The sequence below is a fragment of the Phascolarctos cinereus genome, unplaced genomic scaffold (assembly GCF_003287225.1).
Source record: "Phascolarctos cinereus isolate Bilbo 61053 unplaced genomic scaffold, phaCin_HiC Scaffold_4;HRSCAF=312, whole genome shotgun sequence".
In the NCBI taxonomy this organism is placed as follows: domain Eukaryota; kingdom Metazoa; phylum Chordata; class Mammalia; order Diprotodontia; family Phascolarctidae; genus Phascolarctos; species Phascolarctos cinereus.
Window position 1 is genome coordinate 234,340,367 of NW_027555847.1, and position 136,340 is coordinate 234,476,706.

General features: G+C 36.9%; 1 protein-coding gene and 1 pseudogene across 2 annotated transcripts; one reads left to right on the top strand and one right to left on the bottom strand.

Moving 5' to 3' along the window:
* The first annotated feature begins 38,126 nt into the window (after nt 1–38,126).
* LOC110223822 (aldehyde dehydrogenase 1A1) lies at nt 38,127–111,519 on the top strand. 2 transcript variants are annotated; one of them, XM_021009515.2, is made up of 14 exons: nt 38,127–38,208; nt 44,176–44,282; nt 57,695–57,799; nt 70,895–71,035; nt 74,627–74,756; nt 77,101–77,162; nt 79,697–79,825; nt 80,496–80,609; nt 87,961–88,063; nt 89,890–90,074; nt 95,805–95,969; nt 101,445–101,602; nt 106,384–106,458; nt 110,881–111,519. In XM_021009515.2, exons 2-14 carry the CDS (start codon nt 44,190–44,192, stop codon nt 110,951–110,953), a joined length of 1,533 nt encoding a protein of 510 aa, XP_020865174.1. In that variant the 5' UTR covers nt 38,127–38,208; nt 44,176–44,189; the 3' UTR covers nt 110,954–111,519. The 2 variants fall into 2 exon arrangements, with proteins under 2 accessions (XP_020865174.1, XP_020865172.1); XM_021009513.2 differs by having other exon boundaries at nt 38,169–38,263.
* A 17,179-nt stretch (nt 111,520–128,698) lies between these two features.
* On the bottom strand, nt 128,699–129,642 carry LOC110223832 (ADP/ATP translocase 3 pseudogene; annotated as a pseudogene).
* Between the last annotated feature and the right edge of the window lie 6,698 nt (nt 129,643–136,340).

Below are 136,340 nucleotides of genomic sequence, written 5' to 3' on the forward strand. Positions count from 1 at the left end.
TCCTGGAAGTTAACCCAAGTCGCATTTCTAATCACTTATTAACAACTTATTAAGGACTGCCATTATTGAGACTTTTTAAGGAGCTTATGCATTTTTAAGAAAGTGCTGAACACTCATTCTACCAGTTTATCTGACTACTCTGAATGTAATTTCAGAGAAAACAATGGAAATTTTAGAAATGAAAGCAAATTACAGAAAATTTAGTGGAAATTGTGAGAATTCAGTACCTTAGAAGTTGCCATGTAAAAGCTAAAAAGGTATAATATCACATCATTAGATCATAAATTTAGAACTAGGAGGTTACTTAGAGATCTTCTAGTCCAACTCCATTACTTTGCTCATGAGAAAATGGAGACCCAAGGAGGTTATGACTTGTTCAAGCTTGCAGTTAATAAGTGGCAGTCAAAATTAGAACCCAGGCCCTTTTACTACAAATTCAGTGGTTGTTTTTGTTAATTGAACCTTAAAAGCAGTATATAAATGTTATTTAAATATTTTATTTATGATTTTTATTATTGCTTAGATTTTTTTAGAGCAAAAAGATCTAGTCCAATATGTTATTTTCTAGTTAAAGAAACAGACCCCCAAAAAGATCAGAAGTGATTTTTAATGCTAACAACTTAAGAAATGTATTGTATCATAAATTGTAGGAAAATGAAAATTGGAAAAATATAAAATAAGGGACATAATTTATGAAATGTTTGAAATTTTTAAAATGTTTCTCTCCAATAACAAGAGTAGAAATGGATCTCTCATACATCTTTTACTCTCTGCAGTGGAGGGGGGGTGGCAGGTTTCTTAAGGACATTACTTTTGTCTAACTCCTTTATACTTTTCAGTAATTTACTGAGTGCCTGTTTAAAAATATCACCAAGCCAGTTCTTTTCTGCCTTTTCCATTATTACCCCTCCCCCCAACAATTATAAAAGCACCAATGAGTACTATTATACTGTCAGCAGAATCTTGATTTTGTAATCTGAGCTGTTCTCATGTAGGTGCTGAAATGTTTTCTGGTACAAAGCCAGAAATTTTACTTCAATTGATTCATTCCATTATTTATTTCTCTTAACTGACATTTTGCAAATAACCTAGTTTTTGCTGTGCCATTCACTACCAATTTGCTATTTTCAATCTCTTCTAGGTTCACATTAGAGCTTATTTCCCTTGTTGCACTTTGGTGTCTCACCATTAACCATTCCTTACAATAGTTTAACTGGTGTTAATTAGAATTGGTAGTCAATCCTCAGTCAGTTGAGTTAAAATAGAACTGAAAAGAGACACAATTATGTCATTTCATTGTTTTGGGGAGACAGAAAGTCAGTGGGGCTTCCCTTATTAAGTTAACATCTTCTTAAATGGTTAATTTCTTTGTCTTTTGAATGTCTTTTAAATACAGATGATGGATAACAGCCATTTGAAGTTACCTAACCCCCTCCTATCTCATCACCCAAATCCAGAATGAGTGAAGTGGATGTATATGGAGGTGATGGAAGAAAAGAAGTGGTCTACATGTCAAAATGACAATTTGGATTAAGTGATTAATACAATGAGTGGCACATGTGATTAATGTGGGTGTTTGTACTGCTTAGATGTACAATGCATTCATTTTTCTAATGTATCACGAAGATCCTCTCTCCAATCTATGGGGGTTTAGTGTTGGCTTGAAAGACTGAAAGATAAAAAATAGAGCACTGTCATTTAATGAACATGGGATTAAAATATCTCTAAATCATCTATAGTTCGTTATATTACTATTTGCATAGGTAGAGGGACATCATACTTGGAACTGGGACTCTAGTTTGGGGATTGTAGACCTAAGTGGATAGTATGCTGCACAAGTTGAGTAGAACAGATTTGAAAAACCAGCTAACATTGGAAAGGTAAGGCACTGGAATTATTGAAAATCCATGGAGGTTATAGTCTGAATTTTGGTGAATATATATGGCATGATAAATACATAAAGATATTTAAGTAAAACTGTTAAATTCAATTTTGCTAAATCATTATGCATGCCTTCCACTGTATTCAAGTGGGCTCATCGATTTTAATGAAATGGTTAAAAATCAAAAGAATGGTACAGAAAAATGGTTTTAAAAATAAATTTTTGGTAAGCTAGAAATCTTTAAAGTATAATCCTACCCAAAAAAATATGGCACATCTACCTGTATGTAGAAGAGAGTCTCAACATTTAGGAAGAATCTAAATGTACAGTAGTGAGAAACCTTAGAAAATGAATAAATATGAAAGTAAATGAAAAACAGATTTTAAGGGACCAAGATCAGGTGGTGGGAAACTTAAATAAATATCAGCTACTTAAGAAATCTACATTGACTAAGGAACTGCTAATGCCCTTTCAAAAGGGATATGGAGGAATTATCTTGAAAATATTCTCATCAGGGTCCCCTTATGTCTAGAAAATTGTAGCTAATTTATTTTTGCAGTATTTAAACCAAATACAACAGTAAACATCAAACTTATTAATTTAAATTTTATTTTTATTGTTTAAAATGCATTAGTCCTAAAATGTAATTGATGTGTGTATAGATATAGATGCAAATAACGAACAAAAGAATGTCAGACTGGGTCTTACCTTGGTGTGTCTTAGAACATTAGTCTGCTATTTGACATTAAAACACTTTTTGGTTATCTTAAAAATTCACTCAGTTAAATGTTAGCCATGTTTAAATCTTTTAACTATAAAAGAAGAATTTCAATGCTTAGTTCTAAAAGCAAAAAGTCATTATTTGATGTTGAGCATATGGTTGATTTTTCTTTAAAAATAAATTATTCTTGCTTTTACTCAAAATACAAAGGTTGTGAAGCACACGTGGAAGAGAATTTAGATAGAGCAAGTCTCTTGAGCAATATGGCGTTATATAGCTGTAACCAGTAATGTTAAAATAATAGTATTATACTAGCTAAATAATTAGAATTATTGAGATGAAAATATTATCTAATCAATTCTGTTCATTTTGTATATAAGGAAACTGATGCTCAGACTGATTAAATGACTTGCCCAGGTCCACACAACTCACCAAAGGAAAGGCTAATGCTGAAATTTAGACCTCCTGACTCTAAGTTCAACTCTCCACTAAGTCACAGGTTCTGATCTCTCTGCTTTTTCTTTCCGTCCTCCTGTCCCCCTGTTCATTCATTCTTTCTCTTTTTTTCTTTCATCTTTCTTTCCTTCAGTTTGCTATTCTGAGTTGTCACTTTTGCAATACACTGGGTAATAGGACCAAGGTCCTAGATTAATTTCCTCTTGGGAATGTAGCTTTGCTCTGCTGGATGACTCTAGTGATTACCCAAAACTTTGTTCATTAGATGCTCCTCACAAAAGAAAGGAATATGATCAGTGTGGTCTATAAGAAAATAATAATCATCTTGTATTATGAGAGAATCTTTTCTTACCCCCACCAAGTAGATTTGGCATATCATCATCATCATCATCATCATCATCATCATCATCATCTTCATCATCACTGTTTTTGTAAATAAAAGATTCTACTACACTGCTATAATTATATTTATTATAAATTAATATATAGTTATATCTCCATAGGCCAATAGATATAGATCTATCCAATGTTTTCTATCTATATCTGTCTATATTGATCAATCCAGAGATCTATCATTTCAGAGGCAGCATTTCAAAATGACAAGTTTTAGTGACTCCAAGTGAGGGACAGAGACAGAGGCAGGGAGACAGTAAGGATAATTAGTGTATTGATATTTTAATATTTTAACAATAATGAAAGCAATATCAGTAACAATAAAACAAACCAAACTATTGAAAATAGATGCTCCAACCTGAACCCAGATCTTCCTAACTCCCAAGACTGCCCCTCTAACCATTCTGCAACAGTGGGTGTGGGGAGGGAAACTGAAGGAACATAAAAAAGTATTGCCTTTTCAATACCTTTTTTAAAAGTGTTGTTCGGAGCAGCTAGGTGGTGTGGGGCACCTTGAAAGCTAAATGGTACAGAGGATAGAGCACTGGTCCTAGAGTTGGGAGGACCTGAGTTCAATCTGGCCTAAGACACATAGCACTCACTAGCTGTGTGACTCTGGACAAGTCACTTAACCCCAACTGCCTCACCAAAAAAAAAATTTGTTGTTGATATGTGTGTCCTTTCCTTTTTACATGCAATAAGAGAAGGGTATCATACTCTTGCATAAAAGATGCTACATTAAATTTATAAGAGCTTCTGACTTTGGAAATGTGCACAAATGCAAAAGAGTGTGAAAGGCCAGCCCTCACCCCCTCCCATGAAGATTAGACTAGTTATTTTCCTAAAAGTCTAGGAAGCTCTTCCCAAGACTGGATTGCCCCAGAGGGCTAAGACTCAAGTCTCCAACTTGTCAGTGCAGCTTTCTCTTAGCCTCAGGACATGTGGATGTGGCTTCCTCTTCACAAAGGGGCATAAAAGCATACCACATGGAAATGAGACCCTTCAGCCTTGACAGATTTCCTAAAACCTCTTGAGTCACTATACTCACCTTACTGACCATGGAAGTCTATCTGAGTTGATGCTATAGGCTTAGAAAGTATACTTTCCACACAATGACTAGATAAACTTCTTTTTAGGAATTATTGAAAGATCTATGAATTTCTCATTTCTTTCCAATATTGGACTTGGACTCCCAAGGGGCTCTTTTGCATCCAGGCCACCACAAGGAGAGATGGCACATTTACTATTCTGGAAATTATTTCCTAAGCCTTCACTCTCCACCAGCTTATTTAAATTCCCATGAATCTTATTCTTACATACTCAGACTGAGTAGGTAGAAACTCTGCTTCCTGTCTTCTTGTATATACTGGAACGTGATCTTCTTGAGGGCAATAATTACTTGTTTCTTCTTCATTGCATCCCCAGACTCCAGCATCATGCCTTGTAGAGAACAGGCAATTTATAGAATTGATCAAATTTAATAACTTCTTAAAGTTTTAAGCTGGAAACATCTGACACTTTTCTCTACCCTCCCTTTTCACCATTTCTCAGATCAGCAAATTATTGGTGCCTCATCCATAACCAATCAACTAATCAAAGAATCAATAGCATTTATTAATTATTTATATGTCAAACACTATGTGGTGAATAGTGAGGAATACAAATAAATTTTTTAAAATAATGAAATAGTCACTGCTGTTGGAGAACACAGTGTATTCTTGCATATATTAATCCCATTTTATCCCCTTACAGTTTTTGTGGGAAAGACAGGTTAAGAAATATCAAAATAGGGGGCAGCTAGGTGGTACAAGAGATAAAGCACCAGCCCTGGAGTCAGGAAGACCTGAGTTCAAATCTGGTCTTATACATATAACACTCACTTGCTGTGTGACTCTGGGCAAGTTACTTAACCCCAATTGCCTCACCAAAAAAACAAAAAAAAATATTGAAATAGATACACATATGAGTTGACCAAGGTCATAAAGTGAAGGCTAAACAAAAAACCATGTCCCCTAACTCTTACCACAGATCTATTTTCTCTAGGTCATACATGCTAAAGTGTGTTTGGAACAGTTCACCTTTGCCGTTCCCCTGATACTACTTGTAATTACACTGAGATTGATCATCTCTTGCCTTAATGGGAATAGAAATCCTTTAAATACCAATATCAATTACCTTGTGCTTGACAAATAGAGTGGAATTATTTCTTATATTTCATTTTTTTATTGTTCATAGTTTGCAGCACATTCTCACTGAATTTCTGAGCATAGCTCTTCAGTTCAGCCACTGCCAACTGCTGCTGAAGGAATTTTTAACAGAGCCCCACTGGAGAAAGATGATCTTTATCTCTAATATTTATTATTTGTTAAACCTATAGGATTTTTTATTGAGTTTTGCTCAAATGGCCAAATCGTCATCTCACACCAACACTACTCACAAGACAATGAACACTTCCAATCATCACTACTGGAAGGATCACTAATATTAAATATGAATGATCATAATAAATTAGCTTATATTAAATATTCCTTTATGAAGTGTGGGAGAGAGTATGATCAATTTCTGAGAATTTTCTCAGAATTGAAATCTAATTTAGATTAAATTAAGTATTTAGATTAATCAATTTAGATTCATAATTGAGGATTCTGGATATGAGTTCCTTAACTATTAGAGACATTCTGATTATGTGACATTGAATTTCATCAACTTTTGTTTAAGGAATAAAATTTCCTATCCAGATCCGTCATTCCACAATCATAAAATGCTTTCATATACTGTCTCTTTTTTTATTACAATAAGAGAAAATTCATTTTAACAGAAAAATTCCCAAATGAGATTGTTTCCAGATTCCATGACACTTTCAAGATACCTAAAGGACAACTCTTTAACCTATCAAATAGGAGGCATTTATTTCCCTTTTGAAACTTGCAGTTAGCTGTTAATTATCTTTTTCTCATCAAAGCCATAAATACTAAAAATGATTGTGGCTGCTATATCATTGTTGTTATTTTTCTTTTCAGTTATTATTCTAACTCATTTTCTCCCTTTATAAAGTGCTAACTTTTCTTTTTGTCTAAATTTACTTGTGGTCTTTTATTTTTAACCAATTTTCATCTTCCTTAGAAACTTACACATTTTTAGAAGTATCATATTGTTTTATCTCCTAAAATACGCCATGGGTCATAGTCCTACCTTCAGAATTCAAAAAATCTGTTGTCATACTGTCTAAATCATTAAGGTCTAGCTCAGGATTCTGAACCTGAGGTCTGTAAACTTGTTGCTGTGTGGTTTTTTTTTAATACAATGATCATTATATTCAATGTAATTGGCTTCCTTTGTAATGCTATTTCATGTTTCACCAGACTGTACCAAAGGTCTATCACACACACACGTTCATAAACTCTGCCTAGTAAAATGCTTATTTGCTCCAAGGGAGCAAACCTTTTTTATTGAACTATTTATGTCCCCTAACATGAGCCCCAATTTTCAGGACAGTTAGATCTTTAAAAGCCTTCCCCTCCCTGTCTCATGCTTCAATCTGTTATTTCATCTACAGCTTGGAGAGACTTTCTGTTAAATACAATTAGATTACCATCATCACTCAAGATTTTAGACTGCCAAACATAATCCATGTAAGGCACATTTCTTATTATTCAGCCAAGTATATGACTTAGAGTATTCATGGTGGGTTTTTTTTTTAAATTTGGTCTGTAAAGTGATAGGCCCATAGCAAGAGGGATTACATAAATAATCAAGGGAATGAAAGAGAATACAGATGATGTAACACTATCTCTTGCTTCAAAGCAAGAGACAGCATGTACTAAGCAGCATTCAGGACTTAAAGAGGGGTGCCTAAAAATGGAAGCATAATTACTCTTCATAGTTAGGGTTAACTATTTCTTTTTGGAGAATGCACCCTCTACATTAAACAATCTCCCCAAACTTCTAACGAAATGGTGAGGAAGAAGACATTTACTTACTAAGCTATAAATGGTTTTCTTGAAGTCAAATACAGGTAGTCCTTTTGAACTGTTCTGTTTAATAATTCAAATATGTCCTAATGTTCTCTTAGCTACCCTAAAAAATAAATACAACAGATCCTTGTTGGGTCACATTCTCCCAATTCAATGAAGCAAGCTGTAAGCAGTGCCTAATGTACTACCAGGTAGTAATTTAGCTCTGGAATGACATTAGAGTAATCATCTTGTCCTCTACTGCCTCTAAAACCTGTGACGCAGTAATCAATTAAAAGAATTGCAGCCTGTCCTTTTCTTTAAAATCTACAGCATTTCTAAAATAATGAGTGCCATTAAAGTTGGTTTCAGGTTTTAAGTAATTCAAATGCAGCTCCGTTTAGAAAAAAAAATCTAACAAAACAGTAAAATAAAAATTAAGGACTAGAATTAAGGGTGAACCTAGGGGAAACTGTTATAATTACGTCATTTTAGCACTTTGTCCTTCCTTTCTTCATCCTTCTGGGGAGCTTGTTTCATCTATTCATGGCATCATGAACATGATTCTTGGAATCGAAAATGTGCATAATACTTAATATAATAATTCCCCCTTCCTCCCTCTGTGGAAATATGCTTGTGTTTTTTTTTTAAATAGTAGGATAGATGCTTAATTAAAATACTTACATATTTCCATAGTATCATTTACCAAGAGGTTTTAACAAAATCGGAACTCCAATCAGAACAACTCTAACCCATATCTAGGGTCTCGTGTGGTGCCAAGTCAGATGAGATTAGCATATACTGTAGGTGTTATAAAGCCCTCATTACAGCAGCCTCTCGGTCCAGTCAGGCATCTACAACATTATTAGCAAGAACATAGTTTATCAAGCCTTCCCTCTCAGTTCTAATAGAAGGGCACACAGTCATAGATACATGCAAAAGAAATATCATCTTTACTCTTGAAATAGAGGCAGAAATAGTAGATAGAGTAATTGACTCAGAGGCAGGAAGAACTGAGTTTGAATCCTGCCTCAGTTCTATCATTTGTAAAATAAAGAGGTTGGAGTTGAGGACCTCTACAATCCCTTCTAGCCATAAAACCATGATTCTATGAAAAATTTCACTACTTTAATATTTCAAAGGATTTATGATCTCAATGATACCACTACCTCAAAGATTGATGAGATAATTTCTGTAAAGTACCTTGCAAACATTTAACCATAATATAAATGCCAGCTGTTATTATTTCTATTATTATTATTCTCTCAACCAGGGTAACTAACAACCCCTCCATGTTTTTTTTTCTTTCTATGCAATTCTTGTCCGCATTTCTCTGCAAATCAGCTATAGACTTTACTCTGTTGACCTACACACTGATGGCCTTCAGTCAGTTAGTCAGTCAATAAGAATTGATTAGACACCTATTTTGTGTCAGGTACAATGCCTGGCAAGCAAATGCATTATAGTGGAGATATAAATAAAAGCAAAACCCAGGCCCTGCTCTCAAGAAGCCAACAGTTTAATGAGGGATTCAACATGCAAACAATTATGTGCAAATAAAACATATACAGGATAAATTGGAGATAACCAACAGAGAAAAAGCACTAGCATTAAGGGAGATCTGAAAAGGCTTCTAGTAGAAAGTAAGATTTTAGCTGGGACTAAAGGAAGCCAGAAAAGCCAGCGGATGTGAGAGGGCAGAGAATTCCAGGCATAGAGGATCACCAGTAAAAATATTTAGTTAGGCAATAGAGTGCCCTGTTTAAGTTTGCCAATATCACTGGATCATAGTGTATTTGTAAGAGAATTCAGTTAAGTGTAAAAAGACTGGAAAGGCCTTCTGATTCTTTTAATGCTTTGTAGAAATCAGTACAATATTCATGCCACCCACATGGTTTCCTTTTTTCTTTATCTATAGATTTAAAAGCTGGTGGCAAGATGGACTCTAGAGGTTCTCTTCATTTTAGAGATGAGAAAATTAAGACAGGGAAATTAATTGGCTTGCCCAAGTTCACACAAATGACCTTGCAAGTGGCAGAGAAAGTATTTGAACCCAAGTCCATGCATGCCAGAACCAGGACTATTTCTATAATACCATGGTTACTGTTCTACCTGATTTCCCAATCACAAATTTACTTGATGTTTCGTGGGCTATGTCTTCTGCATCCATTATTGTCAGTAATCCTACTTATAGCCACTATATCTTTCCTTTGGGGACACCTGCAATCATGATTCTTCTAGGGCATTGAAAATATCTCTATAATGATAAGAATACCATAGCTTAAAAGATAAGACTATACAGCAACCTTATCTATGAACTTTAGCACCAGAATAAGCAATTGACCCCAAAGAAATCCCAATAATTACCTAATGATAATGAATACTGGACATAAATTTTCCAAGCTAGGGTCATGGAGAGGGGAGAGAAATATGTTACCATTGATTGGACCCTTCCAACTTTAAATCTGAGCCAACAACCTTATAAATACTGACCTGCCGGCACCATCAAAAAAGGACAGTGTTCTTTCCTGTCAACTATAAAGCTACTGTGGAAAATACAATTTCTCTTCTACATAAACTTACGTTGCCTTCATACCACTTGCATGGAAACAAAGTTAGGCTGTTAAACGTGGTTGTGAAACATTGGCTCCTAAAGGAAATGTTGAAAGTAATTTGGCAGCAAATATTATTAACAGTTCATACCAATGTCTAAAAGCCTGTCTCTAATCTGTATTACAGACTGTTCATGTAAACTTATTTGATAAAATTTCAAGCTACTATATTCAGTAAATTATTATAGAATAGAGCCATGCCCCTAAAATAAATCAGATTTATTATTATTGTTTAAGTAGGAAGAACTCTGGAGTCAGTTTTGCCAGTTTTTTAATAAATTTATTTCATAGAATATTTCTAGAGCATTCTGAAATTTAAAAAAATTGAATAGTCTTAGGATATTTCATTAAAAAATAGTCTATCTCCCTAACAACTTTCACTTATCTCCCCTTTTCTCCTCTGACACCATTACTGCCCTGTTCTAGGCCTTTATTACCTCATTCCTGGATTATTACAATAGTCTGTTAGTTAAATTCCCTGCAACAAGTCTTTCCCCATCCCAGTTCATCCTCCACTCAGCTGTCAGTTTGATCTTCTTAAAGTATATGACTATGTTACTACCACCACCACCCCTACTCCTGTTCAATAAACTGTACTGGCTTCCTGTCACCTGCAGGATCATACAGAAAATCTTTCAGCATTTGAAGCCCTTCATAACTGGGACCCCTTCTCCAGTACTTAGCACAGTTCCTGCCTCATAGTAGGTGTTTAATAAACTGCTGTTGACTAACTCAAGGAGAATCTTGCCCATCTTCTTACACCTTACTTTTCTCTATGTACTCTAAGATCCAGTGACGCTAGCCTCTCTGCTGTTCTTGGGGGGAAAAATATTTATTTATTCTCCAAATTCCAGGTATTTTCATTGGTTGTTTCCCATGGCTGGAATTCTCTCCATCCCTTCTCTGGCTTCCTTGGCTTCCTGAAAATCCTAGCTAAAAAATATCCAACGTACTACAAGAGGCTTTAATTCTAGTGCCTTCCTTCAGTTTATTATCTCCAATGAGCCAGGACTGGGTTACACCTTTCTTTGAACTGCTGGTGCCTTAGGAAGCATTGCTAATAATAAGGCTAGTGGAGGTGATAGAATTCCAGATAAGGTATATCAAAATGCTAAAAATGATGCTGTTAAAGTGTTGTTCTCAATATGCCAGTGAATTTGGAAAACTCAACAGTGGCCACTGATTTGGAAAAGATCAGCTTACATTTCACTGCCAAAAAATGATCAAATTGTTGAACCATTGCTCTCATTTCACACTTCAACAAGGTTATGCTTAAGATTCTGCAAGCTAGGCTTCAGCAATATGTGAACCAAGCACTACCAGAAGAGCAGTCTGGTTTTCAAAGAAACAGAAACACTAGAGACCAAATTGCCAACATACACTGGATTGTGGAGAAAGCAAGGAAATTCCAGAAAAAAAAACATCTACTTCTGCTTTATACTAAAGTCTTTGACTGTGTGGATCACAACAAAATGTGGTAAGTCCTCAAAAAGATGGGAGTACCAGATCTTCTTATTTGTCTCCTTAGGAACCTGTATGTGGGTCAAGAAGCAACAGTTAGTACCAAACATAGAATAACTGATTGCTTTAAGATTGGGAAAGAGTACAACAAGACTGCATATTGTCACCTTAATTATTTAATTACTACACACAGTACATCATGCAAAATGTCAGGGTAGGTGAACCAAAAGGCAGAATTAAGATTGCCAGGAGAAATATCAACAATCTCAAATATGAAGAAAATACCACTCTGATGGCAAAAATTGAAGAAGAATTAAAAAGCCTGTCGCTAAGGGTGAAAGAAAAGAGTGTAAAAGCTGGCTTGAAGCTTAACGTTAAAAAAACAAACTAAGATTATGGCAACAAGTCCCATCTCTTTCTGGCAGATAGAGGGAGAAGAAATAGAAGCAGTGTCAGATTTTATATTCTTGACTGCAGCCATGAAATTAAAAGATGCTTGCTCCTTGGAAGGAAAGTTATAGCGAATCTGGACAGCATACTGAAAACCAAAGATACCACCTTGCTGACAAAGGTCCAAGTGGTCCAAGCTATGGTTTTTTCATTAGTAATGTATGGCGATGAGAGTTGGACTATAAATTACTAATGACTAGTAATATTGGCTAGCATTTATATAGTGATTTAAGATTTGCAAAGTACTTTACAAACATTATTTCTTTTTATCCTAGCAATGACACTGGGAGGTGGTGTTTTTACTATCTCCTAAAGATGAGGAAACTGAGGCAGGCATATATTAAGTGACTTACTTGCCCATGGTCATACAGCTGGTAAGTGTCTAAGGCTAGATTTCAACTTAGGTTTTCCTGGCTCCAGGTCCAGTAGTCTATTCACTTTGATACCCAGATGCCTTTAGAAGTTTTCACATTATCTCTCAAAGAGAAAGTTGCCATGAAATATCTCAGTTTATTCCAGCCAACCTCACTAATTGTGTGTGTGTGTGTGTGTGTGTGTGTGTGTGTGTGTGTGTGTGTGTGTGTGAGAGGCAATTGGGGTTAAGTGACTTGCCCAGGGTCATACAGCTAGTTAAGTGTCAAGTGTCTGAGGTCACATTTGAACTCAGGTCCTCTTGACTCCAAGGCTGGAGCTTTATCCACTGCGCCATCTAGCTGCCCCAAACCCCACTATTTTTAAACACTAGAATGTCAAGCAGAGAAAGTTCTAGCCCGGTCTTAGTCTCCATTCAAAGAGACTGCAATCAGGCTGCCCTCCATTCCACTCTCTGCCTATGTTTGCTCCTCTCCTTTGAAGTCTCATTTCCCTCACCTAATTGTTTTTCTATTGTTTCATTAAGCTCCAGGTTTTGTGGGAAAATCGACCCTTACCCAGAGCTCTCCCACACCAGGAAGAAAAAAAAAAGTTACCTCTGGGACTATAATTCTCAGAATTCGCAGTTAGTTTTCAAAACTTTTTTTCCTGAAATGCTGAGGACAAGAAGCTAAAGCAATCTGCCCCTTTAAGACACAAGCCCTCTTTCTTCTGTTCATGACACAATCTGCAAGAGCCCAACCATATGTATCCCCAGGCATTATTTGGCATGTACCCCTAACTGAGATCAGTCACAAAGGGTGGCAGCCGGGCTATATGCTCAAGAGACAATGCTAGGCATTGCAGATGCAAAGAAGAAAACTAAGACTTCCTGTCCTCAAGGAGTTTACATAATATGGGAGCTGGTAAACACAGAAGCACACACAGAAAGACTGGGACTCAGAGAAAGTCTCTTCAGGCTTCATTTCTGATTCTCTAGATCTTCTCTGCCATGCATAGCAAAGAAACTTCTTCATCCTAGAAATTCATCTACCTCTGGACTTCTCACATTAGAAGTACGCTCCATCGTGAGGCCTCTTCCAGATTGGCTGATTTCTCCCAGAACGTCTATTTTAAGGAGGATGCTCAGGACAGCCACAGCTTTATTCTTGACTCTTCAGACATTCTCTGCTATGCTCCCACTCAGATATATCCCTCCCTCCTTTCAGCTTTTACTTATAGTCTTATCCTACTAGAATGGAAACTCCTTAAGGGCAAGCAAGCACTGTCTTTTTGCTTACATTTGTATTCCCAATGCTTAACACATTGCAGGGCACATAGTAAGCACCTAATAAGTACTTGTTGGCTTTACTTGAGATAAAGGAAGGGGTTGAAGAGAGATCTTAGTCAAATCAAGAAGTCAATAAACATGTATTCAATGAATGCCTTCTTTGTGCTCAGAGGAGTGCTCAGTCCATGAAGACAAATTTCACCTACCTTACAACTTTGCTCAGGGCCTGCCTAAACCTGACTAACTGACATATCTTAAAGTTTCCTAGGAACCAATTTAAAATGTACAAATACATGACCAAACTTCCAAATCTACTTCTCCCTGAAAAGAAATAAAGATGGTGATGCCAGACCAATCCGGTCAATGTGGACACTTAGCAAATCTCACTTCCACAAAAACCTTCCTAAATAAGTACGTATCCCCACCAATCACCACACTAAATAGACAAGTGAAGTCATGGACAACAAATAATAAATATGTACCTTTTACAAATAGTATCATTGTAGGTATTTCTTATACCTCTTCCTTCATATTTATTTTGCTGGAGAAGACCTGTGATTTTCTTGATTATAGGGAATTCTCATTGAAGGAACATCTTCTATCACTGTAGATCCATGCCTCCTCTGCTTCTTATAGTTTTAGAGTCTCCTAGAATGCTGAAAGGTTAAGTCAATCACCAAGACACATGAATATTATCATCATTATCATAATAAGAGTTACTATGTACCAGGCACTATGCTAAGCCCTTTACAAATATTGTATTTGATCCTCACAACAGCCTTGGGAGGTAGGTGTTATTATTATCCCAACTTTACAGTTGAAGAAACTGAGCCAGAGCTGAAATGATTTGCTCAGAGTCACACAGCTAGTAAGTGTCCAAGCAGGGGTGGGGAATCTAGGTCCCTGAGGCCACACGTGGCCTTCTAGGTCCTTGGGTATGGCCTTTTGAATGAGTCCAAGTTTTACAGAACAAATTCTTTCATTAAGGGGATTTGTTCTGTGAAGTTTGGATTCAGTCAAAGGGCAGCACTTGAGGACCTAGAGGAACACACGTGGCCTCGGAGGCTACAGATGCCCCATCCCTAAACTCCAAGGCCACATTTGAACTGGAATTTTTCTGAATCCAGATCCAGTGCTCTATCCACTGCACCACCTAGAAGCCTTGTGATAGCACTTGAACCCAAATCTTTCTGACCTTAGAAAAGCTTCTCTCTCTTCATGGTGTCATGTTGTCTCTCAGCAGTATTAGGTTAGCTATAATAATAAAAAAAATAAAGAGATTATCATATGGAGCATAACAACAAGGAAGGCTTTTGGTTATTCACAAACACAACCTAATTAGTATTTATCGGAAAGCAATGAATAATGTCTATAGCAGTTAATACTAGTTACAAAATTAAACAAGAGGGGCAGCTAGGTGGCAGTTCAAATATGGCCTCAGACACTTGACATTTACTGGCTGTGTGACCCTGGGCAAGTCACTTAACCCCATTGCCTACCCCCCCAAAAAAAATTAAACTAGAGAAATTAGAGATCAAAGCAATAGCAAAGAACAGAAGGAAAATTATTCAAAGCACATTTTTCGGGAAGAATGATATCTAGACAATGACTGCCTCTGTGGGTAGGTAAAGACGACTCCTACTAAAGATGAAGGAACTAACACATGGGACCATATCAGAAAACAGAAGTATTCAACAGCCAAAATACAAATCAATATCTCCCAGGATTAAAAAATTATACAAGGAAGGCAAGTAGAAAATTAGCAACATAATTCTTTCCAGTGAAGTAAAAAAGAAGGAAAAAAATCTAAATAGACATGGTTGGTTCAAGGATAAAGAACAGAAATGGGTTTCCTTAACACAAAATATTTGTGGGGAAACGAATACAAAACGAAAGGAACTTTGGGTGAGGTCATGGCAGTCCATCCACTGAAAACAGATCGTAAACTCTAAAAGCCAGGCGGTCACCCAAAGCTACACAAATCCAGTCACACACAACATGTGCCATCTCCTTGCTCTCCAGAGAACGCAGTTTGACTTTTAATAAGCTGCTTTCTTATGAAGTGACTCAGCATTCTTTGTGGCCTATCTATCAGTGGACTATGAACCAGCAGTTATTCTGTTACATAAGTCAATAAAATAAAGTTCACAGCTCCATCTTTTCATATGATGTACCCACAGCTTCGAACCACGTTGAACCACCATGAACTTGGTGTGATACGGTCTTTTGCAATAGTGGGAAATTAGATGTACTATACCTTCTCCGGAAGGCTTGTCCAAACTTGTTTGCTGTTTGGTCTGATGCTTTCTTGCTCTTTCTTCCAAAATTCTAAATGAACCATGGTTTATAAGTACTGAGGTCTCTCTTTTGCCTTCCTAGGAGACTAGCTGTGGTCTGAGTGTCAAAGTAGATTGACCAGTTTGAAGATTTCTCCACCACTGTGACTTGGCCTTTTTCAGAGCAACTATCATAAAAGGATTTTGTGACATCTGGTACCTAGGGTAAAATAAATGCCATGTTAAATATATTGGAAAATATTGGTGATCTAAAACAAAAAATAAAAATTTAAATTTTTTTAATTAATTAAAATAGATCTTCAAGATATAAAAGTCAGGCAACTTAGAAAGACAATGGCATATTTGTGAATTTTTCACATTTATCAGCCAGTGGCTTGCTACAGGGGATCACAGCTCTAAAACTGGTGGGAACCTGAAAGGTCCTCTAATCCAACCCTCCTTAATTTTCTGGATAAGGAAATCCAGGGCCAGGGAAGTTAAGTGACTTGCCCAAGGCCACATAGAGAGTAAGAATCAGGTAGGATTTGAACAAAGATCAATATCTCACCAGCAGCCTGGCAAACTGATTGTTATTGTTCAGTCTTTTTCATTTGGGTCCCACTCTTCATGACCCCATTTGGGGTTTTCTTGGCAAAGATCCTCAAGTGGTTTGTCATTTCCTTCTTCAGCTCATTTTACAGATAAGGAAACTGAGGCAAGCAGGATTAAATGATTTGCCCAAGATCACACAGCTCGTAAGTGTCTAAGGCCAGAGTTGAACTCATGAAACTAAGTTTTTCCTGACTCCAGGCCCAGAATTCTATCCACTGAGCTATTTTGCTGCCCTTTGATAATGGGTCTTACCTACATGTGAAGATAGTCCAAGCCTGCTTGATCTGACTGTCTTTCACTCTATGAAAGCAATCCTGCAGATGTATTGCAGGAGAGAAGCACCATGGAAGAGACAAAGATACTCTTTAAAACATATGAATGTCACATCTTTGTTTGCTCAAACATCTGCATTTAAAAGTGAGAGGTAACATATGTAGTGCAGTATATCAGAAAGAACACTGGATTTGAAATCAGACGAACCTGATTCAAATCTTAGCCTTCCCGTGTGACCTTAGGAAAATCATTCAACTTCTCCAGACCTAAGTTTCCTCATCCGTAAAATGATGGGTTGGACTAGATAACCTTTAAGGTCTCTTGCAGTTCCAAATCTATTCGTCTTTGAATGGGCCACAAAGAGGAAGCTAGCTAACTGAGGCAGTAGGGTCTGGTCCTCAATACTCAGTGCAGGACTCAGAATCAGAAAGCATGGGTTCAAAATCTGATTCAGACACTTAAAAGCTTTGTTTCCCAGAGCAAATTTGCTCTGCTCTCTCAACCTCATTTTTCTCATCAGTAAAATGAGAATAATAAAACATGGCCTACCAAGCTCACAGGTTTGTTGGGAGGAAAGTGCTGTATAAACATTGACTTTTATTATCATTATGCCTGTTACTTCAGACCCCAGTACGAGAAAAAAAATGTTGATATTGCATTATTCAGAACCTTAATCTCTAAGACCTTTGTATAATGTTTCAGTCCACTTTTTGAAGTTTCCAAACCACAAGATCTATTAGGCATTGAAAATAAGGTACCAACTCACTCTGCCAAAGATTTTCTACCATCCTGATTTTTCCTGTTGAGCAACATGCTTGAGCAACTTCATTGGCACACTTACTTTCTTCAGAAAACCAGCTAAAGACATGCATTTTCTTGGGAACCTTAAACTTGCAACAATACTTTTGAAGCAGAAATTTAGGATCTCAGGGGAAAAAAAGAAACCACAATTTTTTCTTTTTATTCTTTATCTCACTATTTACATGGTACCATGCACCAAAGTCCCAAGGTCATTGGACAGTGGAGGTCTTTTAGCCCAAAATAATATAACTGAGAAACAGAATATTATCTTTTCCCCTTGGTAACAAGCCAAGGATACCAATATGACTCATTCCAGGTCAGTGAAGGCCAACATGAAGCAATATGAGCTTTGCATCTCCCTCTGTACGCTGTGTTCCCTAGCTCATCTGATGCTCTGGGAGTCAAATTCCAAAGTCTGGTATCTTTAATTAACAAAGTTTTTGATTGTCCTTTCCCCAGGATAAAAACCTGAGGACTGTCAAATGCTAAGTGCCAGCTCCTCAGAGTCCCCACAAAAAAAATGAAGATAATTCATTGTACCCTGATTCTATACCCAACTTTGCTGTGAATGAGACGGAAATTTAAACCCTTATCTTTGATGCTGGTCCTTCCAAAGCATCACAGTAGTTCAATCTGCAGTTCATAGAATCCTAAAATCTTAGAGCTGGAAGAGACCTTATAAATCACTGAGCCCAATCCATAGGAATGCTTCAATCCTTATCCACAAATTCTTGTCAAGTGATCATCCTGCCTCCCCATGTACACTTCTAGTGACAAGGAACTCAATATCTCATGAGACATACCATTTCATTTCCAGACAGCTGTGATTGTTAGGAAGTTCTTCCACATATTAAGACAAAAATTTATTTCCCAATAATATCTACCAGTTCGGTCCTAGATCTCTCTGTAGCCAAAAAGAACAAGCTAATCTATCTATCATGTGAGAGAGCTAACCCTAACATCATGTACCCATAAGCATTCTCTTCTATAGGATAAATACCTCCAGTTTCTCCTACAAGGGAATCTGATTCAAGAGAGTTCCTGATTAATTTGAGGTGCTTCTCAATAAATTTTCACAATCTGACTTAAGCCTACCTTTAGAATCTTATTATACCTTGTTTTCCTTCATACATTCTATTTTTCTGGCCCTTTTGCTCTTCCTCACACATGACACTTCTTTTCCTGTTCCTAGGCACATGCACAGATTATTCATCATTCCTGGAATGCACTAACTTCTCACCTCTGCCTTTCAAAATTCATGCTTTCCTTCAAAGTTCAGCTCTAGGTCTATTCTTAGTATGTAGTCTTTCTGACCCTCCAAGTTCTAAGTCCTCTAACACAACCACCATCAAAAATTCTTTTTTTTTTAGGTATTTATTTTGTTTTATATTTACATATGTATTCTGTCTCCAACAATCTGTATTTTTGGCAGGGCTACGTCCATTAAGTTCTTTGAGGGAAGAGGCTGTTCAGCACAGTGTCTAGAAGATAGTAGGTATTTAGTAAAATGTCTGGTGATTGTTGATTATAAAGAATGTCTCATTGTTAATTCTTGATCAAATTTAAGAGTTCCTCAATTTAACTGTTGGGATACAGGAACTTCTGTTGATTGGTTGATAGAAGCTGGAGGATTTCATTTTCATGCCTTACCATCATAAGTAGTAATGGTGAATCAAAGAAAAAGTCACCTGGGTTGGGTCCCACAGCCATATGCCTCAGCACACAATCTGAGAGATGTGTTCAAGTACATTATGCCTGAACCTTTACATCTTTTATAGAGGAAGATAAGACTTTGGCTTCTCTAGATTACATGATCTCACACTCCAGTTTTCACAGAGAAGGGAGATTTCCTAGGCAGCACTAGACTTAGAAATTTCCTGTGGGTAGTGCTAAGCTTAAGAGTTCTTGAGTTCAATAAGTTAGATCCCAGACCTTCTAGAGAAAGATTTCCTGATGTAGGAGACTTTTTGGAGAAAAAAAAAGATGATAGTTCCTATGGATTTTGCTCATTTAAAGAGTGACTTGCCCATTATTGGAATAGTCCATAATATTTTGTTAAAGACGAGATTACTTTAGAATGCCAATAGATCCATGACTAACTTTTGCTGACATAATGATGGAAATCATAAAATACCTGCTCCTTCAGAAGCACTCTTACATCTGCCTTAATCCTTGACTACATCAAGGCAAGAGGAGAATGCTTGATAGCCGAGGGCTTTAGACTGAGCTATAATACTGATATATTATGATGCACTATAACTGTTCTTGTAAAAACAGAGTTGCAACTACACAAATCACTCTAACACTATATTACCAGTCATGCAATAGATTTCCCCACCATCTCATGAAAGACTGACAGTTCCAATCAAAAGCAAACACTATGCAATGTGTTTACAGATTTGGGGAACCAGAAACGACTGCAAATCAAAATTTACATGTTCCTACTAATTGTTCCTGCCATTTAATAGCTCTGATAGAAAACAAATAAAAATGACATGGAAACCTAAAGAGTACAGTTTTGTTTGGCACTATCTTTCATGAAAACTATGAACCAATTCAGTTCCTAAGGTAACTTGTTCTTTACATCTGTCAAGAATTTCTAGAGTTGGCAACCCATCTTTTTAAAGAGTGCTTTAAAGTTGAAGTAGTTAATAACAAATAACTCTATTTTGAACCCTTCTACACCTTGCCTCCCTTCTCTATGACATTTAGAATATTTTGCTCTTTCTTTCCATTTCTATCACTGCCTAGCAAGACACTCTCTCAGGTAGAAGCTTTCTTTTATAACAAATTTTGTATTTATGATCACTGCCATACTTGTGTAAGGTATCTCTCCTTTTTGCCCTTCAACTTTAAAAATGATCTTTTATATTGAGGATTTATTTTTATGTGGAGGTTTTTATAGCATATGATCTAATTTTTTTCCATACTGCTTTCTAGTTTTCCCAGGAATATTTAATCAAATAGAATCCTTACCTCCAGTATTTAGTGCTTCTGGATTTATTGAACGCTATACCACAATCCACAATTGCATCTAGTTAATAAACAGTCTGCTAGGTGGCACGGTGGATAGAGTGCCAGGCCTGGAATCAGGAAGATTCATCTTCCTGAGTTCAAATCTGTTTCCAGACACTTACTAGCCATGTGACCTTGGGCAACTCACTTAACCCTCTTTGCCTCAGTTTCCTCATCTATAAAATGAGCTGGAGAAGGAAACAGCAAACCACTCTAGTACTTTGCCAAGAAAAACCAAAAGGGGTCACAAAGGGTCAGACATAACTGAAAAATGGCTGAAAAACAAATAAACAGTCAATAATTATTAAATACCTACTATGAGCTAGGCAGTGCATAAAGCTCTGTCTTTTATTTGTCTTGTTCAATTTGTTCTATTGATCAACTTTCCTATATTTTTAACAAGTCTTTAAAATTACTGCTTTAGCTTGTATCACGTGGTCAAGACGAGACTTAGAAGAAAAAGAAGGGAGGGAAAGAAAGAAGGTGCCTGGGAGTTGTGGCAGTGTTGTTCTCATAATACCTCTGTTTCTGAAGCCTGCAGGCCTGTTTGGCTTCCTTCTCTTTCCTTGCAGTATACAATATTCTTGAGGACTAGCTTTGGGAAGCTATCATGGAAATTTTGGGGGACCCAAGGAAGATGAATGTGAACTGAATTACCAGGTTTTAAATTTTGCTCAGTTTGTATCTTCTTCTCTTAAGATACTAAAAGGTTGGTCAATTGTCACTAGAAGGTAAAAGCTTTATCATCATGATTTTTAGTGTCAGTACAGAGTCAGCATTTTATAGACTAGACATTCTTTTTTCTTCTTCAATAAATTTTCACGAAGGTCCATTTCAGGAAGAGACATTCTAGCAGTTCACAGAATCATTAAAATTCATTAAAAATGTAATGGAAATGTTAGCTTCTGACTAAGGGAGATAATAATAAAGTTGATATAATAATTGGCTACAAGAGAAGGATGTTATGGAAAGAAAAAGAGGGTGTTTGCTATATGTAGGGATGCTTGCCATGAACATGAATGACTTTCTAAAATTTAAATATACTCTTTTGGCTGCAATGGAGGCATGCATATGTGTAGCTAAAAAAAACCCATGAATCCTATTCATGTTGTACAATGCTAATAAAGATATCAATGGGTTATTTATATAGTTTTACTGTATTCTATTACTGTGATCATTTGAAATGTCTTCGATCTTCCCCTTCCAAGGTTAGCTTCCATCTAATCCTATGCTTCTTATACATACATACGTATTTTCATGTTGTCTCTCCCAAAAGAATGTAAGCTTCCTGAGGCCAAGCTTGTTTCCCCTGGAAGTAGCAAAATGAGTAGCACAAAGTTAGTGCTTAATCTATGCTTATTGATTAATGTCACATTTTAAAAAGGACACTGAAAGACTCAAACCCAGAGGGGAAAGGGAGCCAGATGATAAAGGGACTCACTTGTGTCATAGAGCAAGAATTCATGTTTGTGCATATGCTGCTTCAGAGTTTATAAAACACTTTCCTCATGATAACCCTGTGAGGGAGATGGCATAAATATTATTATATTCATTTTACAGATAAGAGGAGTTCTGAGAAATTAAATTATTCACCCATGACCATACAATTATTAAATATCTCTAGTGGGATTAGCACCCAGAACATCTGACTTCAAACTCAGTATACTGCCTATGCCGTTCTGAGAATCAATGGAGTAAACTAGGAAATCATAACCTAGCAAAGGATTGGGAAATATGATAGCTGCTTTAAAATAGTTGTCTGTGTCAGGAGAAAGAACAATTAAATGATGTGTGAATGCTTCCAGGTTATAATTAGGACCAATGGGTAGATGTTACAGGGAGACAGATTTTGGCTCAGTATGGGGCGGGGAGGGAAATTCCAAACAACTAAATAAACCAAAAGAAAAAAAAATGCAAAAAATGTAAAAAGTAATACACTCCCTTGAGAGTTTCCTGATATTGAAAATTCCCAAGAAGTAGAATGGCAATCTATCATAGATATCATAGCCGGTATTCATATATTGAGTAGCTTTTCTTCATTTGTAAAATAAGGAGATTAAACTAGATATTTTCTAAAATTCCATCCAATCTGAGTCTCTATTTTACTCAGTGATAGATAGAAGGAGCAATATGTCCTTAGAAGGCAAGTGTCAGTGACTCTGGCCACTGAGGTTTGCCTTAGGTGAAACGTCAATGAATCTGAAGTAGCGATATAGTCAAAAGGAGGAGAGGAAGTAGGTCAGTTGAGGATATTAATCTTCTTTTCCTTGAGGGAAGGACACATTTAAGACATATTGACATTTCTAAAAATTAGATTAGTGACATAATCAAAGAGTTATGTGGGAAAGTTAATCTAGCATAGAGTTTCCACACCCTTCAAACAACTGGATTAGAAGGCACAGAAATCAAAGAATAGGAGATTACTCAGTGAGTGTATTTCAAAAGCCTAAGCATGAGGGGAGAAAGACATGAATGAGGATTTTAGAAAAGTAAGTGGAAAGGAAGCAACTGCAAATCCACCAATTTGAAAAAACAAGAAACAATTTGAAAGGCAAAAGGTAGAAAGCCTGTGTAAAACTCTGATTTAGAAAAAGTTAGCTCCACAGTGTCTTAAAGTTAAAAGGGAAAATGAGTAAAAATTCTAAGAGGAACCCAGACTCCTTAAACAAGTACTATAACAGAAAAAGAGAGGATGAGTAAACTGAATAGGCAAACACTGAGTTGATAATAGCAGTAAAATGACAAAGCAGTTATTTTCTACAAACTTTCCTTAGCCTAAGCATTTTTAGTTAAAATAAATCCAAAAAATGGAAAGAGAAAAATAAATAAATATTTATTAAACATCTACTATATACCAGGCACCATGCTAAACACTTTACAAATATTGTCTAATTTGATTCTTACAACAGCCCAACGAGGTAGATATTGTTATTACCCCCATTTTACAGTTGAAAGAACTGAGTCAGACAGAGTTTTTAAATTACTTTGCCAGGGTCATACAGCTAGTAGGATTTGAACTCTCATTTTCCTGATTCCAGGCCTAGGAATCTCTGTACTGTGTCACCTGGGAAAGAATTATGTGTCAAATACGAAGTAAGTTAGGTATTATCAACTTAATGTTTTATAAGCTGAGAACAGGAATGAATAAAGTGGATGGTCCTAGTGATACAGGGGTTGGGGATTGGCATGAGTTATGTCAAAAAGTTTCATCGAGTTAAGAGTCTATCCTTTTACCATTGTCTACACTGAAATAGCTGATCAGAGAATACAATCTGGTTAGCAAAACAAATGTAGCAATAGAAGGCTCATGGATTGTATCATTTGGAGTCAAATGATTGGAAGTCTCAGACAGGATCAAGAATTTAGTGTAGATAAAAGATTTAAAAAGGTTTTTTGGCCAGAAGGAAACAATATGAATGTTGATATCTTGGAGGAGGAGAAAAAAGAGGAGGAGTTATGTATTGGGACAAGATCTATGTGTATGCAGGCTTTGCTGGCTCTTGGCTAATATGTAGTACAGGTGAAAGTCAGCAGAGTCAATCAATCAATCAATAAACATTTATCAAGCACCTACCATTTACCAGTCACTGTGCTAAATGCTGAGGCTACAATAAGCGACAAAAGACAGTCAAAGAGATCAAAGAGACACAAGATGAAGGCAGTGAGTTAGACCATCACCATGGCTATTGAAGCTGCCAAGAAGCAATAATAAGAGCTAATAAAAGTTAACATTTATATAATACTTACTGTGTACCAGGCACTATACTAAATATTTTACAATTATTATCTTATTTGAGTTTCACAACATGCCTGAGAGCTAGGTACTATTATTATCCCCATTTTACAGGTGAGGAAACTGAAGCAAACAGAACTTGGGTCTGATTTTGAATATTTTAAGGGGGCAAGTACATCTTGGGGAAGGGGAAAGAAATAATGTAAATAATAATTTTTAAAAGGTGTAAGAGGAATAGTTTGGATAAAATAGGGTATGAGAAGCTTAAAAAGGATAATGTTTCTATCAATGGTCTAGAAGTAGATTTTGAGATGAAAGAGGCCAGGACAACTTCATATCTGAATGAGTTGAGTGGGAATGGGGGTAGGAGTAGATAGACTGTCTGCAGAGTAAAGAAAGGTATGCTGTCTTCAGGGAAGGAATCAAATTTCACTTAAGGTAAAGTAAAAGAAGGAATATGTATTTTAAAAGTTTATAATACAGATAAGTTTGTAGAGGCTCCATTGGGCACAGAAAAGAGACAATAGGAAGATCAAACGGAAAACAGGAGTGAAATGTAGAAGGGGATGGGTAAGATATCTCTGGCAGATACAGAAAGGGGGTCATGCTTTCCTCAATTAATCAGTCAGTTAAATATTTATCAAATATGTACTATGAGCCAGGTACTGTGCTAGCTACTGGGAATAAAATGTAAAAGTGAGACTGCCTCTATCCCTATGGAGCTTACAGTCTACTAGGTAGATACAAATTTTTCAAAATATTAATTGATTGGGAAGAGGACAAACCTTTCACTTAGGAGATTAGGAGAGGCCTGTTGGAAGCATTTGAGCTGAGACTTGAAAGTAGTAGGGGTCTCAACAGACAGGAAGAAGGGAGAAGATTTTGGCACAGAGGACAGTTTGTTCAAAGTTATGGAGGTCGAAGATTGGGGAAGAGTAAACTAGATTTAGCTAGAATAAAGAGTTTATAGGGAAAAAATGATATGTAACTAACTTATAAAGTTAACCAAATTCTTGAAAGGCTTTAAAAGACAAACAAAAGAATTTATATTTTACACCTAAAGATAATGAATGGGAAGTCCCTCAGTGTTTCTGAGCAGAGGAGTCTGAACAAAATTACGCGTTAAGAGCAATTTCAGAAGTCCACGGTACATCAAAACAAGGATAAAAGAATCATTAAAGAGAGAGTTAGAAGAGAAGCACGTTTTAAAGAAAAGAGAAAAGTAGAAGTAGTTTGAGAGGATTCTTTTACCCTGTGGAGCAAAATAAACTGAAGAGGTAGAAAGGACTAGATAAATAGACATTTAGATATCCATATTCATAGACACCTAGACAATTGTGTAGCAACAAAGATAAGAGGCAGGAGAGCAAATAGAAAACATCAGATGGAAGTCTAATCAGTGACCAAAAGAGAAAAAGGATAGGAAGAGATAAGTACCTAGGATATTATTTTTTTCCCTAAAGACTGATAATAAAATCTGAAGAGCACTAGTGTTTGCATTAAGGGATTGGGAAAAGTCTGCTACTATCTGATAAAGTACTGCTAGATAATGCCAGAAAGGTTAGGAAAGCCCCCAAAAAATGAGGACATAAGAGTAATCACCCTAAAAAATGCTTCCTCTGGGGGCCCAATCAGCAGAACTCTGCATAGTGAATGGATGGAGAAATTATTCAACTGGCTTTGGAAAGTAGCTACAATAGCCTGAGGACCTCAGTTGAAACAAGTAGAGTTTGAGGGGAAAGTCCCAGTGACTTGCACAGATTGAGCTACACTGATTTTTTTTAATATAAATTGATTTATTTTTACTTTTAGTTTTCAACATTTACTTCCACAAGATTTTGAGTTCCAAATTTTCACCCATCTCACCCCTCCCCCCATCCCATTCTGTATTCTGAATATCCCTTCCCCTACTCTGACTTCTCTTCTTTCTCTCCCCCACTTCTCTTATACCCTTCCCCTTCTATTTTCCTATAGGGCAGGATAGACTTCTGTACCCCATTTCCTGTATTTCCTATTTCCCAGTTGCATGTGAAAACATTTTTTTAAAAACATGGTTTTTTAAAACTTTGGGATCCAAATTTTCTCCCTTCCTCCCTCCCCACTCACCCTCACTGAAAAGGCAACCAACTCAATATAGGTTGTACATGTGCAGTTATGCAAAACACTTCCATAGTATACATGCTGTGAAAAACTAACTCTATTTCCCTTAATCCTATCCTGCCCCCCCATTTATTCTATTCTTACTTTTGACCCTGCCCCTTCTCAGAAGTATTTGCTTCTGATTATCCCCTTTCCCAATCTGCCCTCCTTTCTACCATCCCCTTGCTCTCTTGTCCCCTTCCCCTCCTATTTTCCTGTAGGGTAAGACAGATTTCCATACGCAATTGAATGTGTATGTTATTCCCTCCTTAAGCCAAATCCTAGGAGAATACGATTCACTCATTCCCTCTCACCTTCCCCCTTTCCCCCTCCACTGTAAGAGCTTTTCTTTTCTGTTTTTTTGTGAGATAATTTACCCTGTTCTACCTCTCCATTTCTTCTTCTCCTCGTATAATCCTCTCTCATCCCTCAATTTTATTGACCCGATATGACCCCTTAATCTTCAGCTCACCCTGTGCCCTCCATCTATCTATCTATCTATCTATCTATCCATACATACATATAATTTTCCCCCCTCCAACTACCCTAATACTGACAAAAGTCTCATGAGTTATAAATATCATCTTTCCATGCAGGAATGTAAACAGTTCAACCTTAATAAGTCTCTTATGATTTCTCTTTCCTGTTTACCTCTTCATGTTCCACTTGAGTCTTATATTTGAAAGTCAAATTTTCTATTCAGCTCTGGTCTTTTCATCAAGAATGCTTGAAAGTCCTCTATTTCACTGAATGACCATTTTTTACCCTGAAGGTTTATACTCAGTTTTGCTGGGTAGGTGATTCTTGGTTGTAATCCTATCTCCTTTGCCCTCTGGAATATTATATTCCATGCCCTGCAGTTCTTTAATGTAATGTTATCCTGATTGTGTTTCCACAATACTTGAATTGTTTCTTTCTGGCAGCTTGTAATATTTTCTCCTTGACCTGGGAACTCTGGAATTTGGCTACAATATTCCTAGGAGTTTTCCTTTGGGGATCTCTTTCAGGAGGAGATCGTGGATTCTTTCAATTTCTATTTTGCCCTCTGGTTCTAAAATATCAGGGCAGTTTTCCTTGATAATTTCTTGAAAGATGATGTCTAGGCTCTTTTTTTGATCATGGCTTTCAGATAGTCCTATAATTTTTAAATTCTCTCCCCTGGATCTATTTTCCAGGTCAGTTGTTTTTCCAATGAGATATTTCACATTGTGTTCTATTTTTTCATCCTTTTGGATTTGTTTTACAGTGTCTTGATTTCTCATAAAGTCACTAGCTTCCAATTGCTCTATTCTAATTTTTAAGGAAGTATTTTCTTCAGTAATCTTTTGGACTTCCTTTTCCATTTGGCCAATTTGTCTTTTTAGGGCATTCTTCTCCTCATTGGCTTTTTGGACCTCTTTTGCCATTTGGTTTAGGCTATTTTTTAAGGTGTTATTTTCTTCAGTATTTTTTGGGGTCTCCTTCAGCAAGCTGTTGACTTGTTTTTCATGATTTTCTTGCATCACTCTCATTTCTCTTCCCAGTTTTTCCTCTACTTCCTTACTTGCTTCTCAAAATCCCTTTTGAGCTCTTCCAAGGCCTGGGACTGATTCATATTTTTCTTGGAGGCTTTGGATGTAGGAGCTTTGACTTTGTTGTCTTCTTCTGGTTGTATGTTTTGATCTTCTTTGTCACCAAAGTAAGATAATATAGTCTGACTCTTTTTGCGCTGCTTGCTCATGTTCCCGGCCAATTACTTGGGTTTTAAACTCTTTGTTAAGGTAAGAGTCTGCTTCCAATGTGGAGAATGTACTGTCCCAAGCTTTGGGGTTTTATACAGCTGTTTTCAGAGATACTTGTTAGGGACCTGTAAATTTTCCGTTCCTGCAAGGTGGTATGATAAGGGGCGAGGTGTTTACTCTTTTCCTGGACTGTGCTTTGGTCTATTACTGACCACAAGCACTCCTTTCTGTCCTGGAACCGTGAGGAGGGAGCCACTAGAAGCTCCACCACGCCAGTACTCCTCCTCACCCCAGGACTGCCGCCCAGAACTGTGACTCAGATCTAAGAGTGGGCAAAGCAAGAGATTCCAGCACTGGTAAAGAGATCCCTGCAATCCCCCTCTGATCAGCCACTTGATTCCCCCTCAGTTTGTGGCCCGAAAGCTCAAGACGCAGCCACCATCCTGGTGTCCATGCTCTGTGCTCTGGAACTAGCTCTGAGACCTAGCTCCTCTCTCACCACAGAAACAGACTTTCCCCACTGACCTTCTAAGTTGTCTTTGGTGTTTGTGGGTTGAAAAGTCTGGAAACCACCACAGCTGCCTGCGATTCAGTCCTCTGAGCCCTGCTAGAGGTTTGGTGCGGCCTACGCCCCCACGCCACACTGCACTCCTCTCCCTGCCTGGTGTGATATCCCTTTCCGATCAATCATCCAGATTATTTTGGGCTGGAAATTTGCTTCACTCTGTCTTTTTGTGGGTTCTGCTGCTTTAGAATTTGTTTAGAGCCATTTTTTATAGGTATTTGGGGGTTTGGGGGAGAGCTGAAGCAAGTCACTGCTTTCACCCCGCCATCTTGGCTCCACCTCTATTGATGTTTTTCTAATGCAGAGATTTTTAATTTTTTTGTGTCATGGATCCTGGTTACACTGATGGACCCCTTCTTGGAACCATGTTTAATTTTATTATTAAAATTAATTATCAATAGTATATAATATCATAGGTTTATTAATACATCCATCAATTATTAATATATAATTATACATTTCAATAACAGTAATAGAGAAAATGCTCATTTTCAGTTAGAGATTAGTAAAAATTAAAATGTAAAATTTTCCCCCCTTGTAAGTTCATTCCCCCCACCTCAATTTCACCCCAGATCTCTAGGGTCCATGGACCCTAGGTTAAGAATTCTTGCTCTAGTGCCAGCTAAAAATTACATATTAACACACTACAAGAGGGAATTGTTTTAAGAAGATTCTGAAGATCAGCCAGCAAGATAACGTACCAGACAGTGACATCCTTTCTTAATCTGAACTGCCAAGCATTCAAACTCTACTGCAGAGAGCACAAATCCGATGGGCTGTCCATGTTGTTCTAATGCCAAACATGTGTTTGCCTAGAAGACTATTTTGCAGAGAACTCACACAAGGTCAGAAGAAGTGATACAAGGATGCTCTCAAGGCCTCTCAAAGAACTCTAGAATAGATCGTGAGACATGGGAGATACTGGCATAGGACTACCCAGTATGGCATGCTCAAATGAAAGAAGGTGCTGTGCTCTATGAGAAAAACAAAATTGTAATTCTCAAAAGAAATGTGGGATGCTCAAATTAAGAGATATCTCCACTCCAGATGTTCATATGGAGTATTTGTGCCTGACCTATAGTAGAGTTTTCTGAGCTTTCAGTTCTCAGACACAGCCACATACACCATACTTTGACCCCAACATAGTGATATCATTTTGGTCATCTTCAAGAGCAAAGGACAAAAACAAACTGCCTGGAGAAAAGATGAAGGGGTTGGAGAAATAACCTTTCTAATTCTATCTAATGATGAAGAATTAAATCTTTCTTAAAAGTGGAGAAATGCTTAAAAAGGAAAGCAAAGAGGAAAAAGATTTTAAGTTGTACAGAATCTAAATCTGTTCCCTGTATTTGAAGAGTGAATGAATGACTAAACTTTTTAAGGGCTAATTGTCAGGTACTATAACAAGCTCTAAAGACATAAATATATACATCAAAACAAACCATGCCCTCAGAGAGCTTACATTCTAATATTCCTCCTAGATAAGTGGAGGTATAGGTCTGAGAAGTTACAGAGAAGATGAGTGGAATCCTAGGGCAATCAATTGACACATTCAGTCCAGCAATGGCAATGATGAGTTAATTACTATTAGCAGAGCTAGAGGTGGAAAGGAGAGTGTGGAGGGAGAGTAGGTTCTTAAGCATGGTAGAGAGATGGGGTGGGAAAAAGTAGGATAGTATGGACTAATTATGGTGAATGCTCACCAATCTGGGGCTGAGGCCAGAACTCTGGAGCATGGCATATAGATGGCCAGAGATGGAATGGATTATGATGATTCCTTGATTTACCAATCTGCCAAAAAAAAGAAAAGGAAATTAGGTTAGGCAGTTCAAGAGATTCCACTCCATCCTGTCTCCTCCACCAAGCTGTCCTCTCAGACATCCCCACTCTTTCACTTATTGTCAATTCCTCCCTATATACTGGTTCATTCTATATTGCCTACAAACATGCTCATGTCTTCCCCATCCTGAAAAGACAAACAAACAAAACACTTGATTCTTCCATTCCCTCTAACCATTGTTCTGTATCTCTTCTGCTCTTTGTGGATAAACTGTTCTAAAAGACCATTCACAATAGATTCCTCCACTTTCCTTACTCTCACTGTCTTCTTAACCCCTTATAATCCAGCTTCCAACCTAAGCTCCTTTCTTCAAAGTTACTAATGATGTCTTAGTTGCCAAATCCAATGGCCTTTTCTCAATCCTTATTCTCCCGGATTTCTCTGCAGTCTTCGACTCTGATGATCGATCACTCTCTCCTCTTTGATGCTTTCTTCTCTCTAGGTTGGCAAGACACCATTCTCTCTTAGTTCTCCTCCTATCTGTTTCTTCTCTGTTTCCTTTGCTGGATCCTCTTCCAGATCATATCTTCTAACCATAAATGGCTTTCAGGGATCTGTCCTGGGCCCTCTTCTCTTCTGTTTCTATACTATTTCACTTGGTGATCTCATCAGCTCCAAGGGATTTAACCACCTTCTCAGTGCTGATGACTCTCAAATCCACCTATCCTATTAAACCTCTTTGTAAACCTCCAATATCACATCTTTTCAGACATCTTGAACTGGATGTTCAGTAAACATCTTGAACTCAAAATGTTCAAAACAGAACTCACTGTATCACTGTAGAGGGCAATTTCATCCTCCAAGTCCCTTAGGCTGTAATCTAGAAGTCGTTCTGTACTTCTCACTATCTTTCACACACACACACACACACACACACACACACACACACACACACAAACACTCACACTCTATGTTGTCAAAGCCTATCGATTTCACCTTTGCAACGTCTCTCAAATGTGCCCTCTTCTGTCCCCTAACACTACCACATCTCTAATGCAGACCTTCCTCATCACCTCATGCCTAGATTATTGCAAGAGCCTACTGGTAGGTTTTGTTGATAATATGTAGAAATGCTGATGATTTATGTTCCATTTATACTTGCAAAACTGCTTTCTTGAACCATGGGTAGAGATGGCTGTATAGGTAAAGTGTCATTGGCATTGGGTTGTAAATGTTGTCTATGAATTCAAAAGAAGAACAGGTAGAGAGAAGAAATTTTAGGCATAGGGAAGAATTTGAACAACAGCAGAACAGAAACTTGAAAAGCTGAAGGTTTATTCAGGTGAGAGACCCATCCAGTCTGCCTGGACTGTTACAGTACATGGAGGAGAGCAATCTGACATGAGGTCTGGCAATGTAGGGTGGCAGAAGTTTCTGGGAGATTCCAAATACCAGGCAAAGCAGTTTTTAATAAGGAAAAGCAAAGAACCATAGAAACGCAGTTATAGAATCGGCATCCATCTAGCCCAATCCATCCCGGAAAATAACACCTGTAATGCCATTGTTGACAAGTGATTATCCAGAATCTTCTTGCAAGCCTCCAATAAGCAGAAAGTCAAAACCTCCTGGGGAATCCCACCCCCTCCACTTTCAGACAACTCAAATTGTTTTGTTTCATTTTCCTGACATTAAGCCCTAATTATTCTTTCTATAACTTCTATCCACTTCTTCCTGGTTCTGCCCTCTAGGGATAAACAGAACATGTCTAAAGCCTCTTTCACCTTATAGCCTTTCATATTCTTGAAAACAAGAATATAAGTGAAAATAGAATGAAAACACATCAGCATTCAATATAAAACCATTCTTATTTCCAAAAGATTGGTGGTAAAACACTCTGCAGAAAGGTCATAGACTAACAAAAGGTACAGAATTATTACATACTCTTGTCAGATAAAAGTTTCTCTTTTTCGTTGGCTTTAATAAACTAATTTTCTTTGTGAAAAATAATTCTATTGGGGAGTTATGAAGAAGCAAATGCAGTGTTTAAAAGAAAAATACTAGAAGGTATCAATAAAGCATTTAAAAAAAATGAGGCAGATACTGACATTCCTGGGGAAATCGAGGAAACATGAATACAGAATTATTGCATCATATTTTAAATTTTACCTAGGTCCTCATGTTAGACGCTAACATTTTTTAACCACCTACTGTAGCCTTGGACTAGATCTTGAAGGAGAGATAAAGTATAGGGAAGGCACAATTTTTCCCTTTATGGAGTTTATAATCTAGTGGATTAAGGCACAGACCCAGACAGCTATAATGTATCATAATATATAAATGCATTAAGGAGTTATGCATGTTAAGCATGTTAAGAAGGTGAGGGAAGGAATTCCAGGGACAAGTAGTAATTTGAACAATGGTTTATGTTAGGGGGTAACTATGGGCTGAGGAAGGGAGAATAGTTCAGTCTGGACAGAGTATAATAGATATGGAGAAAAGAAAAGGCTGGAAATATAAGCATAACATATCGTGAAACACCTTAAATTCTAGGTAGAAAAGTTTGAACTTCACCTGGAAGGCAATGAGGCACTAGTGAAGATTTTTTAGCAGAGAGGTGGCACAATTACATATGTATGTATGTGTTGTATGAATAATTATTCTAGAAGAATTATGAAGTATGAATTCAAGGGGAAGAATAATAGGGATAGAATAATCTATAATGAGATTATTGTAATTGTAGCCAACAGGTTCCCCTTACTCTGGGATCCTCACTTACCCACCATAATGTCTTTTTATTTTGTGTATTAGAATGTCTCTAAAACATTGCTTACAAGACCCTAACAATGCTTTTTGCTTTTACTAGTCAGCCCTAGGATATTTAATTCATAAGAAAGGTACTAAAAGTATTGAATATTCCCTTCTCAGCGAACCTTGAACTTTCTCTCCTGTCTGTCTATCTGTCTATCTATCTAACTACATGTGCATATACATACATACACATGAGGGAAGAGAATAAGCATTTATATAGTGCCTAATACATGCCAAGCGCTGCACTAAATGCTTTACAAATATTATTTCACTTGATCCTCACAAGAAACCTGTTAGGTAAGTGCTCCTATTATCCAAATTTTGCAGTTAGGGAAACTGAGGCATACAAAGATTAAGTGACTTGACCAAGGTTACACAGCTAGTAATTATCTAAGGCTGAATTTGAACTGAGGTCTCCCTGATTCCAGGACCAGCACTCTATCCACTGTACCATCTAGCTCAGGGGTGGGACATATGTGGCCATCAACACATGAGTAGATATAAAATCAAGGAATATGTGTGACCAATAAAAACATACATAGCAACAGCTCATGCCTCTGTCACAGCAAAGCTGTCAATATCTTCTCTTGATGGTATCAGATTGCTCTCTGCTTAGCACTGTTACCAACCAGCCATTGCTCTCCACTGCTCTGTGTGCAATGTTACTGTCTGCTGCTTCCTACCAGGCACTATCCTCTAATGATTTCCCCTAGACTTTGTTCTCTGGTCCAGTTGCTCACCTATTCAAGCTATTTTGAGGATTACTCAACATCCTATACAACAAAATTAAGGAAGCTATGATATTAGAAAAAGAACAAATAAAAATTCCCAAAAACCAAATTAGAAATCTTAAAATCAAAGGAGAAATTAATAAAATTGAAAGTAAGAAAAGCATTGACTAATAAATAAAATTAGGAGCTGGTTTAAAAAAATAGATAAACAACTGGTTAATTTGATTTTTAAGAAGAGGAAGAAGAAAACCAAATTATCAAAATCAAAAAATGAAAAGGGTCAAATCACAACCAATGACAATGACATGAAAGCAATTATTAGGAGCTATTTTGCCCAAATATATGCCAATAAATCTGAGAATCTAAGTGAAATGGATGAATATTTACAAAAATATAATTTGCCCAGATTAACAGAAGAGGAAATAGAATACTTAACCCTATCTTAGAAAAAGAAATTGAACAAATCGTAAATGAGCAGCCTAAAAAAAAAAATCCAAAAGACCAGATGTATTCATAAGTGAATTCTACCAAACATTTAAAAACCATTAATTCAAATACTACATAAACTATGTGGGAAAACAGGTAAAGAAGGAGTCCTACCAAATTCTTTTTATGAAACATAGTACTGATACCCAAACAAGGAATAGCAAAAACAGAAAATGAAAACTACAAGTCAATTTTCCTAATGAATATTGATGCAACAATTTAAAATAAAATGCCAGTAAGGAGATTATATCAATATATCACAAAGATCATAAACTATGACCAAATGGAATTTATAACAGGTGTGTAGGGCTGGTTCAATATTAGGAAAACAGTTGACAAAGTTGACCATATCAATAACAAAATCAACAAAAACATCATATGATTATTTCAATAGATGGAGAAAAAAGCTTTTCATAAAATACAACACTCATTCCTGTTAAAAATTCTAGAAAGCACAGGAATAAATGGAACTTTCCTTAAAATAAGTAGCATCTGCCTAAAACCATCACCAAGCATTATCTGTGTTGGGGTGAAAGCTTTCCTAATAAAATCAGAGATGAAGAAAGGATGCCCATTATCACCATTATTGTTAAATATTGTCTAGCAATGAGAAGAAAAAGAAATTGAAGGAATTAGAATAGACAACAAGGAAACAAAACTATCACACTTTGCAGATGATATGATGTTATGCTTAGAGAATCCTAGAGGACTAACTAAAAAACTAGGTGAGATAATTTCAGCAAAGTTGCAGTATATAAAATAAAATCATGTAAACCATCAACATTTCTATATATTACCAATAAAGTCCAACAATAAGAGATAGAAACAGAAATTCCACTTAAAATAATTGCAGACAATATAAAATAACTTGGGAATCTACCTCCAAAGAGAAAGCCAGGAACTATATGAACACAATTACAAAACACCTTTCACACAAATAAAGTCAGATCTAAACAACTGGAAAAATATTAATTGCTCATGAGTAGGCTATGCCAATATAATAAAAATGACAATTCTATTTAAATTAATTTATTTATTCAGTGACATGCCAATCAAGTTACCAAAAAAAATTTATAGAGCTAGAAAAAATTCATAATAAAATTCATCTGAAAGAATAAAAGTATGTCAAGTATATCAAGAATCAATGAAAAAAATGTGAAGGAAGGTGGCTTAGCAGTAAAAGATCTCAAATTCTATTACAAAGCAGTTATCATCAAAACAGTCTTATACTGACTAAGAAATAGAGTGGTGGATTGGTGGAATAGATCATGTAAACAATACACAATAGAAAATGACCATAGCAGTCTGGCGATTGATAAGCCCAAAGCTCCAAAATTTGGGGACAAGAAATCACTATTTGAAAAAAAATGCTAAGAAAAACAAAAAGCAGTTTGGCAAAAACTAGGTATAGACCAACATTTCATACCATTTACCAAGATAAAGTCAAAATGGGTACATGATTTAGACATAAAGGGATAATATCATAAGCAAATTAGGGAAACATGGAATGTTGTATCTGAAAGATGCATGGATAAGTGAAGAAATTATGACCAAATGAGAGATAGAGAGAATTACAGGGTGTAAAATGAACGAATTTTATTATACCAAATTTTAAAAGTTTTGCACAAACAAAACCAATACAGCCAAGATTAGAAAAAAAAATAAAGCAAGTTTCTCTGATAAAGGTTTTATTTCTCAAATATATAGAGAACTAAGCCAAATTTGTAAGAATATTAGTTATTCCCCAATTGACAAATGATCAAAGGCTATGAACAGGTGAAGAAATCAAGTCAGATGAAGAAATCAAAACTATCTACAGTCATATGAAAAAATGCTGTTAAGTCACTATTAATTAGATAAATGCAAATTGAAACAATTTGGAGGTACCACCTCACACTTATCATATTGCCTACTATGACAGAAAAGGAAAATGACAAATGCTGAAGGTGATGGGGAAAAATTGGGACACTAATGCATTGTTGATGGAGTTGTGAATTGATTCAACCATTCTGGAGACCAATTTGGAACTATGCCCAAGGGGCTGTAAAACTCTATATTTGATACAGCAATACCACTACTAGGTCTATACCTCAAAGAAATCAAAGGAAAAGGAAAAGTACATAAATGTACAAAAAACATTTATAGCAACTCTTTTGTAGTGGCAAAGAATTGGAAATTGAGGGAATGCCCATCAATTGGGGAGTGGCAAAACAAGTTGTGGTATATGATAGTGATCAAATACTATTGTGCTATAAGAAATAATGAGCAAGCAGAAGCAGGAGAACATTGTATACAGTAACAGCCACATTGTGCAATGACTAACTTTGATGGACTTAGCCCTTTTCAGCAATGCAAGGGTCTAAGACATCTCCAAAAGTCTCATGATGGAAAATGCTATCTACATCCAAAGAAAGAACTATGGAGTTCGAATGCAGATCGAAGCATACTATTTGCTCTTTTTTTCCTTCCGTTTTGTTTTGTTTCCTCTTTCTTGTGGTTCCTTCTACTGGTTCTGACTTTTCCTTACAACATGACTAGTGTGAAAATGTTTAATAGGAATGTATATGTATAACCTATCTATATCAGATTGCACACCATCTTGTGGAGGAAAAACTCAAAAGCTTATGGAAATGATTGTTGATAAATCAAAACAAATTAATTAATAAAAAGAAAGAAAATTTTAAAAAAGAAATAATGAGCAGGATGCTTTTAGAAAAACCTGAGAAGACTTAAATGAACTGATACAAAGTGAAATGAGCAGAACCAGGAGAATATTGTACATAGTAACAGCAGTATTATACTATAATAAACTGTGAATGGCTTAGCTATTCTCAGCAATACAATGATCTAAGACAATTGCAAAGGACTCATGATGAAAAATGTTATCCACCTCCAGAGAAAGAACTGATGTAATCTGAATTCAAATTGAAGTATATATATGTATATATTTTAGTTTCTTTATTATCCTTGGGGGGTTTTTTTGTTTGTGTTTTCTTTTGCAACATTGCTAATATGGAAATGTTTTACATGACTATACATGTACAATTTATATAAAATTGTTTCCTGTCTCAAGGAGGGGGGAAGAGAGAGGTAGAGAGAGAATTTGAAACTCAAAATCTTAAAAAAAAAATGTTAAAAAAATTTTTTTACATGTAATTAGGAAAAAATAAAAATCAAATGTTTAAAAAAAAGATGCTAAGATTGTAGCTCTTTTAACTACCCTGGACAACCACAGGGCAGGATGTGAAATGGATGCTATAGTTAATTAGCTTCTCCCTACAGAGAATCTTATAGCTCTCCTCAATCAGCATTCTTACAATGACTATGAAACTCACTTAAAAGCTGTCTCAGTTAAAGGCTACAGCTATCCTCAATAAGTATTCTCAGCCAATATCTATGGAATTTGACTCAGTTTCCTCAGTCAGGTTTCTTATTATCCAGTAGCTGTGGACAATGTTCCCAAGGCAGTCTGAACTAGAAGACAGAAAAAAAAATATGCTAACATCAGTTCTACACCCTTAAACTCTTCTTAGAATTTTTCTGTTAACTGCTTTTCTTCATCTGACCTCTGAACCACTCTGTTTTCAAACTGTCTTGGCTTTACTGGATTCCCTGGGTATTTCCACTCAACTGTCACCTAACTTATGGTCAGACTTTCATTTTAGTTTTTTTAGGATTTATCATACCTCCAATCTCAGGTAAATTTTCCCAGGTCTCTACTTTCTTAAATAGAAAAGGGATTGAAAGACACAGGTAAGGAAACTGTTTAACTTCACCCTAGCAGACTCACAGTTTTATGTAAAACATCATCCCTGTACTGGCTAGGGAAAACTGAGAGACTCTATGACTTTTGTTCAAACTTCTCCTTAGCAGAGTTTAAATATCACGACCTGGACTTTTTCCAACCTTTCAATTTAAATCATTCAGGCAGATGGCAATGAGGGTTATGAGTGTCTGAATTAAAGCAGTGGCAAGGGGCAAAGACAAGAAGGGAAGGGTGTGAAAGATACTGCACAAATATGATTTATTTGGCTAAGTAAATTATCGGAAATGAGAGGTATGGCAGAAGAGAAAATAACCCTAGAGTAGAGTATGTGAGACTGGTCAAATGGTAGTACCACAGACAGAAACATTAAAGTCAGAACTAAAGTGAAGCGAGCTTGACTGGGCAATACAGTGATTTCAATTTGGGGCATGTTGATTTTGAAGAGCCAATGGAACATACATTGAGGTGGATCTTTGTAAGTAATTAAAGGTATAGGTCTAGAGTTGTATACAGAAGAAAGATCAAGAGTAAAGATATAGTCTTAAAAGTCAACTGCATATAGGAGATAGTTGAAGTGATGGCAATGGATGAATTTTACAAGGAAATGACAGTAGAGTGAGGAGAGTAAAGACTACATGACAGAACTTTGATTAGGAAAACCTACATTAAGGAGCTGGTATGAAAGCAGAAAACTACTGAACAGGCAATAAGGAAAAGTAAAAAGTGTAGGAGAAAGATCAGGAGCTAAAGTCTCTCCAAAGCCAAAAGATGAGAAAGTATTCAGTAGGATGGAATGGTCAATAGTATAAAAAACTACAGAAGTCATGGAGGATGAGTAGCATGACAAGGCATTAAATTTAGAAATTAGTAGATCATTGGTAACCTATAACAGAGTAGTTTTGGTGGAATACTGAAGGTTGAAGCTCAGTTGCAGAGCTGAGCAAAGAATGGGAAGCAATAAAGTCAGTTGGTTGTATATAACTTTTGTAAAAAGTTTAGTAGTGGAATGAAGAAGGCAAAATGAGGATGATAGCTGCATGGGCTAAAAAATTATCAATAGACATGTTTAGGATTGAGAAGAACTGGAGTGTGTTTATTTACTGATGGAAAGGAGTCAATGGTGAAGGAATATTTGAAGATATCTGACCGAAGGGAAGCTCACTATATCAAGGTCCCAACAGAGGCATCAAGGAATGGGATCAAAGGCATAGAGTCTTTGTGATGGAGAGCTACAAAAGAAGTGGGAAGAGAACCAAGAGAATATAGTCTCTCTGAAGCCAGAAGATGAAGTATGGTCAATAGTGTTAAAAATTACAGAGAAGTCAAGGAAAAGGAAAGATATATTGAAGATAGATTAAGTGATGATATTCAAAAGCTATGAGATACAAAGAAGGGACTTGAAAGAGTTATATCAGTTTTCCAATTTTCTAAGTGAAATAAGAACCTAGGAATTAGGAATTAGGAGGCAGTAGGGTAGAAAGGTGTTGGTGTTGGCAATCAAGATGATGGTGTTGGTGTTGTAGAATGGCTGAGGCATGAGAATACTTGTGGGAAGAGGGAAAGAAGACAGTAGAGAAGGATGATCACTAAATCAGGTTCCTGGAGGAAAAATTTTCTTTCCCCTCAGATATCACACATTCTTACATCTCACCTATCCCAAAACATCATTATCACCATCCCTTGACTTCAGTTCTTGTTAGTCAGTAGTCAGTCAAGATGTATCAAGCACTTACGATGTGCCAGGCTCTCTGCTAAGTGCTGGGGATATTAAAAAAAAAAAAGGGCCCTGCAAAGCATATCATTTCTCTCCTCCCTTTCACTTGGGTTAGGCTCTGGTAAGAAGTAGTCCTGGGGGACAGGATGAACAAAGTTAAGTAAAGATCTTGAGTTATGGTAGAGAGAAAAAAGATCTCACATGACTGCTCTCTTCTTGGTAAAGTAAGAGATGAAGTCAAATGCAGGTCATCTCTGCTAAGAGACTGAAGTGGAATTAGAATTGGACCCTTGTAAAAAGAAGTTGAGGAACAGCTGTTGAGGGGTATGTAGTGGAAATCAATGAGAGATGAATAAAAATTGGTCCAAAGCCCTTCACTGTATGACTCCCACCAAACTTTTGCAGTATTATTTCATGTACTCCCCTTACACACCTTCTGTTCCAGTGTAGCTACAGGGCATCTTATTTCCCACCTCCAAGTCTTTGAATAGATGGGCTTCCATATCTAGAATTCACTCTCTCCTCACCTCCAGCAGTAAAGAATTTATAGCTCCTTTCAAAGCATAGTTTAGGTGCCACAAACTACAGGAGACCTTTTCTCTGATTCTTTCCCTTTTCCCATTTATTAGCGTCTGCCTTTTGAAGTTAATTTGCACAACTTCTACATATCTGTACATGTTATGCTGTCCAAGCAAAAAAGCATAATATAAGGCCCTTATATGCAGGAGTCATTTTCTTTCTTTCTCTCTCTTTCTTTTGTTCTTTCTTTCTTTCCCTTCCTCCCTCCTTTCCTTCCTTCCTTCATCCCTTTCTTTTTCTTCTTTTCTTTCCTTACTTCCTTTCTCCCTCTCCCTTTCTTTCTGCCTTTCTTTCCTCTCTTCCACCCTTCCTTCTTTTCTTCTTCCTTCCTTCCACATAACAGGAATTTAATGTTTCCTGAATTTAATTTGAATTGAAGCTAAGTGGCTTCTATGTTCTCTTTCAAAGCTGAAATTCTTTGACTCAGTGAATAAAAGGATTGTCATATAGCCACAGGGCCTAGTTGAAATTAATAGTTACAGATTATATATATATATATGTATGTATGTATTCATTTAGTATGGCTTGGTGTCTTGGCAAAAGGAATGTGAAAAACAGATGTTGACAGTTGCCCAGTGTTGGTGTATAAGATTATAGGAGTAAGAGCCAAAGCCACCTTTGAGACTGTGTAGCCCAACTCCTTCATTTTACAGAGGAAAATGAAGGTCAGAAAAGTGAAAGTAATTGTCCAAGGGCATTTAGCTATTAAGTAATGGACTTGAGTTCCAGACTCAAACCCAAATATTCTGTTTCCACATCCAGTCTAACAAGCACTTATTAAGTGCCTACTATGTGTAAGCCGTTGGCTTAGGTACTGAGGTTAAAAAGACTGAGGGGAAACACAAACTCATTCTCAAGCGTTTTTTACTCACCTTGAGGTCAGAAATTTCTTTGACAAGAGATGCCTGCTAAACCACATGTATCTTGCTCATGGGGGCACAAACGAAAGCCTAACTTAATAAATGTTTGTTGAATAAATGAAACAGCAAGAACAAGAACAGCAGATAATGAGGAGAAGGCTGGTAAAGGAAATTTTTGCTCTTGCTAAATTCTTACTCTTACTAATTTATTTTCTCTCTTTAAAGATATTTGAATTGATATATTGTGTTTTTACATCGCTAGATTTTCTCCCTGTATCACCCCTTTCTCTCTCAGAAAACCATGTCTTATAATCAAGAATTTAAAGAAAAGAAAAAAGAACAAAGCGATCAACACATCTAAAACTTCCTATGTAATAATGTAGTGGTTCTCACCACTGGGCCATGCCTACTGCTGCCTCCAACCCCACCCTCCACTACATCTGCAATCGTGAAGGGGGAGGATTCCCTCTTCTCTTCTTGTGGCCAAGTCTTTTTTCTTTATAATTTTGAAGCATTTTCTTTTTATTGTTCTGAGGATATTCTCTCCTTTTGCATCATTATATTCATTTCGTAATATTGTTTTCCTGGCTCTCCTTATTCACTTTGCATCAGTTGATGCTTTTGCATGATTCTCAGTATTACTGAGATTGTTATTCCTTACAACACAGTAATATTCCATTCTATTCATGCAGCACAGTTTATTTCGTCATTCCCCATTTGATGAGTCTTTACTTTGTTTCCAGTTCTTTACTACCACAATAGCACCACTGCAAACATTTGGGTGGATATACAGCCTGGAGGCATGTGCCTAGCAGTGAAATCCCTTCATCAAAGGGTATGGGTTTTTTAATCACTCTCTTTGTATATTCCAAATTCACTTCCAGAGTGGTTGGACTAGTTAGCGTTACCAACAGTGCATTAAAATGCTTGTCTTCCCTAACTCCTCCAACACTATTCTCCTCTTTTGTCATCTTGGCCAGTTTGCTAAGGATGAGGTGAAACCTGAGGGTTGTTTTGATTTGCATTTCTCTTTTTATTAGTGTTTTCCAGCATTCGTTCATGTGGTTGTTAGGACTTTGCAATTACTCTTTTGAGAATTGTTTGTTCATATCCTTTGACCACTTCTCTGTTGGGAAATGTACTCATTTATTTTTAAGGATTCACAATACAGTTTATAGTTTACAGGAGCACATCTGCTAAGTACAAGGTACAGGATAATATAAAATGACTTGTCTTATGTCAGTAAAACATGATAGAGGAAGACAATGTGAGAAATGAGGTTGTGAGCCAAGTGTGCTAGAGGGCGTTTAACTTGAGGCCAGCAGCTTTAACTCCCCCCTTCATCAAGCCAATTGGTATTTGGATGCCCAGACAGCTGCCAAGTGGTGGGCAAGCAAGGGACCACAAGAAAACACAGCTGCCAGGGCATGGATCTAGCCAAATTAAGTAACAGCTGTTGTGTGATTGTGTATTTAATAAAAAACACATTTTGTGAGCAGTAGAAAAGCTGATTTTTCCATAACAAAAGTAGGGCAAACAAATTTTTTTTTGGTTCTCATGAAAGAGACACGGAAGAGTTAAAACATCAGACGGGGAAGGCAGAGTCCAGGTTTAGTGGGTAAGAACCTGAGCTTCATACCTACCATCGAGCTGTCTACTATTGATCAATAATACTAACTCATATTTTTATACCCCTCAATAAGTTTTCTTCCCAACAATCATGTGAGGGAGTGAACGAAAGTATTACCATTCCCAATTTACAGATAAGGAAACCGAGTCCTAGACCGGGGAAGTGACTTACTCAACCATCACCCAGGTAGTGAATGTTAGAGCCAGGATTTGAATACAAGCATTAAACACACTCTTTAAGCTATACCATGCTGCCACTGTTATTCATATATAGCTGTTGTCATTCAGGGCCAAGGTAGCCAGCGCTCTTATCTTCCTCTAAAATGCTTAGTTAAAATAAGCAAGGTAGGAAAGAATGAAAAATTGTCCTGTCCCCATTTCTTATTCAAAGGAGTTAGCTAAACTGAGGCAGCGCCTTGCCATGGATCCAGTCACGATGCCCTAGGGTTAGAATCTTGCCTCATACACTTTATTACCAGGGCAAGTCAGATAATCTCAGTTTCCTTACCTGCAAAAGATGGACAATAATAGCGCTTACCTCAAAGGGCTGTTGTGAGACATAGATAACTTAGGTAGAATGCTTTGCAAAAGGTAAAGTACAATATGATTGTAGACTATAAAGCAGGCTTTAGCTGAAAAAAAGGAACATGATCTCTCTCCTTTCTTTCACCTCCCAGAAGTAGGAATACTCAAAAGATTTCTACCTTGTTCCTTTTGCTTAAGTCTGTCAGAGAAATAAAACTAGTATAGTAACATAAAAGGGGGGGGGGGGAGAAAGACTTCAGCCACGGTAGTTGAAGCAGCTGCACACTCTTGTCACAGGTTTTAGCTCTGTAAATAAATTCATCTGCAAATAGTAAACTATCTCCCAGTGCAGCTGCAGGTCTGGTGAGAAATGGTGTCTCAGGATTTAAGTTGAAAGTCAGAGCCTTCCTACCTTAGGTGTTACAAATAAGTAGTGTCGTTTTCTTCTTGCTCCTAGTTGGTTCATCCAATCACATCCCAGTATGCAAATAATGCCCACTCCATTCAGATAAAAAGGAACAAATAAAGCTAAGTGCTCAATCTGGACAAAATCACTGAGCTTGTCTAGTACTTCGCTTCACCTGTGTTTCAGGAGCCAGGTCAGAAATGTCTACGAGTGAGGAGCAGCAGACCCCAGCCAAGCCTGCAGAGGGGACCATACCTGCTCCGCTCAAAGACTGGAAAATCCAATATACCAAGGTCAGTAGGCTTGAGATAGCGTGTCTGTTACCTTGGCTTGGGGAGGTGAAAAATTAACTTATTTCAGGAGTGGTTAATTTCAACTAAGTCTTATTAAAGGGTCTTACATAAAGATACAAGTGGAAACCAGGCATAGTGAGGATCTAGATGAAGAATCTTTCTAAGTAGAGGATATTAAATGGGTCAAATAACCATATGCTAAGATTACTTGGATTCTGATTCCTTAACTGTTCTGTTTCTTCGTATAGCAGCTAGTACATATCGCTTAGCAAGTTTATTAGTGAATTATACTACATAGACTTGCATGTGTGAAGGGAATAGGACTTATTTAAACTAGGGGGGAAAATAATTCAGTAAGTACATGTAAGGGAGAAATTCATAGGAAATTCGAGATAACATGGCATACCTAAATGACAGTTATTTTGTTCCGTTTTGTTTTTTAAGATATAGTGGTGATTGTATAACTTGACTGGGCTACACAGCTATAAATTGAATGAAAGTCAGTGAAGGTGGGAAAAAAGTGGGTTTGCATCACTGGCATACTATTCAGATGGAAAAGAACACATTGATTTATCTGACTGGATAAGTTTGCTGCTATTGGGACAGATGTACAGTGGCTAACTAGTTGATGTTATGACGAGCAGAGGGAGCCAGCCCAGATCTCAGACATTCCCCCTGAGAAACTGATAAAAGACTCCTGCATTACTAATTTTAAAATTATTTCTGTGCTACGTGTACAAGTGTGCAAGTTAAATCCTAGGGACTCCAAAGAGATTCCAAAGACTCTTTAAAGAAGGGGAGGTGGTGTTTTTGTAATGTGGTGTATAACTCCGAGGTAAACTTAAGGGCAGAGTGGGAAAAAAAAAAGACTAGTCATGTTGCAAATTTGTATATGGCCATTTTGCTTGCTGAGCAAACCAAAGAGTAACTAACAATCCTAATTACGAAGAGTGAGTGGGAGAGGAGAGGGGAAGGGGCTCATCATTACAGCTCTGGACAGTTTGGGCATTATAAAGTTTCAGAATGTTTCTGTTTTCTTAAACACAGTACATGAGACAGCCTCAGTCAGCTGAGTGACTTTTTTTTCTTTCTTTGCAACAAAACATCAGTATGGGAAAGTGTGTGTGAGCACCATAAATTGTAAATGACCAGTAGTTGTCAAATTCATCAAAACCTTCATTTCAGAAACACTTTGCTGGAAAAGAAAGGAAAACGGCTTTTAATTTTATTGCAAACAATTCTGTGGCAAGTTTTTGAAGATAATGCACTCAGTAAAGACGTGAAATGAAACAACTGCAAAATTCCCACCAGTTTTCCCCTCCTTCTGCTACGAGTTTATCATTCATTAGCCCCAAGTGGGCACCTTAGTGTTACATTTCTTTAACATTATGTTCCAGGTAGTAGTTAGTTTGATTTAGGATGATTCATCCACAATGATCTGCCATAAATAGCTGTGCAAAGTCAAATGACTGACAAAAGTGGCTAATATTTATATAGTGCTTTATGATTTGCAAAACGCTTTACATATTTTATCTCATTTGATCCTTCAGCCATGTTTTCCTTTTCTGGTAACATACTAGACTGAACTCTATTCAACATACTGGACTGAACTCTGTTCAACATACTGAGTTGATGTCTGAGGTCACTTTTAACTATATGCTTTAGTAAAACCATATATCAGAAATCCAAAAGATGAAGTATAGAACTCACCCTCCTTAATTGTAGGTGGAGTACTTGTGGTTTCTAAGAATTTTTTTAGTTTTTAATACATTTGTGCCACTTTTTATTGCTGTTTTGTTCTGCAAAAGTTCATAATTTTTGTTCTTAAAATATGTACCTCAAGGAAAATGTCAGTGTTAAATGTTTTCATCTTTACACATTTTAAAACACACACACATATGTATATAGTGCAGTTATCTTTTGAACATCCCCTTTGTGCAAGGAACTAATCTCATGTTCTGTTTTGGGTTTTTTTTTTGTGAGGTTTTTAGGTGGTGCTGATGTGGTTAAAAAGATGAATAAGCCATCCCAACTGGCAAGCCATTTAAAGCCTAATAGAGATTACAGTCTAGTAAGGCAAACAGCGAAGCCAGCAAATAAACAAAAACACTCTGAGGTTTATTGATTCCATAAATGAAATCAAGTTTTAGAGTTGGCATTCAACTCAATTCAGCAAACCTTTCGTAATTAAGTGCCTACTGTTTTCAGGGTCCTGCGTACTTCAAATTCTTTCACTAGAACATTCTTTAAAAAAGGGAAAGTAAATATTTCAGAGGCAGGTGAATCTGGCTACAGCAATTTTGTGTTGGTGTTTGTGGCATGTGTGGGTCAGAGTACTGTAAAAAAATTGATTTTTCTTGGAGGTGTTCTGTGTAAATTTACTTCTCTAAAGTGTATTTTATTATTTGGTTTATTAGCCAAAGCCTTTTCACACTTGGAAGAGCTGCAGTTATGTATGTAATTAAATCTGAATGAGTGAGTGAACTTTTAAAACCGCCTGACACTTTGCATCTTCTTGTATAGTTGCCCCACCAAAGATCTATTCCAAACTTAAATTAAGCACATAAAGTATTTGAAGGTTAAGCTGGAAATAAAAGGATGGTCATTTACCTGTCTCCCGGTTGAGAAATTAATCATGCAATCTTTCTACAAGCAACTTAAGATATTTAGAGAACCTTTTGCTTATTTTATTTCATTGTAACTTTCAGCATCTTTTTTATGTTGTCACTAGGTAATATGTTAGATTTCTAAAAATAACTAATTATAATCATGATAATGCAGTGCCTTTGCAACTATTTAGATGAAAATCAGGTTTTTTTAACAAAGTTAAAATTGCTGCCTTATATATAATTTTAAAATTTTATCCTTCTGTGTATTCTGTTCTTTTCTCATTGTTTAATTGTATTGAGATCTGATAGGCTCCAAGATTGTCTATCTGTATCAGATGGGGCACAGGGATTCATAAAGTACTTCCTGAATTGCTTTGGTAGTACTTGGATTTCAGGCCACATATAGAAAAGAAATTTACATAAAACTCTGCTCTCTTTACTCCAATTTTCTCTGTTTCTCTGTTTCTTTGTCTCTTCGTCTCTGCTTCTGTCTCTGTCTGTCTTTGTCTCTGTCTATGTTTCTCAGTCTATTTCTCTCTGTGGACCTCTGTCTCTCTGTCTCTCTCTGTCTCTCTGTCTGTTTCTCTCTCTGGGCCTCTCTCTCTGTCTCTGTTTGTCTCTCTTTCTCTGTCTCTGTCTCTGTTCTCTCTCTGGGCCTCTGTCTCTCTGTCTCTTTCTCTCTGTCTGTCTGTCTCTCTCTCTCTCTCTGGGCCTCTGTCTCTGTCTTTCTGCTTCTTTCCATAGCTATCTCTTTCTATGGGTCTCTTGGTCTTTCTGTTTCTTAGTGTCTCTCTCTGCATGAGCACACACACTCTCACACACTGTTTAGGGTTTGGATTTTAAAATTACTTTCAACAACTCCTCTTAGTCTTTTCCCCATAGTCCTTTTTAACAGAGCGTCTTTCTGGAATCACCCTTCTTTGTGGATGTGGGAGTGAGGAACATTGGTGATTTTGTCAGACCTTCTCAGTGTTTTGCTGAACTGTCTCTCTCTCATCTCCCTTTGTAATTCTTTGACATATAGGATAGCTTTCTGGAAGTGGAAGAAAGGAGAGACATTGGGAAATGTAGACGATATCAAAATGAAAGAAGTCAATAAAAATATTTCTTTATAAAAAAGAACTGCCTTGTTTCTGTTGCCTTTTCTGTCTCTCATGGCTGCTTATGCATCTTTTTATCCTTTCTCCCCAGTTTTTCCCTTATGATTTTTTCTGGTGTGGTTTTCAATAGCCATGTTCTGTGGATCACAATCACAAACAAGTTGTGAAATTCTCAAGGTTTGTGGAGGATTTAAGAGACCACGAATTGTCTTAACTGCATTTGACCATTTTTCTTTTCTTTAGGAAAACAAGTCAGGGAGACAGAAGCAGAAGAACCCCCAAAGGATGGCGGGTAGGGCAAGCTTTTAGAACAAATAAAATCCCAATCAGAATTTTAGTACTGCAGGGAATCTTAAAGTTTTCTAATCTAAATCCCTGATTTTGCAGCCAAAGAGACTGAGGCATAAAGTGGGATAATTGACTTGTTTGAAGTCACATAAAGTAGATTTTTAATTTCCTTCAGGGATCAACTTGATCTTAGAGACACTTTGGAAAGAACTTCAGCTCTTTCAAACCACTGACGGCTTCCTGTTTGTTATTTAATAAATAGCCCCCTTACTGTCCTGGAAGAGTGAATACACCAAGATTGCTGTGACATTCTTAATTTGGACATTCTGGATGAAGGGGCCCAGCAGCAGAGAGGCTATTAAATTTGGATATTTTTCAGGTTATTTAAAAAAAAAACTTTCCTCCTCAATTCCCATACAAATTGTAGACTAGAATATATTAAAAAAGAAAATGAAATTGTATTTTGTTCATGTAATTTTATGATACTAATGTCTCTATTTTCCTAAGAAAGAGAGTACTTGCTTCATTATTTACAACATGGCTGTATAGCTTGTATTAGCTCTTCAAGTGAGAAAGAGGTGCCTGGCGGTAGCTTTGATTCTTCATTAGGAACCTAAAAGTACCTTTGTACCAAGAATGGTTAAATTTTGTCTAAGTTCTGTATGGCTTACCAAAGAGGAAATGGTTGTTGCAACACAGAAACATGTTGATTTGATTTGATTTGATTTTTATCACTTGGAGCCATGAATATCTGGAAGCCTCATGCCCTTGGCATCCTAACTCTTGGTCATCTGCTTCTGAGACAAAAGCGTTGCTATCTACCCAGCAGTAGAAAGGACAGAGTAGAGAGACCTTTCAGTTCTATCTCTCTATCTGAGAAAGTACATGATAGGGAAGGGAAGAATTTGAAATACATGTCTTTTTAACTCCTGGGCTATTGACATTTTATTACCTTCTGTTGAAAAACAATTTACATCCACTTTCACAAGTTTCAGGCTTTAAGGAGAAAAAGAAAGTGCTTTTGATACCAAGATGTGTTCTACTCCCTCTGAGCAAAGCCCATTTCAATACATAGATGTAACTTGTTATTAAAAGTTGCTTTTACTCTATGCCTGTATAAGGCACACTTTTTTATATATAAGCTGAGGAGAGAATCACTTATGAGTTAGCACTGGGAATGACCTGTTGCCCCTCCCCCCCACGCCAAATGAAGGGTTTCACAGACTGTCTATACCACCTAAAATTCTGAGATTATAGAATCATTCCTTTGTATTACATAGCATCTTAATTAAAAATGCAGAAGGAACAAAGCATGCTTCTATCACACGTACCTTCCGGTGAATGGGTTTATCGTGTCACTTTCTTAAAGCGACAGCTATCTAAGATAAAGGCACTAAGATAAAGGAAAGGATTATAGAATCCCAGCATGGGAGGAGAACCTCAGAAATTGTCTAGTTCAAACCATATCTGAACAGAATTTTTTTTCTATGACATTCCCAATGAATGCTTATCCAGCCTTCACTTCAAGGACTCTGCTTGAAGGAGGGAGCCTACATAAGGCAGAGAGGAGGGTTCTTCATTCCTTAGCAGGTTCAGCATCATTTCTCTTCTCTGTATAGATTATGTCACTACCCAGAGAAGGGATCAGGGCTGAAGCACAAACCAGAGGAGTGTATTGGCTGACCACTCTCTATAATTAGAGAGAAGCCCTTCCCTCTAGCAATACGTTAGTTGTGAATTAATTCAAAACACCTGTTAGTGGGTAACAAAATTCTCTAGCACTACAAACTACTGCTACCCCTCTCCCACATGTCTTATGACATCTACATCAATTCACCGCATATAGTGAGTTGTCATTTTGAAGGCTCTTTTTGATGAGAGAGGTGTGTGTTTCACTTCAGCAAAATCTGATCTGTTAAAAATAATAAACTTACAACATAAATAAATTAGTGTCATGTGAATCCATTAATAGCCATTCTTAGCTTTGAAGAATTTCCAAGGGTCCTTTAAATAGCAGGTTCCCTAATGAGTGTAAGTGGCTACTTGTAGACCATTACCTGAAAAGGAAGAGCATAAAACCCAGAATTTTTTTTTAAAAAAATGGAAGTATTTCAAAGCATTTTCAATGGAAGACCAATTAGAAATTGACAAAGCATGTTTATCTTATTATATTTTGTTATGTTATTTTATTACCAAAAATTTTAAGTCAATGTAGACTCCTTAGTATTTGCAAAATTAGTCTATATACAACTTCCCAAGAACACACCCATTGTATCAATTGAGTTGTGACTGTTATCCAGGGTGTTGTTTCTATTTCATGGCTATTTCCTGCTCCTAGGACAGCAGGAAGGCAGTGCAGTGCATCCAGGTACCAGCTGAACTGCTTGGGGGACAAAAAGGGAGTGCCAGTAGCACACTCTAAAAAGACTAGGCTTAAAGAACTGTGTAGACAGGGTCTTGGTTATTTAGATAGGTTATAGGATTGCTTAAGTCATTATGCGTTTCAATTTAAAAAACACTCTTAAAAACAAATTATGAAACTCAAATATTTGATTAAACACAAAGTTTCCTATCTTTGACTCACTCCCTTGCATTAAGAGGTCTCATGGCTTCAAATACATATTCTTTGTAGAGGAGGTACAGAATGGTGTTTGTACTTGTTTTAGGTGCTGTTATAATCATTTTATGTCACACTTATTTGAATGGTGTGGCTGTTAATGAAAACATATTAAATGGTCCATAAACTCCAAATAAGTATGATTTAGAAAGAAGAGATTAAGACTTTGTGAGTATTTGGGCAACAATGCCATAGATTTTGTTAGAAATAATGTTTAAAAGGCTGTTTGCACATTTTCTCTCTTTACAGTTGGCTTGTATAGAAATAGGTATCAAGTTATTTGTTTTAACGCCTGAGAGTAATGTGGCTTGATTCTCCAGGGAGAAATTTTTTGGCACCTGTCCTTTTTTCTTTGCTGAGTTAAAAAGGTAGAAAGGATTGTCAACATTATTTTTTTTTAAATAGAAGCTCATTCATGAAATCTTTTCCATAACTCTGACTACAATATGAAACAAAAACAATATCATATTTATCTGCCCATATGGCTAGTATGGAAATCTTTTTTTTTTTGAGGAGCCACTTTCACTTCTGCCTTATTTTAATTATTTTATTGACAGGCTCTTTCCTCTCTTCATTTTTTTTGTTTCCTCCTTTATTTCCTCCTGCTTTCTCTGAGTCTCCCTATTTTTACCTGTCCTGGATTTTTTGTTGTAGACCTTGACTTCCATGAGAGGTAGTAAATTGTAGTGGCAAGATCAATGAACTTAGATTGTACAGCTGGAAGACACTGTAAAGGTCATCTAGTTCAACCTCCTCATTTTACATAGAAACTGGAACCCAGGAAAGTTGAGTGACTTGTCCAAGGTGACACAATAGATGTCAAAAGAGAGATTTTTAACTTATGTAACTTTGAATCCAAATCCAACATCTTTTCACAGTACCATGCTAACTTGGGCTTGAGTTTTAGCTTAATTATTTATTAATTACAGTGAATTTGGACAAGCTTCTCTGCACTTTACTTCAATAACATTGAGTGGAAAGGTAGTAAGATTTGCAATTGAGGGACCTGAGTTCAAAGCTTGGTTCTTACATTTACTCATTGTGTTACCTTTAGCAGGTCATTTGACTTCCATGGTTTCCTTGGTCTATAAAATGAGAGCGGTTGAACTAGATGACCTCTAAGGTCCCTTCCAGTTCTAAATCTATGATCTACAAAGTGAGATTGATTATAATTGACCCTGCTTACAACAATAGCATGTTTAAATATAGAACTTAATAATTTACAAAGTGTTTTCTACACAGTACTCCTGTTGAAAGCTTTAGACTAGATGGTCCATTTCTATGATATTATCCTATGGTATATAAGATTGTTTGGTTTCTTGGTCTTCCTATGATAGATCTCCACATCTCTGTCTCTCTTTCTATCTTTTCCTCCACACTGAAATTAAAACCTCTGTACATGACTGCTACTATGCGGAAAGGCAGAATCCTAGGTGGGGCAAGGTATTTGTGTTCCTTGTATTTGAAACCATACTTTCCTTTACCTGAAATTTGATAGTGTCTCCATTAGGCTTTGTGTCTTCTCTATAATAAGTGGAATCTAACTTAGCACAAAACTAATCATTACATTTCTTGGAAGATGAGATTTGCTGTTATAAAAATATATGCATTTTTCAAAATTATATTAAAAGTGTCTACAATAATATCTGGCAGTCACAAAATCCTTTCAGGCTTGCAGAAGGATATTACCTGTGACATCTTATTTGATGCCCACAACACCTTGCATGCTAGGTCCTATGGGTATTATTCTCCATTTTCCAGGTGAGGAAACTGAGGCTTATGAAGGTCCAGAGACTTGAACTTGTTCCATGGCCATAAGTGGTGGAGGCAGAATTCCAACTTGGTCCTTCTTGACTCCAAGAGTTACATGTGTTCCTTGTAACAGACTGACTTAAGTGGTTGCCATCCCAGCCTATTCCTTGTCCTGCCTCTAGGCAGGCTGGTATAGAAGAAAGAGGATTATACTTGGAATTAGCAGATCTGAGTTTAAGGCCTAGAGGCAGAGTGCCACTGGAAAGAGCGCTGAATTTGAGGTCAAAGAGTCTACGTTAAAAAAAACCTATCATTTACATAGAAACTTAGTCAAGTCATTCAAACTGTCTGGACCGCTATTTCCTTATAGAAAAGATTGTATGGTTTGTCCTTCATTCTCGAAGAGGACAATGACATCAGGAAGATGATGCTGTGACTTGCAAATGAATTGGATTTAAGTGAGGGAGGGCTGTGCAAAGTCACCAACCTTGCTTTTTCTTCCAGAGCCATTGGTGTCCAGTGGCCACATATAGATCAGGACAACTGGAGACAGCCCAGGATGCAGTGGAAACCTTGGCCTTTTTAATCTAAGGTCATTCTGAGTTCTCATTTTTGACTGAGGCAATGCCCATTTGATGATTAGGGCTGTTTTAAGAAGTGAGCTAGGTATGGCCCCTTTAATTAAAAAAAAAAATCAAACTGAGAGGGGAAGACCCTCTGGCCATAAGAGAAACAATTATTATTTACATTCACTTTGAGCCTTCGGAGCCCAAAAAATAACCATTAACTGCTGTTTGAGCAGGGACTAATTCCCCTCTAGCTTTAAGTACATCATCCCATGATCCTAACTCTGCCACTTGAACCTCAGGTTCCCTATCTGCAAAATGGGGAGAATAACTGCTCTAATTTATTTATGAGATAACAATAGAGATCAAGTAAGATCATATCTAGAGAAATGCTTGTATAAGCTAAATAAGTGTTCGCAACTTTTACTTGTATGGTTTTTCAAACCATATGGTTTTTTTTTGTTGTTTAGTTTTTCCTTGATCACTGCGTCTTCCTGTCTTGGCATTCCCCTATCTCCTATTAACCATAATTTTTAAAAGAGTATCTCTGGTGGTTCTTAAAGAATTCTTTTCAGTTTGGCTTGAGTTCTCACTTCAACAAGGACATTCTTCTCCAGTCACCTCCTTACCCATGTATTAGCCTAAATAATCTGATTTGAATGTCCATATAATCTTAATTTACCAGATAATTACTAATGTTACCTTTTTGGTACTGTGTATGCAAAGCTTTTGTGCGCTAGCACCTGTAACATACGTCACACATCTTGTTATAAGTTACATTGTTACACTTAAGTTATAGTGATTGGACAGGTAACCCCTAAAATTGCCTGCTTGCCTGCTACGTATGTTCCAGATTACTCAGCCTGATTCTGGGGCTGTAGGAATTGCAACGTGCCTGTGGAATCAGAAAAAGGACCAAGAAAAGGGGAGTGTTCCTGTATTAAAGAGATTGTTTTCTGGCCTTCAGGTCTACTTACAGAGGAGCTTCTGGGTACAGTTTAGCCCAGTTTGGCCTCCAATACACAGTTGTGGGAATCAGATCTTAGTCTGTTATGCCTATGCCCATTAACCAAGTTTAGTACATTTTTCAGCAAAAAAAAAAAAAGTGAAAGTAGAAGAATTCTTTCAAAAATATTCCGAGGAGAAATGTATAAAATGAAATTACAGCTCAGAAAAGGTCCTCAGAAAAAGCAAAATTTCCCTCCTAACAGTAAATTTCTGCCCTAACAGGCAGCTATTATTTAATGCTTGTTAACATATTGCTGTAGACTGTCTTTTTAAGTTAAAAAGACCACAAACTAAAACTAATACAATTTTCTTTTGTTTGTGTTACCTAAATATATATATATATATGTGTGTATATATATATATATATATATATATATATATATATATATTATGTATGTATGTATGTATTTGACTTTTTAAAAAAATTATTATTTGGCTAGTAGAAGGCTGGAATTCGGAAGGGAAAAAAAAAGGAATTTAACATCCTGTCAGAAAGAGAAGGGGAATACTAAAGAATCTATAATGAGACTGCAATACCATATACTCTAGGCTTATAGCTACTGTAAATATTTATGGTTCAATATGCATCCTTGCGCTTAGATTTATAATTGATGGTATGTGTAATATCATGGTAAAACGTGACAAATAGTTTTGTTTCTATAAGCACGATACCTCCTTTTTTTTTTCAAATTTGCTCAAGGAAAAGAGGTTTAGAAAGAGATTATCATTTGTTTCAGCTTCATGCCATTGCTTCTGATTCAAAATCGACTTCATAGTTTTTAATTCATTCATTAATTAGTTTCATTAATCTCCACTTCATTACATTTTATCTAATGACAAGAAGTGGGATCCTGTAACCCTGCTTGTCTTCCACTAACCTGACTGGCCAATCTTTATACATAAGATAGGATAAAATTAAAACCTTGAAAACGACCTTAAGATAATTCCCATTGGTTATGTTTATACAGTCAAGGGACAACAAAGGACAGTATAAGGGTTGGTCAGTTGGAACCAATAGCTAACATGTTAAAGGAACTGAATTTTGCCTTAGCAGAACTACTAACAAGCTTTGTTCCTGGACAAAGATCGATGACATTCATCTTGTATTACACCAATATTTTATTCTAGGCAATAACCTTCACCAAACTGTATTCTGATATGTCATCATGGTGTGAAGAGTGTTCTGGGTTCTTGAAGGCTATTCTAGTGGCATATAAACTCTGTTTTTCCCTAATGTAACTCTCTGAGATGCCACATTGAGATATTAGAATAAAAATTATAACTTTTTAGAAAGAGAATTTGTCTCTCACTTTCATGTTTATACAACAAATGTAACAAAGCTTTTTTTTTCTTAAGTGTAGCCTTGTAGAATCTAGTTGGGGAGAGATTTTAATGAATAGCATAGGGATTGAACCTGTGATGTCAGTGATTAAAGGGAGCTCCCAGGTGAGGAAACTTTCTTTACTCAAGAATATCATCTTCTCTGCAACTTCTACTCTTAAAAGGTTGCTAGAGCTTGGAGAGGTTAAGTTCCTTGCTTGGAGTCACACAGTTAGTAGAGATCAGAGGTGAGACTTGAAATTAGATCTTTCTGCCTCTGGGGCTACCACTCTAGCCTCTAATTTATGCTTCCTCTATTTAATGAATAAATGATAATAATTTTAATTAATATAAAGCATTATAGTGTCAAGTATTTCTAAGATATTTCTAAAATACTCATGGATTCTTGAGAAGCGTTAGCTCTTTTAAGTAGTTAGAACATAATCCCTAACTCATTCATCTTCTTTGCACTATAATAAACTAAGTTAATAATAATTAATGTTATTTGTTATTATTATAAAATAATACTACTAAAGTAATAATAATAAGCTAATAATCTTAATATTTTTTCATAGTGTAAAAGCAGACTTTAGCCACTTTGCCTGAATTAACACGAATTCTGAATTAATGGTGCCCAAAGATACTGAGGTTTTACTATAGGTTCTGCATATAATTGCATCATCTCTTAAAAATTATGTCATTTACTCCATAAAATTATAATTAAAGTTATAATTCCTTGACAACTACTTAGAATTTTTTAGAACTTCTTTTAAATGTTACATCTGTGTTTAGGTGCTATACCCATATAAAAATTTTATGGGAAAGTGAATGAGAGAAGGGGGGACATTTTGTGTGCTTTTTCAGAAACATAAATAATTTTATTTCATTGATCATAAAAGGGAAGTTTCTTAACTAAGGGCTTCAGAAACTTTTATTGTTCAGACATTTTCATTCATGTCCAACTCTTTATGACCCCATTTGGGGGTTTTCTTGGCAAAGATACTGAAGTAGTTTGCTATTTCCTCCTCCAGCTCATTTTCCTGAGGCAAACTGGGTTAAATGACTTGCCCAGGGTCACATAGCTAGTAAGCTACTGAGGTCAATTTGAACTCAGGAAGATGGGACTTCCTGATGCCAGGCCCAGTGCTGTATCCACTGAGCCATCTAGAAAAATGTTAGCTTCCTCAAAAGACGAATGGGACATCTTTGCTTTATTAGGCTTGTGCTCAGTGAAACACTGCTCTAAAACTTAGTAGAATTTTAAATCACTACCTTTAAATACATGTCACATATTAGCATTCCTTTATGATTTTAGCCTTCTGAAACATAAATAGAAAAGTGAAAACCATATTTCTGGTGTCCAGTGTTTATTCAGTACATCTCATTTTTTAATCTTAGACAGTATTAAGTAGTTTGTTATTCTTTAATCTCATTTTCTTTTGCGTACATGTGCCCACTAAAGGAGAATTAAAACCTTACTAGTTGATCTCAAAGTATATGTAATAAGTTCAAAGTAAATACCCTATGTCTTACAGTTCACGGTTTTTTTAAAAAAAAGATACATAGGAAAACCCTATACCCAGATTTTTCTTAATGTTCCTGAAAACAAATTGCATGTTTTCATTGTTATTCTAAAGCTTGCTGAAGTGCAGAACTATTTTATAATACCAAATCACTAATGCTATGATTAAGCACACAAACTGAAGTGGAAAATTGAGACAATTAACTCTACAAAACCAACTCTTGCATCAGATTGGCTCTTTGGGGTGAAATCATTCCTTTGAATGGTTCCCTTGAATTCATTACTGCGGAGGTAGCCTTCATTCTCAGTGGCATTTTCAGATTGTACACTGTGCTTCATATTATCTTAAAAGTAGCCAAAATAACCTGGGGGCAGGAGATTATTTGTAGAATCACAGAAACTTTCCAGTTAAAAGGGTTGTAATGAATCATCTAATCCAACCTGTACTCAAATGGCAGTCTCCTCCACAGTATGACCTTTACAACTTAAGGTTTTTCTGGGGAAATGCTACCATTAAGAAGTATGAATAAGGGTCTTTACTGATGTTCAAGATTAATTACTGTGGAAAATTGTTTCCAACTCTCCTGAACTACATGTATATAACTTCAATTTCTTTTGGTATTTCTCAAGATATTTATAAACAACGAATGGCATAATTCATCGAGTGGCAAAAAATTCCCAGTCTTTAATCCTGCAAATGAAGAAAAAATTTGTGAGGTGGAAGAAGGTGATAAGGTAAGTTTTCTCATCTGCTTTCCCATTCATCTAATGAGTTTGTTTTTCTCTTGATTCTCAGTTTATGCACTACTGTATAGTCAAGTCTACTTTTCATTTAAAAAAATTAACATGGTGTAGGAACTATAGAAATTATCTAGTCTAGCACCCTTAGTTTTACAGATGAAAAAAAATGAGGCTCAGGATGAGTGACTTGCCTGGAGCATACAAGTAGCAAGTATAGCATTTAAATGTAGATACTGTGACTGCAAGATCAGCTCCTGACACTACTGATGACTCACAAAGGACAAAAGAATGTCAGAAATGCCACAGATCGTAGTTCCTTATAGACAGCTTCTCAATAACTTTATTATTGATAATTGTTTTAAATAATGTGATTTCTTATCATATCCCATACTTTTTATCTTCCTTGACTTGCAGAGAATGGTCCATTTGCTCATCTGTAAGTTAGCAAAAAGAACTTGACCACATACAAAGAGGTTTGGTTCATGACTTAAAAATCAGTATTTCTGTATATGTTTGTATTTTCATATATTCAATACCTATTGAAGTAAAAAAAACCCAATAAAACAGATTTTTTAAAATACACATTAATAGAAAAGTTTTAGCATCCTTGTCTCTTCAACTTCACTATGTTTCATCTTTTAAAAAAGAATTTGAGAGGTTAGAGATCAATTTGTTTCAGCATGCCTTTGCACTAATTAACAAACTTAATAAACTTTTCCCCCCAATGTAAAAGCAGACTTTATACAGAGTGTATGACAATACAAACTCTGAATTAGTGATGTCCAAAATGTTAATTTTGCTATACATCCAGCATTTATTCGCTGCATCTCATAAATACTAAAATTATGAGCAAAGTGATAATGGTAACTACCTAGTATTTTTGTTTAAATTCATTTAAATGTTAGTGCATCTGTTTAATTACTGGATCCATATAAAATTTTGAAAAGGCAGTGAATGAGGGTTGATTTAAAAAAATTGAAGCCCCAAAATATGAGAGGCCAAGCCAGCTATCAGTAAGTGGTAAAGATAGACCAGACCTCATGCTTTTGACTTGCTTTCCAGTATTCTTTCTAACATATAATGCTATTGAAGTCAATCGAATAATGATTTAAAATTAAATTTATTGGATTTGTGTTAAGTACTGAATCTCTGGTCTTAGAAGGTCTGATCTGCCAGTTTGTATATGGGTCCATGCACCAGCAAATGGATGGACCAGTTTCTGCACATTGGCCTTAAATAAGAATTCAAGGAGCCATGATTTCATGCACAGCAATATTCCTTTAGAAAAATAAATTCTAGCCCTCTTATGCCTTAGTAGGTGGTTTTGTAAGGTGATGTAGCCAACCTTCTGGATAGGAGCCCCTCTGGAGCTTGTATTGCTCTGGAATAGGCTTTGAAAAATCAGGGTCATTTCCACGTGGCTTTGGCCTTAGGATATGTTAAAACAGGCAAGAAACTTGTTCCCTGAAAGAAGAAACTAGAAAAACAGGACATGATAGAATGCAAAAATTACATAACTTTCTAGGTTAAATTATGAAATACACACACAAAGTAGAATTATAGGCTATTAAATTAGAAGATTGCAATGAAGTGAGGCTTCCACCAGGCAATAGTTTTTGAGGGTTTTTTGTTTTGTTTTGGGGGTTTTTTTGGGAGGTGGTAAATGATTAAGTAGTTTGTTTGGGACCTTCTAATTCAAAAAGGCAGTCAAGGGAGTGCCATACAAACACAATCAGTAATGATTCAGTGTCTTTATATGCTAGGTTTGAGCAATGTCTTTAAGTGGTATAGATAGAGTAATGGTTCCATACCACTCTCTACTTCATCTGTGTAACATTGTACCTTTAGAAAATCCGATGCAGTCTCTTGTGTCCCTAAGCATACCACAATCACTAAACTCTTGGGAAAATAGACTCTAGAACAAGTAAGATTTTAAGTTATTGAAAACAAAATCAAAATTTTCACGTATGATATTTCATATCCCAATACTTCCTATTGTTACTGTTAGCTCTTTATGTGACATTGTCTACAGAAGCATAATTAACGCGGTGCAATTTTAGAAAATTTCATGTTTTATCTTAAATATTTCTTGTACCCTGACTTCTGCATTGAAGTAGTTGTATCCTTCTATCTTCCGATAGACAGTTTGCTGGTTTTGTTTGGCATTCTACTACTGGAAATATCTTCAAAGGAATGGAGATCCAGCAGAAGTCAGATAACCCATATGATATACCATGTCTATAATTAAAATGGGTCAGAGTTTCTTCTTGAATTGACAGCATCCATTCAACCACTACTTCATAGCCATGATATAATAGATGACGTGGACCTGCTCTCATGATCTTATTAGAACATAAGATCCATGAGAGCAGGGCCTAAAGAAAAAAACACTTTGAATGACTTTCCAAGCTATCACCAGCACGTGACAGGTGCTTGTTGAACTGAACCGAAGTGCCTGCTAATGAAATTGACAAACCAGTCAGTAGAAGGCCGATGCTTTCCTTACACTCTACAGAGTCGGTGCCATGTAGACAAAACTGTTCAAGGTTGGGAAGCCCACCAGGAAGCTCCAGCTATAGCATAATATGGGTAGCAGCAGAAGTTCTGGAACAGTATGGTAAAATGAATTAGAATCAGAGGCTTTGGGCTCACATCCCAGTTCTATCACTTATTACTCATGTGACCATGGCCAGGAAGGAAGGAAGGAAGGAAAGAAGGAAGGAAGAAAGTAAGCTATTGTTAGCCAGAATCGTTGGATTAAATGCAGTTTTTGATAGGGAGTATGGTTTTGGGTAGTAGGGAAGAAGAGAGTAGACAAAGGTTTCCTTCCTTCCCAGACGGTTTCAGGATTTGTAGAGGGAATATTCTCATTAGGAACTTGTTATACCTATAAATAATAGGCCCTATAAAGATGAAGGAGTGGAGGGTCTTGAGAGGGAATTATGAGTGTGTTGGTATGAGACAACAATTCCATCTCTTTGGCACGATATTACTTATTAGGCAATTCTTTTATTTTTCATTTTTTTAAACATTTTTATTTAAAGTTTTGAGTTCCAAATTCTATTCCTCCTTCCCTTTCTCTCCTCTCCCATCCCCAGGATGGTAAGCAATCAGATATAGGTTATACATGTGCAATTATGTAAAACATTTCCATCTTTGTCATTTTGTACAAGAAGAATCAAATAAAAAACAAAAAATGGAAGAAAGTAGAAAATTGTATGCTTCAGTCTGCATTCAAATAGTATCAGTTCTTTCTCTGGAGGTGGATAGTATGCTTCATCATTAGTCCTTTGGGATTGTCTTGGATCATTGTATTGTCATTCACAGTTCTTCATTGAACAATATTGCTGTTACTGTGTACAGTGTTCTCCTGTTTCTGTTCACTTCACTATACATCAGTTCACATAAGTCTTTCCAGGTTTTTCTGAAATCGTCCTGCTTGTCATTTCTTATAGCACAATAATATTCCATTATAATCATATATCACAATTTGTTCAGCTATTCCCCACTTATTGGGCATCCCTTCGATTTCCAATTTTTAGCCACCACAAAAAGAGCTATTAGAAATATTTTTTGTACAAATTTGTCCTTTTACCTTTTTTTGATGTCTTTGCGATATAGACCGAGCAGTGGTATTGCTGCATCAATCAACAGGAAATTCTTAAGCACATATATGCACAAGGGATATAAACATAAATAATAAAATAATCCCTGTCCTCAAGGAGCCTACGTCAATTTTTGTTTTAAAAGACTGTGGTGGAATTCCAGGTCTGAGTTTTTAGGGGCAAAAATAACTCATGTTTAACATCACAAATAGAATTTGTATTGCCATCTCCAAGTTGTAAAACAGAAAAGATGGAGGGCAGTTCTGAGGTCTTTCGAAAATAATCAAGGTACTTACTTGCTGTGAATCTGTTAACAAGGCTTGCTTTTAAAAACCAGTTCATGGTCAGATCTGTAACTGGGGTGAGGCAGCTATGGCTTTGTAGGGTGAGGCAAGTATGGCTTTGTCTCCAGGCATTAATACCTGTGGTTGCAAGGTATGTTTTATTCTCATAGAAATCTTTGGCTCACCATCCCTGAACCTGAGAGTTCTGTTCCCACCCCCTTTACTTATAAGATTTGACTTTATGGTTGTCCCTGTTCATTCAGTTATCTCTAGGTTACTACAGTATAGGTCCTGTCATTATCATGTGTCCTTTTCTCAAGGTCTGGCTAACCTACAGTCTCTGCTATCTTCTTATACCTCTGTCCCCTCCTTGGGGTTGATGGCATCAGGTATCATGGACTTTGCCACAGGCATGGCTACATGTCACCCTTTTCAAGGGGAATTTAACAGATTGGCAGTGATGTTGGTACACACTATGGGAGGTGGCCTTTTTAAACTCCAAGTGATAGGTGACACTACATACACACACACAAACGCACACTCCAATTGAATTTCCCCCGGGTGCCAAAAGTCCTAGTTATCCCTCTATATACTTACTGTTTGCTGCTGAACTTAAAAATTTAAATTACATACAAAATCAGTGGTCTGGATTCCTTCGCAATTAAATTCCTCAGGAAATGCGACTGTTCACTTAATATTTAGTCCTCTTGTAACTTTCACCCTTAAGGAACAGTCTTAATAATTCATTGAGAAAAAATTAATGGTTACTGTTTAACAGAGAGGTTTACCTTCTATCCAACAGTTCTGCAGAGAAACATGTAAAGGTAAATGCTGTTAACTGCATTGCTTAGTGAAATATTCAAATTTGGCAAATTGCACAGTCATTGTAAATCTAATATTTTGGAACTGATTCTTTAGATAATGAACAAGAGGCTTTAGGAATTTAATTTGTGTGGAGAATAGAACAAGCCTATATGCTGCCATTCAAAATATTGTTGTTGTCTTAATTAGGAGCCGAGGGAAGGGAAGACCAAGGGGAGATTACTAATCATAGACGTAGATATGGATATAGACTCTTTCTTTTCATTTTAGTGGTTCTTTCAGATTATATTGACAGCCAATTAACGACTGTAATAATAGAGCATGACTATATTTACTTAACACATTAATCATTGGGATTTGAAATGCCCATTAAAAATAAATGTTTATAGCAGGTGCAAAAGAAAACAGCAAAAAAAAGCAAACGCCTATTTTCATAAACTGCTTTCTCTCTTTGTAAATGGCCATATCTGATATAATTTTACACATGATGGTACAATCCAGCCAAACTGGCCTGCTTGCTTGTTCCTCCCAGAGAATATTCTATTATTAGCCAGTACCTTTACACTTTGATGCCCACCAAGCGTGTGCAATTGGTAGGTATTCATTCCCATTGTTAAGTATCTGTAACCATAAGCGTACTAAACAAGGTAGCAGAAGATCCCCGGCAAACAACAGCTTCTTCTCCATTTCCATGTGTATTTTCTTCAAGCAGAACATAGATGATACAGATCACATCTCTTTTATGCCTTAGTGGACAGCCTTTGTTCATTTTTGTGGCAAATAAAATCCATTCCTAGAGCCAATGTGCTGGTCCTGAGCCTCTCTGAACTTAGCCAGGCTGGTCCCCAGACGACAGAGGTAGCAGCCCATGCTTGAAGTCTTTCCAGCTTTCTAAGACCTTTCAGAGTCTGTTCTCCTTTGGCCTTATGTTCAGATACCCAGTGTTACCTCCCTGCCACGATGTAGCAGAAGAGACAACGAATGTGACAGATTCTAAAAAATATGGAAATACTTGTACGAGCTGCTGCAAATCAAAGTGAACAGACCCAGGATAACAATGTATGCATTGACCACTATAATGGAAAGAGAAGCAATTCAGAAAGAATTCAGAGCTTTGATTTCCAAAATGTGATGATAAAACATACCTTCTACCTCTTAGTAGAGGCCTGATTGGCTAGAATCATAGAACCATACATGCATCCTTAGATAATGTAAATATTTTCTTTGGTTTATCTTGACTATACATACTTGTTATTACAGCATCTAGGCAGAGCAGGGATGTGATTTGGGAAGAAGTAAAAAATGTGGTGCGGGGTAGGAAGAATATCAGTAAAGTATTTTAAAAATTGCAGAGAAGAGAAGAAAGGGAGGTAGAGAAAGTATAAAAATAATTTGTTACTTCCTGGTTAAGTCTATGTATACATTAAAAGTAAAAACACTCTATGTGTATGGTCCTCATCTGTTTTTGTTTATGCCTTGAGATAGTTGTAATGATGAATCATTATCAAATTCAAAATTCTGAAGAAAAAAAAGAAAGTTAAAAAATAGTTTGTGTGTGATACAGTGAAAAGAACACTGGATTTGGAATCAGAAGATCTGAGCTCAAGGCTTTGCTTATTAGCTCTGTGACTTTAGGCAAATTGTTTCCCCTCTTTGGGGTCCAATTTTCTTATCTCTTGAGTGAGAACCATCATATTCCTACTCCCTTCTTCAAAGAGCAGTTGAGGAAAAAGCTAGCACTCAAAGTAGTCATTGTGACATAAAGCCCCTATACTCTTCCTACTATACCTGTCTTCAAAGGGTAGTTGGAATTTTGAAACTGTGAAGTACTACACAAATGTGAGCTAATATCAGAAGTCAGCTATTAGCAAGAGGATGTGCTTCGCTTCAAGCCAAGAAGGGCAGTCAAGCTTCTGTCTAGGGAGAATAAGGTTGGCAGGCACTCAAGGGACACAGACTTCCTGGGGGGTAGCCAGGTTAGGGAAATTCAGTATAGATGAACAGAACCAGAATATGCAATGTTCAAGGAACTGAGCAAAAAAAAGGGATCCAGAATAGACTATATTCAGGGTAGAGACAGACATAACCTGACTATAGAAGCTTGGAAAGAATGGAATGCTAAATTGGACAAAACTGTATTTATCCTTTGGTCATATTTTTTATATACATATTTGTGTGTGTGGTTGCGTAAAGGATTGTGCTCTTATTTTGTTTGATGACAAATTAAAGAAATATTTGGTTATACAAACATATATATTATATATATTTGTATGCATAGACATCTAATTTTTAATATACTCTACTTTCTATAACTGATGTCAAATTAATACGTTAGTATAATATATATTATATACATATAGATATAGACATATACACACAAAAAAATCCAAGATTTTACTATTATGGACTCCTGCCCCACAACCCCTACATGTCAACAAACATTTATTCAAAGCTCAGTATGTGCCAGGGACCACGCTAAGGTTACAAAAACAAGCTGAAATAAAGACAAATTGTCAAGGAGTTTATATTCTTTCTTAATTATTTAATATTTATTCTTCCCAATTACATGTAAAATCATTTTTAATGGGAGCTTATATTCTAATGGTGGGAGGTAACAAAAAAAGGAAGATAGGGGAAGGTATCTATTTTGTGGTGGGGAGGCAAAGTCCGGAGTCAAGGATTGATGTTCTGGATCCTTGCCCGAAATGGAGATTGTGAACTAATGAGAGAAAGGAGCTACTATGGAGGGAGAAGGTAATTGAAGCACAATAGAGTGTTTTCATGGAAAAAAAAAGAAAAACAAAAACATGGATTGCCTGGTGGCAGCTTTCTTGCAACAAGCTTCTCCAAATATAAATAAATATGGCATCCTGGGCACGTGAGCATGTGTGCATACACGCATATGCGTAGACTCACCCACATACAGGAGAAGCGATGTGGCTATAGAATTGAGAGCTGTCTTCAAAGTGATGAAGGTAAGGTTCAGATTCTATCTTTGAAACATACTGGCTTTGTTACCTTGAGAAATTCACTTAATTTCTAGTGCTTCTGGCAGCTCTCTGATATTATAATATGCAGAGGATATGTGGACCCGCAATGGCAGAGAGAAATTCTTCACTGCAAGTTCCCTATACCAGTGAAATCATAGATCTGGCAAAAGCAAATTAGTGATGATTATGTCCATTTTCATGCTGTAATTTAAAAAAAGCATTGATTCACGCTGGAAATGTACTAGATATGACCTGCCTGATCTTGTGCTCTCTTGACACAGCCTTCAGACTAGGTCAAACTACATTCCATAATGAGGCATTCAAATTTATAGTCAGGAAGACCTGAGTTCAGATCTTACCTTAGAGCATTTCCTAGCTACATGACCCAAGACAAGTCACTTTACATCTCTATGACTCAGTTTCCCCATATATAAAATAAGATTAATAATAGTGCCTACCTCACAAGGTTATTGTGAGGATCCAACAAAATAGCATATGTAAAGTAGTTTGCAAACCTTAAAGCTCTACTTGAATGGAGAAGGTGACAGAAAGGTTATAAACAATGTGCAAGAAATTCTTTTTGTCTTCAAAAACTTATAATCTGAGGAGACAGCATAAATGCATAATTAGTGAACAGTTAGGGGCTAAACATCTGTACTGCTGTGCCTAAGTCTCTTAGGAGATAAGAGAAGGAAAAGATCATTATAGGATCAAGTAGTCAGAGAAGGTAGTAAAAGGATCATAATTATGGAAATGCAAAGAAAGGGGTGAAGAAATTTATGTTTTACTCAAGAGACATGAGTCAAGCATATGATGCAGTCATGATGAATTACTACAAGAGGAAGAGGCACCTGAGAAGTGGGTCATGGGAAGGTGGGCTCCTAAAGTCACATCACCAAAATAGGGTCCGGGGTTTTTGTTTGTTTTTGTTTTTGTTTTTCGTTTTAGCACTAGAAGTCAAGCAATGTGCTATGGTACCGTACCTTGGAAGGTAGATAAATTCAGGTTCTCAAAGCTTTTTTAAACATAAATGATGGAAGACCTGATGTAAGCAAGAGATAGAAAATAAAAATTGCCCGATTTCTGGTCAATTCTGTATCCCTTTGGCTATGTGGCTTCTCTTTGGGAGGCTAGAATGTCTATAGTTACCCATATATGGATAAAACCATGGGCTGAACACTGAACAGAAGCACACATATGAAAATTGCACCACACAGATCTGTTTAAATACAGGGCAGTAAGTATATAATGTGTAAGTTGTGTTCTCCTGATAGCATGCAGACAGCCTTCCTGTTTCTGGTGATTTGCTTTATTTCAAAGCAGCAGGGTCAGACTCCTTTTATTTAACTTAGAAAGGGAACAGAATGTATGAAATGAAGCCACATCTCCATATAATAGACCATAGTGATTAAGGTTTATCTTATATACCACTTGCCCATCAGCCCTACATTACATTTCTGTTTTTAATGTCCCTCTGTTGATGCCAAATGATGTCTTACTGTAAATGTCAGTTATATGTTAGTCAGTAGAATGTGAAACAGTTGCTTAGCATAAGGAAACATTTTACATTTGCCCTGAAAACCTTATCACTAAATTATACTCAAGTAAATTGCTAATTCAATTAAATATTCATTAAGTAACTACTACAGGAACAATACTTTGGGAATACAAAGACTAAAGTGAAACATTCCCTGTCCTCAAGGGGCTTATATTCTACTGGGGAGTTAAACAGGTACCCAGACATGGTAAGTTAACAACAGAAGGATGAGGGGAATGATTTCAGAAAAGAACTCAAGTAAGAGTTGGCCTCTGAACTCAGCCTCAAATAAAACTAGAGATTCTATGAGGCAGAGCATAGGAGGACCCTTGTACCTTTGTCGAAAGCAATTTATGACAAGTGTAACAAATACCATAAGACTGTGACGACAAATGCTGATGAATTTGGAAAGTTGGATGGTTGGACCTTCAGTGTTGAACGCAAGATCATCTAACAAGTATATACTGTAGAACTCCTCTATCTCCTCTTCCTCTCCTCTCTGACGGTGTGTTCTATTTACACACACACACACACACACACACACACATTCATGTTCTAGGTATAACACAGGGAAGCAAAGGAAAAAAAGAAGAAATGGTCCCCAACCTCTATGAGCTTAGATCTTGGTAAGACACAATAGACTGCATATAATTGAATATCAAGTCATATCATGTAGAATAAGTTGTGTAAATGTTTAGAGATGTATCACTTCAGTAGCAGCAGCAACAGCAAAAATGAGATTCTACTATAAAACACGAGAGGTAGATCATGTAGCTTTCACACCTGTACTTAGGAGATGCATTCTTAGCAAGAAAAAAAATAGAGATAATTAATAATCAAATGGATAATTCTGGTTACATGCAATTGCAATGCTTTTACACAATACTAATGTATCTAGAGTAAAAGAGAAGTATTCTATTTGGAAAAAATTTGTATTGAATATTTCTAATTGAAGAATTTGATATTTAATATATATTATTTATAATGTATATTTAATCTGTAATAACTAACAAATATATGACTAAAAGAAAGTCCTAAATAGATAAATGGTCAAAAAATATGAACAAATAGTTCTCAAAAGAATTATAAACTATTATTAAAGCCATTAAAATAATAAAACTATAAGCTGCTATTAAAACTATATGAGTAAATGCTCCAGATCACTAACGATAAGAGAAATGCACATCAAAATAACCTTCAGTTTTCACTTCACACTCAGAAAACTGGCAAAGAGTCAATTTTGGGAAAATTGTGAAAAAGGCAGCGGCTCTAATGCATTGTTGGTAGAGCAACTTGGTACAGCTATTCCTGGAAAGAAATTTGGTATTATATAAAAGTGTGACTAAAATGTCCTTACCCTTGGATACTAAGATTCCTCTGTTAAGCGTATATCCCAAGGATACAACTGTCAGAAAAAGGGGGAGGGTCAACATAGAACAAAATAGAGTCATACTTTCTGCAGTAGCAATGATGTAAAAGCAAAGGAGAGGCCCATTGCTAAAGAATGGCTTCAGGGGTGGGGAGGGTCCCATGTGGCCCTCTCTGTCCTTGAGTGCAGCCCTTTGACTGAATCCAAACTTCACAGAACAAATCCCCTTAATAAAAGGATTTGTTCTGTAAAACTTGGACTCAGTCAAAAGGCCAGACTCAAAGACCTAGAGGGCCACATGTGGCCTCAAAGCCACAGGTTCCCTACTCCTAAACAAACTGTGGTGTGTGAACATAATAGCATATTACTGTGCTGTAAGAAACAATGAACTCGATGAATGCAGTTGACACAAGGAAAGAAAAATGACCTGCTGTGAAATGAAATATGCAGAGCCAGGAAAACACATATAATGACAATAGTAATGAAAATGGAAAAGAACAACTACCCTATAACAGTGGGGAAATAAATGTTGTAAAGTTACGAAGAACAAGGAATATAACAAGGTACTCCTCCCCACCATACCCATCTCCGGTCCTTTGCAAAGGTTTGTGGAAGGAGTAGAACACTGTATATAATGTCAAATTTTTTAATGCCTTGATCAATTTAAACTTTGCTAAATTTTATTTCTTCTTTTTCCTTTCTTTTTCCTAATTGTTTGTTATAAGGAAAGTTACTCTGTTGCAGGAAAAGAAAGGAGGGATACGAGAAATCTAAGTGATATAAAAACAGATGATAACAAAATTACTAAAAGAAAAAAATCAACAAAATAATAACCTATATTTACATGGAATATTAGAGTTTAAAAAGTGACAATAGCCCTGTAAAGAAATATAAGATGACATTATCTCCATTTTGCAGATTGAGGAAATTAAGTTTCACAGATTTTAAATGGTTCACCAATAGCACTGAAACTGGGCATTTTAGATTGGATTTCCTGAATCCAGATTCAATACTCTTTTTGCTATGTCGTACCTATTCTCTATAAAGGCTTATAAGAATTAAGGAAAATCCCATGAAAGATGTGAGACTTGGGTAAAGTCCTAATGAATAAATTTCGGTTGGGAAGCAGCCAAAAAATATGGCAACCATTATTCATTCATAGGATCATACTTTAGAAATGGAAGGGACCTATGAGGCTAACCCTTTTTTTTGTTTGTGTGTGTGTGTGTCTTGTTAGGATTCAGACTGTGTTCATTGCACTGGAGCACAATTAATGTGGAAGCTGTTCATGGACTCTTTTTTGTTTGGTTTTATTTTTTAAATTAATTAATTAATTTTTAGTTTTCAACATTCACTTTTATAAGATTTTGAGTTCTAAATTTGTCCCCTTTCCTTCCTTCTCCCCTCCCCAAGACAGCATGAAATCTGATATAGGCTATACATGTGCAATCATATTAAACATAGTTCCACATTAATCATGCGGTGAAAGAAGAATCAGAACTAAGGGGGGAAACCACGAGAAAGAAAAAGAAAAAAAAAGGAAATAGTATGATTCCATCTGCATTCAGACTCCATAGTTCCTTCTCTGGGTGTGGGATAGCATTTTCCATCATGAGTCTTTTGATTTGTCTTAAATCTTTGCATTGCCGAGAAGAGCTAAGTCATAGCTGGTCACTGTACAATGTCACTGTTCCTGTATACTAACCCCTGTTTTTTACACAAAAGAAAACTGAAGCCCAGAGAAGTTAGGTGATTTGCCCACAGTCACACAGTTAGTGGATGAAGCAGGATTTGAATTCCAGTCTTCTGGAATCCAGCTCCAGTGTCCTCCTTAATGTTCTCTTTAGTGATGCATTTCTCAGTGCTCTAGGGAAACCTACTATTACATGAATAGCAGTTCTGTAAGAAAAAAATGACAATGTCGACTATCTTCCTTTCAAAAATATTCAGTGTTAAACAATGGATTTATCAAAAGAATAGTGTTTGGAGTAAGAAAAATAGTCCGGTGTAGTGAAAAGCACATTGAATTTAGTTCCAAGACTTGAGTTCAACCCCATGTGTCCTACTTGTGTGACCTTGGGCAAATCAGTTCAATTCTCTGGGCTTCCAGTTTCCTTCCGTGTAGAATGAGGGGGTGGGCCTAGGTGCTCTGTAAAGTACTCTCATCTTTGCAGCCTATTAGATTTGCCACGTGTGCAATTTTCCATGTGAAAATAAGATAGTTATGTTTTAAAAGGGCAACTATAAAACACTTTAATTGGATAAACATTTGGAAAAATGAAAATAACCACAATTCCCTCTCTTTTTTTAAATGTAATTTTCCCAACTTCTCCTTCTTTGTGGGAATGTTTTATGATTTTAAGCCAATCCATATGAGTTCTATCAGTATATTTAGATCTCCAAAGTGTTCCATGTTCAGTATAGATTGGGAAATATTGCTTGAGTATCCTTTTTCTGAATTTAGATTTCTTTGATTTTTTAGGAGGATGTGGATAAGGCAGTGAAAGCAGCAAGGGAGGCTTTTCAGATTGGCTCCCCATGGCGGACAATGGATGCTTCTGAGAGAGGACGGCTCCTGAACAAATTGGCTGATTTAATTGAAAGAGATCGTCTGCTTATGGCAGTAAGTTTGCACCAGATGAAGCAAGGGATTGGTAGTTATGACTTGGTTTTGTTTGCAATGATGATTTCATTCCTCAAAAAAAAAAAAGCCAATTCAAGGTTTTAAGGAATTCCTTTACAATCTGTTTTACTTCTCTGTCCTAAGACTTGGTATAGAGAATGCATGGATAAGGAAATACTATCAATGCAGAGCAGCCTCTTCCTTACAATTTATAGTATTAGTGATTCACCTAGGGCACTGAGTGGCTGGGACTTACTCAGGGTCACATAGCCAAAGTTAGGCCTTATATTCAATTCTTTCAGGCCAGTCACATTGCCAGAGGAGTTTGTTTGTTTGTTTTTGCATCTGGGGCCATCTCCAGTAGTCCTGATTTATATCTTGCCACTGGACTCAGATGGCCCTAAGGAGAAAGTGAGGCTGGTAATTTTGCACTGCCCTCCCTCACTTAAATCCAATTCATTTGCAAGTCATGGCATCACCTTCCTGTTGCCATGATCCTCTTCAAGAAGGAAGGACAAACAACCACAATAATAGCCAAAGTTGGGCCTCAGATCCAATTCTTTCAGACCAGTTCTCTGTCTAGGGTCCCCCATTGCCTCTCAAAAACATCTCAGTGTTTTGTAGCACGTTTAAAGGATTGCAAAACGCTCTCACAGAATCGTGGAGACTCTGAGCTAGAAAGGATCCAGAGAGCATCTAGTTCAACTCATCTAGAACTTCTTCCCAAAATGTCCTCTGATCTTTGCTTGAAGACCTCCCCTAAAGGGGAAGCCACTACTTGCAAGCATTCCATGCTCAGATAGCTCTCTTCACGAGAATTCTTTCCTTATATCAAGCCAAATTTGCCTCCTTATAATTTCTTCCAGTTGCTCCTACAGTCAGAAAAGGTTGAATCCCTTTTCCATGAGGGTAGTCTTCAAAACACTGAAATATCTTTTTGACTGACATATCAGGGGAAGGAGAAAGGAATTATCATTTAGCATCTGCTTGGAAAGTTCCAGGCACTGTGCTGAGCCCTTTACAAATATTATCTCTTTTGATCCTCACAACAACGTTGGTATATAGATGCTATTACTGTCCCCATCCCTGCCCTGAGGCAGGCAGAGGTTAAAGAGACTTGCACAGGGTGACACAACTAGTAAGTGTCTGAAGCTGAATTTGAACTCAGGTTTTTCTGATTCCAGACCCAATGTTTTATCTACTGTACCACCTAGCTATCTAGATAACATACAGAGATTAAATATTCAACACAATGAAACATCTAGATATTTTTTTCAAGAGGAAAACTGTCAAGAGGAAACTGTCTAACTACAGTTTTCACATCTTAGCACAGTTCCTGGAACACAGTAAGTGCTTAATAAATGCTTTTTCATTTGGTTTGGCTTTTTACCCAAGAAGCTGACTTTTATAGCTATAGTGTCTGACTATTGTTTCTGCTTCCGCTTCCACTGATCTTCAAAGCATTCTTTCCATTATGCTTACCTCTCTCAGCTAGGTGGTAAAGCTGGGCTTAGAGTCAGGATAACCTGAGTTCCTATACCATTTCAGACATTTACTAGCTGGGTGACCATGAGCAAGTCATTTAACTCTGTTTATCTCCATTTCCTCAACTGTAAAGTGGGGATCATAATAACACCTACCTCCCAGGGTTGTTGTGAGGACCAAATGATATAATATTTGTAAAGGGCTTAGCACAGTACTTGGCACATAGGTGATATGGAGATTCTATTATCGTCATTATCATTGTTGTCATTCCAAGATTCCCTCATGTGAGCCTATCTTCTTAATATAGAGTTCTCCTTGACCCCCTTTTACCCATCTAATTTCTTTGGAATAAGGTTTTTCCTTCTAGATTTATATTCCAGTAATATACCTGTTCCTGTCAAGTCTCCCATTCACTTTGACTCTCACCTATGTTTTGTGCATTAATACATAGCTGTCTGAGGTGGTGGGTTTTGTTACTGCCTACTTGTTGGTCCTTTGAATTTTTGGACACCTACTTCCACAGTTCTTTCTATGCTGGATACTGTATATGGTATCAAGCTTGGTAGATGGTTCCCCCCCCCATTTCTTTCTTTCCCCCTTTTGTTTTCAGTCAAAAATCTCTTTTGTTTAGGTTTGCAAATCCCCCAAGCAAAACTCATTCTTACCAACTTTTTTTAATGTGTACTCCAATCCTAGCCAAGAGCCCATCACTTCTATATTTTTTAAAATTTAATATGATCCAAATCCAAATTTAGCCAATTCAGCTCTTAGACGATATCTTAACCAGTTGTTTACTTTCCTTCCAACAAACCTGAGAATCTTATAGAGATAGATAATGACCTCTATTTTACAGATGAAGAAATGTGTGACTTGTTCAAGGTTAATAGCATGATCACATTTTTATCCTGGAAGGAATGTTAGAAATCCATATAGTCAAGCACCCTCAGCTTACAGATGTAGAGACTGGGTAAAGTGACATGTCTAAGACCCCTCAACTAGTAAGTGGCAGTCAGGATTTGACCCAGGCCTCCTAATTCCACTTTACCTACATTATCAAGGCTAGCTAGGATCAGACATCACCATTTATTTAATGATGGACCTACAGAATAGCTAGCAAAGTATTCATTATGTGACCATCTACCAAGTATCTCTTATATTCAAAGCATTGTACTTGGTATTGTAGGAGTTGCATCAGTACTATTTTTAAGATAATGTCCCTGCCTCCATGAAGTTTCGATCTTGGATGGTTGGGAGAAAAGGGGAGAGGGAAGAAATGTAACATTTAAGTCTTCCTTATTGATAGACCAGGCCATGTCACTCTTCTGTCCACTCTTCTGTTCCTATTGCTTTTCAATTATCTTAAACATGATATTCAGAATTTCTCACCGTCTGGTGCCATTATACTATCTCAGACTTCTCTGATACTGCTCCTTTCTATGTATTCCATTTTCAGCCTGTGAATAGTCAATGACCATCTACATCAGGGATTCTTAACCTGGTATCCAGTAACTTTAAAAAAAAGTATTTTGACAATGAGTTTCCTTTGTAGTCTTATGTATTTTATTGTACACATTTAATAAACATTCTGAGAAAAGATCTACCAGAGGGATCTATGACAGATACAAAAAGATTAAAAACTCCTGATCTACCTAAAGGAAATCATATTGAAAGTGAGATGATTCATTTAGGTCAGTACATTTTTCAGACTGTAACTTAAACCCTGAAAAGTATATTTGCTAGAATTGGTACAGCAAGGATTTGTGATTTCATCAGCGTGAGGGGCTCTGGTATACTAACTCTCTCCACCCCAAATATTGCAGTGTACCCAGTAGATAAATCTAGAGAGTTCTTACAAGCATAGACAGAATGACTTGCTTACCCAGGGTGCACAGACATTAAGTGTCAGAAGCAAAATTTGAACCCAGATCTTCCTAATTTCAAGTCTAGGACTCTTATCTGTTATGCTGTACTGTCTTTACAATAGAGTAGGGTTGTTACCTAAATAAATAGTAATACCTAAATAAAAAGTAATAGTGTAATATTTTCTTTTAAATTCAAAACAAATATATTGAGCTCAGTTTGAGTTTAATCTTTTTTTTCCCCCAGACAATAGAAGCTGTGAATGGTGGAAAAGTATTTTCCAATGCATATCTGATGGATTTAGGTGGTTGTGTGAGGATTTTACGCTACTTTGCAAGCTGGGCAGATAAGATTCAGGGGCGTACAATCCCAATAGGTAAGTAAATTTGAACTCCTAAAAAAACAAGAGATTGAACACATCTAGCTACAACCAAGTACTTCATACTAAAATTACTTTATTTAATGATGAAAAATTTCACCTTGGCAGGTGCTGGGGTCAGTTAATATTTATCATCTCCCCTTTAATTACAGATTCAGCAAAATTATGCCAATAACAGGCTTAGAAATATTTTAATAACTATTGAATATCCTTCAATTGATCTAATTATTGAGTAGAGTAAAATTTATACTCTCTTCCTCCAAGGGTCAGACTTTTCAAACTGATACTTAACATTTTACCTCTTTTCATTTTCTTTTTATCTGCACTAAGTTATGCTGAGGTATCAGGTAATTAGCTAGGATTCTTTCCATGCTCCAATAACATACCAGCACAATCATCTACCCCTAGCCTTGCTTTGTAATGATGATTTAGGTTCCCATAGAAGCTTGTTAACTCAAAGAAAGATGAAAATGAGTCTGTGGCCAAGCCAAGTTTAACTGTGTTAAGGAATTCTCTCTCTCTCTCTCTCTCTCTCTCTCTCTCTCTCTCTCTCTCTCTCTCTCTCTCTCTGTCTCTCTCAGTCTCTCTTTCTCCCCCCTTCTCCTCCTCCTCCTCCTTCCTCTTTATATTTAGATAGATATATATGTACATATATGTGGTTTTGTATGTATATATATGTACATATATACATACATATATAAACAGAGAGAGAAAATATATAATATATGAAATATATATGTATATATATATATATATATATATATATATATATATATATTTTAAACTGGGATGTGCGAGTAACTTCATGAAAAAAATAAACAGAAATTTGGGGATCTTGAAATGCCATTGGAATTTGGTTCAACTTAACTCCAGAACAAAAGAGCTCAAAATGATACACTTGTGTAAATTAATATTTGAATTTAAGAGAAACAGAGTTTGACCAGAAAAGTTGGGAGATAAACCAACTGTTCATCTAAAACCTGACTGGTTCTATGAGAACATGGAGGAAAATTGTCCTTTGGTCATGGTCTACCTCTACTATTTGAGGATCAGTCTTACTCTCCAATTTAAGGAACACAGTAGTTGAAGATTTAATGGAGATCATCCTTAAGTTTCTCCAAGGATTTAATGCCACTATAACTACCTAAAAACCAGTAAAAAAAAAAAAAACCAAGCAGAAATGAACCTCAGAAGTGGGAAATGACACAAGGGAGTAAGAAAATAGTGAGGCACAGTCAGGTGGCTCTTTTTAAGACTAGTTTCTAGATTGTGTACATTTCATTCCTTCTCTTACTTAATCGAAGATATTAATGAATGAGTATTAAAATACAAGAAGAATTTATTAAGTACCTACTATCTGTAAAGTACTTAAATAAATTAACTCAGACTATCGGAAGGACAAATACTGAAACTGAAGATTAAATACTTTAATTACATAATGAGAAGACAGGACTCATTGAAAAAGACCCTGATGTTGGGAAAGATTGAGGGCAAAAGGAGAGGGAGACAGCAGAAGATGAGATGAATAGATGGTGTCATGAAAGCAACAAATGTGAGCTTGGACAGACCATGGGAGACAGTGGAAGACAGAAGCCCTGGCTATGGTCCGTGGGGTCATGAAGAGTTGGACCTAACTGAACGACTGAACGACAACAAATGTGTAAAGTACTTAACTAGGTTCTGGTAGAATACAAAGAGGAAATAGGACACAATCCTGTCTTTTGATAGCACCGTGTTTCTGTAGGACTAGAATCTATTAAAGTTTAAACAAAATTTAGCAGGAAAGACCAAATGAAATCTTTAAGTGTATGGAATGAAGTTAAAATCAGACATAAATCAGTTGTCTTTAATGGGGATGGGGAAGGAAAAGGGAGTATTAGAAGAGATGTTTGGGGTTTCCTGAGGTTTTGTTTGTTTTTATAACATTTGGGGCAAATCACTGAGGGAGCTTGTACCTCCAGCAAAGAGAATGGAGGCTGTATTTTATAGAAATCCTGATTTCTATTTTCCTATTAAATCTTGGCATACTAAAGCTGCAAAACTATATTTTGGGCACTTTCCCTACATCTCACCACCAACCACTCCATTCATTCCCATTTTGCCATTTGTCTTCTGGAAATATTTGCAAATACGATTTGTAATAGTTGATAGGTAGGAGTACACCACCTTTTAAAACATGTCCAATACCCAGGCATCAAGGTAGTTGATTTGGCCTGAGGTCAGAGATATTACACTTTGTCATGAATCTCTATTTTGGATATAGTTAATGGTTGGCTTTATCCATCGTAGCTGTTTCAAATGCATCTTTGTGTTTACTGTGCTTTTTGTTTGTTTATTTTAGATGGAAAGTATTTCTCTTACACAAGACATGAACCTGTTGGTGTTTGTGGCCAAATCATTCCTGTAAGTTGTCTTAACATAGGCTTTAGAAATTCTCTGATTAAAGGATCAACTGTGTGCTTTTTGTCCCATAAAATTTTTATTTTATAGTTGTACTAACTGCTACAGTTGTGGAAGTGTTGTACAGCAAGTCATAGTGAAGCCTTATTCCCCTAGTGGATAAATGACTTCCTATTTGTAAATTAGGAATTCTTACCTTTTCAGGACACAGTAGTATTTTCTAATGCTGCAGTGCCAATGAGTCAAATATCTTTTCATTAAAGCCATGAGGCATTTTACCCAATTTAAAGGTGGATTTTCTTTTTTTTATTGCTTTTTATTATGTCCCTTTGTAATATGATATAGTTTTATAAGTTCTATTTTTTCTAGCAGCATGGAATAAAGAGAGACTTCAGTATTTTTCTTCAGAGGGCATCATTTCAGTGTAATTAAAACACACCTGATTGCTCAAATCTTTTTTGAACTGCCTACTGGAAATCTCTAATTTCTGAGAAGCCCCATCTCCAGGCTTTGAAAATTCTAAAAGGAATTTTCTAAAGTATAACATGCGCAAGTCATATGGGATGATTGGGTGTGGATGGAAATACCCCCACCAATGAGATCAAAAAACCCTTTGAAGTATCAACATTTTTAAAAGTACTGCCAGTAGCATTTTGGTGTACAATCCTAAAGCACAATGTATCTCTCCAGACTTAAAATGATGACACTCCAATTTTATTTATAAGCAAATGGTAACGTCTCTCTCTGTTTTTAAAGCAAAAGTCATCCTTGCTGCAATTTCCTTGAATACCAATTATAAAAATGATTTATTGTTGGTACTTTCCAATATGCCAACTAAATAACTTATCTTTTTTGGACCAAAATCTAGAATTTCATTGGCACTTTTAATGAAGGATTTCCTCTACCCATGCGGAAGGAAGATCATCTCCTCCACAACTCTTGTAGCTAGTTTCCTGGGGCCATGCAAGGTTAAGTGACTTGCCAAGGTTCATACAGTTAGCATGTGACAGAGGCAAGACTTCTTGACCAAGGCTAGTTCTCATATCCATTATGCTATGCTGCTTTTGATAATAAATATAGTATCTAAATAACTAGCTACATCTCTTAGATTTGAAAATGAATTTTCTGACACTTACTAGCTGTGTGACCCTGGGCAAGTCACTTAACTCCAATTGCCTAAAAAATAAATAAATAAATAATAAATTAAAAGAAAATGACTTTTCTATGCCACTTTTTATGGTAAAAGCCAAAAAATGACACTTTTAAATACTTTCAAAATGCATTATTAAAAATCAAATGTAGCAAGCACAAACCCACTAACACCTGGATAGATGTTTTTAGTGACCCACTTATTCCTAAAAATATTAGTTAGGCAGTGTGATAATTTTGTAAATAATGACTAATTGTCTGGAGAACAAAGACCTTTTTCAGTCTTTAAACATAATATGGATCCACAATATATTTCCCACTGAGGACTTGCTTCTTAGACCATGAACATACTATTTTTTTTTTAGGCTGAAAAGTCACTTCAAAGGACAGAAATGAAAAGGACTCTTATCTGTTACAACTCTTTCAGATTTGGAAAATTTAAAATGCGTGGAAAACCTAATCACAGATTCATGATTTTACAAGTGTGGATCCTCCCTTCTCTGGTCTGAATCATAACATCTCTATGTAAATAGATCCATAGGAGATGCTTTGATTGGGGAAAAAGTCCTCAATTGGTGACTACTGTATTTCACCACAAAATCATCACAGATTTTATGACAAATTTTTGTCAAAATGGGGTGCGACTGTTATGTGAAGCCTTTACAAATTGTCCTGATATTACTTAAAATCATTTATCATGAGGTAGGTAGGTGGTGCAGTGGATACAGCACTGGCCCTGGAGTCAGGAGGACCTGAGTTCAAATCCAGCCTCAGACACATAACACTTAACTGGCTGTGTGATCCTGGGCAAATCACTTAACCCCAGTTGTCTCACCCCCCCAAAAAAAAATCATTTATTAGATTAGGATGCATGAAATGTTCATGAACATATGTTAAAGTTGAATAGTGACAATGTACATGTGCTGAGAATTCTAGGTTTGCAGCTTGCAGTGCTTGAGAGATAAATGTGTATCCATGTGCCACTGGTGAATACTTTGCTGTTCTGTTTACCTTTTAAGCAGTGTGATGAACAGAATTATACCATGTGGCGATTACATGATGAAAGGTTATAAACCAATTTTTGACTAGAAAAACTAGGGTGTGATGATTATGCAGTGAAATATGGTACTTTTCGGATGAGCCTTCCTCTAAAAATTACTACACTAGTTCTTCAAATGATATATAGCCTATCCCCAGACCCATACCCAACAGGATTTGTTTGTTTGTTTGTTTTAGCTACCTAGAACCTTCTAAAGTCCCTATTCCACTGGTATGGCCTTTGAGAACTCAGTCAGCCCCATTCCTCATTGAAGCATCAGTGTACAGCTTTACCAAAGAAGGCCATTCAGTATTAACAAGGAAATTGGTTCTTATTTATTGCTTTCTAGTGGAATTTCCCTTTGGTTATGTTTATTTGGAAAATCGGACCTGCCCTTTGCTGTGGAAACACTGTGGTTGTCAAACCAGCAGAGCAGACGCCACTCACTGCTCTTTATACAGCATCGCTAATCAAAGAGGTAAGTTTGCTAAGTCACAATGTGCTCTCATACAATCTACTATGTAGAGGGAAGAAAGAAAAAGAAGAAACTAGAATACCACCCTCCCTAAAAACAAACATATATATTCAAATGAATGAATTTAAAAAAAATTTGCTCTGTTCTTCCTCATTAGAATATGATCTTGTAGGCAGAGTATGTAAATTTGCCTTTCTTTGTATTCCTAGCCCACCCCACCCTCCACTCCAGACAGAATGAGTGCTTAACAAAACCATTTTGATCTTCACTGCCTAGGATCATATGCCCTCATTTTTAGATCCTGCAGAGTATACTCCTGCTGCTATTCTTCTAACCCCTCCTTCCCTTCCATGGCTTTCTTTGAGACCTATGATCACTTGGCCAAAGGGCTTGTTCCATTGTTTCCTCTCACTATTCATGTGACTGACCTGACCATAACTCCCTTTATTGGCCACTAGTGACTCCCTATATAGATGGTCTCCCCTATTAGACTATAACCTCTTGGGGGGCTGGGGATTTCTTCCTTTTATATTTTTATCACCAGCATCTAATGCAGCATTTGGCACACAAGTGCTTAGTAAATGCTTTTATCATTTATTCAAGGTGCTTTTCTACTTGTAGTAGTCTTAGATCCTTCTTCTCTAGGATTAATTTGTGACCATCACTCCTTCAGGCAGGATTTCCACCAGGAGTAGTGAATATTGTGCCTGGTTATGGACCCACAGCTGGAGCTGCCATTTCTTCTCACATGGATGTGGATAAAGTGGCTTTCACAGGGTCCACAGAGGTAAGGCAATTTAAGTGTTTAAGTCATCCGCAGTGGTTAGAGGTATACTTAACATAGCCGTTTTAGGGTCAAGATTCCTTATAAAATACATTCCTGTCTAATAATTTGTATCTTACTATGGTCTTCAAATATGCCATATAAGCAAGATGAGAAGTTTAGAGATAGTTTAGAGAAACAACTCTCCGTAATGGAATTCAACAGGCATCCTTCAAGTATCTCCTATTTGCAAGGGACTGCAGTAGGTCTGGGAGAACGTAAACTCTTTGAGGGCAGGAGTTCTTTCACTTTTGTATTTCTATTCTCGGTGTCTAGTACAGAGTTGATACATAATAGATAATTAATAAATGCTTGTTGATAGATTGATAGAGGCCTGGTACCCTCCTAATCTCCACCAAACTGTCTTTCCTTACTGTGTTTGTCAAAATAAGCTTGAATTCTGTGAGCGCACCCCAACTGACAGGGTTGGAGAAGCCAGCATGGGCTCCACATGTTGCTGTCGATGGGTCTCCTGTGTTTGTGTAAGAGCTGGCTATGATTACAAATGGGTCATGGTCAAAGTCCTGCACCTCCAAGGGATGATGCGTGTGGATGGTCATGGTACAATGATGGATACCGAGATGACATGCAAATGAGCCTGGGGCTTGGAAGTTTGAAAAGAACACTCTCTAGCTTTTCAGGCACTGTGGTGAATGATATGCCAGGGCTAATGAGGTAGTATGTGTTTACAATGCTTTAGAGATTACAAAGTGCTTTTCTTGCAACAGTCCTATGAAAGGTTGCCCAGACCTTCAAGTCAGAAACTTTGGATTTGAGTCCAATTTCTGTCATTAAGCTTCTGCAAAAAATTCAGCAAGTTATAACCTCTGTGTGTTTCAGTTTGCTCTGCCACAAAATAAGGGGGTGGGATTAAATAAACTCTCAGGTCCCATCCTGTTCTGACATTCTATGAGTTCAGTAGTACAAGTGTATACCATACCTGATCTGTACATTATGGCCGTGTTTCCATTTTTTAAGCTTTAAACTACAACAGCAATGTAGAAATGCTGTTAAGCTCATTTAAAGCATGATTGTATGGGGCAGCTAGGTGGCACAGTGGATAGAGCACTGGCCCTGAAGTCAGGAGGACCTGAGTTCAAATCCAGCCTCAGACCAAACACTTGACACTTACTAGCTCTGTGACCCTGGGCAAGTCATTTAACCCCAATTGCCTAAAAAATAAATAATAATAGTAAAAAATAAATAAATAAAACATGATTGTACCTCTTTTGTTTTTGTAAGAGCTTTATATTTCAAAGCCTTTCATGAATATATGCAATTTGTCCATGTCATATAAGTAGTTTGCAATACCTGCCATTTCATAGTGCTTCAAAATTCATGAAACCCTATGCAGATTTTCTCATTTGATCTTCACAACAACCTTATGAGGTGGCCGTGCAGGAATTATCATCCCTCTTTCATCCAGATGGAAATTGAAGCTCAGAGTGGTTGAGGAACGTGCCCATAGTCATAGAATAAAGTCAGGTCTTCCTGAGTCCAAGTGTAGCTTTTTCTTCACCCCAGAGCGTACTGCCTCATATGAGGTATGTGGTGTGTTCAGGGAAAGCTAGCACCTGTGGTGAGAGGGCTTGCTGAGCAGTGTTTCAAGGCTGCCCATCCACCTTGGTGTCCAACCAGTCACCCAGCTCTCACCTGTGGTTCCAAGAAGCCACACCTCAGTAAAACCATTTGGGCTGATTGGCTAAACCAGTTTGAGGGTGATCAAGGGGTCTCAAACCCATAGGTGAATTAGGGGGCTTTCTACCCCAAGCATGTGAAGACTTCCCACTCAAAGAATGAGTGGATGAGAAAAATGTGTTCCAATAGCCGTGAAGCAGGCACTGGGTAGTGCTTAGAGTTTGGTCAAACATCAGACGCCAGGGCCATCTACTGCATCCTGGTCCATCGCCAGTCATCTTCACTTTTGTCTTGCCTTGGACTTCGATGACTCTGGAAGAGAGAGTGAGGCTGACGGCAGCACAACTCTGCCTCACTTAAATCCAATTCATGCACAAGTCAAGACATCACCCTGTGATAGCATTGGTCCCCTTTGAAGATGAAGGACAAAAGAGCACTGCCTCACATGGTGAAAGCACTAGTGAAGGATAGCCAGATGGCACAGCAGTATTTGAGACTGTCTACCATTTGGGCCCATTTAACATTAGAGCAGCTCAAATACCACTTCTTAGAAGACAAAGCTTACACCCCCATAATGTGGGATGGTTTTCTGGCTCGCAAATGTGAAGCAAAGTTGTAACCCTTCTTCCTTAATCACACCTTCTATAATTTTTACTCAATCTAGTAAATTTACTATATTTAGATACAAGAAATGTGCTACTACATCTGGTTTAAGTTAGATACTCCTGAATGTTATGGAATGGGGGAGAGTAGAGTGTTGGCTTCTTAACAGCCTCAATTTTTAAAAAATCAGTCCATGGAAACTCTTTGAGAATAGAAAGCTGTAAAAGATACCTTCTAGTGGAAGGAAGATCTTGGTCTTCTCAAATAAAAAATGTAGGTGTGGCATAGGAAAATTAGGGTGGGTATTTCAGATGGGCTCCAAACCATGTATTCCTAGATTTACTGAAGACAATTGTATAAATTTCGTATCAAAACTAAAAAAATTATTCAGGTATCTTGGTGTAATTTATTGCAACAGTTATGACAGGAGGTTATGCCCTTTGATAGATGTATGCATTGGTGATGCCACCTCCCATAGTCCCTGTGTAGCCTGTTATCCTTTTCACTTCTTGTCTGTGTTTTCCTTAGAGAATCTACCCAAAGCACTGAAAACTTTTCTTTTGTTGTCTCTTGGATATTCATGTACCAAGTGTTGCTTCTTATTCTTGCCTGTCTTCTTTTCTGATCAGACACGTGCTTAGTTTTATCTCCCCTACCTCTACATCAGTCGTTATTGTTGGCGTTCTGCAGCTTACTTACACGCACCTCATGTGTTTCCATTGGCTTTTGTATTATTTGTTATTTAAATTTTTCTTAGAATTTTGATGAGCCAGAGGTGGGCAATTTTAGGTGCAAATATTTTAGGATCAGTGAGAGCACTGCATTTTCCAAAATGTAATGCAGACTTCCCATTGTTCAGTTAAGCATAGCTCATTAACTATCTTAAGTGATTGTCAAATTAAATATATTGTTGGACATATTTGACAGGCTACCCAAATATTCCTTTCCAGGTCTCACTCTGTAGTCTGTGAGAGAAAATGGGATAGCACTAGGGAAGTGGAGAATGAATGGGAGCATAGAATCATAAAGTTTTGGAACTGGAACAGATATAAGAAATCATATAATCTAAACGTCTGTCCAAGTAAAAAGAAATTGACAAATCATTTTAATTGAGGGATATCTTGAGAATATCAAGACTTAAAAGTCCAAGAATTGTATATGGAGACCATCAAAAAGGAATGGTCCACCCTGCAACTCTCCACCCCGAAATACACACAAGATAAGAATCCTAGCAGACAGGAAATGATCCATGGGCAGAATATACAAATATACAAAGGCAGAATCTTTGAATAAAGGCTTCTAACTTTGAGGAAGACTGTCAAGAATGTGGATTTCTGAGCTACTTATATCCAAAGGACATATGTTTGGTATAAGTATTTACCTGGTTTTCATATGTTTATTTATGTATGCTTATGTTACCTCTCCTGATAGAATTTAAGCTCCTTGAGGACAGGAACTTTCATTTTTGCCTTTGTATTCCTAGTTCAGTAGCACATAGTAAGCTCTTAAAAATGGTTCCTCACGCTCAAAGTTCCTCTCCCAACTCTTTTGTCAAAAAAGACATTCCTTTCTGAAAGAAGGGAAAGGGTATCATTTAATCAACATTTATTGACCTAGCATGTAAGGTCCTTTGGAAAATAGCTATAGGGTACCATCTTGACCCTCTGTAAGCTTGTCATCTAGTTGACAGATGAATTAATTAATCAGTAAACATTTATTAAACACCTACTTTGTACCAGGCGCTGTGCTAAGTGCTGAGGATACAGAAAGTTAAAAAGCAGTACAAGTTCTCAAAGAGCCTACAGTCTAATGGGGAAGACAACACGCAAGCAAATGTATGCAAAACAAGCTATATACAAGATAATAAGGAGATAATAAAAAAGAGGAAAAGCATTGGATTTAAGAGGGGTGGTTGTTGTTCATCCTTCATTCTGGAAGAGGACCCATGACATCAGAAGGGCGGTGTCTCCACTTGCAAGTTAATTGGATTTAAGTGAGGCCAAGCTGTGGAAAGTCACCAGTCCCACTTTCTGTTCCACAGTTATTGGATTCCAGTGGCAAGACAAAGGTCACGATGACTGGCAATGGCCCAGGATTCAGTGGGAGACCTTTGCCTTTTTTAAGCTAAGGTCTTTCCCAGGTTTCAGTTTGTCTGAGACAACACCCGTTCACCAGTTAAAGGCTAGGCAAAAATTGAGGTAAAAGATGGCCTACTTTGCCTTCAAAAAAAAAAATCAGTAGAGGAGTGATAGACCCACAGAGTTTCTGGACAGATCAGAAACAATTATTTACATTCACCCTGAGCCATCAAAACCCAAACAAGGAGCGAGTGAGGCTCGGGCTGGTCAGTGACAGCTGGTGATCTGGGTTTAAAGGCATAGTCAAGTAGCTCTGTTTGAATCCCAAAGCCTGGTTTTTCAGAGCTATATTTCAAGAAATCATAAATGAAAACTATATGAGAAAAAAGAGCTCATTGTTCCAGGTTTTTAAAAAATTATGTAATGAATAAATAGGGAAGAAGAAAAAAGTCTAGCACCCAAAACTGCAAAATACCTTGCAAAGTATGAGCAATCAAAGTTTTCCTCCAGAGGAGGAGGAAGAGTGGAGAAGGGGAAGGAAGAAGAGGAGGAAGTCGTGATAGACAGAAGGATTTGAGTTGGGATTTAAATGAAGCTAGGGAGGTCAGTAGTTGGGGTAGAGGAGGAAAAGCTTTCCAGGCATGAGGTACAGCCAGAGAAAATGCCTGGAGCTGAGAGATAGAATGCCTTGTCCATGGAACAACCTAAAGTCCAGTATCACTAGATCAAAGAGGGTGTGTTGGGGAGTAAGATGTCAGAAGGCTGAAAAGGCAGGAGTGAGGTGTCAGAACGCTAAAAAGGCAGGAGTGGTGTCAGGTTATGACATACCAATACCTGCATTATAAGGCAAATATTTAGTGCAAGTTGTTGTTTCTCCTTCGTTCTTGAAGAAGATTGATGACATCAGGAAGATGGATGTCTTGACTTGCAAGTGAATTGGATTTAAGTGAGAGAGGGCTATGCAAAGTCATCAGCCTCACTTTCTCCTCTAGAGCCATCTGGGTCCAATGGCAAGATAGAGATCAAGATGACTGGAGATGGCCCCACGTGCAGTAGATCTTGGCCTTTTTTAAGCTGAAGTTTTTAACTGTTTAACTGAGGCAACACCCATTCAGGGATTAAAGCTAGGTAAAAAATGAAGCAAAGAATGGTGTCTTTTACCTAGTTCCAAAAAAAAAAGTCAATCTGGAAGGGGAAGACCCTCAGGGTTTCTGGCTAAAACAGAAAGAGTTGCTATTTACACTTACTCTGAAACAAGTACTATAGGAATTCAAAAGAGAGAAGGATCACTTTCAGCTAGGATGATCAGGAAAAGCTTCATGTAGAAGTTGGGATGTAACCTGGACTTTGACTATAGGTAGAAGGTTAAAAAACGGAGCTCATGAGTTGGGTATTCTAGGTAGGAGGAAAAGATTGTGCAAAGACACATTGTTGGAAAAGCTCAAAAAAGATTTACCGGTTTATGAGGGATCTTATTTGATTTCAATGAAGGATTTGCATAGGAGAATAGTAAAATGATAGAGATGAAAAAGTCACCAGAGATTTTTATATAGAAGTATCTTAGAGATTATCTAGTCCAAACTCTTCGCTCCCACTCCCTCACCAAAGAATTGTCACACTTCTTTTTTTAATTATATTTTTCCCAGTTACATGTGAATATAATTTTAAACATTCGTTTTAAACAAATTTCGAGTTCCAGATTTTCTTTCTCCATCCTTCATCTCCCCCCTCACCAGACAATGAGCAGTTTGATAAAGGTTATACATGTTCAATCATATAACACATATTACCATATTAGTCATGTTGTAAAAGAAGACACAGACCCAAATAAAAAAAATATAGAAAATGAAAAATATATGCTTTGATCCGCATTCAGACTCCATCAGTTAGTTCCTTCTCGGGGGATGGATAGTATTCTTCATCATAGGTCTTTTGGAATCATTTTATTGCCGAGAATATCGAAGTCATTCACAGCCGTTCATCATGAAGTATTGTTGTTACTATATACAGCGCTCTCCTGGTTCTGCTCATTTCACTTCACATCAGTTCATATAAGTCTTTCCAGGACTTTTCTGAAATCTGCCTGCTCATCATTTCTTATAGCACAGTAATATTAGATTACAATCATATACCATAACTTGTTCATCCATTTCCCAATTGAAAGGCATCCCCTTAATTTCCAGTTCTTGGCTACCTCAAAAAGACCGGCTGTAAACATTATGGTACAAATAGATCCTCTCCCCCACCTCTTTTTAAATCTCTTTGGGATGCACAGCTAGTAGTGGTACTTCTAGGTCAAAGGATACGCACAATTTGATTGCCCTTTAGCCATAGTTCCAGATTGCTCTCCAGAATGATTAGATGAGTTCACAACTCCACCAACAGTGCATTAGTGTCACAATTTTCCCACATCCGCTCCAACATTTATTATTTTCCTTTTCTGTCATATGAGTCAATCTGATAGGTGTGAGGTAGTACTTTGCAGAGTTGTAGTGACTTAGAGCATTTTTTTTTAATGTGACTATAGGTAGCTTTGATTTCTTCATCTGAAAGTTGCCTGTTAACACTTACAAGAAGTAGCCAAGCTGGAATTTGAATCCAGTTATTCTGATTTCCAAACAGTCCTCTTTCCACTCTACCCATACAGCTCCCTTAGCTTCAGGGTCGGTTGTGGTATCATTGACTTCTCAATCTCTGGTCCTGGGATCAGAGATCCTCTGAATCTGGGATCCCTCTACACCTTTGCTAAGCTGCTTTTATTCTTTGCTTTCATATCATACTGATCTTCCTTAAAACCATGTGTCTTTGGGAACAGAAAGCTTTTATAACTAAAAACAGATTAACATTGCAAGTGAGATGCCAACTCTCTAGACAGTTTAATGATTTTTCTCAAATGAAATCTGATTCTTTCCCTATTACATAAGTAGAAATCTCAGATAAACATTCCTTCTTAAGAAGAACACTCAGATCACCTTCTTTTTCATGCTCCATTTCAGGTTGGCAAGCTAATCAAAGAGGCTGCTGGGAAGAGCAATCTGAAGAGGGTTACCCTGGAGCTTGGGGGAAAGAGCCCTTGCATTATATTTGCTGATGCTGATTGTGAGTACAATTAATATTTTTACCTTTCTTTTCCTTTGATTTTCATTTTCTGACCAGTGTCATTCAAGGAGCTAAATTCATTACTTTAACAAACAAATAGTCTTGTGAAGGGTTAACAGGTCTTGAAGTCAGAAGGATGATTGTCTTGAAGTCAAAAACCTTGGATTTGAATCCATGCTCTGTCATTAATAAATGCACATATTCAGCAAGTCATAGCCTTGCTCTGTTTGCTCCGCTGTAGGGGAGTGGGACTAAATAACTCTCAGGCCCAGTCCAGTGCTGGTGTTCTTTGAGTTCAGTAGCACAAGTGCATGCCACACCCAACTGTATACAGCAGCCTTGCCTTCATTTTGTATTTTAAAAATATAATAGCAATCTAGAGATAACATTCTACTAAGGTCTTTTTCATACTGCAAAAAAAAAAAAATCCAAATTCTTTTTGTAGTAGATAATAGACTGAGCCAAATGAAGGACATTGTGACATTGTGATACCAACAGGAGGATTATTAAATTCAAGTCTAAAGGACACATGGCCCTTTGATTCATTGCACTCTACCATGCTCCACTCAATGTTTTACCTGTATAGCTTTCTAGATGATGATGTACTGTTATGATGTTTTGAAAAGGCCTTTTTTTTGCAAGAAGGACTTTATTAAGCATGTGAGAAAATAGCACCTGTTTTTGCTTTAAACAATCTAAGTAAAATCAGGTGCTAAAGCAGAATTATCACAGAGGCTCCTAAACTGAAGACTGAATAAGATGCAACTCCCTTTGGGGCAGGAAATAAGCTAACTTTAGCAGTGTAGTAAGGGAATTCTTAAAATTATTATAAATTACTCTACAGTTGATTTTCAGCTTCTTAGATAATTAGGATTTAAAGAAGAGTGTTGTCTTTTGATTTTAATAGTAATAGTTCATAATGGCTAACAGTGATAGAATGTTTTAAGGTTTACAGATTACTTTATGTATATTGTATCATCTGATGCTCCCAATCCCAATAATCCCCATTTGGCATATAAGAAAATTGAGGCTGAGAAAAGCTAAGTAACTAAACCAAGGCCACACAATCATCGAGTATCTGAATCAGGATTTAAATTCAGGTCTTCCCAATCCCAAGTCCAGCACTCTAGCCATCAAACTAAGCTGCCTCTCACTTTGAGAAATAAGTGTAAAACTCCCATGGTATTTTTAAACGTTCATGCCATTTTCTCCACTGTGCATGGGCAGGTAGGGTTTTATTATAAAATATAATGTATTTGAGGCATATTGATGTTTTCTGGGAGGCAGGAATAAAAACATTTCAAATATTAAAGAATCTTTAGGCTCTACCACAGATGTCACTTTTATAATAGGTTTGTATATCAAAGACCAATTGCCCCAGTCTTTTCAGAGTGATGCTTTAATGCTATTTAACACTAGAGTCTTAAATACAGCCATTTCAGGTTTTTCCCCATTATCAAGTTTTTAATGGAGGCTCCAAAACAAATAATAAGTGACTATCAAGTCCAAAATTCATTTAGACTACCTGCTCTGTATTTTAAGGGTCAAAAAATACTCCCTCTTTTCTACTTTGTGCAAAGCACTGTGCTGAGTGCCTTAGAAATATTATTTTATTTGATCTTCACAACAGCCTTGTGAGGTGGGTGCTATTATTATCCCCAGTTTACATTTGAAGAAACTGTGGCAAACAGAGATTAAGTGACTTTAATTGTCTGAGTAACTAAGAGTAACTAGAATTGAACTCAGGCCTTCCTTTGTAGATCAGCTTTGGAGAGAAGATATTTTCCTTTCTACTAACCTGCAACTTCATGCTATTTCCTTTACAGTGGATAATGCTGTGCAATTTGCACACCGTGGTGTGTTTTACCACCAAGGCCAGTGCTGCATAGCAGCATCAAGGATCTTTGTGGAAGAATCTATTTATGATGAGTTTGTCCAGCGAAGTGTGGAGCGTGCGAAGAAATATACTCTTGGGGATCCTCTGAATCCATCAGTACAACAAGGCCCTCAGGTAGGTAAATAACGAAGGACATACAGTAGAAGCCACACAGTGATATAAAATATGAGTTTTGCTGTTTTCTCTCTAGGGATCTAGTCTTCCTTGGATGAAATGAGGATGATTCCTGTCTTGATGTCTTTCAAAAACTGACTGGAACAAGTTGGAACGATATTCAGAGTTCCAGACCTTGTGCCTCTTGCCATTCTGTTTAATATTAATTCCTGAAACCAATTAAGGCAAATTTAGAATTAAGACTGTGAGAAAGTTTTTATGCTTTAAAAAATCCCACCAAATTCAGTGGGTGAAACAGTTTTAATTCTTACCAGTGTCTTTTGCCTCCTCTGTTCACCAAATGAAAGCTATGTGAAATTCACTCTTTTCTTCCCCAGCATCTTGCTTTTCTCTTCTATGTCCACCAAGTATGCTTAGGCAACATGTGTTTACACATCTTTGTTCTCCTCTAAACACTGTAGTCTCTCTGACCAGCTGATTCAGCACTCCACAGCGATCCTTGAAGATGGTCATCTCCAAAACACCCCCCTCCATCACAAGAAAGGTGTAAATATTTATACCTTTCATTTAGGCTACTAAAGCCAACTACTTCTTCCAGCAAGTTGGTTTCTTTTTTTTTTTCACTCTTTCTTCCAATCTATTTAGTACCAAGCTAGCAAAATTGCTTTCTTTTCTTATTTCTCATATCTCTTCCCTTTCTTATTTGTACCACTCATCTTCTTCAGATTGAGGCTATATCAAACATGCAGTAGTTTGCCCCTCCACCTATGTCCATGATATATTCTGATTTCTATGTACACACTGAGCTTCATTGAAATCAGTCCCTTTGTTCTTCCCTTCAGTTTCATCTCCATGTATATTTAAACCCAGGTATTCTATTTTTTTCCCTACTATTCCAAGAAGAAAACAAGGACCCATAACCACTATTCCTTTTTTCAGCCAAGTCACCAAACAGGAAACTCTCAGGATTTAGAAGACTCTATACATAGAAAACTAATGGGTCCAACACGTACAGATTTTTACAGTGAAGGAGTATTTCCATTTTATCTCTGCCATTTTACAACCGTTCATTGCTTCTGTTGTAAAGAAGACCCCAGACTCAGTTCCAAAGACTGGTGTCTCAAAGACTTTTTGTTAAAGAGGTTTAAGTGCGTCCTTTCGATTCTCGAGAGAAGCAGGTGTGCCTCCTTTGAAGGGGAGAATGCACCAAGTATAGAAGCAAGAGCAAGTTTTATAGTTAGTAATTGCCTAAGACCTCCCTTCTGGATCAGGATTGGTCCTAATCCTTCTGGGTTACAATTTTCCTTATATGCCCTGTTCATATGTTTTATATACATGTGATCCCCACCCCTTAACATACATTTTTGACCTCCCCTGCTGGACAAAGAAGTTAGCCTGTCTGTGCTGATTTCTTATCTACTTATGTGGAAACTTAACTCTTTTATTTCTCACACTTCTAAAATACTTTTCAAGGAAGTTGACTGATTTGACCAAATTTGATAAGTAAAGAGGGTCAAAATATTTCTTAATTTTGTTTTATGATTTGATCTTCCACATCACAGCAAATGTCAGAAAAAATAGCATCATCTGTATTTTCAGTGAAATTTGCTTAAGTTTGATTTCTTCAGAGAATATATTTTAAAGATGCATGTGGGGAAATAAAGAAGAATTTCTCCAATATAAAGCCAGGATAGAACCCCTATGGAGGTTCTTCCCACTGGATAGACTAGGAGACCTATAGGAATTAGAATAAGAGAACTCAGATGTTTTATTGCTTATAAAAGAAAGAATATATAGTTCTCTAAGAAACAAAGAGTTTGCATGTCAGTAGGCTGGTGATTTAACAGCTCATTAGACCTTAATCCCCCAAAATAATGAAAAGATTTTATCATAGATTGCATTTAAACCAATAAGTATGTTGAGACAAAAAAACAAAAAAAAAAAGAAGAAGAAGCAGCCTGAGACACCCCTAGGGCCTCCACATAATTTAAAAATACCTTTTGTTGTCATTGTGGGAAAGAATTTATCATAAAGACAGACTCCATTCACCTGGAACATTTGGCCTATTGCTTCATCCTCTCATTTGATGGGTCAGTTCTTAAGACTCTTTTCCATTGTGAAGACAAAAGATAAATATTTTATAGTTGAGTTTTTACATCTGACCACAAAAATTGCAAAATGAAATAAACTTGATAGACAATTCACTGTGAATTGCCTATGTTTACCTGAAACTAAATATGGAATGTCAATTGTGTGAGATATTCAATAGCCCATTCACTTACCCACAATCTTAGTATTCTAATATGACTCCCTGAGTCTCAGGAGGGGCCTAGTCCAGATCTAGAATATGTAGATCTAGAATGTCTGGAATATTTCAGACCTGTCTGTACTCATGGAGGACCCTAAAATTGCTCCATGATTCAAGTTTGGGGATGGGATTTGAACCAAGTTCTTTGATTCCAAATCCAGTGTTCTTTTCTATTTCCTATTCTCAAGGAGCCTCAGAAAAGCAGGAGATCAATTTGGGCTGGACTAGTTAGAGAAGAAGGTTTGAGCTGGGCCTTGAGGAGTGACGAGATTTGTAAAGACACAGACACATGAGAGACCATTCCAGGAAAATGCAATAACAAAGAGGTGGCAAACTGTGTGGTATATGTTTAAGTCATTAAAAAGACCAACCTTTCTGGGAGAAGAGGGTACTTAGATGGGGAGTGGTGAGAACTAAAGTCATACATAAAGGGTGTGGTTACATCATGAAGGGGTTTGAAAATGAAAGCCAAGATGAAGATTTTTGACTTAATGAAAGAAATAGTTAAGATGACGGAAGTGGTATTTTACAAAGATTAGGCTGACAAGCTTCATATATGCAGAATGGATTAGAGAAGAGAGAGAAGGCTGTTGCAATAATCTAGGCTTGAGGTGAATGGACTGTAGTGATAACAGCAGGAATGGAGAGGAAGGATCAAATATGAAGGACATTTTATAGGATAGATGGGGGAAGTATGGGAAGAAGAGGAAAGAGTCAAACATGTCTCCAATATTTACAGCCTGTGAACTATGAATCCCGAATCCCATGAACCCCACAAACCCCAATTTGAAACAGTCTGCTCTAAGAAAGAGACAAACAAAATTGGAGTACATGTATTCACAGTTTAATTTTTTTTTTCACAGTTTAATTTTTCAAAGTGGCTTGACATGCATTGCATGGGAGTTCAGTCCAAAGCTGGGCCCCCCTTAAGGGGGCCAGTTCAGAACTGGCTCGGCTTAGGATTTTGGAATATAGTGTTATGTGCCCTTCGAAGAGCAATTGTTCCCAAGGGGATGCCAATCAACTGTGATTGGTCTACATACTAGGAGGTGGGTGGGTTGCTTAGATCACTCAGTCCACAGGGGCCAGTAAAGCCTATCAGGAAATGCCACCCCCAATCTTGGAAGTCTCTCTCCACCCAAACCTGAGTAGATAAAATCAATTCAGACCTAGGTTGGAGTTTGACCAGGATAAGAAGATTCAATACAATCTCATTATCAGAGATGTCCTTCTGTAGAACTTTGAACAGAAGGCTGGCAGGGTGGAGCTCTGAGTCTCTAAAACACAGATTACCAAGAGAAATAATTTTTAGCAGAACATAAAAGAATCATTATACCAATGACTGAAATAGGGCAGACAAAACTAGTCTGAAGAATGGAGGAAGCAGTGTAGTAGAATGAAAAGAACGTTGGCTGTGAAGTCAAGACCTGAGTTCAAATTTCAGACATTGGTCAAGTCACTTGACTTCATCAAGCCTCAACTTCCTTTACTTAAAATGAGAAGATTGGACTGTGGGTCATGACCCCATAAGTGCTGAAGGGGTTACAAGTGGAAAAAGTTTTAAGAAGCCCTGGACTAGATGGCCTCTAAGATGGCTTGCAGCTCTAACGCTAGTAACTTACAATTTTATAACGTCAGTTTAGAAAACATAATGGACTTGATATTCAACTCTTTCACTTATTATTCTTGTGAGCTTGGAAATGACATTAGACCTCTCTTGGCCTTGATTTCCCCACTGTAAGTGAGAGGGTAAAACTGGATAACCTCCTTGGCTCTTTTTGTTCTAATGATCCTGCTTGTTTATTGTGAAGTGGCATCCTGTAGGCTATTGATAGTATGGTGGTAGAGCATGACTGAAGGGCCTGAACTGGAAAGTTAAGGTTGTGTTTATAGGTATAGAATTCACTGTGTGGTTTCCTGAATAATAATGGTGGTAGAATACTGAAAGTGACAGGAGAAACTGATCCATGAGTGCCCTGTGTTGGGAAGCCTGCCATGTATTCTTTGGCTCCTTTGTACTCTTATGGATTGACATGAGTTACATAATAAAAGGAAAAGAAAAAATTTCCCACAGTAAGAAAAAATAATGAAGATATAAATGTTTGAATGTATTTTTATTGTGCTGGGGGGTGGGGGAGTTGTTTTTGAGACTGAGTCTATTTTGCCTAGGCTAGAAGTATATTAGCCACTGGTGGGCTTGATCCCACTGCTAATAAGTGTGGAAGCTTTGACCTTCTCCATTTCGATCTAGTCCAGTTTGCTCTTGCTTAGGAAGGCTGGTGCTCTCCTCACCTTGGGGAGTTCGTCATACTGGTGTTGGACTCAATCCGGACACTCGGTTTTAGACCTGATGCAGCTGAGAACTCCAAACACAAGAGCAGTACGGGGGTTTAGGCCTCCCCCTATATCAGGGATTACAGATGTGCATCACCACACTCAGGCCTCATTTTTTTTAATGCCATAAGTATTGAATAAGTATCTCATAAGGTCATCGTCTTGAAAACAGGCTTTCAACTTCCTAGGCGTCCTGGCTTATATCAGTCAACACATTCTGAAATTTCTGAATAGAATTATGCCTAAGTTTTCAAAAATATTTGAACATGGGCTTGCCATTTATCTTTAAATGACACTTGCAATGGACAACTATAAAGACATGAAGTGATTTGTCTAATAAATAGGATTATGCAAGGGGCCGAGAAGAAGAGTGTCCCAACTTGCTATTTATAATAATTGGAATTTAAAATAGAAAAAAAAATTAAAAACAAGTGTCGATGACTTACTCATTTTAATAGAAATATTAGATGAACTAATCTGGCCATGCACCTTTGGATCAACTACCTTTTTAAAATGTAATCCTAGGTCCCAGGTCTAAATGATTCTGATTTTCTTGTGCCAAATATAAGTAAAGTCAGGATAACTGATTTTTTTTCGTGTCTTATTCCACTTTTTCAGCATGTTGAAATAGACTCTGGCTAAATTATAATTTGACAGAATTATATTATTATGTTTCCATAAGGATTTTATTACAAGAAGATTTAGAATCCAAAACTGCTACATTGATAAATTTACTAAAACCAACCAAATGAGGCTGTTTAAACATGGTACATTTTTTCACCCTTATTTTAACCACATGTCAAAGATCAGTTTGAATTACCTAGCCATATAATTTCTCAACACTACCATTTTTTTTATCAACAACAATAATAACAATTAACATGTTATGTAGTAATTTATGATTTACAGTTAATTCTAGGGATAAAAGAAATTGAACTTCAGGGCAAGGAAATTGTTTTGATGTAATATTTGATATTTAATAATATTCTCATTTTTGAATTACAAGTTGAGGGAAGAACTGAATTATTTTTTTTCTGACCTTTTTTCCTGACCTTCAATCTGCCTCACCCCTTCATATTTTCATGCAGATTGATAAAGAACAGTATAACAAAATACTTGACCTCATTGAGAGTGGAAAGAAGGAAGGGGCCAAACTGGAATGCGGAGGAGGCCCTTGGGGAGACAAAGGTTACTTCATCCAACCCACAGTGTTCTCTAACGTTACTGATGAGATGCGCATCGCCAAAGAAGAGGTAAGACTTGGTTACATTCTGTTCTTGTAGTTGCTTTCTTTTTTTGCCTACACACTTCCAAGGCACAACTGATTAAATAACCCTCCTAGTAGATGCTTCTCTTTGCTTCTTGTTTCACCTTAATTTGCCTCTCTTAGTCACTGATACAGTTTTAGCTGTTGTCATCTAAGCTGGGAAACACTGAGCACACCCAAACCATCTGGCAATAATTACTAATTATCATATAGCAGTTTCCAGCTTTCTATACACACAGATTAGAAAAGGAAACTCTCTACATGTTAAAAAAAAAAGCACTTAAAAATTTTTTTAAAAGCAATATATATGATAGGGATTTGGCTCCCTTTCAATAATGGGAAACCTTTATAATATCTCCCTTTGTGAAGGTAATTGATGGTTTGGCCTTAGTTTGTGAAGTATCATTTAAAATATTGAACCCGTTTAAGAATCAGAAAACCAAGACTGTTGTGTTGGTCTGTTAACATGACAATAATTTCTTTGTAAATGGATGTTGTAGAAGTATTTCTCTGACTAGCAATGTGATGATGATAACAACGTGATGAGAGTGTTTCTTATTTAATTAAAAAAAGTATCATGTTTTACAAAGTTTCTGTCTTAAAATGTCTAGATCTTTAAGAAAAAGGGCAAAAAAAAAATTTAAAAAAGAATCATACCCATGGAACAAACCTAGAGATGCTATCTGGTCCAGTGTACTGACTTCAGGTTTGCAGATACCTAAGCCACCCAGAACAAATTGGTTGTTTGTTTGTGGCTGAGATGAATACTTTACAGCCTTTATTAGACTAGTGTTCCTGTCATGCTGACTGTCAAGAGGGTTTCGCTTCTATCCAACTCAGATTTCAGCTCCTCCTTCCACCTATTCCATCTAATAATAAGAAAGATGATAATCGTGGTATAACATTTAGATAGCACTCTAAGGATTACAGAGCGCCTTGCATGGATTATCTAATAGGAATTTAGAAAACACATTAGTTATATCTTCCTCACAAAATTTGGAGATGACCCCTCATTTTCTCTCTTCTATAGCCATCCTCATCCTGTTTACTCATTCTTTTCCCACTGACTTATTATTTTTTATCTCTCGTGGTTGGATTACACTCTTAAAATCATAGGATGAAAGATCTAGAGCAGAGAGAGACCTCAGAGGCCATTATGTGCAGTTCTGTCATTTGAAAAATATATGAAAGTAATAACTAGGAATTATCTTGGATGTCCCAAAAGTCTTGGTGCAGTTTTAAGCTTATTAGTACCGGAAAACACCATGGGCAAGTCACTTTACTATCCGTATGTCTCAGTTATTTCATCTGTCAGAATGGTAATATCCCTCAGTTTCCCTATCCAGTAAGGTAACAAAAATATGTGAAGGTTCTATGATTTCATTAGTATTAGGAATTCCCTCCACCAAAGGCAGATCTGAACCAGTCTATTATAACTTAATAAGTAAGTCCTGGGGAGTTGGGTAAAACACATGAGGGTTAAGGGACTTGTCCATACAGCTAATAAAATATTAGAAGTAAGATTTGAAATTAGGTGTTCCTGACTTTGAGCCTAGCCCTTTATCTGTACCATAATATAGCTTTAAACTAATTAACTTGTTAACTTTAATCTTATTAACACTTCTCAACATAGGTTAAATCACAAATTCTTCATATTTTTGTCCCCTTACTGGATAGGCAAATGGGGGTATTGCCTCTTTTACAGATGAGATAGCACAGGCTTAGAGAGGACAAAGAGACTTGCCCAAGGTCATGTAGCTAATTGGTGACAGTATGGAAAAAAAACTAGTCATACTTGACTACCCTGCTTTTGCTGCTCATTAAATTTTTGCGGTACCATAGCTCTCTATCACAGTCTCATTCAGCTGTAGTGAGTCCACACTCCTTTGTATGAGTTCATTTCTCTTTCAAAGATGAACATCTTTACCTATAGAAGGTAAACTTACTTACCTTTTTTCAAAGAACGCTTAGGTTCCTGTGAAGCATTAGCCTGGCTTTTTCATGCTTGTGAACCAGACCTAAACTGAAATTGGAAGGGTATGATAAAAAAAAAAAGAAAGAAAGGAAGAAAGAAAGAAAGAAAGAAAGAAAGGAAGAAAGAAAGAAAGAAAGAAAGAAAGAAAGAAAGAAAAAGAACTACTTCTAAAAAAAGAGTGTGTATGTATCTGTGTATACACACACACATATGTAGATAAACATATGTGTATATACATACACATATACATGTGTGATTTTTATAGTTATGCATTACCTATGATTTTATATAATTAATATGCATTCTAATATACATAGTATATTATAATTAACATAAATACAAATATAATCATAATGTATGATATAGCATATATTTTATATTATTGTGTTATATAAAATATAGTATATATTAGCATTTATGCCATGTATTTATGTTTATTTTATGTTTTAGAAGCAGTTCATAATGTTATAAATCTATATTTTTAGATGTAGTTTATATATAATAAATATATTATGTTTTCTATATCTATATATTAATTTTAGAAGTTTTGTATATATATAATAAAATATCATTATGTGGTATATTTTTATGGCTTATATATATAAATTTTTCAAAGCAGTTTTCTATCATACCTTTCCAACTTCACTTATATATATTATATAATATATTAATGTATTATGTAACATGTGTTTTACGTATAAGACACTTTAGCCACAATAGCTATTTTTTATTTGTTTTATTGATACTTATTTTTAATACTACAGTCATTGACCTCTCCCTTATTACAAAAAAAAAACAACCAAATTCAACTAATAAAATGATTTTCTACTAGTATATGCATCATTCTGTCCCTATAATCTCCCATATTGTTAGCAAGAGAAGCATTCCCTAACTGTGGTTGCTTGAAAACTTCCATCGATTTTTAGATAGCTAAACAAATGCAGATCAATGATACGGACAATTCAAAAGCATAGTGTTTGTTTTTAGACCTGGAAATTACCTTTGGCATCACCTAATTTAACTCACTTCTTTTACATTCATTAAAAACAAGTTTTTATTGACCTATTTGATGTTACCTTCATTTTCCACAGTATCCCTTCCCCTCCCTCTCCCATAGAACTCTCTCATATGACAAGTAATATTTTAAAGGAAAAAAAAAGGAAAAGAAAAAAATCGCATATCTGATCAATACATTGACAAAAATCTGAAAACCTTTGCAATGTACAACACTTGTGGGCCTATATTCCTTACTTTTCATATGAGGAAAATGAATCCCCTTGCCCAAATCTTGCCTAGGGTAACAGCCACATTAATCCTCCCCGCCCCACTCCTGGCCCCAGCCACACACACACACACACACACACACACACACACACACACACACACTTTACTTTCCAAACTATATATTTTTTCCTTTTGGGCAAGTACTAAGATGGGCTTGTATTATCTGAATGAATACCAATTAAAATTTTCTAAGAGGTAATCCAGAAACTTATCTAGTGGTGAGGAAAACCCAATCAAAGATTTAAAATATACAATAGGTAATCCATAAAGAGGCAATTATGCACAGAAGGGATTTCCTGTGAGGAGAGGTGGGGCTAGGCTTGATAGCTTTTAAGATTCTATAATGCCACCAAATGGAGGGTTAACTATAGTTCCAAACTGGAGGTTTTCCAAAATCTTCTATAGGAACCAATTCTGGGGCTGTTCTCATCATTCTCTGAGCCCTATCTCCTATTAGGTAAATAGAGAGGTACACTGATCACATCACCTGGGCAGAGTGAGATTTGTACACAGCCATCTTATTCACTCATGTCTGACATCACAAAGCTCTGATTAGAAGTCCCCTGGAGCCAGAGGAAAGAAAACCCAACACTGGGAAAATTCTTCCAAATCATTCTGCAGCTCTCTTGTTCCTGAGACCAATCCTCATATACCCTTGCTACGGCCAGATTTCACAATCACCAGCAAGCAGGGCATACACCAGGCTCCTTTTTAACCATGGTGGAACTGGATGAGCAGGGCCACTGTGAGAGCCCAAAACAAGTAATCACAAATATCTCAGGCAGTGTGGGGGTGGGGGTGGGGGGCGGGGAAGAGCAGAGGTGCCCTCCCCCCTCCCCCACCTGAAGAGGGGAGAGAATGAGATGGGAAATGTGCTGAGTTGCACAGGGCATTTTCTCCCCAGTGCTAGTTCAGAGAAGAAAGGGAAATTGGGATCATTTTGTCAGACTCCTTTTATAGCAAACTGGATAAAGTAAATGGAGAAACATGGAAAGGGTTGGGTAGATTAGTTTACAGAAAACAAGCACTGACCCAACTTGAAAGGGTTATAAACTGGACTTTTTTTTAAATTCACAAATATTTTCATAGCTTTCCTGCCTCAGTACAATTCTTTCTTAATTATATACATGTGTTTCTTGGCTTTAGCAGGACAAGGGAAAATGTCTAAGATTTTAGTTAAGAATGGGCAATAGAATACCTGGAAGATAAGGGGCAGGGAGCGCCCAAAAACCTGCAGATGACCACAGATATTTGAAATTTTATTCTGTTCAGCATCAGAGCAAATGACTTAAAAAAGTAAAGTAAAAAGGAATCTCTGCAAATATCTTAAAGTCCCAGGGCATTTTTGAACCATTAATATTTATTGATCACAGTTGCCCATGTAACTTTAGGCTTAATATCATGATTGAAAATACATAAACAATAAATTAAAAATAAAACTATATTTAAATATGTGGCCTTACAACCCCCACAATCACCACTATGAAATTAAAAAAAAAAACAATGGAAGAAAAATACTTTGGCTGGGGTATGATCATAGTGATTGTAAGATTTATAGCTGGAAAGTACCCTTTAAAAATCTAGTCCTACCTTTTAATTTTACAGATGAAGAAAATAGAGACTGAGAGAGGAACCGATTTGTCCAGGATCATTCTGCTAGTAAGCAGAAGTCGAGATTCCTTCTGATTGGATCATGCAACCAATTTGAAATTAGTGAATTGTAGGGAATTGAGGTGTGGAGCTGAGTTCTGAACATTAACGTCACTCCTTGGTTTTGCCTAAATAGCTTCCTTCTCCCTTGGTACAAAACTGGCCATGTGACATCTGGCTGTGACTATCGATCAGGGCTAGCCACCTAATCCTGAAACATGCTCAGTCTAATAATAGTTAAAATCATGCCTAAAATAGTTGTATATATAGCTATGGCTATACAGTTACATAATTATGTAATTATACAGTTAAAATAATTAACACCTCAATGAATATATTCTTCTAGGAGGTCAGGCATTGTTTTCTATGGCTTTTTGTTTGTATTTGTGCAACTGTAATAAATAAGTTAGAGGAATGTTTTAAACATATAAATGTATAAATGAAATTTGAATTCTGAAGTTAAATGCTACAAATCTGGAGTAAAAGAACTTGACCAAAAGCCTCCCTTTGTGTCCCTTCCCCACCTGATCTCTCCTATTCCCTTTGGAGCAGATTTTTGGACCCGTTCAACAAATCATGAAGTTTAAAACAATTGATGAGGTGATCAGGAGGGCCAACAATACCCATTATGGTTTATCAGCAGGCATTTTCACCAAAGACCTTGATAAAGCCATCACAATTTCCTCTGCCCTTCAAGCTGGAACAGTCTGGTAAGTCAAACATTATTGATGTGGCCTTTTGGATTATATGACATTCAGATGACATTAACAGAACAACCTGGACATTTACAGAATCGAATTTGTTTCTCTTTCAGACCAGGTGGCCTGCTAGGATGTAGCCTTTCTCTGTTTTCTGAGCTACCGATAATTTTATAGATAATGGATATTATAATTTACTTGAGGTCTGTTCACCCTGTGGGGTTTATTTCTTGGAAATATTTTCCTAAAATTTGTTGTTGAATTTCAACTTTTAGAAAAACAGGGTGTAGATAGATAGAAGATAGAGATCCGTGCTTGGAGTCAGGAAGACTGGGGTTTGAGACCAGCCTCTGACAAATAATAGCTGTGGGGCAAGACAATTAACCTCTTGTGTCCCAGGGACCTCTCCAAGATTTTAAGTTACAATAGGACTTGCCTTTCAGCACCAGCAGAGGGAGTTTGCAAGTAAGGGAATTCTCTGCACTGATGAAATCACAGGTCTAGAACAACAAGAAAAAGCTCCATCAGCAGTTATTTACGAGCAGCCGATTACATGTTTAGCACTATGCTAAGTGTTGTGGAAGACATTAGCAAAGTATATGGCACAGTCCTTATGCTCAGGAAACTTCCTCCATATAACATTAAATACACATACACATGTATGTGTGTGCATATATGCATATATGTGTGTATGTGTATATAAATATATATACATATATAAATATAATTTTTGTGATCTAATTGGTATAAGGAACTCCCAATGAGAAAATTTCTTCTAGCAATGTACACTGACACCTTCTCTGCTACTTTTAAGAGAACTGCCTGGGACAGTGAGAGGTTAAATAGCTTTCTCAGTGTCACAGCCAGTATATGTAAAAGGTAGGACTTGGACCCACTCTCTCCTTGTTATATATAGCACCTTGTCTTTTTGAGGTGAGTAAGGCTTCAGAGATTACCTAATCCAACCCCTACATCTTACAGATGTGGAAACTGAGGCCTATGAGTAAAGTGACATACACAGGTGGTAAGGAGTAGAGCCAGAATTTGAACCTAGGTCTTACAGCTTGAAAGTCAGCTAAAGCTCTCCTCGAGCGCACTGTAACACACAATTACAATATTATTCAGTGTCACCGTGGGCTTGATCAGCTTCTTGTGCAACCTGCCCACTCTTACCCTGGTGCACTAATTTTGAGATCTCCCATTTCGAAAGACCTACTTGCTATTCATTTCCTGTTTTGCCTTAGGCTAGGACAAGTGGCCATTTGTCTCAGGAGTCCCTTCTTATTCCAGATGGTTGCCTTCATACTTCCCTCCACAATCACCTCCCATCACACTTCAGAACAACTTTCTATCCAACAACAATGACAAAATACAGTGGCACCAGCAGTCCACAATTCACTTCCTTCTTGGTCACGGTCCCTGCTCCCAGGTTTCAAATCCTTGTGCTAAGGAATTCCTGGAACCAAAAGACTTTTTTACCCTTGTGAATTACTAACTCACATTGCCCCTCAACCATAGAGAATATTTTTTTTTCCTTTGACTCCATCAGCTTCTTAGTATTTCAAAGTCATCCCTACTCTTTACTTTCTCAGTCCCCGTGTTCCCCTTCTTTCATATTACAGTGGAAAGAACACTGACCCACGGTCAGAGGATCTGGGTTCAAATCACACTTCTGTCACTTCTTGTGTGACTTTGAGCAAGCCATTTAACCTCTCTGAGCTTCATTCCTCATCTGTTAAAGGAGATGTTGGACTAGAATCAGGAGTGGGAAACCTGCGGCCTCGAGTCCACATGTAGCTCTCTATGTCCTCAAGTACACTCCTTTGACTGTGTTTGGATTCAATCAAAGGGCCACACTTGAGGATTTAGAGGGCCACATGTGGCCTCCAGGCTGCATGTTCCTCACTCCTGGACTAGGTGGTCTCCAAAATCCCCTCTAGCTCTAAAATTAATGATCTATGATCAAATGGCTCTTGAGTAACAACTCTAGTAAAATTTCCCCAAAGAAGAAATCAATATCAATGTTGTTAATTTTGAACACCTGTATGTTTCCTACTGTTGAACATTTCTAAGTTTCTAATCTGACTTTACTAACTTGACTTCCAGACATGAAGCACAGGTATAGGAATGAATACTTTCCCCCTTGCTCATTAACAGTGACAAACTTAACATGATAGAATCTTTGATAACAGAGGATAATGTATGCCTGCCAGATAAAGCAAGGTGACATAAAATTTCAACCTTAACTAATATTATTTAAGCCCCTAGTCAGATAATTTGACAGTATTGAAAACTCGGAGAGCCATATACATCCTTATGGCATATATGTCCAGAAACAGACTAACTGTTTTGTTGTTTCAAATCAACTCTTTCATGCCATGGTAGTTGGGTCTCCATTTAATGATTTTACTTCTTATACATCACAATGGAGAAGATGTAGCTCTCAGATGCAAGAACCCAAGAACTATAGAGTTCTTGACTTTAAGACCAACAATTCTTTGAGGAATTCCCTTTCACTGTCTTAAAACTGTGGAATATTTGCTTTTAATGTGAATCCAGCAATGGAAGACAAACATGGCCAAAGGAAAGTGTTGATGTTGTGCCTATAGAACTCAAAGCATTAATAATCTTTCCATTTGCTTAACTGAAAGAACTTCCCAATACCAATCCATGTATTAGTGAATGGTCAAATTCTTAATAAAAGGGGTATGATTTCTTAGGGAGGCCTAAAAAAAGTGCAGAGAATACATATGTATGCATGTGTGTGTGCGTGTGTATGTGTGTATACACACACATAGATATTTAATAATCAAGTCAGGCTCTTTTATTACTCTCTCTTTTTAATTTTACTTTTAATTTATGGAATAAAACAAGCATTTCCGTAACATAGTATAATAAAAAGATGATTGCACATGAACTGCAAATATGCTATGTACAATGCTATTCCTTTTAAATATATGATAAAGTTATGGAAATTTCTTTTTTTCCCTTTTTTTCTTCTCTCCCTCCCTCTATCCTGGAGATGGCTCTCATTAAACACAATAAATGTGTGTATGTGTGTATGTATGTATACATACATACAGCTATATATACATGTGTATATATATAATTATTCTATATATACTTCTATGTATCACAGATAGCATCTTTCTTCATATGTCCTTTATAGTTAATTTAGGTATTTATAATAGTTAAAATGTATTAATCATTCAAAGTCATTCTTAAAACAATATTGCTGTTACCGTATATAGTGTTCTGCTGGTTCTGTTCATTTCACTCTTCATTATTTGGTGTTTTTCCATGTTTTTCTAAGATCATTGAGGTCATCATTTCTTACAGCACAGTTTTATTCCATCGTAATCATATACCAAAACATGTTCAGCCACTCTCAGCATACCAGGATCTCTGGTAAAAATGAGCTTTTTTAAATGTGTTCTAAGTATATATTTTAGTGGGGGTGATATACAAATAGTAATTCCAAGGAATGAAGTGCTTCAGAAGTAAACTCCTTGTACTACAAAATGCATAAGAGATGCCTCAAAAAAAATAATAGCAGCAGGTCAGGTACCCAATCATCAGGAGCATTTTAACATCTGTAGTTTACATATTATAGACACTAAGGACCTCTATCCCTGTGCATCACCTCAGTTTTCCTAAAAGCTGAATCCTACTTCCTATAGCATGTTATGCATTTGATAGAGTAGAAAGGAAATGGAGAACCTGCATGCAACTCTCCCCTTCTGAGGCTTACCAAGAGAACGTGGGTAAGTCACAACCTCCATGGCCTGCTTTTTTTTTTCTGCAAAATGAAGGGATTAGATTAAATGATTTTCAAGATTCCTTCAAGTTTAAGATACATTGTGATGATTTCCTTCCTAATCAAACCTACTACATCTCGTAGACCTACCAATACAAAGGATGGGAAACAAAACTAAATCTCCAGAATCTGTTCAGAAATTGCACTATTCAAATTTGTTTAAAAACCTAGGAACTTGTCTAGCACACTTTATGAGCTTAATTTTTCCCAGCTATTTAAAATATTTCTGTAACGTAAGCACGTTTCTTGGGCTCATAAAATGGGGGGGTGGGGGAAGGGGAGAAGGATCACTTTGTGGACCCTGTTCTTTCTGAACTTAGACAGGCTGGTCTTTGGGTGACAGACAGTCTTCACCAGGCCCATACTGAGGTGCTTCCAGGGTTGGTAGAAAACAAAGCTTGTCCTCCTCTCTTAGCTTTCCAAAACTAACCATGAATCTCTTAATAGGATATCCAAGCTGATGCTAGTTGTTGTTACTGTTGTATGTGGTTATTTGAGGCCAGATTTGAACTCACAAAGGGGTCTTCTGGACACCCAGCTGCCCATAACAATGTAAATTATTTTGTAAATAATACCCAAAGAGCTAAATGACTCATCAGTTCAACTAAACATGTGAAATTTGGCTTAACGACTTACTATCAACTTCACAGAAAGGCAGTGTGGCATGTATGTAGACAGCTGAACTCAGAGTGAGGAGGACCTGGGTTCAGGTCTTTCCTCTGACATAATTGCTGTGTAACCTTGACTTTTCAGGGACCCAGACAACTCTCTAAAACTCTTAAGTTGCAAAGCAATGTGCATTGGCAGCAGGAGTTTCCTCACTGGGTGTTCGAAGGGGCTACTTATAACCAAAGAAGTCACAAGTCCACAAAAAAAAGTTAAAAATAAAAACAAATAAACCTCACACATAATTTACACCAATTAAATGCTTTATTGGATCAGTTGAAATAAGTACAAAATATTTATGCCTTTTCAGGGTAAACTGCTATAGTGTGGTTTCTGCTCAGAGCCCTTTTGGTGGATTCAAGATGTCTGGGAATGGGCGAGAATTGTAAGTAAGGTTTTTTGGCGGTTTTTTTGTGGTATCTCCAGCCAATTCCAATATGTGTTGAAGATTTATTTCCATGTTACTGTTGACATCTCCATGCTCCTAGATTCTTAAGAAAATATCTTGAGTCATTAATTTAACATGTACCTGTATTTCTTCATCCATTTCCAAAATGACTTGTGGAATTATAGATTTCTCCCCTTAGTATGAGAAGGAATATAAAAACTCTTATATTTTACTTGCATTCATATAGATATATATAGATAGATATTGCACATACATATTCACGTATGTGAACTTATATGCATATACATATATTTGTTGTTCAGTCTTTTCAGTCATTACTGACTCATCATGACCCCATTTGGGGTTTTCTTAGCAAAGATACTGGAGTGGTTTGCCATTTCCTCCTCCAGCTCATGTTACACTTGAGGAAACTGAGGCAAACAGGGTTAAGTGACTTGCCCAGGGTCACAAAGAGAGTAAGTGTCTGAGGCCAGATTTGAGCTCAAGATCAGTCTTCTTGACTCCAGACCTGGCATCCTGTGCACTATGGTGCCACCTAGGGGCCATGTACATATGTACATACATACACACATACTATTTCTGGACAAAAGATAGGGACCAAATACTCATATTCATTAAAACAAAAAATACAACTTTTGTTTCTATATAAACTTATGATTACAAGAAAGGGCCCTGGGGAGCTGTACAACTAACTCCAAGTTACAAAGGAGCTGCCCATTAATAGCAGTAGAGGGTGTAATTGTCTTTCAGGAGTTCCTTAGACTGATGAAAGGGCCAATTCTTCCCTGACTCTACCACCACCACCCCACCCTCATTTTTCATTTCATAACTGGAAAAAACTGAACAAGAAATATACATAAGTCAAATTACCATGCAGATGAATGGATCTCCAAGGTTCATTCATATGACTAAGTTTTGTATTCATCTTTAATTTAATCAAAGGTATCACAGTGAACTCACTTTAAATGACCTTGCAGCATGTAAAAAAATAAAACAAACAAAGAAAAAAAGTCTCTGGCTCTGGAATCAGAGGAACCGTGTTCAAATTCCAACTTTGCCATTTGAAAACAATATGACTTTTGACAACTTAACTTTTCTGGGCCTCATTTTTCTCATTGATAAAATGAATGAGTTCGCGTGAAAAGATTCCCAAGGTGCCTTCTAATTCTAAATCTGTGATCCCGTAGTTTATATCCCAGAGTCAAATTTTAGGATGAGTGGAGAGTGTGGGAGAAGAATATGAGGATAATATATAAAAAGAGCTTTAGAGGACTTCAAGTCCTATTTTTATTTTTCATATGAAGAAACCAAGGCTGAGGGAGGTTAAGTGACCCCTTTAAGGTCACAGAGGAAGTTAAGTGACATGTACTCACTGTCCTAACCCAGATCCTTTGGTCCTTCTAGAAAACTTACTTAAATTCTCTCCCGCAGTTTCCTCATCTGTAAAATGAGGATATTCATAGCACCTACCTCCCAGGTTTGTTATGAGATAATATTTGTAAAGTCCTTTTTAAAACTTAAAGTACTATATAAATGCTAGCCATGATTTTTATTAATTATTGTTATCCTACTATGACTACTCTCAAAGTAGCTTTTCATGAGCCTTCACCCCTTATCCTAGGTCCTTCTGAGACCTTTATAAATACCTTTTAAAAGTAAACTGATTACAAAATCACCAGTCATCTCAGATTTTACTGCAGTCAGTTTCAGTTTATCAAAAATTATTTTACTCATGCAGAAAATAGAAAGCAGATTGTCATGGTAAAAAAAATAATTGGCCCATCATAAGATGTAAATCACATGTGATCAAACTTCATATAGTGGCCTGTATTATGAACAGAATATTAAAAATCAATTTGTCCCAGTTCTCTTAGGTTTATTGTTCAACAGTGCTTTATTAATTTTTTTAATAAATGTCATATTAAGTCTGTGGCTTCTTATAGTAAAGAAAGTAGTTAGCTCTGTGCTAACATAAAAGAAGTTGAGAAGAAACATATTTCTTCTGTGGAAATTACAAACTAGTTGGGATGACAGGACGTAAACATATATATATATATATATATACATACATATATACACACATATGCATATACATATACACATGCATATATACATATATATAATTTTTTGAATAAGAACTTAAAGGAGAAAAGCTTGTTATGAGTTAGGTTTAAGCTCAAGCTACTGTGCCACTTCATAAGTTCCTCTGGGAATTTTATGGGAAGTTTGGGAAGTTTAGCTAACAAGTTAGTTTGGCATGATCTTGATTCCCTTCCAACACACTGGTCACCAAACTCAAGGTGCTCTCTAGTTTAACAACGTTCTTCCTAAAATGTGGTACTAGAACATCATACTCTACTACTAGAGGCCTCACAGAGTCAATTGGGCCTACCTGCTGCTTAGTCCTGGAAACTACATCTCACGTGATGCATCCTAAGAGTCAGTTACCAATTTTGCCTACTATATTTCAACATTTCCTCGCAATTGACCTTTGTGTCAGTAAAAACTCAGATCTTTTTCAGACTAAGTGCTAGCTAGCTGTGCTTACTTCATCTTACATTTGTGAAGTTGATTTTTTTTAAAAGCCCAACTTTATGTTAATCTCTATTCAATTTCAGTTTACTAGATTTGGCCCACTATTCTAGACTGTTGAGGTCTCTTTGGATTTCACTCTCATCTAATGTGTTAGCATATCACAAATTATTTTGTACTGGTAACAAGTATTTAAGTTTGTCCTTCCTCTGTCTTACTTTTATAACATTTTCTTTTTTATATAATTATTATATGCTTCCTGTTTTGCTATATCCATTTTGTAGTGTTTATTTGAACCAGTATTGGAGATTAGTTCACACTGGAATTAAATTTGTCTTTTGAATGGTCACCCTTTATCAAACAATGGCTTAATAAGTTACTTAACATTATTACTAACTTATTAATAACTGGAAAATGCTTTCTCAGTTACAGTGGAGATCAAGCTTCCTCCTCTTTAATAGTCACCTAACAGACACATGTATTTTACTGTCTGGTGTTGTAGAATCCCATTTGCCCAAAGATGTAACCAGGGCAAGGTGGTTAGGAATTTGCCCCAGGTACCAATATGAGCAGAAGCATGCATTTAATGCCCCAAATGGTGGAGAGCAGGTTTTCTTGACTTTGAATCCATTAGACCATAGGATGCATGAATAAATTTCAGGAGGTCTGTAAACTTGGATGGAGAAAAAAAATTGCTTTCTTGTTTTTATTCACCTCTGATTTCCTTTGTAAATCCTATATATTTTATTTTATACATTTAAAACATTCATGTTGAGGTATCTAGGCTTCATCAGGTTGCCAAAGGGAGTCCACAACACAAAAAGATGTTAAGATTCCCTTGCTAGAGAGAGCTGTTTCCATACTGCATCATGCAACATAGTTTGCCAGCCTGTACCTCTCTGCTTCTCAAGTGATTGTGGGCCAAATTATATGCTCCAGGAAATGAAAATGGGCACAGCAGAGGAGACCACACATTCTCCCAATGTGGCTGATTACAGTTAGACTACTCTTAGTGCACACTGCTAAACAATCCCTGGCTGTCTTCTGGAACATAATACTGTCTCATCCCACTCCCATTTGCCATCTCTTGCCAATTATTTTGGCTACAGGTGACAAAAATCCCTAGTTATGCCATTGTACTTTCCTTTGAAAACATTTCCCAAAATGTCAATCCTGTATCTAAAGAAGCATAAGTACTTGTAATACTTGGTTATAATCTGAATGTTAGTGTGAAAAACCCCTAATTTCTCTTTAAAAGCCCCAAATTGGTTTCTCTATGGCTTTTTACAAAAGGACATATTGGGGGCATCCAGGTGGCACAGTGGATAGAGCGCCAGTCATGAGGACCTGAGTTCAAAGCCGGCCTCAGACACTTGACACTCACTAGCTGTGTGACCCTGGGCAAGTCACTTAACCTCATTGCCTAGCAAAATGCAAAATTAAAAAAAAAAAAGGCAGAGGGGCATATTAGATCAGACAGTGCACCTAGTACTTGATGCTTCTGAGAAGATAAATCACTTCTCAAAACACTATACCAGTGCTCTTTGGTCCATACCTGTAATTTTGTGAAAATTGAAAAACTCCCAATGTAGAAACACACTCCACTGATTTCAGATAATCAACTCATCTCTAATTTATTCCCTTTAAGAGTTATTTGGGGACACTTGCCCATGGCCACCCAGCTAGCATGAGTCAGAAGCAGTCTTGAAATGTAGTCTTCCTAACTCTTAAGATTTACTCTCTATCATTACCCCCACCCAGTCTTATACCTACCCTAATGAACAGTGCTGAATTCATACTGAGACACTGACTGTACTTTATGGATAATGGTATCTCAAATGCTGTTTTGGATTTTTTCACCTCTAGGGGAGAATATGGTCTCCATGAATATACTGAAGTCAAGACTGTCACAATCAAGATTTCTGAGAAAAACTCCTAAGAATGCCACAGGAGATGGAGCTGTGTATCATTGATGGCCAAGTAGATCTTATCCAACACCGTGAAAGATTTCACACCCAGCATCGTTATATTCCTGATTAAAAAAAGAAAAATAGTAAAATAAACTTTTAGTCACATTAGCAGTAATAAGCAACATCTAGAATATGTGCTTTATTCTGAAAGAATCCTTTGCCTTTTGATGCTCATGTGAACACAAAGAATCACATTCCAACTGACAGGGGGAGATTTTGACCCAAGATCTCTCAAGCATTAGAACAGTTGTGAGTTTTTCTTAGTAGATGCTTTTTGTAGAGTTTGAGCCATTTGGGAAAAAAAATGCGAGAGGACCAGTTCTTTTGCTTTTTATTTCTATTAATGATTTACTTGACATTTTCTGCATATATTAACAACCAAATAGATGTAGTCAGTTTGCTTGTGCTGTGAACTCTTTTCTTGTCTTTGAAAATGTTTCCTTAGATAGCAAACCCATGTCTAATGAAGTAATTTAATGTCTGCACTGCTTAACTGTAATCTGAATATAAACTTCATTAAAATAATCTTACATAATCCTTTGTATATGTTGAAATTGTAAGAACAGATCTTCATTGTGGGAGGTAACTCAAGACATTTTCCATTGAATTGGATGTGTGTTTTGTTTTAGTCTAATGCAAAGGTTCCCAAGATTTTCCTCATGAAGTATTTTTTAAAATTTCACTTAAGTCTTATGATTATCAGGATGACGAATGTTGAGAGAGACTGGTGAGAGGGGAACATGGAGAATAGTTCTGGAGATGCTAACAGTGCAAGTTATAAAATTGACATTCTTTATGGGAACCCAGACTTTCACAAATCTAGAGCCAGAAAGGACTTCAGAAGTAATTTAGCCCAACTTTGTCATTTTAAAGATGAGGAAATAAAGCAGGTGGCAAGCAGCACAACTAGAGTTGACATCAACCAAGGTCTTCTGGCTCCAAATAACCCCTCTTTACCATAATGCCACACCTATACAAATTATGGGGACACAGACAGGGTGGTAAAAGCTGGATTAGACATCAACCCGGGTAAGCCTTTGAAATCAACTGGTAACTAATAATGGATGGAATATTGAGAAGCTCTGGTCAGAACACCAGTAAGGTGAATAGCTCTCACTTACCAGTGCTACCCTTGCCCATCCTCATGTTTTCCTATAAACACCTACAACTTATTCGTATTTGTATTTATCTCAGGGGAATTATCACTTCCTGGGGACACAAAATCTTGAACTTTAAGAAGACTGAGAGTGGCTGAATTCACAAGATCATAGATTTTGAGCTGGAAAGGATGTCAGAAGTCATCTCATCCAACCCCTTTATTAATGAAGAAACTTGGGCAGAGAGAGGTTAAGTGATTTCCCCAGAACTGGAATTTGTACCCAGATCCTCTGACTTCAAAAGTCACCCGTACTCTGATGTCTCTCTTCCTAGTCATAGATTTAAAACTAGACACATTTAGTTTTCTTTGCGTATTGTTACTCAGCAAATCAATTGTTCTTGCTCTTCCCATTTCTCCAAACAGCAGTTTTATCAGACATGAATAAAATAACAGAGGGGAAAAAAGAAACAAGACATTAAAATTCTTTTGAGAATAGATGCCTTTGCTCATTCTCATTAACCAAAACTTGTTTCACAGTGCAAGGCTCCATTTCATTATATTCCCTCCAGTGAAGCAAAAGAATTTACATAGAAAAGAGGATGTCAAAATAAATATTAACACAAAGGTTACTGCCAAATGTTTTGTCAGCCACATATCTTTCCTGTCTTCCCAAGCACACCATGAAGACCTTTCCCAACACAATAACATTTCATGCCTTCATCCTTGAAATATGCAGATCTAAGCATAACAATGAAAGATTTTAACTCTGCTAGTTTGTTTGAAACTCTTTTATGATGCTTACAAAAAGACTGGTAAAAAGTAGGGCTGTCTGTGGGTAAAGGTCCCAAGTATGAGACCTAGAGGTCACATCAAACTGGATCTTTATTGAAAACTACGTGTACACATAAGGAGCAAGCTACACATCAGGGTGATAGATACAAGAAGTTATTGGAATGCTTTGCTTTCCTTCGTGTATGAAACTGATGTCTTGCCAGATGAACATTGGATGTTTTTCCACTAATGGTAACGGGTTTATATTAAGCATTAATTGTGCCACTTTGTGAGGCAGCTAGTTGGCACAATGGATAATATGCTGAGTCTGGAGTCAGGAAGACATGAGTTCAAATGTGACCTTATTAATTTACTAGCTATGTGACCCAGGCAAGTCATTCTTAACCTCTGCCTCAATTTCCCCAACTATAAAACAGGGATAATAGTAGTACCTGTCTCCCAGGGTTGTTGTGAGGATCAAAGAAGATTCTATTTGGGCTTCTAGGTCATGTGAGCAACAAGATACTGGACTAGATATTTTCTTCAATTTCCACAAGATCTAAGATCTCTCTAAAACACATGTTAGAACCAACAATAAAGCAATTTCAGCTCTTTCTATGGTCTAAGACATCCAGAATCCAAAAGGTAAAAACAAAAACCAGAGGACTAATGACGCTCACTGTCCCTGAGCTCACTCAGCACCCCTCCCTCATCTCCCACACCACTAACGGTGAGGTTCCACTAGCAGACCCAATGACATGATAGTCTTACATTAAAACCCACTCCTACACCCTAGTAACCAATCCCTCTTTTCATGCCATGGAGTCCCTAGTTCTAGGCTTCAGAAATTCGCTTTTGCCTTGACAGCCAGCTTGGTCACAGCGCTTCAGAAGCAATAACCTGCCAGGGGTTGTGTCCTGGAGACACCAGTCTGTAAAGCTCTGAACTGCTGGCACTGGGGAAAATATACTCTGGAACTGCTGATACTGAACCAAAGAACTGGTGAACAGGAGACTGGGACAGGCCACCAGAATAGGACACTGGGAGTGTAGCACTGTACCAAGCCTGAGGGAAAATGCATAACACATCTCTAACCATGCAAAAATCCCCCTCACAATTGGGGCAGAAAACAAGCCTGGTGAACTATTAATTGTTCAGCATGGGTAGAGGCTGAAATGCTTTGCGGTCTAGCCTCCAAGGAACCCACAATCAGAAAGGACGTAAATGATAAGGAAAACAAGGGAGAGAAAAGTTTGAAAGTGCCAAAGATTTCAGGAAGGCGATATCTCGAAGACTTTGAACATAAACAGATAAATTGACAGAAAAAATAATAGTAACAAAAGAAGGAAATATGACCTCTAGATTCATTAAATGAGTTCAGGTATTTATAAATAAATACTACAAAACAAAGGAAAATGACACACAACTTGTTGAGATAGAGGACCTTGGCGACCTTGAGGAGAACATGGAATCACAACATAAGTATTTTTGAGTGATTTAAAAGAGAAATGAGAATCATGAAAGCAAAATTTATGACCTGTATAACAAAAACAAAGAGCAGAACAGAAAAGCTGGAATCTGCAACAGTAAGCCTCAACAAAGAAACAAAATAAAGAACAATAGATTGGGAATGCAAATACACAGAGGTGACGGACAATCTAGAAGAAGAAAAACAAAAAATAACATTAAAAGACAATATTTTAAAAAGACTAAGCAAAGTATCTAATACATAGATAGCACGTATAAATGCTTATTTCTTTTCCTCCACATGTTTGAGATGACTGTCTTGAGAGTCTGAAGCTCAGTGATCACTGCATGTCTTTTACTCCAGGAAGATGTGCAAGAATCTTGTACTCTTGAGATTTCAGAAACAGGAGACAAGCCAATGTCTTCATCTGCCTGCCCAGTCTCTCAGCATCCTTTGCTTACCAGCAATGGATGATGGGTGTTTGAAAGTTTTATTGATACCTTTTGTTTATGTACACCTAGGATGTACCTGGATACACCTAGACATTTTAAAATGAAGCAATAAATCCTAAATACCCCCAGAAGATTTCAAATCCTCCTCGCAAAAGTAATTTTACAGATAGAGGCAACAAAGTTTAGGGCATATAATGTTGCCCTTGAAGTCAGGAAGATCTGGGTTGAAATCTCAACTCTGACACTATCTGTGTGATCCTCAGCAAGTCACTAAGCATCAGGCAACAATAGAAATCTCCTAAGGCATAAATGAGCTGCACCAGTCTAGTATTGCAGGGAGTTCTTACATCAGGAGTTCACCCGCCTGACAAAATTATAGATTTGTTGTGTATTTATATGACCAACACATTAACCCCACAATATACCAGAGATAAAAGCATCTATTGGCCCCTTCTTGATTCTGTAACCCAAGTGAAGTAAAATGAACGATGGTATATGACAATCAGTCAAATAAACAGTTATTAAGTGCTTAATCAATAATAGGCCTCATGCTAAGCACCAGAGATATAAAGAAAAAGAAAGCTTCTTGGGTTTTGAAAACATTCTGAAGAATAACACCCATAGTATTGAAAATCATTTCAGGCATTCAGTATCATGTTGTATGTCCCCAGGTACCTGGAGAGGTACAGATCTTAGAGCTTTGTGCTGTCTGCCCTGGATGAATGCTTCATCAAAACATAGCAAGAATAGTTCTGTTGGGTTTTTTGGGTTGTTGGGTTTTTTTTAGGCAATTGGGGTTAAGTGACTCACCCAGGATCACATAGCTAGTAAGTGTCAAGGGTTTGGTCTGAGGCTGGATTTGAACTCAGATCTTCCTGACTTCAGGGCCGGTGCTCTATCTACTGCACCACCTAGCTGCTCCCAAGAATAGATTCTAATAATTAATTATTTGACCCAAAAAAATATTTAAGTCCCAGCGTAAAATCTTCTTAGACTTACCTGGATTATTATTACTTTGAAAATGAATTTGCTTACCAATAATTTGAAGCTAATTATCACTTTAAAGAACTCTGAGGAACTGAGAAGTCCAGAAAAGAAGCCCCAACAAACATTAGAACTTAGAAAATAATTTTCCTGGGAATGAAATTTTTCAATTTTGGGATCCCCATCTCCCGCCCCTGCACAGATACACACAGACCAGACCATGTCCCATTCTTATGGCAAGTGTTTTGAATGATGTATAAAATAGATGATTTACTAGCCGGACAAGATACCCTTGTTATGGGTTCCAACAAGAATGTTGCCTCTCAAAAAGCATAACAAAGAGGCCTGGCCAGAGAACAAGCTAATTGACAAAAGCCAGAAACAAACTAAATATTTAAAAATAAAGACATCATTGTATAAATAAGAGATTAAATGATTATAGAGAAAATATCTGTTTTACATTTGTTTTATTAAACCTGTAGGCAATACTTTGGGTCATATGATACCAAATTTTGACAGTTACAATGATGATTAATTCTAATACCTAGAACTTAGTAGTTTCCACATACATTTTCTTCTAGCTTTAGAGATATGAACCAGCAGGAACCTTTCTTATTACAGTCCATTTCAGCCTACATATGTCTCACAGTGCATAGAGTACTGGTGCTGGAGTCAGGAAGACCTGAGTTCAACTGTGGTTTCAGATACTTAAGCTGTGCGACTCTGAGCAAATCACACTTAACCTGCATCTGCCTCAGTTTCTTCAGTTGTTAAAAAAAACAGATAATAATAGAACCTACCTCACAGGATTGTGGTGACTTTGGAAGTCATTGCAGAGGCAACAAACATATGGCCCACCCAATATTCCTGATTGTGGCCTGAACTAGATTAAAATGTAGTTGGGAAGTACTTAACAAAATAAACTTTAAAAATGATAAAACATAAATAACATTACATTTTAAAACTGTTGATGTGTAGCCAGCTGGGGTTCTTATATATAAAATACTGTCCCTGTTTCTATTTGAGTTTGACCCACTAATCTAGACCTCTGGTTATACAGATAGAGACATTACTCCCAGAGTTTTGCCAAAGTGGCAGAGGTATTAGTGCTATAAGTAGGATTTGAATGCCACTCCTCTAACTCTAAATACATTATTCTTTCCACCAGATCACACCATGTGTCCTGGTTTTACCCCCATTATTTATTAATACTAGTTTAATAATAGTAATAACTCACAATAATCAAATGAGATTTCTACAAATCACTAAAAAATACAAATAAAATAAGTCTGAGGTTTCACTTTACAGTTAGTAAATTGGCAAAGATGACAAAAGATAGGAATAGTCAATGCTGGAGGAGTTGTGGAAAGACAGGCATATTAATATATAATTGGTATAGCTGTGGATTAGTGCAACCATTCTGGAAAGCAACTTGTAATTATGCTAAGCAAATGACTAACCTGCCCATACCCTTTGACACAGAGATCCCATACAAGGATGTCATTGATAATAAATCCCCATATCCACCAAAATATTTACAGCAGCAGTATTCGTAGTAGCAAAGAATTGGAAATAAAGCAGATGCCCTGTGATTGGGGAACTGCTGAACAAGTTGGGCTTAATGGACTATTTCTGTGCTGTGTAAGAAATTATGAAAAGATGAAGGGAAAGTCATAGGAACTGACATAAAGTGAAATAAGCAGGGCCAGGAGAGTAATATGCAAAAGAACAATATCAATGCAAACAACAGCAATAACAAAAACAACCCTATGTAGAGTAATAAATCACAATATAATTATAATAAGAAAGCTTGGCCCCAAAGAAGAAATATGGTATAAGAATATACCTCCTTCATTATTTGCAGAGATGGGGGACTGTGGAAGTGGAATATATCACATCAGACTAGACTGATGTGTTTTTTAGTTTTGCTAAATTGCCTTTCTTTTTTCTTTGTTAAAAAACTCTTTGGGCAGGGGAGATAGGAGGATATATATAGAAATGAAGTAATATTTTTAAAACAACATCAGTAAAATAAAGGATATCAACAAACAGGACATAATAAAACTAATAGCTAACATTTACTTAACATTAGTGGTTGCAAAGCCCTTTGTTATAAATTGTAGCATTTGATTCTGCAAAACACAATTCAACAAAGACATTATGCAAGTAAGGCTTCATGGTTGATGGTAAAGATACAACAACAAAACATAACATAGTTCTGGCCCTGCGGCTTTATAGCAAACCAGTGATATTTCTTCATCTTTCCTTTCCTTCCTTCCTTCCTTCCTTCATTTCCCTCTCCTTCTCCCTCTCCATACCCCTCATCTACTTCCTTTTCACCTCTCCTTCCTCCCATCCCTCCTCTCTCTTTCCTCATTCAGTTCAAGAAAAGGCTAAAGCTACCAGAGAGGCAGGTAGATCAGAAAGTGAGTAAACAAGTTTGCATAACTGTGGAGGTTGCTCAATTCTCCGTAACCTTATTCAAAAAACGAGGCTATTTAGTTATATGAATTTTTAAAAACCATCACCTCCTGGATTGTAGTTGTCATTGTAATTAATGAATTGCATTTAGGTTGGACAATGGGCAAATAGAAAAGGTCGTTTTAAATCATGCCAGAGGGACAAAACTAGAATTGAGAGTTGTCTGATGATTTAGTCTGGTATGCAAACCATGTGAAACCAATGGAAGGAATTAAAAACACCTGAATATTTGTACGCAACAAAAATAAGTACATGCCCCTAAGACCATAGCATATTTGCATATCAAAAGGCCTTTGAAAATCATCCTGGTCCAACTCATTCATTTTTCAGAGGAAGAAACTGGGGGCCTAAAGAGATGAAGAGAAGAACAGAAGAAGAACTCCAGGTAAAGGAGATAAAAACTGCTAAGATAGAGAACAGCTTGGTTGGGCTGTCAAGGTGCTTAGAATGTGACAAGCTATTAACGAAATAAGAAGAGTTGGGGAGGGTGGAGTCTAGGGTTGGTCACAAGACCCACTAATGAGAAGGATACACACCTGAAGGAGCAGACTCCAGCAGGTATGGAGTACAGGTAGGATTTACAGTTGTTTGCACATACTGTAGAATGTTTGTCTCTTCTGTAGCAGTCAAGTTCTCTATTTTCAAAGCACTGTCTTGTATCTCTCCTAGAAAGAATTTAGAAGGACTTGACACCTCTAAATCTTTACCTTATCAGAGAAAATGAAGTTGTTTTGTTTTGCTTTTTTAATTTTTTAAAATGGAACTAGGTCTTCAATAATTTAAAAAGAGCAGAATCCTTACTTGGGTCAGGAAGTAAAGGAAGAATGTACTATATATAAGAAGCAAATTAGAAGGGGTTTACTTTGCATGGGAGGGGAAAGGGGAAGAAGGAGAGACAGAGACAGAGTCAGAGAAAGACAGGGAAAGAGAGAGAGGGAGAAGGAGAATGGGAGAAAGGGAGAGAGAGAGAGAGAGAGAAGAGAAACATACAGAGACAGAGAGAAAGAGAAAGGAAGAAAGTGAAGGGAAAGAATGTGATAAATTACATTACTATGAAGACAGGGAAAACAATGTTTCAACAGAAACTGATCTGGAATTTTCAGACAGGAAATAACTATGATTTGGTTGAGTTTAATATAAAAAGATCCTTCCCTAGAACACTTCCCTGATGAATTGTGAAATTAACATTTGTGCCAATGGAGTATAAACTCTAGCAGATCCTACCAAGCTGGAAAGATATTGAGTATGTGCCTGGCAAAAAGGTTCTGTGTCTATCATTTTAGGCCTAACCTAGGTAAGTGTGAAGTGTAGAGAGATAACCCCAACACCAGAGAAGATAGTTTTGGACCATATTATCTCCAATATCCCTTCTAGCTGTAAATTCATGATCCTATGTTAAGTATTGAAACAAGACAAAGGAGACAGAAAAGTGCTTTAAGGGGGGCAGCTAGGTGGCACAGGGGATAGAGCACGGGCCCTGAAGTCAGGAGGACAAGATCAAATCAGGCCTCAGACCAAACACTTGACATTTACTTAGCTGTGTGACCCTGGGCAAGTCACCTAACCCCAATTACCTAAAAAAAAAAAGTGTGTTAACGAGGGAAGAAGAAGGAAACTGAAAAGATGGCTAATATATATGTAGTAGTAAGGTCTAGGAGATAAAGTAAGATAATGTAAGTTGATAATGTAAGGTAAGAGATAATGTAAGGTAGTTCTGTACATATTTGCCTCATATGAGGGGTTCTTAGTCTAGAGTTCATGAATTTTTTTTAGCATTTTGATGACTATTTCAATGTAGTAGATTTCCTTTTAATCTTATGTATTTTATTTTATTCATTTAAAAAATATTACTCTGAGGAAGAATCTATAGGCTTCACTAGATTCCACAGGGGTCCAGGATACACACAAAAAAGGTTAAGAACCCCTACATCATACAACACATCTCTTTTTCATTATTATTATTGTACAGTATCATAAGTTTAATTCTTAGTATGCAAAGAAAAATTTCAGAAAGGGCCTTCTTGCTGACTTGTAAAAAGAAAAAGGAGGGGGGGACGGGCACTCCATTATCATTTCTGTCTCTTCTTTCCCTTTAATTCAGAGGTTGTATATACATTGATGACATCACAAATTCTCCCTCTGATTTATTAGTCATATTGGTAAAATGATAAAATAATGAACCCTAAGAGACATTTCAGATACAGATTTGTTAAAGATTAGTGTATTAAAGTACTAATTAAAATTTAAAGTATTAAAGTAGATACATTATATAATTTAACTGGTCTTACTGTGAGATTAGAGTTCACAGGTGCAGCTTTCTTGTTTTCTAACCTAAAATGAGGCTGAAGTTCAGAGGCACCTGAAATAGGAAAAAAGAAAAACCCACCTGTGGCCAAGGAACTTGATATTGCTTTTTTTCACCTGTATAATGTCTCTATTCTTAGCTAGAAATGATATTTCACTTTTAAATAAGGTTTCATATGTAATGGATGTACTCAAACAGGTTATAAAATGAGGCTGGGGATTTATAAAATTCTGTTGATTGTAAAAAGTAACAAACTTCACTGTTTTTAACAACAACAGCAGCAACAAAATGTCACATCCTGACAGAGTGAATCAGCAGCTCACTTCGAAGTCAGAATGGCCTGGGTTCAAGTCCTGTCCTCTGCCATATACTAGTTATGTGACCCTGGGTAATGGACAACTTCAGAGCTCCAAGGCAACATTCTTAAGGCTATCAAGCTATGCTACAGAATGTTTTCTGATGTAAGCATTAGTAGAAGCAATTTCTACTAATTGGATCTCCCTACACCAGTGAAATCACAGGCCAGTGCAACGAAGAGAAGGGAAGGAGAGGGGAGAAGAGAGGAAGGGAGAGAAAAGAGGGGAAGAGAGAGGAAGGAATGAGTCCCTATTGATGGTAGAAGAAAATAATAATATCTTTAATCTGATACCACCTAGCTTAAAGACTTTCAGTAATAGAGAGCTCCCTTTGTGAGGAGGTAGCCCCTTCTTTTGTCAGGAGGATGGAAGAGGGGCATAGTGGTTAAAGGGGTGGCTTTGAGGTCATGAAGACCTGGGATGCAGCCCTACCTATGAAATATTAACTATGCCATCATCATGCCACTTAATCTTTCAGTATCCATGGCAACTCTATAAAAGCAAGTTACAGATAAGTTTTTGATCTGCATTGATTGAAGTAGTTCCCACCCTGGGAGATCCTCACATTGATGAAATTACAGGTCTAGACCAAAAAGAAAGTTAGGAAGGATGTATTGATTTTGCTGTTTCACTCGTAATTTGAGTTCTGACATTAAAACTGAGTAAACAATGATTTCTATAAGATTATTCCTACAAAAGTCAGTGCTTTCTTTAAAAAAACAGTTTGATAGGCCTTAATTTCCTTTCTTGGGGCATAGCATGAAAGAAAAGTGACTTTGTGTGTTTTGTAAAAGAATTGTTTTGTAATATACAGATTAGTATTTCCCGCCTTTTTTTTTTGCCCTTTACTTTGCAAGCTTAATAATGTTGCTTTTACTTACTTATAGCTCCCTGTTGCTTTAAATAGCTAAAATTTCTTCTGTACATAGATAAAAATAGCTACAGTATTTATATAGTGTTTTATGGTTTGCAAAACGCTTTACAAATATTACCTGATTTTTATCGTCACAACAACCCTGGGAGGTAGGTGCTATTATCACTCCCATTTGACAGCTAAAGATACTGAGGCAGATAGAGGTCACGTGTGACTTGCCCAGGCTCACACAGCTGATGACTGTCTGAGGCCAAATTTGAACCAAGGTCTTCCTGACTGTAGGTGGAACACCCTGTGCCACCCAGTTCTCTAAAGTGTTATCTACGCACAGCAGTAATTATACATGGGGCCTCCAGATGGCGCAGTGGACAGAGTGCTGGACCTTGAGTCAGGAAGATTCATCTTTCTGATTTCAAAAATCTGGCCTCAGACACTAGTTCTATGACTCTGCGAAAGTCACTTAGCCCTGTTTGCCTTGGTTTCCTCATCTGTAAAATGAGCTGGAGAAGGAAATGGCAAACCACTCTAATATCTTTGCCAAGAAAACCCCAACTGGGGTCACAGAGTCAGATACGACCAAACAACAAAATAACTAAGTAAACAAAGCAAAGTACCAACGTTAGTAAGTAAATATGAAATACAAACATAGGAAATAGGATGGTTGATATTTGAGTTTCACATTCTTTCCCTATTATTTTCTCAGGATTTAAAAAAAAAATTATGTAATGCATCAGTATAATTATATAAGAGTAGTATTCGTGCTGGATTCTTTCAAACCCCAAATGCCAGTTTTTCTGAGGAGGAGCTCCGTGGTTCTCTATCACAAACAAATTGACTGGCAATTGTGCCAGTTGGCTTTTGGAAAAATGTTCAAGGAACATTCCATTTGTGTTTTTGTACAGTTAGGGGGTGAGGGTGTGTGTGGCAGCGTAAGGACCTCATTTTATTTAGTTCAGTACGATCAGTGGAGATTGCAGGACTCAGAGATAGAAAGGAAATTTAGAGATTATTTTAATCCAAGCCCCTTATTTTACAAATTAGCGCCCAGAGAGAGGAACTAAACTGTTCGACATGACCCAGTGAGAAAGTAGCAGAGCTGAGGAATTCAAAAGCAGAATTCAAAACCTTTTACTTTAAATCCAATGTTTTCCTCCGAGTACTTCAAGCTGCCTGGAGAGTACAATTTATTCCTGCATTTGCATTTGACCTCCTATCTGCCACCATCCCTAGGGACTGGGTTCTTGGGCTGATTGGTGGGTTTGAGAGAAAAATAAAAGCAAAAGTCATAGACTTTTTTGGATCATTAAAAACATCATTTATTCTTTGCTTTACCCCAGCCTAAAATGTACTCTCCAGGGCTCCACCTTTTCCCCCAAATTCTGAAATCTCTTTGTGGAAATATAGTGACTGGAACAGAAAACCGAATTTGGGGAAAATATCATTGGACCAAATTCAGCTCTGACACCAGATTGAGAATTACTTGCAGTTTAAGACACCCCTCCACTAGACTAGCCATCTCCTTTCATGCAATGGCCCAAGAAGGCTAGGATGAGAGGAGGGCCCCATAGCCTCACTGGGGGAAGGGTCAGTGAGGGTCCAGAGGGGGAAAAAAAGCTTTTGGGATTGATGGGAAAGGCAGAGGCAAGCCAGGAATAATGAAGGAGAGGCAATGCGGTAAAGGAAGAGAAAGAATATATTTCTTGGTGAGTTAAAGGGCAGGTTATGTGGGCTAGGATTCAGAACTGCAAGAAAGAGAAGCAGAATGAGAGGGCAATGGAGCCTGTAGGCTAAGGGGCAAAGTGGAAGCATTGGCCAGGACTTGAAAAAAGGAAATTCTGAAAAGGATGATGACTGTGATGTCAACTGGAGACAGGACAGGGGAAGGGCGGTAAGGAGAATGTGACAAAGCAAGTTGGAAGAGTAAAGGAGGTATACTGTGAGAAGGAATAGCTCTAAAGAAAGGGGGGGGAAGTATCTGGAGATGGGGAAGGAGGGCTGAGATGAACCCAAATGATGTCATGAAATCTGAATGCAAGTATTGGTAGGGTCCAGGACTCAGTGTCCTGGTTGTGTTTTCCACAAATCATATAGCAAATAAATGTTAGCACCCAGAGTTTTCCAAGCTCTATCAAAGTACTCTGCCATCTTGTAAATAGTATCTTCTTTAGCAGTGTTTTTTCAGCCTGTAAATAGAAATGGATAAGTAGATGGTGTTGATGATACAGGTATGGAGATTGGCATAGGATATTAGTGGTGATGGCATTGAAGTGGTTGATCATGGAGTCCAGTCTGGTTGGCAAATCAATTACAGCAAAAGAATACTAATGAACTGGCAAGATTTGGAGGGGTCAAATAATCAAAGAGCCAAGAGAGAGACTAATGGGAGACATAGAAGATAAAGAGATTATAGTCAGAGAAAAGCAGCATAAATGTTGATCTCCTAGAAATAGTGTAGTAATGTGTTATGAAAAGATGTACTATGTTGTATGAATTACTTGGTGGAATGTAATATTAAATTTACTGACTTCTACAACAAACATCACAATCTTTTATATTTTAGAATGTTTAGTATGCGATGTGTTCTTTTTTTCCTGCAACCGCTTTTCTGTACTATTTGTTATTGAAATCACAAGTTTTTTGAACATTTCTTAATTCTTTATCAAGATACTATAAATTATATTAGATATTAAGAGTGATTTAGATGAACAGCCTATTTTACCAAGTAGAGCTTTTATTGTAACTCTTAAGTTTTCAATGGAATCTAAGTAAGATGAATTCTCAGGCCTTTGAAGCAAGTACTTAGGTCTTTGGAGTATCTCAATCTCTTGGATAATTTCTAAAAATTCCATGACATATTCATGGATCAGGGTTATGTTGTAGTATTCTCTCTAGGAATGTCTGTAATCTTCAATGGAGATAAAACTTCCAGGCCCACTGGAAATTTTAAAAAATTCTAAATAATTTTTTGAGGTATACATTTCACAATCTTATAATCTTTTATTTTTTAAAAAACTCATTTGAACTTCTGATACTAGCTTTGCTTGACTTTTGAATAAAAAAGTTAATTCCATTAGTAAAACTGCCTGTGTCCAATCTTTAGGATGCCTATCTTTGTATTGTCTTGCCCCTGGGATATAGTTGAAGTTAGTACAAATCAAAAAATGTACTTAGGGTGGCTCAGTGTCTTGGGAATAAGAACTGGAAAAGCAGATGGTTTAAGTTACCCCCTGTTGGTGTATAAGGGCTATAGGCTTTAGGACCAGGAACCACATTTGAGGTCATCCAGTTCTACTTCTTCATTTTTTAGTTGCAGAAACCAAGACTCAAAAAGTTAAAATGGTTTGCCCAAGTTAATAGTGTTGTAATTGAGATTCAGGACTCAAATCCAGATATTCTTACGTCAAATCCAGTTTAATCCAATAGAACAAACATCTATTAAATAATGCCAGTTAATGCAGCTACATAGTAATCCCTGGTTTTAGCTTTATAATTTTTTTAGTATCTGCAAATAGTAAACTGTCACCTTGTGTATTCGTGCTGCCAAAAGGGTTTATTAACTAAGGATCTAAGTTAAAATCTAAGCCTTTATACCCTAGAGTATTACAAATATGTAATGCCATTTTCTTTCTTTCTCTTCCTACCTCCTTTCATCCATCCATCTCTCTCTCTCTCTCTCTCTCTCTCTCTCTCTCTCTCTCTCTCTCTCTCTCTCTCTCTCTCTCTCTCTCTTGCTCTCCTCTCCCTCCTCCTCTCTCCCTCCCTCCTTCTCTCCCTCCCTCTCTCTATCCCCCCCTCCCTCTCCCTGTCTCTCTCCCCCCCTTCCCTCTCGCTCTCCCTCTCTCTCTCTTTCCTTTTCTTCTCTAGGTTGTTATTTTGTCATTATGTGGAAAGCACAGACCTAAATATAAGAGAAAAGTGAGACACAGTCTCCATCCTCAAAGCATCCTTTTCACCTGAAGGAGCTTACATTACTTAGATCTCAAGTGATTACTCAACTATGCCCCACAAATTGTGAACATGTAGTAGGCATTTAACAAACTTTTAAAAAACTTGAATTGAACTGCTAACATAGCAGAAGGTTGAATAAAGAATATTTTGCCAAAGCACACCCAATTTATATTAGCTTATTCACTGAGTAATGGGCAAGGCAAAATAATTTTATTGTGTCAATCAAAAATGATTAAGGTTAAAGTTTATTTTTTAATTAGTATTTTTTACAACTATATATCAAGACAACTTTTAGCATTTATTTTCACAACATTTTGAGTTTCAAATTTTTCTCCCTCCCCACTGCTGAAAATGGTATGCAATTTTATATAGGTTATACATTGTGCTATCATATAGAATGTATTTATCTATCAGTCAAAAGTGTGAAAGAAGAAACAGCTCAAAAGGAAAAAAAACATGAAAAATAATAAAGTGAAAAAATATGCTTTGATCTGCATTCAAAGTCCATCAATTCCACATCATGAAGTAGCAGTATTTCATGAGTCCTTTGGAATCATCTCAGATCATTGTGTGGCTAAGAAATGCTGAGTCATCTGTAGCTTATCATTACACAATGTGGCTGATACTGTGTACAGTGTTTTCCTGGTTCTGCTCATTTCACTTTGCATCAGTTCATACAAGTCATTCCAGGTTTTTCTGAAATCTGACCGTTCATCATTTCTTATAGCACAATAGTATTCCATTACATTCATATACCACAGCTTGTTCAGCCATTCCCCAATTGATGGGCATCCCCTCAGTTTTCAAAATTTTGCCATCACAAAAAGGGCTGCTATAAATATTTTTGCATGTGTAGATCCTTTCCTTCTTTTTAATGATCTCTTTGGGATACAGACCCAGTAGTGGTATTATTGGATCAAAGGGTATGCACAGTTTGGTTGTGCTTTGGGCATGATTCCAAATTGCCCTCTAGAATGGTTGGGTCAGTTCACTTCACCAACAATACATTAACGTCCCAATTTTCCCACATCCTCAACAACATTTATAATTTTCCTTTTTTTGTCATATTAGCCAATCTGATAGGTGTGAGGTGGTACCTCAGAGTTGTTTTAATTTGCATTTCTCTAATCAAAAGTGATTTAGAGCACTTCTTCATATGCCTATAAATAGCTTTGATTCCTTCATCTGAAAACTGCTTGTTTATATCCTTTGGCCATTTATCAGTTGGGGAATGACTTGTTTTCTTATAAATTTGACTCAGTTGTCTATATATTTGAGAAATGAGGCTTTTATCAGAGACACTTGCTATAAAGATTGTATCCTGGCTTTCTGCTTTCCTTCTAATCTTGGCTACATTGGTTTTGTTTGTGCAAAAGCTTTTAAATTTAATGTAATCAAAATTATCTTTTTTACATTTCATAATGCTCTCTATCTCTTGTTTGGTCATGAATTCTTTCCTTCCCCATAGATCTGACAAGTAGACTATTCGTTGTCCTTCTAATTCACTTACGATGGTCACCTTTTATGTCTAAATCATACACCTGTTTTGACCTTATTTTGAAATATGGTATGGGATGTTGGTCTATGCCTAGTTTGTGCCCTATTGCTTTCCAGTTTTCCCAGCAGTTTTTGTCAGATAATAAGTTCTAATCCCAAAGTCTGGAGTCTTTGCGTTTATCAAACACTAGGTTACTACGGTCATTGACTGCTGTATGTTATGTACCTAATCTTTTCAACTGATCCTCTGCTCTATTTCTTAGCCAGTACCAGATAGTTTTGATGATTACTGCTTTATAATATAGTTTGAGATCTGGTATTGCTAGGCCACTTTCATTTGTATTCTTTTCATCAATTCACTTGATTCTTGACATTTTGTTCTTCCAGATGATTTTTGTTCTTATTTTCTCTAGCTGTATCAAATAATTTTTGGTGGTTTGATTGGTATGGCACTGACTAAGTAAATTAGTTTAGGCAGAATCATCATTTTTCATTATATTGGCTTGGCCTACCCATGAGCAATTGATATCTTTCCAATTGTTTAGACCTGTGTGAAAAGTGTTTTGTAATTGTCTTCATACAGTTCCTGGGTTTGTTTTGGCAGGTAGACTCCCAAGCATTTTACATTGTTTACAGTTATTTTAAATGGAATATCTCTTTCTATGTCTTGCTGCTGGGCTTTGTTGGTCATATAAAGAAATGCTGGTGATTTATGTGAGTTTATCTTATATCCTGCAAATTTGCTAAAGCTGTTAATGATTTCAACTAGTTTTTAGTTGATTCTCTAGGGTTCTCTAAGTATTCCATTATATCATCCCCAAAGAGTGATAGTTTTGTTTCCTCATTGCCCATTCTAATTTCTTCCATTTCTTTTTCTTCTCTTATTGCTATAGCTAACATTTCTGGTACTATATCAAATAATAGTGGTGAATCCTTGCTTCATTTCTGATCTTATTGGGAAGGTTTCTATCTCATCCCCATTACAGATGTTTCCTGATGGTTTTTTTTTTCTTGGAGGCTTCTGTGTATTTATTGTTTTATAGCAAAATGCCCAGCACAGATTATCATAACTGCCAAATAGTCTGCCCTGCAAAATAGTATATATACAGCTTAAGTACAAATGGGAGATATGATTTTTTTAAAAAATAAATACTTAAACACAAATTTATGGTCCTACAAAAGAGCATTTAAGCTAGATGATCTAAGTTGATCTGCCTCCTTGGACCCACAGTAACTGTTATTTTCCCAAAAACCAATAGAATCAATACTGAATCATCATCACTTGCACTGAGTGAATTACAGATCACAATAACTGAGTCCCTTTTTCTAAGAGCTTTTCTTGGCTCCCCTACAAACATGATTTGGCCCGGATAAAAAGACAACAGGAATTTCTTGACGATCAATGGACCAAAATGCTAAGTATGGTTAAGTATTCTATATGATCTATATTCACTGGTTCCTTTTTTAGTTAGGATATACTTAGATTACTTTCTTCAATTCAGCATACAGGATGAGCATGAAAACATCACCCATGCCTAGAAGAACATTGAACCAGATACCCTTGAAGAAAGCTTTGCCACCCTCATCTTTAGCAATCTTCCTCCAGCTGTCAATTGTCCCAGTATACACGGTATCAGCTGCTTCGTGCCCAGACTGCATCATCATTTGCTACCTTACTGTGTCAAAGGGATAGGAGACCACTCCTCCTGCAGCAGTCACTGTTTGAGCAATCATCTGATATTACAATATGAGTGTTCTTCAGGTCTGGAATCATATATTTTGTTGTGTCATAAATTCCAGAGTAAACTCTCTGTAGATAATGATATTGAGATATATAGATAATGGCACTGAGATATTGAAACCTTGATACAAGCCATGAATTCCATCACACTTAGTGATTTTCCAAGGCAATCTTCCAGACCTTTGAATTCTCAGCATCAACTGCCAAGATGGTTCTTGCAAAATCCAAGGGGTAGATAAAGCAGAAGAAATGGCTCCAGCTGCACCACCAGACACAAGATTGCCAGCAAAATACCTCCAAAACTGTGTGTGCTTGTCCACTCCTCCCAAAAACACCTGCTTATGTTTAATTCTTAAAGGCAAAGTTAAGGGTCTGAGTAGGGAAATATCTGATGACATTTGCTAAGTGACCCCTCCAGAAAGAAAGCATCCCTTGTTCCTTTGGAATTCGGATTACACAATCTGTTATGCTTTTGTACTGTTTATCTGCAGCAATTTGTTTACTTGCATGCTGCACCTGCAATAGTAGCTTAACTCTCTAGACAGGGGCCACCACAGTCTTGGAGAGAGCAGCTGCAGTGCCATCAGCCAAGAAGTCCTTGATGAAGGAGATGGCCTGTTCTCTCATGGTTAGAGAAGGGGAAGGTGTTGGAGTTGGAGAAAGTCAGTGAGAGAGGGCCAAAAGCTGGTGAGCTCCTTGCTGCTTACACAGGACCTTGCTATATCTCAGACTGAAAAGCTTACTGACGATAGATACTGCTTATCATTTTAAGGAACCCTCCCTTTATTCCTATGTTCTCTAGTGCTGCATTTTGTCAAAACCTTTTTCAGCATCTATTGAGATAATCATATGACTTCTGTTGGTTTTGTTATTGAGGTGATCAATTATGTTGATAGTTTTTCTCATGTTGAACTAACACAGTTTTCCTGGTATAAATCTGACCTGGTCATAGTATATAACCCACGTCATATATTGCTGTAATCACCATGCTAGCATTTTGTTCAAAATTTTTCATTGATATTCATTAGGAAAATTGGCCTATAATTTTTTTTCTCTGTTTTAGCTCTTCCTGGTTCAAGTATTAGCACCATATTTGTGTCATAAAAGGAGTTTGGTAGGACTCCATCTATTTTTCCAAACAGTTTATATAGTATTGGAATTAATTGTTCTTTGAATGTTTATGTTTGGTAGAATTCACTTGTAATCCACTAGCTCTGGAGATTATTTTCTTAGAGAGTTTGTAAACAGCTTGTTCAATTTCTTTTTCTAAGATGGGGTTATTTAGGCATTCTATTTCCTGATCTGTTAATCTAGAGAATTTACATTTTCATAAATATTCATTGATTTCACTCAGATTGTCAAATTCATTGCCATATAACTGGGCAAAATATATTAAATAATTGCTTTAATTTTTTTATTGGTGGTGATTTTATCTTTTCATTTTTGGTACTGGATATTTGGTTTTCTTCCTTTTTTTAAATCAAATTAACAGTGGCTTATTGGGTTGCATTTTTTTTTCATAAAACCAGCTACTAGATTTATTTATTAACTTAGTTTTGTTTGTTTTGTTTTGTTATTTATACTTTCAATCTTATTAATTTCATCTTTGATTTTTGAGGATTTCTAATTTGGTATTCTGTTGGGGATTTTTAATTTGTTCTCTCTTTTTTTTTAGTTGCATGCCCAATTCATTGATCTGTTCTTTTTCTATTCTATTGATGAAAAAGATTAGAGAAGTAAACTTCCCTGTAAGTACTGCTTTGGCTGTATCCCATCAATTTTGGTATGTTGTCTCATTGTTGTCATTCTTTTTCATGAAATTATTGATCGCTTCTATGATTTGTTCTTTGACCTACTTATTCTTTCAGATTACATTATTTAGTTTCCAATTAATTTTTAATCTATTTTTCTACTGACTTTTGTTAAATGAAATTTTATAGTATTATGATCTAAAAGGAATACATTTGATATTTCTGCCTTTCTACATTTGATTTTGAGGTTTTTATGTCCAAATAAATGGTCAGTTTTTGTATGGGTGCCAGGTGCTGCTAAGACAAAGGAGCGAGGACTACAACCAAGAATGGCCTGCCTGATGACATTAAATATATAATACATTAAGGGGAAAAATGGTCATCCACTGAAATAGGATTTCAAGCTTTCAAGAGAAGTCAAAAATGGTAAAAAGGAAAAAGAAAATATGAGGGATTCAATGGAGCTAAACTGTTTACATCCCTAGTATAGTTTTTCTATTTCTTCCTTTAAGTCACTTAACTTCTCGTTTAAGAATTTGGATGCTATACTATTTGGAGCATATATGTTTAGTATTGATACTGCTTCAATGTCTGTGGTACCTTTTAGCAAGATGGAGTTTCCTTCCTTATCTCTTTTAATTAGCTCTACTTTTGCTTTTACTTTGTCTGAAATCAGGATTGCTACCTCTGCTTTTTTTTTTTAACTTCCGCTGAAGCATGATAGATTCTGCTCCAGCCCCTTACTTTTACTCTGTGTGTCTTTCTGCTTCAAGTGTGTTTCTTGTAAACAACATATTGTAGGATTCTGGTTTTTCATCGACTCTGGTATCTGCTTCTATTTTATGGGAAAATTTACCCCATTCACATTCACATTATGATTATTAACTGTCTTTTTTCTTTTTATTGTATTTTTTCTCCTGCTTGTCCTCTGTCTCTTTTCACCCTTTCCTTCTTCAGCAGTGTTATGCTTCTGTCTACCACCTTTCAATCTGTCTTATTTATTCTCCTCCCCTGCTACTTCCCTATCTGATTGTGTATATTATTCCCTCTTTGAGCCAATACTGAGGAGAGTAAGGTTCAAGGGATGCCTATTGCCCACCCTGCTACATTTCTCTCCACTGTAACAGGTCTCTTTCACCTCTTTATGTGAAATAATTTACCCCATTCTAACTCTCCCTTCCTTCTGCACCCAGTGTACTGCTCTTTCCCATCCCTTAATTGTTTTTTTATGTCATTTCCTTCAACTCATCCTCTACCTGTACCTTCTGTCTGTGGATATTCATTCTAGCTGTGCTATTAGTAGTACAATGTTTAAGAACTGCAAGTATCTAGGGATGTAAACAGTTTAGCTCCATTCAATCCCTCATATTTTCTTTTCTCTTTTTACCTTTTTTTCGCTTCTCTTGAAAGCTTGAAATCCTTCTATTTCAATGAATGACCATTTTTTCCCCTTACTGTATTATATTTAATTTCATCAGGCAGGCCATTCCTGGTTGTAGTCCTAGCTCCTTTGCGTAATAAAATATCAGGTTTCATGACCTTTGATCCTTTAATGTTGCAGCTGCTAAATCCTGTGTCATCCTGATTGTGGCTCCCTGATATTTGAAATGTTTCTTTCTGTCCACTTGCAGTATTTTTTCCCTTGATCCAATACTTCTAAATTTTGGCTGTAATGTTCCTTGGAGTTTTTCTCTTGGCATCTCTTTCCTGAGTTGATTAGTGAATCCTTCCAGTGCCTATTGTGCCCTCTGGTTCTAGGATATCAGGGCAGTTTTCCTTGACAGTTTCTTGAAAGGTGCTATCCAGGTCCTCCTTTTGATTATGGCTTTCAGGAAGTTCAGTGATTCTGACACTGTCTCTCCTGGATCTATTCTCCAGGTCAGTTGTTTTTCCCATGAGGTATTTTATATTTTCTTCCATTATTTCAGCCTTTTGAATTTGTTTGATTGATTCTTGATGTCTCATGTAATCATTAGCTTCCATGTGCCCAATTCTAACTTTTAAGGAGTTGTTTTCCTCACATTTTATACTTCCTTTTCTATTTGGTCAATTGTACTTTTTAAGGAGTGGTTTTCTTCAGTGGATTTTTGTATTTCCTTTTCCATTTGGCCAATTCTACTTTTAAAGCAGTTTTCCAGGCTGTTGACTCTTTTTTCATAATTCTCTTGCATCACTCTCATTTCTTTTCCCCATTGTTCTTCTACCACTCTTACATGATTTTTAAGTTCTTTTTTGAGCTCTTCCATGAGTTCTTTCTGGGCTTGAGACCACTTCCCATTTTTCTTTGAGGTTTTACCCACAGGCATTTTGACTTTGTTTTCCTTTTCTGAGTTTGGGTCTTGATCTTCCCTGTCACCTTAATAACTTTCTATGGTTAGGTTCTTTTTCGGTGGTTTTTTGCTCATCTTTTTTTGGCCTTTTCCCTTTCTTTTAAATTTGAGCTCTGCTTCCAGGGTGGAAGAGGCACTGTTTTAGGCTTCTTGTACCAGGAATTGCAGGCCCTAGCCGTTCACCTGGTGTTGCACTGATATTACCCTAAGGCCCGTGAGAGACCCTCACGTCTGATGCTGGGCTGAGGGGGTGTGTTGGGGAGGGTGGCTGGTGCTGCTAGAGGCTAGAGGGGTCTGCCAGCTTGCCTGGTGCTGAACCAGGGTCCTAGTGCTGGTGTCTGGCATGTGCTGAGGCTGATGGGGTGTTTCTGCATTTCCCTGGGGATACACTGAAGCACATGGAGGTCTGGAAGTTGGAGTTTGCCTGTTTGCTTAAGCAGCCATAGCACTGGTGTCTACCTGTTTGCCCAGGTCTATGCTGAAGTACATGGTGGTTCTCAGAGCTGGAGTCAGCCCATTCCCCTGGCTATCCTGAGGAACTTTGATATTTGCCTGCTCCACCTCACTAGGGTTCAGGATCTCCCACTTGTTTGCTGAGATGGGGCTTGCTGCTGGGTTACTGGGATACTTCCTGGACTGTGCTCCCCTTTCACTGAGTGAGGCAGAGCTTTCGTGCTGATCTTCCAAGTTTCTTGGGCTCACAGATTGTTTCACCCCATCTTTTTGCTATTCCAGGATGTTTTTGGGGGGTGCTTTTTCTGATTTGGAGATGATTATGGGAGCATTACAGCAATTTGCTGCTTACTCCACCATCTTGCTCCCAAAAGTCCTGAAGATTACAGTTTAAGGAAGGAAGCTATGAGCCAAGTATGCTAGAATGCATTTAACTTAACACCCAGAACTGCAAATATTTTTTCATCAAGTTGCAAGGAAGCCAGTTCCCACAAGAAAATGTAGCTGCCAGACATGGATCCAGTGAAATTAAGTAAAATCTACTGTTATGTGATTGTGAACTTAATTAAAAAAAACCACCTGTTTGTTAGCTGTTCTGAAGATGATTTTATAAAGAAAAGTAGGATAAGTATAATATCTAATTTAGCTCTCATGAAAGAGGAACTGAAGATTATGGAGTGGGAATCAAGGCTTAGTAGGGGCAGACTGAGACTCATATCTACAATTGAGCTTTCTCCTACTGGTAAATCTAAAAATCGACCAACAAGTATTTATTAATTTTCTAATCAGTGCCAGCTGTTGGTAGCTCAGTTAGATGGATAGAACAATAGGCCTAGAGTTAGGAAGACCTGAGTTCAAATCTGGCCTCAGACACATAATACTTACTAGCTGTGTGGCCCTGGGCAAGTCACTTAACCCCATTGCTTGGGGGCGGGGGGGGGGAGAGAGAGAGAGAGAGAGAGAGAGAGAGAGAGAGAGAGAGAGAGAGAGAGAGAGAGAGAGACAGAGAGACAGAGAGACAGAGATACACAAGTAAGAAGGAAATGGATTCCTGGCCTGGCAGACAGCTAGTGCAAAGGCACTGAGATGGAAGAGAATATATCAAGAGTAAGAAACAAAAAAGACTATTTTTGCTAGATCACAGAATGAAGAAGAGGGAGGTAATGTATAATAAGCCTGGAAAGGTAGGTTGGTGCCAGGCTGTGTAAGTCTTTAAAAGGTAAACGGAGGTGTTTGTTCCTAGAGGCAATAGGAAGCCATTGGAATTGGCAAGTAATGGAGTTATGCAGTCGGATCTATGCTTAAGGAAAATTATTTTGGCAGCAATGTGTAGGAAGATTTTAATGGTGAGATACTTGAGGTGGGTTGTTGTCGTTTGTCCTTATGGAAGGCTGTTGTGACAATGTAGGCAAGATGTTATGAGAACCTGAGTTAAGGTGACACCTTTATGAGTCGAGTGAAAGGGTCTGATGTGAGAGACAGTTTGAAAGCAGAGAAGGCAAGATTTGGCAACTGATTGAATTTATGGAGTGAGAGAGAATGAGGAGTTGGAATAACACTAAGCTTGTAGACCTGAGACACTAAAGGAATGGTGGTACCTTCAACAAAAATATGGAAGTTTGGAATGGGGTAGGTTAAGGAGGAAATATAATGAGTTCTACTTTAGATATGCTAAGTTTAATATGTCTCTGAGGTCTAGAACATAACAAATTTGACATATTTTTGGATATGATAAGTGTGGGTTGGTTTTTTTTTTGCTTGATTATGTATATTTGTTAGAAAGGTTTTGTTTTTCTTCCTCTGTAGAGGAAGTAAAAGATTCTGCTATTCTTCCTTTGCTTTTCTTCCCTCCTTATGGGATTAAAGGTAAGTAGAAAAAGAAAACAAATGCTTGTTAATTGGGGGAAAAAAAACTACTTTAAAAGAACGTAAGAAATGTCCAATAGTCAAATGTTGATGGGAGACTGAAGTTCAAGGGAGAGATTGAGACTGGCTTCACAATTCTGAGAAATCATATTAAATTGAAAGTACATTAAAACCTTTAGGAGATGTTGAGCTTACCAAGAAAGTATAGACGGAAAAGATAAGAAGGCCCAGATCAGAACCTTGAGGGACACCCACAATTAGAGGTCAGTTAGATGGGGATGATTAATCAGCAAAGGTGACTGAGAAGAAGTGGTCAGGTGTGTAGGAGATAAACCAGGAGGTGGTAGTGCCACAAAACAAAACAAAACAAAAACCCAGAAAGGAAAGGTTATACAGGAAAAAGAAAAAAAGAGCAGGTCAGGAAGGATTAAAATTTAGAAAAGACCATCAGATTTGGCAATCAAGATATCCCTGGCAATACGAGAGAGCAGTTTCATTTAAATGGTGAGACAGGAAGTTGGAATGCAAAAGATTGAGGGGTAAGTGGTGAGGATAAAGGAGGCAGCTGATATAGACAACTTTTTCAAAGAGTTTGGCTAAGAAAAGGTGGGAGAGACAGAGCAATAAATAGTTTGAGATGATGGCAAAAAGAGTCCAGTAAAAGCTTTTTTTTAAGTGTAGAGAAGACTTGGGCATCTTTAAAAGGCACAGGGAAGAAACTAGTTGGTAGGGAGAGATTGAGGATTTGAGAATGAGGGGGTATGATTGAGGATACAGTCTGTTGATGAAAAAGGAAGGATGAGATCAGTGCACATGTAGAGAGTTTGGCCTTGGCAAGAAGAAGGGTTATCTCTTTGTCAGAGACTGGTGGGAAAGAGGAGAGGGTGGGAGATGATATTAAGGAGTTTTAAGAATGGGAGAAAAGGAATCTCACAATAGTCCTCAATTTTTTTTTTCCCAGCAGTCTGGCAAAGTAATAC

Bases quoted from the DNA above. Each gene is read 5' to 3' on its own strand.
- LOC110223822 (XM_021009515.2), top strand. From the start codon at position 44,190: ATGTCTACGAGTGAGGAGCAGCAGACCCCAGCCAAGCCTGCAGAGGGG. The intron at 77,163-79,696 runs GTAAGTTGTCTT...ATTGCTTTCTAG, and splicing joins TTTGTGGCCAAATCATTCCT to TGGAATTTCCCTTTGGTTAT. The intron at 101,603-106,383 runs GTAAGTCAAACA...ATGCCTTTTCAG, and splicing joins CTTCAAGCTGGAACAGTCTG to GGTAAACTGCTATAGTGTGG.